The sequence below is a fragment of the Sciurus carolinensis genome, chromosome 19 (genome assembly GCF_902686445.1).
Source record: "Sciurus carolinensis chromosome 19, mSciCar1.2, whole genome shotgun sequence".
In the NCBI taxonomy this organism is placed as follows: domain Eukaryota; kingdom Metazoa; phylum Chordata; class Mammalia; order Rodentia; family Sciuridae; genus Sciurus; species Sciurus carolinensis.
In genome coordinates this window covers 28,349,031-28,493,209 of record NC_062231.1, presented here as the reverse complement: position 1 = coordinate 28,493,209, position 144,179 = coordinate 28,349,031, and the positions used below count along the sequence as shown (strand labels likewise).

At 44.9% G+C, this 144,179-nt stretch overlaps 1 protein-coding gene across 2 annotated transcripts; it reads right to left on the bottom strand.

Annotated features, from left to right (window-relative positions):
• Positions 1–35,901: 35,901 nt before the first annotated feature.
• Positions 35,902–135,436, bottom strand: Mdfic2 (MyoD family inhibitor domain containing 2). Of its 2 annotated transcripts, XM_047534561.1 has the most exons (5): positions 135,349–135,436; positions 112,524–112,533; positions 71,347–71,375; positions 44,198–44,419; positions 35,902–36,161 (listed from the first exon to the last, which is right to left on the bottom strand). In XM_047534561.1, exons 1-5 carry the CDS (start codon positions 135,434–135,436, stop codon positions 35,902–35,904), a joined length of 609 nt encoding a protein of 202 aa, XP_047390517.1. The 2 variants fall into 2 exon arrangements, with proteins under 2 accessions (XP_047390517.1, XP_047390516.1); XM_047534560.1 differs by lacking the exons at positions 71,347–71,375; positions 112,524–112,533.
• Positions 135,437–144,179: the final 8,743 nt, after the last annotated feature.

Genomic DNA, 144,179 nt, shown 5'->3' with positions numbered 1-144,179 from the left:
TGTGAAGCCCCTGCCCCTGCGGAGTCTCAGGAGCCTGAGGCAGGAGGAAGGGAGCTTCTCCGGCAGATACCGTCAGCACATCAAAATGGGGCCATCACGGGGGTGGGACCCTCATTCCTCTTCCTGTTGCGACAGGCTCCGGTGATCCGTCTTTTGCTCTGTCACCCTCATTCGGGCGGTTCCTGTTGCGAGCCTTCTCAGAGAATACCTGTCTGGCTGCAAAATTTATGTGGAAGAAGCATTAATGCGAGCTCTTAATAAGATGAAGGTCTTCACAGGATGGTGTGATCTGGGGCGATATATTTTATATACTCGGGACATATTTAATTAGGTTTGCAAGAATCAAATTGGCTTGGGCGATAATGACACCTTCTTTCTGTCCCTCTCTCCTGCATTTTGCTGGAATAACAAAGGACATTCCAGAAATATCCTTTTGGTCTTAATATATTTGTAAATCAGTCTCTCTCTTTCTCTGATCCTGCAAAACGGGCCTGTATTGAAAACCCTTAGTTCTTGCTAAGGGTAAAGGGCAAGGAGGAGCTTATCCAGAAATACACAGCGGGACAAATAATAGGTCCGAGAGGTGCGGGAGCTCCTCCGTATTGAACGTGCCTCTCTTCAAGCAGACTCACTAAATACTTAATAAGCGTTACTTCCAGGCAGCACACCGGGGTGTTAGAACCTCTGCGGCTCACTCCCAGTTTGCAGACGAGGACCCGGACTGGGGAACTCAGGCGATTTGCTGAAAGCTCTGAGAATCGCAACCAAGACTCAAGCAACTCCTCTGCCCCCAATTCCTGCCTCCTTCCACACGGAAAGGCCCAAGTGGACCTCTGAGGCAAGCACCGGCAGCCCAGGCATCCTTGATTCTCCTACCCATCTGCAGAATGGGAGCGAGACAGACCCACCTGCAAGGCAGACCTGGGACGGGGCCAGGAAAGGGGGACGCCCAGCCTCCTGCAGGCCCAGAAGTGCCTCCAGGTGGTTGGACCACTGATGTTTGCTGGAGACAGGACTGAAGAAGGAAGCAGTGAAGATTCTATCAAGAGTACCCAAAAGGGGAGCCATGCAGGTTGTTATCTGTTGTAACGTATTTAGAAAAAGGGGGGCAATTTAGAAATCGTCCGAAGAACAAAAACCTGAGCAAGAGTAGTTATTTCCTGCGTTTGGTTGAAATTTTGATGTCGAAAATGTCTGATTTTTTTTTTTTTTTCATTTGAAAGAACTATAGGAGTTTGAAAAAGGGGAAGAATTCTGAAAAAGTGTGCTTCTATTTTAAGAAACCAGAGTTGCCAGGTTGTTGCTTGTAAAGAGGACTAACTGCGACTGCGGCTGTCCATGATCCATTCACAAAAGCGCCACTTCAGTTTTGCAGTGCCTAGAGGGAATTCAGGAACAGTGGGCTCAGGGATCCTGCCCTGCTGGTGTGTGGGACACACCTGAACCTTTTGTTTCTGCCTCTTCCCGCTGAGTTCATTTCTGCTTGCCTTGGGTAGGTAACCTTTCAGAGGCAATAGGCCTGGGCTGCTTAGGCTGCTAGGCAGGTAACAGATCTTTTAAAAATATATGAGTGTACATTTTCGGACTTTAACCTTTTCCTAAACATTTTTATTTATTTCTCCCACTGTCATTGAGTGCTGCCTGATGCAAACATATACCCATGAAAACGTAGTGCAGAACGAGGGGTAGTAAGAGATTGCTAAGCTACAGGCCACTCTGGCTACGTGGGATGGTAGTGAGGAAGGATTCAGAAGCTACCTCTGCTTGGGTCAGCGTCCCCTGACTAGAAACCACCCTGCTTCCAGGTAGGATGGAGTGTGACGTGGTGGCACAAGGGTCCAAATTCACCTGGGTGGAGAGTTTAGAAGGGAAGTGTCCCTAGTGGGCTAGGAGGCCCCGGGGCAGCTGGTGGGGAACAGGTGCTTATGCTGGGTCGGAGAGGCGGAGCCCTTGGGCTCTTGTGTCTGCAATAAGAACAAATTAGATTCCGTATTTAAAATTTTTAATTAAAAATTAAATTTTAAATGATAGAGAGAAACATAAAAATTGTATTGATTTATGGGATACCATGTGATCTTGCGATAGAGGCATATGTTGTATGATTTTTAAGTCAGGGAAAACATACCTGTGTCCTCAAATATTCTTTAATTTCTTTTTTGTTTTTTTTCTTTTGGGTACCAGGGATGGAACTCAGGGTCACTCAATCATTGAGCCACATCCCCAGCCCTATTTTGTATTTTATTTACAGACAGGGTCTTGCTGAGTTGCTTAGGGCCTCACTAAGTTGCTGAGGCTGGCCTTGAACTTGCCATCCTCCTGCCTCAGCCTCCTGAGCTGCTGGGATTACAGTGTGTACCATCACACCCAGCTATTATTTAAAAAATTTCTTTAAGGTGAAAATGCTCAAAACCTTTTCTCTAATTTCTGGAACTATTTGCTAACTGTAACTTAGTACCCGCTGCCCCTCCTCTGATCCCTTTTTCCTCCCTACTGTCTCTGCGGGGTCTGCTGAGAGGAGTCCACATCTAGCGGGATCTTGTGCCAGGTGTTCCTGCGCCTGGCTGGCTGCACCTAGCATAGATCTCCCGGCTCCCACCCCTTGTCGCCAGTTACAGGACCACTGTCTTCTTTACTGCATCACACCGCGCACCTGTCCCCCATCTTCTTTGCCGGTTCGTGAGCGATAGGTCTAAGTAGTAAACATTTCTCAGAAGAAGACACCAAAGGCCAGCCCGTGTCTGAAAAAGCTGACCATCACTAACTGTCCGGGGGACGCGAATCCAGACCACAGTGAGGTCTCCCACCACCCCAGGAAGGACGGCAGGTGTGGGAGAGACACAAGGTAGCGAGCGTGTGTGAAGCAGAGGGGGCCTGCTGGCCCTGGCTGGGAACGTGAATCAGCACCCATCGCGGAAAACTGGAGGGAGGCTCCTCGGAAAATCACAACCGGAACTGTGGTCAGATCAGCAGTGCCCTGCTGGGTGCACGCCAGGGAAATGAGGCCAGTCCCAGGAAGAGACCCCTGCTCTCCATGTCATGAGCACTGCTCCCGGAGCCCGGAACAGAACAAGCCACTCTTGGTTGGTGGATGAAGGAATACAGGTTTTGTGTTTTATGGGACTTTTACCTTAAATGCCAAGTGGGACCCTATACACTTTTTTTTAAATAACTTTATTTTATTTCCTTCACACATCAGACATTTTATCCTTCTCAAATGTGCAATTCAAGTGTTTTAGTGATTTTGCACAACTGTTACTACAAACCAGTTTCACGACCTTTTAATCATTCCAGTGGGATCCATCACGCCCACTCGCCGTTAGTCCCTCTTCCCTCCTCCGCTTTCACCCAGCAATAATCATCTACTTTTTGTTATTATACCTTTGCCTTCCTGGGCAGTTTACACGAATGGAATCATGCAAGTTGTGGTCTTTTCTATCAGACTCCTTTCACTTTGAGGTTTGTCAGTGTTCCAACACGTGCCTGTAGCTCATTCCTCTTCATTGCCGAATAGTATTCCACTGCATGGGCTTACCATGTTTTGTTTATCCACTCACCAGTTGATGGACATTTGGGCTATTTCCAAGTTTTGAATGTTGTGGGTGCTGCTGCTAAGGACGTTCACATCAGGTCTTCGTGTGCACGTATATTTTCATTTCCCTTGGGTGGAGACCTAGAAGTTGAAAGGCTAGGTCATCTGGTAACTCAACATTTAGCATGCTGAAGCATGACTTAGGCATGATTATGCCTTTTGCATTTGTATCAGTCACATGTGGGAATAGAAATTTCTGCACAACTTTGTTGACTTCTTTGTTTTTTATAACCATTTTAGAGAATATGAAATTCTCTATTATTGTGGTGTCTGTTTGCCTTTTATCCATAACTGATAACCATGAGCATCTTTTTGTGTGCTTATGAGCCATCCAGGTATCTTCTTGGGGAAACGTCTGTTTAAGTCTTATTGCCTATTTTTATTAGACAGCATGTTTAATTATGGATGAGTCACAATTCTTCTTTTTATGGATATAAGTTCTTGGTCAGATATGTGCTTTGCAAATATTTTACACAATTTATTGCTTGTCTTTTCATTTTTTTAAATGATGTCTCTTGAAATGCAAACATTTTAAATTTGGATATAATTGATCAGTTTTTTCTTTTATGGATCATGCTTTTCATGCTACAGCTAAGAATTTTTTGCTCAATTCAAGGCCTTTAAGATTTTGTTTTCTTCTAACAGTCATATTGTTTAGCCCTTACATCAAAGTCTATCCTGCACGTTGAGTTAATGTGTCTGTGTGGAGGAAGGCGTGTGTTCTTTCTCCCGTCTTCCCTCTCTTTTCCCTTGGCTCTTCTTCGCTGGCTTGTCTTCACTGGTTTCTCATCTCCTATGTATGACATGCAGACAGCTTATTGTACCAGCTTAGTTTGTTAAGAAGGTATCATTTCTCCGGTGAATTCTCTTAGGGTGTTTGTTGAATACTTAATTGACCATAAACATAAGTATATATTTCTGAACTCAACTCTGTTCCATTGATCTATATGTCTGTCCTTATACCAGTACCATAGTTTTTAATAACTATAAATTTACAGTGAACTTTAAGTCAGAATGCAAAAAGATTTTCATAGTTGCTCTTGCCACGCAGGAAGTTCCCGTCTGCCCATGTTCATGGATAGCTGTTAGGATGTATGGATGTTGGAATTTCCTGAATGCTTTTTGTCTGTTCATTGAGATGTTGGATTTGCCCTTTCTTCTGTTAATAGTGTTACATTAATTACTTTTAGGGTTGAACTATCTTTGCATTCCTGAGATAAATGCCATTTGGGGGTGGTATATAATCCTTTTAAAGTAGTATTCAGTTTGGTTTGCGGACAACTTGTTGAGGACTTTTGCATTTGAATTCATGAGGGATCTTGGTGTATGGCTTTTGCTTTTCTAGCAATGTCTTTATCTGGCCTTAGTATCAGAATGATTTGAGAAGTTTCCTTTCCTCTTGTATTTTCTGAAGAATTTGTAGACTATTGGTATTGCTGCTTCTTAAATGATTTATAGAATTCACCAGTGAACTGGGCTTTTCTCAAGGCAATATTTAAAATTATTAATTCAATTTATTTATTCATTATAGATCTCTTCAGACTTTCTAGTTTTTATTGAGTCAGCTTTGGTAACTTGTGTTTTCCCAAGTATTTGTCTGTTTTACTTAACTTGTACCATTGGTTGGTATGGGTTGATTTTAGTATTCTTTGATCATCCTCTTAAATTCTAAAGGTTCAGTGATGATTTCCCCTCGTTAAGACCTAATTTTGGTTATCTGGTTTTTTTGTCTCTTTTCTTGATGAAATTTGGTTCGTTAATGTTCTCAGTCATTCTGAAGACCCAGCTTTTGGTTTCACTGCTGAGGAGCTCCTTAATTTTGTGGACGCTCCCAAATGGAGGCTGAAGTTGTGTTGGAGAAGGTCCTGAAATCCTTTGGGCACCGTCCGTCACCTTAGGCCACTGATTCCCAGGCTTCCTCGTGAGAAGATCTAACAGCGCAAAGCAAAGACTTGGGCGTTCCCAAAGCAACTGCCCGTGTGGCTGAGCCTGTGCCCCATAAACTCCCAAACTCTAGCTTTTAGGACAAATTTCAGGACCAAATTAAAATGATTGCCAGTCCACATGCCGGCCATTTGAGGGGGTGAGCAGTGAGCTGTCTGAGGTCCTGACTCAGACGAAAGTCCCTGTTTCAGTTCTGCCCCTGAGGAGCCGTGTCCTTTTGAGACAACCGTCTGATCTTTGTGCGCCACAGTGTCCTTACCTACAGGGTGAAGGTGATGAGACCCATCTCTGCCTGAGATCAGGAGGCCAGAACTCCAGCCCAATGTGGGCAGCTCATTCTGTCCACTCAGCAGCCATTGCACGGAGCAGGTATGTTGGAGAACAGCACAGATTTGGGAAGTGAGTGTCTCCCTTTCTGGAACTTGAAGAGATGCATGGAGTGAGTTCTGTTTATTGCCTAACTTTGATGAACCAGTGGTTACTCGGTTTCTGATGAGGCCCCTGGGGGCCAGCTGGTTCCTAGGAGGAGACCTCATTGCGGCTGGGAGGGTGAGCCAAGAGTTCCTGGGCAGAGTTGATGTTGACCATCCCTGTGACCCACAGGGCTCCTAAATCGAAGAGCGTGTGCATGGACTCTGGACCCAGACCATCTCCCTCTGCTGCTCTGTGACCTTGAACTAGGTTTTAGCCATTCTGTGGCTTCACTCCCTCACCTATAAAACAGAGGGGATGATAACAGAATTCACTGAGAAGGACCAAGTGAGTTAACACCTCATGATGTTCTTAGAAGAGGGCAACACGGAGCAAACTCTGCACACACACACAATTTCTGTTGTTTATAAGCCACCTAAATGGTGATGTTTTGTTACAGCAGCTGAATAGACTGATATTCATAGGAAGCTGTCCTCCAGAAATTTCATGAAGGAACATATTGCTGAAAACAAGATTCTGGCCTGCTCTGCCTAAAGGGATGCACATTGTCCATTCTTTTAAAATTCTTTTTTTTTTTTTTTTTTTTTTTGTGGTGCTGGGAATCGAACCCATGGCCTTGTGCTTACAAGGCAAGCACTTTACCAACTGAGCTATCTACCCAGCCCCTCTTTTAAAATTCTTGATTGCTAGATCTATCATTCACACGATAAGAAGCTGATGTTGTGAATTTGTCTCCAAAATTCAGCACTTTGTGTTCCCAAGGTAACTGTTTTGTTTTGAACACCAATGCTAAATGTATGCTTCCCAAATCAAACACAGCTCTGGTAATTTTCTTTCAGAATCTCAACACTGAGAAGTTGCCTAGAACAAAAATTTGGTCAAGTTGATATCAAGGTTCATGGCGTGTATATTAAGTGTCTCTTAACAGATTCTCCTTTCCTCGTCCTTCAGGGGGAGAGACTATTGGAGGTGGGTGGGCTAGAAATGCTCACGCAGTGATTTTGGTCCTTTCCTTAGTAGACTTCTGAATGATCCTTATTTTCTACACATTGCTGTCTAATATAGTGCAAACCTCTAAAGTAAACTCCAAATATAATCTCATTTCCTAGTAGTTACACTAAGTGATTAAAAATGGTGAAATTCATTTTAATAACATACTTTATTGAACTTATATATCAAAAACATGATCACTTTCACATGCGATCCTTTGTGTGTGGGTGACCTGCCTTTGAAGCCCGGTGTGTGCTCATGCACGCAGCGCATCCTGACTAGACCTAGCTACATTGTGAGTGCTCAGTGGTCATGTGTGACGAGTAACTCCTAGGGGACAGGGTGGTTCCCTAGCAAATACCAAACAGGTAGGTTGGTTGAGACCCAAATGGTTCGTGATTTGATCCATGGTGGTGGGTATAGAAGAGTCGGTGATTTTGCGTTTAAATTTGTCTCTTTCTGGTGAAATATGACATGGCAAGACGTGGCATTTCCCCCAGTGATGCATGTCTGTGTGTCACAGCCTGTCAGCACAGAGAAGCACACGTTGTATTCTGAGCAGCACAGCCCTAGGGAGATGCCTGAGAGTACGTGGCAACTCAGAGATGGAGGAGTAGAGGCCAGACTCCTGCCAACTTCCTCAAAAGGCTCCCAATTTTCTTCTTTCTTCTCTAGCTCCTGAATGTTCAGTTCACCCAAAGCACCAGCTTTCTGACCAGCATAAAAAGTGTTGGGGGAAGAATTGGACCATGGGCCCTCAGGGACATCACCAGCACCATAGATCACAAAGTGACATGGTGGCTGCTAAACCTTTCACGGCCCTGGGTGGCTGGAGAAGCTGGTGAGAGTCCTCACACTGGAAAGGTCTGTGGTTCCTGCAGCTGGCGCTAGTCATCCTTACTGCTCAATCTGAAGGCTCACCTGAGCAGCCCGGAGAGTGGCCACAGTGGTGATCCGGGAGTCCACCCGATGTGAAGGAGATGAGGAGTGGCACCTTGGAGAGCCACCCTCTTGGGAACGATGCCACCTTTGCAGGAGTGGTTTGAAGGGCCTAAACTACAGTGCTGTCTCCGTGGTCAAATTCGTGCTCTGTGAAGGCCTCAGATGCTCTAGATGGGGGTCGAGAGTGTCCTTGAGGTCCCTCTCTGTCTCCCGGTGTTTTGGTTAGGACCTCAGTGAGTTTTAGGCATGGACCAAGTCATTACCTGGATTAGGGGGTTCAGTCTGTTCTGGCTACAGATTCCACCTTCCTCCAGGGGGCTCCTCCCAAGGGAGCCAGGAGAGGAAGGGGTGGCAGATGAGGATCGTCTGTCACCTCCACTGGCAGACGGCTCATCACCTATGGAGTGGAGGGAGACCTTTCAGGGGAAACCAGCACACAAGGCATATGCACTGGGGCAGAGGCACATGCTTAAAGATTGAGCCATGGTGAGCTTTCAGTGAAGGCCTGAAATGGATGCAAAACCCATCGCGGTGCGGCAGGAGAGATTAGCTCTTTGAAATACAGGGCCATCGGTAGATCCTGAAAGACTCAGGCCTGCCAGATCAATGAGCGCAGATAAGAGAGCTGCCGGGCGCGGCGTCTGCAGCCAGCGTCAGCACTAACGCTGGCGTATCAAGGCTTATTCACGGCCTCTCTTCCCAACATCAGGCTTCTGAGGAGTGTGCTCCCTAGATAGTGTCGTTTCTGCTTGTCCGTCCATTTCTTATCATATATCTTGTTTAGGAGGTTTGTAGCAAACCTTACTTTCTTGCACTCGTCTGAAGGGGGTTCAGGTTATATTTTGCCAAATAGAAACGAAAACAAAAACAAAACCCAACCAGTTACAAGTAGAATTCACACCAGTATGTTTTCCGGAACTCGACTCAGGTTCTCCAGCTCTTCTCCCATCCCTGGCTGTATCCACACGGGCTACGCTGTGAGTCTTGTCACAGAAGCCCTGTAGGCAGCAGGTAAGGTCCTTGTGGTCCCTGTCCAGAGAGAGAACAGTATCTAGCTGAGGAGAAAGGCTCAAAAACAACTAAAATATAAAAGGAAAATCCCTATCATGGAAAGTGGTTTTGCACACATGTGTTTAATGTCACAGATCTGGGAGAAAAAAAGAAATTTTGGATAAACTTTGGTTTTGCTTATATTGCTACCTATGAATAATCTTTCAAGGCAAAAACCCTTCTCAGTTTTAAGATGGAAAATACCATTTGAAGAAGCTTAAAATAAATGTAAGTATCAAATACACTATGAAGTCATTGACTGAAGGCTATTCAGCCCCAGTTCTGAGGATATCAAAAAAGCATATGATGTTTTATGCAAGGAGAATTTGTGGCTTGCACTTCAAAACATCATGGATCTAGGAAAATGTTTGTATTTCTTATTTGGTATGATTTAGAGAAATATTTCTTTAACATCTCCTTTTCATATTGTGCAATTCACACTAGAGACATGTCTATGAAATATTTACTCATGATTTTTATTTGAAGGGAAGTAGCTGGTTGTTGCAGGGAAGCTTCATGGTGGAGAGTCCTTGCTTTCAAAAGAAAATTGGAGCTAAATAAAAAGATTTCAAGGAGAGCTTGGAGAGGTCTTTTCTTTTTCTCTTTTTCTTTTCAAGCAGTAATTGATTTGCTACCCAAAAGGGTCTTTCTAGAACTTGAGGTAGACAATGCTCTAACCTTGTCAGAAGAGGATAATAAGTTTAGAGCGAGACTGTTTTGGAAGGAAGGACTGAGAAAGAACCACATTTTATGGAACAGAGCACCAAGGGTCTGTTGTGAGTTTATAGGCCTTGATTAGATAGGTTATTGATTTTGGCTGCTGGTGATATGGTTGTTCTTCAGAAGGTATCAAACTCATGCTGAATAAAATAGAAGCAAATGCTTGGAAAAAACCAAGAAAGTTGTGGGACACTGGCAGGCAGTCTAGCTGCGGCCCTTCAAATGGAATGGGCAGCTGTACTTTAGCCTCTGGAAGCAGTTATGTGTATTAAATACTGGAATAACTTGATATTTTAAAAGCTTATATGCTCATCCAAGTAAAATGGTTTTAGAAGACTACTGGGAGTTTCATGATTTTATAGTTAAATCAATACCCAGATTTATGCCTTTTGGACAGAGAAACTTGAATTTAATTGAGAAAATGGATCTAATGAGGATAGACATATTTTGTGCAGATGTAGGAGAGGGTTTTTTTTCACTTATTATCTGAAAAATGAAACAGGTACTTTTGATTTGAAGATGAATATAGCTTTATAGGAAAAATGACAAGTGTTCAGAAACTTTAAAAGAAGATTTGTGATATTGCACAGAGGTTCCTGAATGTCTGGTATCTGGCAGAATAATTTTTTGTCTCTTTTAAATTCTTGAATTTAAGATTCATTCATTATACGGGAAAGCACGTAATATTTTACTTTATACTGCACAATTAACGGCCATATGGTATTAAATTGGCAACCAGACTTCCAAGAATAACAGTTTTAAGCAGAATCCCTTACTGTCTTGATTTTCCTTCTTATTTTTCTATATTTAATAATGCTTTGCATAGAAATTTGTATTTCACTCAATTACTAATGGAGGCAAAATTTCTTCTCAGAGGAAATAGTGAAGGGCCTTGTTACCTTTTTAGTTTCAATAAATAAAGATCTTCTAGACATGATTTCTGTGCTCTCCTATGGCCTCATGTTTTCCAAAGATGAAGAATCCTCTTAAGAAAAATTAGCAGCTACAGAGATGTTTGGGCATCATCTCCTGTTTATTTCCCACTCTCCCTCCTTCTCCACAGTCCTTGACCACATTTGGCCTCAGGAAATATTTAAATACAGTCTCCCCACATACACACCCACAAACGCTTGATTTCCCGTAATACCTGTGCGACCGGACCTAGAAATGCAAGCCAGCAAATCCAGTTTCCAGAAGCATATGGACTCAGGCAACTTCAAGAAAAATCATCGGAGGGCAGAATTTGGCTCTGTGGTATTTTTAAGCACTGAAAGAGTTCCAGAAATAGCCGACTGCTTTCCTGCTCTCCGGAAAACACGCTGTTTTTTTTTTTTTTTTTTAATCTGTTTTCATGTTACTTATTCTCTGTACTCTCTTTCTCACAAATTAAGGGCACTATTCTGTCCAGACCATCCATGAACATCAGAATTTTATGGGGAATTTGTACCTCAAAGTACCAAGGATAGATCACCCCACATTTTCCCTGTGTGTGGAGGATGGACAACCAGCAAATCTAGGAGTACCAGGAGGTATACCTCGAAGGTTAGCAGAAGCTCAGCTTCATTGCCGTTTCGCTCTCCTGGAAGATACTGTGAATATAAGTTTAAAAAAACCTGCAGGCGTGTCAAACCCATACTGTTCTGAGCATTTATAGGTTTTATGTATAATGCTATAAATAAAGATACATTTTCAAAATGAGCACTGCAGAAAATGGAAAATCTGAGTATAGTTTTGGCTAAAATTATTTTGAAAAAAAAAAAACCATGGAGAAATGGACATTGATGTCATTTAAAAGGCTCAGCCTTTTAGGAGATTTTGACTCTCGGTTTTTATTCTGATATGAGGTGACTATTAGACAAAACATAAATGAGGTTCGTATCCTGCTTAAACATTGTAGGGTATATTTAGGGGTCTATTTGGTGGTCTTTTAGGTTTCTCTACTCTTTCCCAAGGACACCATCATTATTCCAGAAAAACAAGACACAAATCACTGGATATCCACAAATGAGGGACACTCTTGCCCCACCATGGATCACAGATGGCACTTGGCATGTTGGGCACACGGGAGGGGGCCTTGGCTGCAGAAGCCTCAAGGGGTGGGTTTGGATCGTCTGAGGCCGCATCGGAACTGATTTGTCCTGTGCCGATGGAAATCTGTGGAGTAGGCAATGACTTGGTCTTTTTGTCTCTGGAAAATAACCTGAGATAGAGACTGTCTGGAGAGAATCTGCTCAACCACAGTGATTTAACAGAGGCAGTTGATCTGATCCACTGGAAACACGGTCCCCATTACAGGGAACTTTCTGCTAAGCTTTGTACAATTCAGATTCAGTTTTTACATCTTTTGCCCTTTATTCCATAGGTAACTACAGGCCAGGTAAAATATTTTTAAATTCCTTATAGGCTAGTTAGTAATTGGAACCCAAACAGATTTTCCCCCTAAGTTGTTACTTTGTTTCATTAGCGGGCTCTTTTTCAGGGGGCTGTTCATGTTGGCCATGGGGTGTTCTCTGCGTCATGCTAGAGAGAGTTTATGGCCCCACCTGCATCCCTGAGAAAGAGCAAACAAAGCTTCGTTTCTAAGTCCTTGGAAATTCCATGCCATTGAGACGTGGCTACTGCCAGTTTTCTGGTGTGATTTTTTAAAGGGGTAAAAAGTTCAATATGTGAGTTTCCTTGTAAGTGCTGGTTTTATTTTCTCTTGCGTTGTTTGAGGAGATCTTTTCTACTTAGTAACTGTAGGCTGCTTGGAAGATGTCAGGACAGGTTTGGGTTTGAGCTGGCTCTGGGAGGGCTGAGGGAGAAGGCATGTGGCTTTGGATCCATCTCTTTGGAGAGAGCCTTGTCTTTTCCTGGAGGCTGGTTGAACAACTATTAGTCATGGCCCATGGTGGCCCAAAGGCAGCCTGAGAGGTTCAGGATCTTAGCTGGGCACATTTCCTAGGCTGAACAAGATCCAAATTCTCAACTCAGAGAGGACGATGAGAGTGAAATTCAGGAGTTACATCTTTTTGAGCAGTTTCTTACCTTTTTATCTTTAAGAAACTATGAAAAAATGTTCAACATCTCTAGCAATTAGAGAAATGCAAATCAAAACAATCTAAGATTTCATCTCACTCTAATCAGAATGGCAGCGAACAAGAACACAAGCAACAATAAATGTTGGCAAGGATGTGAAGAAAAAGGCACGCTTATACATTGCCACTGGGAACGCAAAATGGTGCAACCATTATGGAAAGCAGTATGGAGATTCCTCAGAAAAGTTGGAATGGAATCACCATTTGACACAGCTATCCCACTCCTTGGTTTATACCCACAGGACTCAAAATCAGCACACTACAGTGACACAACCACGTCAATGTTTACAGCAGCTCAATTCATAATAGCTAAACTATGGAACCAACCTAGATGCCCTTCAACAGATGAATGGATAAAGAAAATGTGGTACATATATACAATGGAATATCACTCAGCTTTAAAGAAGAATGAAATTCTGGCATTTGCTGGTAAATAGATGGAGTTAGAAAATATGCTAAGTAAAATAAGCCAAACCTAAAAAACCAAAGGCGAATGTTTTCTCTGATATGTGAATGCTAATTCACAATAACTGGGGGGCCTAAGGAAGAATAGAGTTGCTTTATATTAGGTAGAAGGGAGTTAAGGGAGGAGAAGGGGTGTGGGATAGGAAGGATAGTAGACTGAAACAGGCATTATGACCTCATGTACATTTATGACTGCAGGGCCAATGTAATCCTACAACATGTACAATCAGAAAAATGAGAGATTACACTCCATTTATGTATGATCTATCAAAAAATATAAATGCATTCTACTGTCATGTGCAACTAATTAGAACAAAAAAGTTTAAAAATTTAAAGAAAGGAAACATCCGTTCAGGTCACATGTCTCTTTTAACACCTTATTTTCTTTATTAGAATTTGTATGTGCTGCTGATTTCCCCTTGCAGGTAGGTTTGCCTCCTTGCATAGGATATGGGTCCTCTCCTGTGGAGAAGGTGGGCATCCAGAGGGGCTCAGGAGGAGATCTGAGCTAGTGCTTGAATGCTTAGCTACCAACGGCCGCCCTGCTTGCCTTCTTGGATAGATGCCCGTGGTCTAAATCTACCCCACAGAGATCTCGTTGCCCTGTTGTGCTAATGTGTTGAGAGGTGAATAGATTGCAGGATGTGCCACTGTTCTTCAGATTTTGTTTTTGTTTCAGCTTTTCTCAGCATAAATTATTTTAAAATAGTCTCTGCTCTGGTTTTCATCAGACCTTTTGGGGGAGCGAATGAATCAGTTCAGTTTAATTTGCTAAAAACATTTACTGAATACCTACCAGTTGCTGTGCTTTTTCAAAATCCATTTAAAAACAATGGCTTTGGGTATTTCAAGAAATCATGTAAAAAAGTTGTTCAAATTTTCACAGCAGTAAAAATCAAAATCCATATCAACACACATGCACACACACACACACACACACACACACACACACCACACACACAAAACCAACCAACCAAACAAACCTGAGTATATGTCATGTTTTAAACAATCTGTTTAGGCGATATATCATCCTCAATCCTTCCCATCACTACTGCTTCTGTGCGTGCTTCTGATAAATAGGAGGGTTTGCATGCAGTAAGATGGATGATCCTTGCAAATACTTTTTAGAACATTTTTTTCCTCTGAGTTTTCAGTTGTTCCAGTGATCATGCTCCGAAGTGCCAAAACATAAATGCTTTTTAAAAGTTTGCATAATTATTTTTACTGCCCTGTTAATCGTATTAGAAAGATCAAATCCATATCTCTACTTAATTTTGCTCTTTAAAGATGATCAAAATCAGGATCAGCAACCCCAACACTCATAAAGTTTTCTCCTCAAAGCAATATTTTCTTACATTTCAGCATGAGAAACAATTTAATGCCCTAAAGTTGTAAAGAAATCATCTAGAACTATCTTAACATGACAGAGATCCATGTTTTATATCTGAGGAGCGTTGGATGTCTAGGAAGCAGAATGGCTGATGAACTCACAAAAAGGAAAAATTTTCAGATGAGTGACCCTGACGACATTCTCCCTTTGGTGACCTGGACCTCCCTTTTACAAAGCATCCCCACCAGCCACACTGCTCACATGCTTCTTAGGTAACGAAGAGGGGCTGTCTTGTGACTGAATTTTATAATCGGGGCGATGGTATGGACTGGTGTGTTTGTCTCAGACTCGAAGCGAGCAGTGCCGCAGCTGGGTGTCCAGTAAGGACGGGGCACGGTGAGGAGCACTGGCTCGTGCCGGGAAACTGTAGTATTTCATCTTTTGCAAAAATTCTAAATGGTGAATTCAATCATATGTCGATATCTTTTTAAGTGTGTTTTAAAGAGTGTAAGTGTCTAAATAGAGAAGGAAAAGTGTTAGTTGCTTTAGGAAGCAGCTGTATCTGAAACCAGACTCAGAGTTGAACCAAAATAGAATATACATCAAGCCGGGCGGAGAGGAGCCGGGAGAGAGTGGAGTGATAAAAATCCTAGAAATGGTTAAGACACGTAGTGACTCTGGAGTTAGGTAAATTGCCATTAATCAGGAGGAAAAAATTATGTGAGCAAGAGGTACTTCATAGTGTCTGAGAATTTTAGATAGTTTTTCTTAATAATGTACCTATTTTTCATACGGAGTCTAGTTTTATTGTATTCACGTGCCTACAAGTAAAAAAAAAAAATTCAGAAAAGGTTAATCTTCTATGCTTTCAATTATCTACTCAATTAGTACCAGTGAGGTCTAAGATTTCTTAGGCTGCCATCTATGAAGGAGTAGCCAGTGAACTGGAACCACTTCTAATTATAGACCATAAATCCTAAGTGGACAATCTAATTTCAAAATCATGAACCAAGCCAATTCTAACATATTTTTGTATTATAGCTTATTTCCCAAATTCTAATAAGTACTTTCCCCCATGCCCCCCACATATATTTTAATGTTTCAAATTGAAATACATCTTAAAATCAATATGGACTCTTAATACTGTAGTTTTTCTTCTATATCATAAAAGCTGGTATTCACTTGGCTTAAGCAATAAAGACATTTGTTATCTCAATTAATAGAAAGTCTGCAGATGAACAGGTTTGGCTTTTGATTGACACAGTGGTTTAACTATGTTAGAGACTTGGAAATCCATCTCTTCTCTGCCAATAATATGATTATAGATGCAGCATTGAGTCACTCATGGCCATATGTTGGCCATGAACAGCAACCAAGTCACTTCACTTCCTTGCTCAGGTCAAAGGAAGATGAGAAAGAGCACCTCTGTCCCCCACCTGCTGGGATGCCCTTCCTGGTAGTCTGCTTGGGTCAGTGTAAATCACCAGCCTACCTTGAACCAACCAGGATTAGCAGGGAAATGCCCTGCACCTACTGGCTCCTTCTCATGGGCTCCACCTGGAAGCTTCCCCTGAGTCCCCTGACACGTGAGTACACCTCAGGAGGTACAGGTCTGAAAGCAGAACCCTCAAAGAGGAGGCAGGAGTAGATTTGGGCAAACAACTTAGGCTAAGTGGACACGTCCCATCAGACCTGGGGCCTGTGCACACCAAGGTTTTGGGTTTATTCTTTCTCTTACCCCTTCTTCTCCAAATGTCTAGGTAATGGATTCCAGAGAAGATGGTAAGGATTTAGAATGTTCTGGCTTCCTGTGGTGCTTTCTGGGAACTATTGCATTATAACAAGACATTGTAGCACTGAATTTCTATATGGTGGTAAAAAGCTGGGTCGTGGGTGCTCCCAGGAGAACACAGTTTGTAGATGGGGTTTCCTGACAACGTATGGTCACTCCTTACAGGGACCACCAAAGTACCTCTGCACATAGTCCTTAGGCTTCACTTGGTATTGCTGTCCATTCAGTAAGACTTATTGCCCTTCAGTGGCCCTATCATCCAGAGATATTTCTGTCCCTGATTTGAGACTCGAATATAGCTTAGCTACAACTCCCCACGCATCAGGGATTCACACTTCAGGTAAGAATATAAGCTCACTGAATTCACCAAGACCACAAAGTGTTTACAAACGGGATACGAAAAGGGCTCCCATCTTGTTCATGCTGTGATGCATCTTCTTTGGTGGAACTAGGACCAGGCAAAGGGAAGGAGGGCTGGTAGGTCAGGATTGAACCCATCTGTACTTGGCATCCCTACAAGAGGTGGTCTGCTAGAACTCTAGGTGCAACTCAGGAATGCGCTGGGAGAGAACCTCCCGGGCCTTATTATAGCAGGTAAAAAGAGGAGGGAGGAAAGCGGAAGTCACTCATGTGGGTCTAGTGGATGCAGGGATCTCAGGATGCGTAAGGGAGAGCAGCCACACCCACTTTTCACAATGACCTTGACATGACATGGATTTAAAAACGATTCTCATTATGTGAAACTGAATTTTCTTCTTTTTAAAACCCTTCCAAAATGGGTACTCAAAGAGAATTCAAGGATTTTGTATCCAAATCCCAGATAAGCACCTTTCCAGATTAATACTTCTCTATGCCTTCCAGAAAACATGCACTGATCAGGTGTAAAGACAAAATACTCTAATGCACCTGTCCTTTGGGTTCTATACTCGAGAGATCAGGTTACTATATTCCAAATCTGTTAATGCCTAATGTGCTTGTTATATATGCAGCTGAGCAAACGTTACACAAACTGGTAGAGTTAGACTGCAAAGATCATTGCTTTTTCTTAAAATGAAGTTGCATGTTGGAGCTGAAGAAAACTAAGTTGCATGTGATGAGAAGACTTGATAAAGGCTTAAATTTAACATTCTTCTCCAGTTAGGTAGAGAAGAAGACTGTAAACAGCCATGGGTGTAATAGTTATGAATACTTGGAAGAATGCTTCACCCAGGTTTTTCTTACAGATCTGTGAGATCTCGGCTTTAGTTCAGCTGAAAACTTTAGATGATCCCCTAAGGAAAGAACAAGAAAAATGACACAGAAGTATGGTTGTGAAATATCCTTTGGCCTTTGGCAATATCCTGAAAGACCAGAGAAGATGTGTGCACCTGTATATTCTTAGTGGAAAAAAATGTCTAGAGAAAGTGTGCCTTTCATGTTCATTTGCTGTATTTGGATTTTTTTATTTAAAAGATCAGCTTTTACTGTGGCAAAAATTTACCTTTGAACATATCCTGCCTGGCCTCCTCCCTCTGTGCAGAAAGGGCTACTCTGGAGGGATATGTTACTCACTTGGAATAGTTTTCTCCATCGGAATTTGTTGAGTATCTACCACAAACTAAATCTCCAGTTCAGAAGGTAAGAAACAAAGATAAACACACCTTCTCCCTGCGTTCAAGGTCATGGTGCAATGAAGACAGAGAGGGAGAGCTGCCCAGGCAGAACGGTGCACCTGTTCTTACCAGGGGCGGAGGTGGAGGTGGACACTGAGTAGCATCCTGCTGTTTGTCCTTCTCCCTCTTAAAAACCCGTGATGGTCGCAAGCTGGAACGCTGCGTGGTATTAATACTACCAATAATTCCTGAGAGCTTGCCTTGCGCTGAACCATGTGCTGAGAGCCTTATACACGCGATCCCAGCAGACTTCAGTGGTCCCGTGAGGATCCTCGTATTATTCCCATTTCAAAGAGGAGGTCGCATAACTGGAAAAAGATTGGCATTTGAACCTCCTTCTGCCCGTCTTTAAGATGCATGCTCTCAAGGGTCCGCTCTGGTACCTCAAGCAACTTTTAATGTAAGGAGATCTTTATTTGTTCGTGGTACAGTTTAAAAATTGTTTGAACATATGGACGATATATGTGCGTGTTTGTATGTCTGCAAAATATACAGTTGGATGGTCTCTATATGTACTCGCTGCGAAGATGTATGGTGTATGCATGTATCTATCAACACTCCCCCGCCATATGCCCAGCGTTATAGATAGCACGAGGGACCAGTTGGCCGCACACATGCTGGCAGGGCCATCGTAGGAGCAGTTGCTGGGGATACAGCACCCTTCCCCCAGAAGGGCTGTCCCATTGTCCTATGGGGGCTCTTCAAATGGCGACAGGGACTCTCTACCAGGGCATAATTTCTGCTCTCCTCTTAGGCTGGGCGTGTGGAGGGAGGAGGGGCTTTGAAACAACTTTATGCTCCGGGCCCTGATACACTTAAGAGAGCCCTCTTCCTGGAATACATAAGTGCCAGCAAATCAGCATTTCTTAAGTTACAGTAGCCTTCCCGGAAACTGTGTTAAGCGATGGACCCTGGCCGCTTGTCTCCGACCGAGTGGGAATACAGTGAGCCTCGAGATTTCCACGGATGAGGTATTAGCATAAATCTCCCACTAATGCACCTCTGTCTGTTAGAGGAAGAGTCCCCGCAACCCCAAAAAATGCGTTAAACGGAGAAGGGCCCACGCTCTCGCAGCCAGGGCACGGTCTCCAGCAGAGGCCTTGGATGCTGGGAGCCTCCAGCTCTCCATTACCTTGGGCAGGCACTGAGGACTCTCCCCTGCTGAGGTGTGAGACACGACCAGACTCCTCACAGGAAAAAGTGATTTCTGTGTTGCTCCTGGAATCAGGGTCAGAGCTTCGCAAGCCAGGGGCCAATTTTGCCTGTCTTTATTTGCCTCTGATGCCATGACAGCTCTGTCAGGGAGGCGTGGGAGCCTGTAGGGTTCTCAGCCGGTCCCACAGAATGGAAGTGGAGGCCCAAGAAGAAGCCAGCCTGAGACTTCAAATGTCACCTCTGGCAGGTTCCCAAAATTCTTCTGGAGCCCAGGCGTTCCCTGCCATGGCTGTGCGTGCGCGCTCTCTCTCTCTCCTTAAGCTCCTGATTCCCCCTTTGAAAAGGGCACTGTTTAGGTGTGGAGATGCCGCTTGAGCACAGTGCTCTGTAAATATGCGGTAAGTGTCAAGTGCATTTGAGAAGAGTCTAAATGACAAGGTACGGGGAAGGCAGAGAGCAGCAGAGTGGCCCAGGTGCAGGCCCCACCCTGCGCGGTGGACCCTCCAGAGCTGTGGCTTGAGCGCTCCTCAGGGCAGTCACGAGCCTGCCGAAGGCCAGGATGATCCCCTCGCAGCACAGCCGGCTCTTCCAATCAGGGTCTTTATTTGCCAGCCCAGTCTGGGCTTCTAAGCAGGTCCTGCTGGTGTGGGGCAGGGACTGCGGGGGTCTCAGAGCGGGAAGAGAGCGAGGGCTTATTTAACTGCCTCCCAGGGGTTGGAATGTCCTCTTTTATTTCTGCGAAGGGCCAGTGAACTGGTGCTTAAGCTGTTGAGTTACAGGACAGGCTTGCTGGGTCCTGAGGTCTCTAGGGACAAGCCTGATTGCAGAGAGACAGACCTTACTGAGCAGGTAGACGCAGCCACAGGACATGCAGCGGAGAGTCCAGCATCCCGTGGCCTCCCCCAACCCCGCTGTTCTTCTTCCTGCTCTTACCCAGGGGTAGATTTTGTAGTTTTACTTAAGGTTTGTGTGTTGTTCTCTCTCCCTCTCTCTCTCTCTCTCTCTCTGTCTCTCTCTGTGTATGTGTGTGTGTATGTGTTTGTGCAGAGAGAGAGAGGAGTACAGAAAAGGCCATGTGCTTGGTTTGTGTTTTCAGGTGACAGAATGAGGGATTGAAGTCAGCTGTGCTTGACCAGAAACTATCATTTTAAGTCAATTCACATTTTAATCCTGGGTCTGAGCAGCCTGGGACAGCTGTCTTAATTGCACCGAGCCCTACTTCTTCAGATGTAAAATGAAGATAGTAATCCTTTGGAGAAGGTTTTTGCAGAGGCTGAAGACACAATGTCTATAAATTGCTTAGGCCAGTGCTAAACATGGAATAAGCTCCTAGGCCCTGGGGGGGGGGGGACTCCTCTAATAATAGAAAAATAATAATCACACTGATAGTCACGCAAAGGTGTGTATATGATGTGTATTACCTGGGTACTCCGTGAGTAGAGAGAGGTGGACTATACAAGTGTGTCAGTGTTTACACACACATGTATTCACAATTCCTGGGCCTTAGACAATAAAAAGCTAAGGCCCACCATCTTTTCTGAGGACAGGTCCTGTTGCTGCTCATGTGGGTCGATCTCTCAATCACATTACTGTCAACCGAGCAAGTGTGAGTTGTGGCTGAGCTTTCAGAAGACGGCCCTGAAAGACACGGGGCTCTGCACCCTCGTGTCTGCCACAGGTACCAGCCCGTGACTCCTGCAGGCCAGGAGCTACACCTGTCAGGTGCCTGGTGGTGCAAGACACATGCATCTTTCCTGCTCTGGCTTTGGAATTCCAGGTGCAATAAGTGGCATGAACTCACATCAGCTGCAGACCTGAGTGACCAGTCACAGTGGCCACGTGGATAGGATACAGGGGCAAGTGGCCTGAGGTAGCAAAACACTCCTCAGGTGCAAAGGCCAGATTTCCCTGACCTCACAGGCCAGGCTGAGGGGCGTGGAGCCTGCCCACGGAGCAGAGGCCGCACACTGAAGGTGCAGACGAAGCCACACTGTTAGGGACTTCCTCGTCACCATCTTCCCATCAGCACCCTGGGAGGCTCGCATGCTGGGTCCATCGCCGGTGCGGTTTCACTCCTGCCTGGAGAAAAGGGTCCAGTTTTCCCACTCTGGATAAGGCAGTCTGGATGAGGCTGTACATTTGGTCTTGAGAGGACATTGATGTTTTCACACGTGTCAGTTTTAAGCCAGAAGTATGAATCTCTAAGTGTGATTTTTCCTGCAGCGGAACAGAAGGGGCATTTCTGGGAGCCAGGAGTGGTCAGCCCCAAGGCATCCGAGCGCAGGGAAGGGAGGTGAATCATGAGCCCATGCCCTGCCCCTAGGAGCGCGACTGGATTCCATTCTGTCTTTCAAACCTCCCTTTCTTTATCTGCAAACTGGAAAAAATAAGGGCCTCACCTCAGCTCATGGGGCTGTTGAACTGGGCGATAAAACACTGGGAAATCAATTCCCCACCGAGGGGCTGTGTGGTCCTCAACCCTGCAGTGCAGAGCGGGAGAGACTTCCTTTCCCGAATTCTCCCTCTTTTGAAAACATTATCACAAGATTCCAGGGTAATTTCAAATTGACTTTCTCATGGTCTGTATCATGTCATCTATGTTTAGGCATTTTCACACTTCCATCCGAAAACATTTTGGGTGTTCTTCCTTTAAGAAACATATACTTTCTTCCACACATATATTTGCATATTACAAACTGTGTCAAGGCACAAATTATTTCCTTGAAATAATTGGCAATTTGGGGTCAGCGATGGACAGGGGTGAAAGCCATGAAACCTTAGGGAAGAGATTCCAGGTGGAAGGCGGGAGTGGGGCTGGAGAGGGGGCGTCCTCAGGGTGCGTGAGGATGAACCAGACTCAGATGCTCAGAATCCCAGCGCCCAGCTTGGCGGAGGTCCTGCCGTAGCCAGAGGGGTCCGCGTAGGAAAGGGGTGTCAGAGGGAGGCGGCGGCGTCCCCACGCCTGGGGCGCGTGCCCTCCGACGCCCGCGCCTCTCCCAGCCCCCTCCCCAGCTCGGGAAGCAGGGGCTGGGAGCGCAGCACACTTGGCACAGGTGCAGGAAAGCGGAACACGTCTGGCAGCGCTCGCAGCCGCCGCCTTCCTCTCGGCACCAAATGTTTTACAGTCTTCGTGAGCCCATATAGATCCTGGCTTCTGCCCAGTCGTTTGTTTGAAACCGTGGGCTCCAAGAAAAGGCTCCGCTGCAGCTGGCCTTTAAACCGCACTTTATGGGGGAGCGTGTTCAGGGTACAATTGGAACAGGGAGCGCTTGCCTTTGACGTTGGGCGTAAAAGGAACAGATTGGGGCGGCCGCAGCGGACGCCCCGGGATCGTCGGTCTGTTCCTTCCCCCTGCGAAGACTACACTTTTGGAAAATTCAGCTCAATCTCAGTGATTTCATGGGCTCGTTTACAGTGAGCCCCCAAATGTGACTTTAGCCCAATTTAGTTCAGTTTTACTGAAACATAAATCTAACAGTTCCAAGTCCTGGCGATGGCAGAATCCTGCTCGGTGATGTAAATTTCTGGCTAATTTAGGGCTGCTGGTGGCAAGTTCATCAGGAAGGAGCCCTTCATGCTTAACCATTCGTCTCCCTCTCTCTCTTAGCACTGTTTGGTTCCTTATCTGCTTATGGCTCATAATTTCACAAGGACTAAAGACTAATTAGATTTTTTTGATAACCATATATTAATGATGCAAAAAAACCCAAAAAACAAAAAAACAAACAAACAAAAAAAAAAAAACCACGACTCCAACGACAGAGTTGATCAAAACTGAAATTGGAACGCTTAAAAAGTCTCTTCTTGCTCTGATGATTGAGGGAAAATAGACCTCCAAATCCTCCTCGGACCTTCCGATTTCAACAGTGAAGATTCTTCAGGAGCGCTTGCTGTGTCTCAAAATGCTCCCTGTGCACTCTCCACTAGATTAAAGTTTGAGTGTGAGTCCGAGGCTTGGGAAATTTGACTCGCCCAAAGAGATTATTACGAATGTGCATTCTGGTTTTATTTCTTTGGTCCTTTTCAGTTTTCAGGATACATAAGGATACATACATTCACAGCACAGATATTGTCCCCACTTCTCTCATCTGGGTGGCTCATGTGGCATGCTTATCCTGGAATTATAAAGAGCAGGGGTTTCCCAGAGGCAGAGACTTCTCCGAGTTTGAAAACAGTGCCTTTTTCTAACAGAAGAGCTGCTGAATGTGTAAATGAAATTCCGATGTAACTAATGCGTGAATACCCAAATTACAGGCTTCTTTATTATTTGGAGAGCAGCTTTCTCTGGAAGCCAGTGGCAGTGTCCTGGGTGTCTGGATTCTCACCATGAGGGGAAGCTCGGTTGTGAGTGGCATAATGTGATTGAAGTCCCCCCCACTTCCTCAGAAATCTGTGACGCTCTTCTATCCTTATGAACAAATTCAATAACGAAAGGAGCACTTTCTAGTTCCCAAAGGGAGCAGTTAAAAGAAAAAAAAGTCCCGCGCACAGAGATGTAGTGAGAGGGACGGTGAGACAGAGGAGAGCAAGTGGCACACTCTGAAACAAAGAGAGGGACAAGAGAGCATGTCACTGCTTCCCCGTAGCAGACTCGCAGTCTTTTGGATGTCATGTTGAAAAGCTTCCCAATTCTTAGTTCTGCAAGTGAAAGCAGATGGATGTTCCATGTTGGTGCAGATTCTTATTTGAAGCAGTGTGGTTGTAAAGATGGGGCTTGGGTCATTTGGTGTTCTCTGAAAACTGTCTTGTGTAACTGTCTAAAAGAATTTATAATACCCAGTGAAGTGCACCATCCATGATGCTTCGGAAATGTTAAATAAATGCGGAAGCCAATGTTTCAAATATGTTTGCCCAGATTAATAGGCAGGGCTGGTTAACAGACGTTCTGGAAATGCTGAGTTAACAAATGAGGACGGTTTGGTTTTCTCCCTCTGCTTCAGGACTCCTGTGAGTCTCCACAAAGAGGTACTATTACATCATTTGATCTTAGAAAACTTCTTCCACAAGTCTCTGCCTGGAGCTTTAGTACTGCTGGCCAGCCTTGGGGAAATGCCAGGGCACGATTGTGTGGTTACACAGGGGTCTCCTCGCCTCCTCGGTCCCCCGGGGTTTCATGCTTGTAGCCCATGATCCCCAAGGATCAGTAACTCATTTGATGTTCAGACAATCATAAATTAAAGATGTAAAAGAAGGAAGCCAAACAGGAGGACGAGTAAAAACTGAAATCTGAAGTCCCGGCTCCCACTGAATAATTCAGCTGTGAGCAGAGCGGGAGGAAGAACCAGAAGCTGTGTCACCTTCACAGGGAATCCTCGGCTGGGATCTGAGATGGAGCTCGAGGAGGGCTTGGCGCTCAGCATCCTCCCTCAGGTCCCCAGATGGGGCATGGGGATTGGGTGCCATTCTAAAACCTGGGCAGATTTGCTGCCCAGCAGGCCTACACACCAGGAAGGTTTCTAGCTCAAGCAAATCCTTGCCAGGCCCCTGTGACGAGGTGTGAAATCATGTCTAGGTCTCCATCCGTGGGTTCCCGAGACGCTTGTCTTATTCCAGCCAGAAGCCTTCAACCTAGAAGCTAATGAAACCTGGGCTTCTGGTGAGCCCCTCTCAACATGTTAATATGTTCTTGTAAAAGAGCGAAATTAAGATCACTTAAGAGACGGTTCAGGTAATTTTGTAGCCTTGATTCTCAAAAGAGATTCTCCCAAGAGTTAAGCATCCAGCCCCACAGAATGCGAACCCCTCCCCATTCCCAAGCTGTAATTGGACTTTACCACAAAAGGAGGGGTCTATTGAAATTTCAACCCGGCACACGTTATCCCAGGCGAGCTTAGAGAAAGGCCCGGCACACCCCTCCCAATTCGGGATGTCTGCCTGAAGGCTTCCTGCAGGTGCTCAGCTGTACCTGGGGTGCCCTCTGTCTTTTCTTCCCTGTAGGTGAGGGGTAAGGGTCACGCTCACTCTCCAGGCTTCTCCCTGGAGGGAGGTTCCCATGCACCTCTAAGCAGAGGCTGGGAAGCCTTACCCAGATGTGTGAGCCATGTTGAAGTTCCACAGAACAGCAGATGGCATGAGCTACCATTGGGTGGCTCTGGAAACTCCATTTTCATGGCCGGAAAAATAATTGAAGAATTACCCCCATATTTGGAGGATGCAGAACCCACCACCTGAATTCAACTTCCACCTCCTTCTTGAAGCACTTTCATGGAATGTTCTGAAAGATGGGGTGGTGTCCTCAGCTCTCCTGCCAGCAACTGGCATGGTGGCCTGCAGAGATCCACCCGGTCCATGGTCCCCTCAGACCCTGGAAACAGGATCCTTTCCCATCACTACAAGAGTCGCATGAAGCTCTGCCTGCTCTGAGAACCAGAGGCATTAGGAAAACCTTGGCTGACTGGGTAAGCCATGGCTCTATCAGATCCCAGTCAGATCCCAAAGCTATCCTCTTTGTTTTCAGTAATGGAATTTTTATTTCCAATGGTTTCCTAATCATCAGAGGGGATTTAATTGGCAGTGGGGGGGCAGGGGAGTGGGGGGAGCAGCTCAGACCCCAACTTATGGACCTCACATGGCTGAAAGGGGAGCCCTGGGAGGGTCCACAGGAACAAGCAGTGTGCAGGTGGCATCGCCAAAGCCTCTTTGAATCTGTCTCTCCCCCCACCTCCCGCGTGTGTGTTGGCAGGAGCCATCCCTGGCCCTCGGAGGTACACAGGGAGGCCCTGTTAGGGTTTGTATCTTAAATATCCCCAAAGGCTTAGTCTCCAGCCTGTGGCTACTGAGAGCTGGTGGAGCCACTGGGGTGCAGTCTTGTGGAAGGAAGTCAGGTCATGGGGAGTGACCTTGAAGGGGACACTAGGGCCCCAGTCCCTTTCTCTCTCTCTCTGCTTCCAGCCACCATGCGGTGAGCAGCACTGCTCTGCCACATGCTCTGAGCCAAGTGCCCATAGACCCAACCCTTGAAAACCTTGAGCCGAAATACATCTTTCCACCACCTTGTAAGCTGATTTTCTCAGGTGTTTTGTCACAGCAATGCAAGCTGTCTGGCACAGGCCCCATGGTATTTCTGGTGGCTCTGAGGTTGTAGGCAGCCTTTGGGCCGTCACCACCTCCTTTCTGATCGCCACAGTGTGATGTGCATTCAGCGAATGCCTTCCGTTCCCGCTGAGGCCTGCCAGGTAGGCTGGCTGCTGGGGAAGGCACGTGACTGTCTCTCTCCAGTTACCGAGGGTGGTGGGGTGGGAGTGTGGGGAGGACAGGAAGCTCCTGATTGGATCGACACCCCAGTAAGCTGGCATCGTGTTCTCTGGGCAGGGCATGTTACGGTGTGAGCTTCATCCAGAGTGCCTTCAGTGGGCTCCTTGGGGTCCCCCGTCAGGGATCACCTGCTCCCCATGCTCCTCTGTCGGGAAGAGCACCGGCCTCTTTCTGCTGAGGTCCCGCCCACCTTCGGCTGCCCCTTGAGAGCAGCGGAGCAGCTCTGGACCAGCTCTCCCCAGGGTGGGGAGAAGCACCTACGGCACCCCCACCGTGCTGGCGGTGGAGCGGGCTGCTGTCTCCGGCTCTCCCTCCGTCGCTCCAAATCAGGGGAACCCTCTGGCTTCCCCAGCAGGAGTCCCCGCACCTCGCCTTGTCCCCATGAAGTGGGGCCATAACAAGCTCTCTCTGGAGTCCCTCTTGCTGCTGTTAAGAAGCCCCTCCTACCTGCTCCGTGCTGCCCTGAGGACTTCCAAGGAAAGCCACCTTGGAAGCACACCCCTGTCTGTCTCCCTCTGGCTGGCATTTTAAAATCCTCCTGGCCTTCAGCCGGCCTGGTTCAACTCTGGCCATCTTTACACCCCATTTCTTGACTTTAGTAGAGAGGTTGAGAACATGGGCTTTGGGCTCGGTCCCCAAAGTTCATACATGCACGCTGCCGTGGTGCTGCCCCAGTGTTATTTAACCTCTCAAGCCTCACTCTTCCCCATCAGGGGGTGCCGTGGTTCAGTGGGGGGATCTGCAGATGGCTGTTCACACTGTGCTCAGCACAGCTCGAGTGCTCGTTAAAATTACACTACAGTTAGCATTGTCCTAATCTCTGGGAGAAGACATGTACAATCGCAGGAAAAATAAAGAGATTGGAGTTAGCTGTGCTGGTTTCCAGGAGTAGCTAGGACTGTATACGAGCTGGGATGTCACAGAAGCATAGACATCTCTCAGACATCATGGAAACGGGTGAACTAGGTAGTAATACCAATACGGCTCCAAGCTGCAGTTTTGTGGGTGCACTAAAGATATTGCACTTATACTAAGTGCCCTGCTGAATGATCTCTCACTCCTCATAGTGACAAGTGGAGGGGTCACACTGACCACAGGCAGGTTAGTTATTAGCCCCACGCGCTTAGCCACTAAATGATATCTGGCGTGAACTGTGTCTCTGTGTAGACCGCAACTTTTCCTCCTTATTACCTGGCTAACATAAAACTTTCTTGTGGAACACGCTTGCATTAATTATAAGACAACATTTTGGAGCAGGGGTTTCCTAGTAGCTCAAGCACCCCAAAAAGCAGAAGGGGGCTTTGGGACTGTGACCCTGCAGGATGCTCCCTGACCAAGTGCCTCTGTCCCCACCAGTGAGAGGTGTAGCCCTTTTGAGCTAGCTGTTGACTGAAGAGTGGCCTCCATTGCCCCCTCTTCCCTCAGCTCCTAGGAGGAACCTGGAGTTACCATTTAGATGCTGTGTTTACAATCGACAAGACCAGAGTAATTGACGAGAATTGTCCCGCACAAACAGTATTACTTATACAATTTCTGCTCACTGAAAAGTTCCACAGGGTATCCTTGCCGTGGCAAAACTGTGTCCCTTCTGCAGAAAGCCCCAGCCAAGGCAGGAAGATGTAAATTTCAGGCCCAGCCAATAAACACACGCTGGTTCTAAGCCATGCAAATGGGCTGCAGGTTCATCAGATGCGTCCGCACTGATTATTCCTGCAGGACCAATCTAGCTGTTGAGAAGTCAGTTTCCATTTTCTCCATGCAGCAGAACTTGCCAGGGGCCTGGAATACGATTTAGAGTGTAGTCAGATGGGATTTGCACATCATCCAGCCCAGCAAAGTCACTCCTGGGCTATTATTTTTCACTCTATTGTAAATAGCAAGAGGCAGATGAAAAGGTAAAAAATATGTCGGTTGGAAGATACTTATTCTCGCCTACCTAGGGTAATCAAGGAGAGACATCAGCTCCAGATTTGGTGAGTAATAACTCACATTTGACTTTAATACACCATGATAAACTTTGAGGAATATATCTTTTAAAGCATAAAATGCTTTACCTCTGATTTAAAGTTTGGGGGATTGGTCCTGCACCGTAGGCAGGTTAGATTTAGCATCTCTGAAAATTCCAGAGCAATTTTAAAATAGTCTTTTTGATCAGTTGCTGCAGCTCCAGCTTTCAAAGAGAATGAGATGTTTTGGGAATGAATTGTGATGGACTTATATGAAAATTTATATGACCAAGAATTGGATTTGTTCCCCTGGAATATTATAGATTATGTTTTATGTTGGAATTACATCAGTGTGCAGAGCAGCAGAGGCTGGCTTAATGTTGCTAAAAATATACCTTGACTTTCCACTTGGAAGAGAACCCCCCTCCCCAACCCGTTCCTTGCCTAATGAAAATAATGGCCTCATGACTCATATATGTGATAGACAGTGGGGAATATTTGGGTCTTAAAATAAGAAGAGTTTGCAAGAGCACTAATGGGCCTTTTCTGATTTCTTTCCCATCCACCTCTTCCCTCCTGCTGTCCCCACCACCGTGCTATTTCCAGCCTCCAGCACCCGTGCTGATTGCAGTCACTCCTGCTCTGTCCCCAGAGCCCTTCCTTTAATGTGCCCCCCACCCTGTGGCTTGGCCCCTCTTCCTGCCCCACCATTTTGTCACCTAACCCTCTGCCATTCTTCATCAGCTCCTCGGGGAGTTGAGGACTCATCTTCCAGGCTTCATCTTTGTCCAGGCCCTCCTGGGTCTCCCCTGGAGCCTGAGAGGAGGCTCCCAACTGATCACCTAATTGGTCACACTCCTGCTTCCATGTCACCTAGCATTTATCAAAATAGTAGGTGAGCACCCTCGGTAGAGTGCGGGATGATTTTGGGTGCTATATGGACCCTTCTGTTCTCTAAATTGTTTCTAATACATTGTTATGAAAATGTCAGTAAAGCGAGGTTAAGAACGCAGGCACGTGATTCCTTAGAATGAAAGTCATCAGAACAAGCCGAGTCACAAACTGCACGGGCTCTATGGCTCTGTTGAGACCATTCTCTCATATTGGAGCCCCATCTCCTGGTGGCCCCTCAAAGGACAGTTCCACAAACTCACTTTGGGCTACTGCCATGTCCACATCAGCGATCGTGAGACTGTAATAGTGGCGGGTGACCTTGGCACCATCCCGGCTTCTGCCTTCCTCTGGTCGCAGGGACCTGAACCTTGTTCTGCAGAGACATCCGACTTGGGCCGTGACCGCAGCTTTCTGAAGGGTCTCAATGGCAAACGCTGAGTAGCTCAGCTACCGAGTCTGGCTCAATATTCCTAATTTGTTTTATTTTTTTAATTTTACGGGAACTTGCTATTGAGCGCGGAACCATAGCAGAAAGTGCTGAAAGAGGAAACAAAGAGGATTCTAGGGAGCGCTGAACCTAATGAAAGCTCTGTATCCACAAAATAAGTTGTGGCTTTGTAAATTCACTCTAAGTACATTTGAGGAACAATAAACCATAAAAGAGGTTACCGTGACCTTGGATTCTGCACAGCTCTCGAGATAAAAGGTCTAAGGATCAGAATGCATTTGGTTGACTGTAGTGTTGTTGACTGAATAAAAACCATTCATACTCCTGGAACTCTCTGGTGGAATGCTGATGAGGAGCCGCTGGATACCCTGTGTGTGATGGCCTCTCTGGAAGCAGAGATCAAAGTTGCTTTGCTGAACCGGAGCACTAAAAGGTAGTCTCTGCGGCCACAGATGAGTGAGGCAGAGCTGCCCACCCCAAGATTAAATTGCAATACATTGACTTTGCATTTATTACTCGTTGGGTACATATCTTAAAAGCATGTTGAAGATGTTCCAAATTCTAATCATTGCATCGGATAACAACTTTAAAGACATCTACTATCAGAGGCTGTTTTTCTTTGAGTACGTAGTCATTATATTTCTCTGCCTTGAAAGTGAATGTTTGAACTTCACCTCGGCTTGACCATCTGCACAGGCATCACTCTTTGGCTAATTACAAGCTGGGCTTTGAACGGACAGACCTGGGTTCAGACCTGGGACAAGTGCTTTCCGCTGCATGGCCTTGGGCAAGTTGCTTAGTCTCTTTGAGACTCTGTTTCCCCGAGAGAAATGGAGATAATCACAGAACCTGTTTCAGTGGGCTGGTTGGAGAACAGATGATGTTTATGAAGCACTTAAATATCTTCTATATGGTACTTTTTCTCACCTGTGAAATAGTTGATATTTCAGTTTTTTAAATGGCCTACCTCTAATGCTGTACTAAGAGCGCATGCTGAGGTTTGGGTGCCAGGAGCCAAGAAGTGCCTCTGTCCCTCCCTGACACTCACTCCTGACAGACAGTGGCATTGGGAAAGTAAAATAGCTAGACGGGTGGCTTTGTGAGCCCCTCAAGATGGGCCTGACAGGCCAAGAACTGAACCAGGGAACAGACTGCAGACCCGCAGGCCTCAGTGAACCCTTATGCTCCCGGGTTGCTGGTCCTTCACTGTGACAAACCCCAGACACCCTGGACTAGTAGAGGAGGGGCAGTTTCGGAGTCTCTGTTCAAGTTGGTGCCCCGTGTCTTGGGCCTGTGCTGCGGTAGCCGTCATGGCAGGGGCTGGAGGTGGACTGTAACGTCCACCTCACGGCTGGGCCTGGAGGGGTGAGGAACAGACCGTGGCCCCCTGCCCCTTTGAGGTCACACCCCAATGACCCAAAGACCTGCCACCGGGCCCCTCCTCTGAGATTCCACCACTGCCCACAAGTGCCAGGCTGGGGCAAGCCTCTACCCTGTGAACTGAGGGGGCACTTAAGATCTGTGCTGTGCCCGCCCCTTCCCCTTGAAGCAAGGTAGTCCTGGCTGAGGTCCTCTTGCGCCGCTGGCTGGATCTGAGGCAGGAGATAGCTTCCTCCAAGCAGCGTCCTGTGGAAGCCTGGCCAGCAAGGAGTGGGCTTCGGAGCCGATCTTTAAACTGGTCTTCCCCAACCTATCCTACCTTACACCATCAGTGCAAAACATGGCCCCATGAACGCCCTGGTCCCTGACCAAAGAGACAAACCCATCCTCCCCTAATGGAGGCCAGGAGAGAGGCCAAGGTCCTCGTACCTGCAGATCCCTTCTTGAGACGTGGTGTCCCTTGAACCATGGTTGCAGATTTGCAAAATGAAAGCACAGGACACCCAGTTACATGGGAATTGCCGTTTGATAGGGAGTGACTCTTGTGGTCCACACAGGTCACTTGCAATGGTCGGGACATACTTAGGTTAAGATGTTGTTTGTTGCTCTTGTGAAATTCAAAGTTAACTGGGCATGGTGCGTTCTATCTGGCAATCTGTTCCTAACAGTTCCTTGAGGTCAATGCGATGGTTAGTTGAGACTGATGAAGGTCTTCTGAGCAGGTTCCTCAGCCTGGCCCTCCTGACTTGTGTATTTCTCTGATGTGGGACTGTCCTGCTCACTGCAGGATGCTCAGCAGCACCCACCCCCTCCATTGCGACCGCCAATAGTGTCCCTGGAATTTGGGAAGCAAGGAACAGGGCACGGGGGACCCATGATCCCAGCTACTCAGGTGACTGAGGCAGGAGGATCGTGGGTTCTAGGACGGTCCCGGCAACTTAGTGAGACCCTGTCTACCTGTCTGTTTGTATGTATGTGTCTATCGATAAAAACAAACTAATTAAGAAACAAGTGTGGAGAAGGTAAAGCTGCCCCTGGTTGAGAGGCACCGATTCACAGGTGGTGGTTAAAGCACAGCAGCTGGCACATCTGAATGGCGACCAGAAGGTGGCCCTTCTGTCCACGGAATGCTGCAGGCTGCACCCACCGTTCCTCACCTCTCCTGCGTCCAGGGCACCGGCCCCTGATGTCAGGAGCTGTCTAGAGTCACTTTGAGGAGCCCCGTAACAGCCTCGGTCCTGCGTAGTGTATGATCCCTAGGAAATCGTCCCATTTTCTCTTCCCTCGCCTCTCTGCCCAGCCCACATGAAGCTGAGTGTGGCGACCGTGAGGCTTTAACTCAGGTCTCCTCTTCAAAGAGCACCCTGCAAGCTAGCAAGCCAAGCATCTGAGTTTCATCCAAGGCCACGGGTCTCCAGGGCTGAGGACAAGGCCTCAGGCGACTCTTAAAACCAGACCCCGTACCTGAGTGTGTGCTGCAGTGCCTGCCTCTCCAGGGTCCAACACAGCCCATGTGCTGGAGGCTCCGTCCCCTGCATGGTGCTCTTGGGAGGAGGTGTGGCCTTTAAGAGGTGGAGTCTCCTGGGAGGTCTCCTGTCACTGGGGGAGGAGCCCTTGAAAGTGATGGCAGGTCCCTTCCTCTTTCTCCATGGCAGTTCCTGGCCATGCGTGAGTGATCTTGCTCCATTGTATACTCCCGCCATGATGTGTTGTCTCGCCACAGGCCCAAAAGTAACTGATCATAGACTGGCACCTCTAAAACTGAGCCAGAAAAACCTTTCCTCTTCATAAGTCAATTATCTCAGGTATTTATTATAGTGACAGAAATCGATCACAGTACATGTTATTCTTTCCTCCGTTTTGTAGAGGGAGAAACTTGCCAGCACCAGGTAATGAAATCTATCCTTCAATTTTACACATATGCTTACGCTTGGAGGAAAAAATGCTGAAATGTTTTCACATCATGTTTCCTGTTTGTAAAGTTTCTCTGCCTGGATGTGTTTTCTTGCTCCCTTGGAAAAAGCCGAAGCAACTTTCACTCTATTAACTTTGATTGTCCAGCATTGATAATTAACTTTGTATCAGCTCGTATAGTGGGAAGATTTCATTAGCAAGTTAAATGTAACTTGATGTCTTCATTGCTTTCCATATTTGGGGGGCTTTGGAGATGCAGTGGTTTTATAGAAATTCACTGAGCCAAGCAAAGACAACGTAACTACATGGTCATGTTGCTGTGAGGCGGAGAGATCTACATTCTCAGTTCTTACACAGGTTGCATGTTCTCACGTCTCTTTTATTCTAGCTTCTAGCGTCCTTCCCTAAATCAGAATGCCCTGTTCCGTGGGAGGCCCCGCCTTAAAGAACAACATGATTTGTAATCACAGGCTTTCATGATTGCATAAAATACATGAGCCTTCTCAGATCCTTATATTTGTATTTAATCAATAACCGCATCCTTTTTGATCTCACCCCTACAACTGTGTGTCCCTAGCTGCGTGTTTTATTGTGTAAGAATTCAATTGAAACAGCCATTCATGTTTGCAAAAGGGATGATGTTTTATTATTGGTTATAAAGAAAAGAAATTTCACACTTTGTATCACCGACCTTTTCTGTGAGAGCGCAGTGAATTCTGAAAGTGAGGAGCAAGTTAACAAACCGTGGAGGAAGGCCGCAGAAAGATCTTGGAGTGTTCTGACCACACTGTAAAATAAGACCTGGTGGCTTTTATGTCTCTAATCGACAGGCATTCAGTTCACATTTGAAATGCACGAGCTTTGCATAATTTGAGGGTATGCAGGTTAGAGAGTGAGGGGTTGGTGATGGAATATTTAACCGCAGTGTGGCATGGCCAGATCAATGACAGCAGGTACCGTGTTGTTGGCATAGGGCTGCAGAGGCCTCCTGGGCACAGGCCTGGGTCCTCTAGTGCTGCCCGGTGGGTGGAGGGGAAGCCTGGAGATGGCTGGGGGCTCAGGTCTCCGCTGTCTGTAGGTTGTGGGGTCCTTCAGTGGCAGCAGCTGTCTGCCGTGTGCCAGCTGGACTCCCATGGAGAACTAAGGAGCAGTGCTATGTGGTCAGAGAACCAGACTCCCAGTGCTGGCACCTGGCCGGGCCCCCTGGGTGGTCTCAGCAGGGCAGCTCTGGGCCTCCTCTTTCCTGCAGGGAAAGTGAGAACGCTGGAGAGGAGCGGCCCTGGGTTCCCTCCTGTCCTGTGAATGTTTTCCTCTCTGTTGTTAATGATCTGCAAGTTCAGTGCACAGGGTGCCGTGGTAGAGTGGTAGAGTACCCAGCTGTGTTGTTGAGCTTCCTTATGGGGACAGGATGCAGCATCCGGGAGGGCCTGTGGGCTCTCCTGCTCTGCGTTGGTGAACAGCGTGGTGGGACGCAGGAGCAAGGCTGCACGTGCCCTGCACAAGTCAAGGGCAGTTAAATGCCTTCTGGAGGCAACTGAAAAAAATGTACTTTTAAGGTTAATAGTTCTCAATGTTGGGGGAATTTATTGCCCACTGGAAAAATGTGCTAGATGACCATAGACGTAAAACAAGCAGGCTTTTCCTGATAGTACCCAAGGCAGGGTAAGAATGTACTTTGAAGTCTGTCTTGTTTCCCGACAGTACTCAAATCTCTTTCAAGTCTCCCCTTCACTTCTCTGCTCTCCATTTGGTTATTGATGCGTCGTGCTTCTTTATATCCAAGGATCATATTGTCTCCGGGAGATGTAGAAGCACTCATGAGGAATTGTCCTCCCGACACCTGTAGAATCAGGCCTACAGATTCCAAAGTGACTTCAAACACCCTCTGCTTTCCCTGCAAACTGTTTGGTTTAATTGAGTCGCAATCCCTTCACATCACATCTTTTAGAGAAAACACTGTAAGTATAAAGTATTCAACATCCATTGATTATTAGCACAGACAAGAAATGTGGCTGTTGAAGCACATGCCATCTGAGGGAATTCGGGGCTAAAGAGGAACATGCACGTGTGTTTATTTGGGGGGCCCATACAAAGGAGAGTTTGTAAAATAAGCTGAGTCTGTTTTAATATCCTGTTGCTTATGGTGTCTGACAGAAACAAGGAAAAGGAAGAATCGAGTCTCAGAGATCATATCCTTGAAACATGCACATTGCTCCCACATAGCTTTGTTAGAATAAAGCCTTTCTGGAACAAACCAAGAGTATGCACAGCCTGGGATGGTACAGCTACGCACACGCCATAGCACGGTCTAGGAGCATCAGCACCAGATTCAGAATTCACTGGAGATGCTTCAGAGACATCTGTTGTAATTACAGGAACATGGTTTCTAATTCATTTAATTCCCTTTCCTACCTAAACTGTACCTATAAGTGAATTTTAAGAGACGGTATAAATAAATTTTTAATTACAAAATGATGTTATACAATACATTATTAATAATAACCAACAATGCATAATGTTTATGCATGAGTCCATTAGAAAGACGAGCTAATGTATGTCAATTCTGAAGGAAAGCACTAATCTGTCCTGAATTTGTGAATGAGGTTGAATCCATGAAGCGAGCGGGGTGCCACTGTGCTGAGGGGCTTAACGTGCTGTTGGGCAGTCGGGCAACGTCGTGCACCTATGGCGTCTAGGAGGCATTAAAGATCTGTTCATCTCATTGACCGGGAAGCTCACTCTCTGGATGCCATGCCTTGGCGAAATTTAGAATGAGACCGTTGAGTGGACCATGCTAGGTCCCCAGAGAGATGCAGAATCAAATGGCCCCAGGCACCCAAGGACTGCAACACAGCCCTGCATTTGGGCACATAGAAACCTGTCTCCTTGCCATGGAATCTCCTGCCTTGCAGGGGCCCCGGGCGGGGCTAGCGGTAGCACATCTCCGAGATCTCCATGGCCAGCTCCAGACACTCGCTGGTCTCATGGCAGGACTCAAAGAGGCTGCAGTCCATGTCACAGTTGCAGCTGCAGTCGCCGGGCGGGCGCTCCTGGTCAGCGGCCTGCTGGTACCCATGAGCGGGGCAGCACCACCCCGTGCACACCGCTTCGCAGGTGTCGGGCAGCATCAGCAGACAGTCCCCAAACTGGCAAAACAGACAGGCGAGGATCAGCGAGGCACACTCCTCTGTTCAAAGAAGGAGACACCATTACTACACCAGAATGGAACGGTTGTTCAGTGTCTGAGGAGATGGAATTGCTAATCATCCTCCAGGTACTGGGTTACCACTCCGTAGCCAGAAATGTGTGTGATTAAAATAATGGCCAATAGAATCATCATTGCACATGAACAAAAACAAAATAAGAAAGAATAAGATGGACAGCAACACCCGTGGGACAGGTCAAGGACAGCCCAGCGGAGCGGTACACTGGGTAGCTTTGCAGTGCGCTCTCGATTACCTGCACGCCAGGGCAGCTGCTCACCATGGCTCACTCCAGCCTCACCCCCACGCCACCAGGCTCACTACCCAAGTAATGGCTTGATTAACTTCCTGAGCATTTCCTATCGATTCCACATCACCAGGTTATTTAAAGTGCCGACACTTTTCTCTATTCCTTTACTTACTTTGCCTACAGAGGTGCTAGGAAGCCACAGAATTAGCTACCTACCTGGAAACTTTGCAGCTGTTTTGAAAAAGAGCAGAGCCTTTCCTGGAGCCAGGTGAGCCCGGGCAGGAGAGGCTACCCAGGTCTCCCTTCTTGTCGCCCCACTTTGGTATTTGCTCCCCCGTGGATGCCAGTAAATTCACCACACCCATATTCAAATGCAAGCGAAAAGTACATTTTGAAACTTAATATAAATGTTTTTTAAAAGAATCACCGCTTTTGGGGTTGGGTTTCACTTTTAATTCCTGCCTCCATTTTCCTCCAGTTCTGCAAAACCTTGATTTTATATTCAAGTATTTAAGTGAAGTATGTCATCATAGGTCTAAAAGGTTTTAAATCTTATCAGTCTCTTTAAGAAAATTGGTTTAAAAATTTACTATGCAGACTTGTAAAAATCTGGAAAGTATCTCTGCGGCACTGAAGGTAATTGGTAATTCTAGCCAAACAGCTGCAATGGGTTATGGATTATTTTATTTTTTTGCTTCCATAAAGGGAATTAGTTAGAAGATGTAGCAGTTCTCTTGTTAAAATATAACTTATTTTCAAGTTTATAACGCCTCAAACATGTGTGAGCTTCTCTGTAGAAAGTAGGTGAGTGTTCACGTGATAAGTCATCCAGTTAATCAAAATCTGTAGTCTGAAGGTTACTGATGGTGGGGAGTCAGCTTCCGGCTCGGGCTGCAAACGCCCCTCCAGACGGGCTGATTGACTGATCAAGCTTTGATTCTCATGAGGACCTTGTTTCTCCATGGCATGTGACTGACTTTCAGGTTTTCAGACTTGGGTGGATAGGACTGCAGAGCATGCAGAAGAGACCCCCACGAGGAAATGGATGTGCTTTCTGCCCCGTTTCTTTACTTCCAACAGCCTTTTCCAGAAAAGGTTGCTTTCTTTAATGAACTTGTAATCAGGCTCAGAAAAGGAGCAAATATCTTAAAGAAAGTGGCTTTAACGTATTATAAAATACTACCTGAAGTTCTAGAGTGAATCTGGAGAATAGATAAACTGAAATCGCCCTTGCTCCTTTCCCACCCACCCTTTTTCCTTCCCAGTGAGATGGTGGTAAAATGAAACACACCATGACTTTTACGACGACTTTAATTGCCATATATTGCTGCAGGTGTGGTGGCCGTTACTTGGTATTTAAAGTTAGGCTGCATTTTCCATAATACCTCTGTGACTTGGGTGCTCATCTCTTGCCAGCCTGGGTGTGTTTTCATGAGCTTCGGCTGCCTCCTAGCAAACGGCCAACTCACTCCTATCACCACGAACCACCCACGGAAACTCAGGAGTGAGTTAGTAACAGGACACGGACTCTATTTTGTCCTGGCTCTTCTAAAGTGGGTGGGACCTGTGACCTGGCGAGCTTAGTTGCTCCCACAGGAGCCCCTGGCAAGGGGTCCTCCATGATCCCTGGGGCTGGAGGCTCAAGAGACCCACTCAGGCTTACGACCTTGTAAAAACGATCCCAGGGACCCTGTGCTTTATACACACAAGGCTCAAAGTTGGTTTGGAGTAAGGAGGGCTGGACACAGGGGCTGCTGGTGAGGGAGGACCTGGTGTTTTTTGCTGTAGTGTGAGGAGCCTGCTTGTGATGTGGCCTTGCAGACTTTGGACACCTCTGCTTCTGATGCAAATCTTAGATTTTATTCATTAGAGAGAGAGAGAGAGAGTGTGTGTTTTGGCCTAATCATTCGACCAATTTGGCATTGGATTTCCGCCCTCTTCTATTTTGCAGTTGAGAATAGTGCTGTTTTTTTTTTTTTTTTTTTCTGTTTCTAAGTCAGTCCTTTTTATTTGCTTATAAAAGGCAGAGCCTCTTGCCCAGAAAAACAAGGTAACATTAATGAATTGAAAACAGATTTTTCCAGACTTTCAGGCATGTTCCGGACTTCTCCTGAATTGCATATTAAATCATTCTACATGAGCAGGCAAAAAACTAGTTTGCATAGGACCAACTTTGGTTGGCCCAGAAGTAATGCTGGCAGGTTGGGGGAAAGTGCGGCTGTTTGGAAAGGGAGTCGGGGTCTGCTTGTCCCTGACCTGACCTTCCTTTGCCTCCCCACGTTCTGTAAATTGACATCAGTCGCATCCTGAGATTCACACCCTTCTCCCTGGCCCCCAGGAAGGAACGCCACGCATGCTGTGGCCTACGTCTCTCTCTTCAGTGATTTCAGGACATGGCACGTGCCAAGGCCCTGCTGCATCCTCCTCCCCTTCCCGCACCTGTCCCTCTGGTTTCTCGCAGGAGGGGCTCCTGAACACCCAATGAATTCTACAGAAACCAGGCAGGCGCTCTTTGCTATTTTTCTTTTTCTCATCATCTCCTCCATGTCCAGGGCACCCCTGCATCCTGCCACGTCTCCCTCGAGCCTCTGCCCCCTGCGGAGCCGCCACGTGAACTCTGGCCCCATCAGCCGTCACCAGAGCCCATGGCAATGGCCTCCTCTTGAGGACATTCTGCAATCACATGGGCCCACTTCAGATTCAGCAGCTGTGATGTTTGTAATCTGACATTAGAAAGTGCAGCTGCCGTCGGTTCCCAGTGCTTGCCAGAGCCTGCAGGCCCTGGGTCTTGGGCCTCTGCCTCCTTGCTGACCTTGGGGCCCGCTTTCCTCAATCCTCACCACAGGGCAGCTGCGTTGTCTGAACGTCCCTGTTTGGAACGAGCCCAGCTGGGGACCTGGGTGTGCGTTGGGCCCTGTGGTGCTTGGCACAGCCTCCTCCAGCTGTACCCAGCCCCGTGTGGACCTTCAGGTCCATCTTAAGACGCCTGGAGCCACGACGTTGCCAGCACTCCTGCGGCACCTGCTTTCTTCTCCTTCACGGCCCTGACCACGAGATGGCACTGACCGAGTGAGCGTGTCCGCTGGTTTCACGTTACAGGAGGTGGGAAGCCGTATCTCTGGCTGAATGAGCGAATCAGTGACTGAGTCTCAGGGGGAAGCATTGCCCTCCCGCTTTTGAAAGGACGAGGTTCCGGTACTGCCGCCGACCGCCCTCAGGCCTCCCGGCTCTAGGTGGTACAGCGGGGATGCCCGTCTCACTCCCTCTGGATCCAAGCTGGTGCTCTCTGTCCCACAGGCAGGGGTCCCTGGTTCACCCAGGGCCAGCCTGCGCCCTCCACCCGTTCTGTGCATCTCACACGGGTCTCAGAACGGCTCCAGGTCGGGTACAGTCACTGCCCTGTTTATAGAGGAGGGACGGAGGGTGAGAGGCAGCCAGGAGGCACGGCAGGTGGCACAGCTCCTGAGCCCTCTGCACGCTCACACTCTCCTCCTGTCAGTCTCGGCCCTGGTGCAGGACGCTGCGCTTACCAGTGACCTGCTGTCCTCTGCTTTCCCTGCTCTGCCGCTTCTGGCCTGGCTCGGGCCCAGGAGGCAGCAGGAGGACTGGGAAGCTGACCCTCTCTTGGCTCTGGGTGCTCCTGGGCGGCAGTGGCGTCTTCTCCTTGGAGTTCCCCTGTTCCCGAGGCTGTGGTGCCAGTCACTGGTGGCCCGTCCATGAAGGCTGGTTGCCATGGCCTGCAGGCCAGTGCAGTGCCCCCGCTATGGGTCTGCAGGGACTGGGGGAGGAAGGGCCCTCGTGCGACCACTGCCGTGGACTCGCTGTTCCTCATATGAATCTTTTAACTCCTCAGTGACCTTGGCAACGATTCCTGGCACAGGAAACGCCCTCTGCCGAGCCTCTGGTCCCTGCGTCTGCTCTGATGGCTGCCGACAGTGTGCCCATCTGCCGTCCTGCTTCTTAAGCCTGGAGTAAGATGGCTGGACACCTGCAGCCCACACAGCCCAGAGGGGTATTGACTGGAGTGAGAAGCCGTGACAGGTCCCTCCCAAGGTGGCTTCGTCTTCCTCTCACACCCAGGGGAACCTCTGGGACCCAGAGGCCTGAAGATGCTGAGGATGATCCGGCTTCCAGAGGTGCTCAACATACTCTGGGGACTGGCTGAGTATGAGGGAGGATCTGTCCCACTGGAAGGGTCACGTTTAATTCAAGTGAAAATATAATAAAGGAAGTCCCAGGAAGGGTCCTGAGGTCAGCCCCAGGGTCACGGCCACCGCCACTGTCTGCACCTTGCTCCTGTGCACATAATCAGGTGGAGGCAGGATGAGGCCTCTGAGCTGCCAACTGCAGTTCCCCTGACACTTCCCGACTTCGGCAGCACCCCCTGCTACCGCGGGAGCTCATCCCAAGTAGCAAGAACGCGGTTCTTACAGAAGCCACTCGACGTAACCAGCAACATCCCTCCTTCGCCCCTGAAGCAAAGCAAGGCAAGATCAGAGGCCAGGTGAAACCGGCCCAGACCCGTCTCTCCAGCAAGCCTGTGCTTCACACAGCTGCCTCGAAATGAGGCTCAGAATCTCCTGGCTCCCACTCATGGCTAAAAGTTTTTGATTGAAAAGTCTAAAAATTGACTCTCACTCCCCCAACATTAAGTTAAAAAAAAAAAAAAAAACCTGTAAGATAGAATGGGAATAAATAAAGTGTGACTGAATGCCTTTGGGTGGGGTATCATCCCTGATGTTATCAATTTTAATAGCTATTTAAATATGTCAAGATCTATTTAAGTTCAGACAAGCACAAGTAACATCCGAGTCAGTTCTTTAGAACCAGAATGACTAGGTTTGGGTGATACTTGGTAAATCTGTGCTTATGTTTTTTTCTGAGCAAATGAACTGAAATAATTATAAAATTGAAACATTTTATAAAGGTGACACCACTATATTTAATTGTATGAAATTTACAGTGTAGAAAATGTAATCATTTTATTCAGTAGCCCATGCTGTAATTAAGACTGTTCTTTTGAGGTGTCTTGTATTTATGGTTTGCCTCTTCCACCTGAATGAGACATCTCGAATTCAAAATTATACATCAATTAGGCATACGCTCAGGATTATGTTTTTAAGGGAGCTGGTTTCTAACACCATGTGTAACCCTGGTTTTCTTATCCACGGGAATGCTTCTGCAATCAGAAGAACCCAGAAGCAGAAGCAGGTACAGAGAGCTCTCTGTACTTTTCCCATTTTATTCTGGAAAGGGACCACACATGATGAACCACGACTTAATAACAAAGTAACGCTGCAGCCCATCGCCTGTGATGTGCAGTAGAGATCCTCTTAATTCCCATCAGAGCACACACCATGAACTGCGCTAATGGACGCAGAACGTTTCACAAAATCTGCATGTGCGAGGCTTTTCCATCCTGTTTTAAGTGGGTGATGTGTATAAATAATAGATATTAGCAATTAAGCATCCATTCCTATGCACTCGTTTATACATCTGAAGATAAATTAACCACAAACTACATGAAAGTGGATGCAATCTTCTCTTTTCCCTTCTGTTTTCCCTGCTGTTCCTCAAAGATATTTCTGTATTTATCTCAGTACGAACAATGACCCCAGTTCTCAATTTCTGCATCCTTAAATTAATTACTATCAAAAATTCCCTAAAACGAAGCATGTCTGACTTAACTCTTGATTGCCTTGAATTTCCTTGATGTTTGCTGTTTAAGAGTCGAGTTCCTTGTCATTGTCTGTGGGTCTTAGCCTGAGTGATTTGCCTTCTATCTTACACAGGTGTCCACAGCTCTAACTGCATCAAGGAGAGGGTTCATGGGGGGCTGAACTTGCCTGAATTTGCTGGTGGGGCTGGCTTCAGTCAAGTTCTTTAGAAAACCACTGCATTCATTTATCCTTGTGAGTCTCCTTGCTCTTTTTAGCCAGGAGTGAGCTGTTATTTTTCTGCAGGATGCTTTTGAGTTTTAGCTGTCATTTTAACGGAGATGTCATTTTTGCCCGGCTCTGAGAATACGAGGCACCCGATATCGTGGTAGTTGGCCAGCCTGCCTCCTCCCACAATCCCTGATGGGAGGGATGGAAGTTTTACTCTCTGGACAGGTACAATAGCAGTTCCTACCTCTGGGACCATTAGCGAATGCTCCTGATGAAGCACCACCCATGCTTCCTGGTACAACCCAGTGCAAGACTGCAGTGTCGCAATGCTTTTGCAGAGAACTCCTCTGCATGGCTTATTCTCCTGACTGGTGTTAGCCTCTGCCAAAGACAGAAATTTGAGCATGGTTCTGGATGGGCGCTGTGGTCTGCAGGCCAAAGGGAGCCCCAAGATGCGTCCGTGGGAGTGACCTGTGCTCCATAAAACAGATAGAACGAGTTCCCAACGCTGGGAAGTTCAGAAATTTCACATCCTAACCTTTGGCTTGGAGAGCTTCGAGGTCTGCGACTTGGGGCCTGTGTGTCCTCTGGCAGCCGTCAGATGGGATCAGGTAGAAGTGACCTCTAGATGACCTTGCTCCGGGCTCACCCAGTCCCACCTGTTCCCTTCTGCCCCACGCTGTCGTTCCCCTCTCTCCTGCAGGCCCGGCAGTGCAGCCGAGGGTTTCTAGCATAAGGGAGCCACTTCGACCTTTGCACACAGTGCCGCCTTCATAGCACATGCTAGGGGTCTTCTCTTTCCTTCTGCCTGACACTGAAGCCATAATAAAAGCTGGGATTGTGTCCCTACTGTGTGCCAGCTTAGGTACCAAGGGCTTTATCCGTGTTATTTCATTTGATCCTCCAAAGGAGCCAGGGCGTGTTGCTAGCTCTACCATGTCATGCTATGTAACTGAGACTGAGAGAGATGATTAAAAAATAGAAGAAATAAAATGTGCCCAGTTTTGTACAGTGAATCAACTTCAGAGGCAAGAGTTAGATGAATGTGATTTCCAATGGGCTTTTGCAGTTTATTTAAAATTTGTTCTTATCTATAAAATTAAATATGAATTTAAGGGTAGATGACAGACAATACCCTGTTACGTTTTCCTCTGAGAAACCCCGGGCTTCCTTTAAATGCAATGCAGGTTCTGAAAGCTGCAGAACTCCAGAGTGGTTGTGTCCCCTGTAAAGGTCAGGGGAACCTTAACCTGAGTCAAACTCTGTACGTTCCTGGGACAGAGTCCGAGACTTTGAACTTGATGATGCTCAGAGTTGCGCAGAGATCAATTTGAAATTGCCTCTGCAAACATGACGTGCCCTTTATGTTGAGCCCGGGTGCTTTGGTCTAGGTTTCTCTGATCAGAATGCCTGAAAAGTGATATTACCTAGGGGAAGCAAAGCTTCTTCAGAGAGGGCTGATTGAAGCCTCTTGGTATTTGATACTGCCTCCATCTCTGTACTTCCAGCATTTTAATCCCCTTCTGCTCTGCCTTCTCCTGTCTGCCTGGATCCACGGGCTGAATCATCCCAACTCTGAGGAGGGAAAGAAGTCTGCCATTTCCCTCTACCCACTTCACAGTCCCACATAAGAATGATCCTGCCCAGCCCTACTATTTAAGATACATTGCCTCTGATTCCCCACTTTGAGAGCAAACAATCTGCCAAGCACCTCACAACTGCAAAGTGACCTTGACATGTGTCACTCCCAAGGATTCCAAATCCAAGTCAAGCTGTTTAATATTCATAAAGACTTTTTTTCCCTCACAGCATATGTGGTGATTTTGCAGGGGCTGGGGGCTGGGTGCTTTATTTAGAAACAGTTGGATTCTGGGAAACATACCCTCAGTGTCTCTCTGATGCTCTGAAGGGTTGGTTTGGAGGTAGGAGCATTCCGTCTGACATTCTTCCAAGGAGGACAGTGACGTGCTGGATTCTGACAGCTTTTTCTCATTGGGGGTTTCCTTGGCCGGTCCATCTGTGATATTGAATTCGGATACTGAATTTATAACCATAGCATTAATGGTTTTCTCATCTGCATGGTTTTCATTTGTGAGTTGTACATCTAGACGAGAAAAGAAAACACACACACAAACCTCCTGTAGTTTACCTGGTAGTCTAAGAATGGACATGTGCAGAAAAGTTCACATTCTAGGATATAAGAATAAAGTCTTCTGAAAAAGAAGGAAGCAGTATTGAGTGTGACCATTCTGGAAAAAAGTACTATTAAGAATAGAGTACAGTCACTTAATTTTATATATTTTACAAGCTCTGCCTATACCATCAATTTGTAACATGTATTTCTACTATAGGTTTTGGATATTTTTTTCAATGAGTAGGGAGAATCAAGAAATTTATTCGCTCAGATCAACAAACCTCGTAGGAGGTCATCAGCATCTGGTTGTGGTACATGATGGATCCGATAAACAGGAAGAAGGTCTTAACTGCTGGGCAGCCCTGCTGAGTGACAGGCCTGCCCTCAATCAAGTCCCTTTATTATGTTTTTCTTTATCAATTGCATTGTGCTTGATTGAGTTATTACATAGTGCCTTCCTACTTCTTTCTCCAAGACACTCTATTACCACCCCTTTCTCTGTCTTAGCATTTACTAGATCCTGCCACGTGATCGCCTCTGTGGCTTTGGGGATGTGCTTCCTGGGGACACAACATATTCCATCTAATCAGCTGGCACAAGTGCCAGAGATGTTCAAGGAACTTCTAGCAAAGGTCCTGATGAAGATTCCTATTTGAAGAGGTGTCAAGGGAGCTGGGAGGGTCAGCACTTCCTGCATTTTGGAGCTCCAGTGTTTATCCACCCATTCCACATACTAATCGGGTCTGTTATGTGACAGGTACTAGGGAGGACCTGGGCACAGCGGTGACTACAGCACAGTGCAGATTGGCAGAGCAGCGACTGAGCACGTGACAGCAATCGGAAGTGCCTGCAAGAGACGCATTCCTTAGAGCACGTGAGAGCAAGGCCAGGCTGGACGGCAGAGCAGCGAATTCACAACTCGCCTCCACAGCAAGCAGAGTCCCGAGGTGGGTGAGAGGGGGAGCGGAAGAAGGCCCTCTCACATCAGCAGCCAGGCCATTCCCAGGGACATCTCAGGACCCAAACGAGGGTGGGTTCTGGGATGGCAGTCCCACAGCTAGCCTGGGACCTGTGTGACTGAATAGTGCCCCGAGTCACTGACACCAAGACCCTGATTGACCACCTGGCATGATTTACCCTTCGAATGTGGCTCACGGCAAGGAAAGTGTTCCTGCCATGCGCATCTTCCTCACCCTCCCCAGGTGCTTCTTCATTTGGGACAAATGGAAATCTCTGCAGTTTTCTGTGGAGTAGGATCACTTGAGAAATCTAAAAATTTGAAATGTTTTTTAAAGGTCAAACACCTCCCTCCCCTGCAGACCAATTAAAACATAATCCCTGGAGGATTTTTTTTTTAATTCCCCAACATGCAGTCGAGTTTGGGGACCGTGGGACCTTCCACGCTTGAGAGCAGAGGAGAGAGAACATCCTAGAGTCGTGAATCAGTGATTCTCAGGCAGGCCATGCAGTGGCTGCTCTCTGGCAGCTCAGAACTGGCAGGAGGCCTAGGAGTTGGCTTGCTACATACGGTCATCGTAGGCCATTTTTATTTATGATTTTTCAAACAGTCTTGGTTTTCAACAATGCTTAATTTTTATTCCCTTCCCTGTATGTTGCTGGCTTTAAATCTCTTGGTTATGGTTTAATCCGCCCTTGAAAGGATTGGCAGAGACAGGGTTCAGGAAAACATCAATTGTTGACAGCAATTAGCACAGTGTTGAATACAGAAATCAAATTGGCTCCACAGATGGGGAAATTCTAGGCTTGCTCTACACAAGAGGGATTCACCAAATTAATGACATAATGATAATGATGATGATGAAAATAAGTTCGTTTTCCTTATTTGGATATCAAATCTCCCGGTAACCAGCCAACATCACAAACAGATGGACTTTGGAACACTGCATGAGACCCCCTGAAGCAAGATCGACGTGGTGGGCCAGAGGATGGTCAGTGGCATCCCTGTCTTCTACCCACTGGGCACCAGTAGCTCCCAATGGGAGCTGTACCTGTACCCCTAGATTGTGCTCATAAGAAGTGTCTGTGGACATTGTCAGATTTCCCCTGTGGGACAGGATGACCCAGGATGGAAACGAGGACTCTGCACAAATGCCTCACCTAACTCATACCACATTCCCTACTCTCATGTGTTCTCTGAGGCTAGGAGTAGACCTTACTCACTTCCTGGAGCAGGAGGGAGAAGCAGAAGTCGGTGCTGCAGTTCATAGGTGAACAAGAGGAGCCTGGACGTAGAGCATTGGCCAAGGTCAGCTGCCCCAGGCCTGCTCATCAGTTGGTGTTAGCACTGGGATTCGAACCTAGGGCTGGTGGGCTCCGGTTTTGCTCTTATCCTTGTCTCTTCTGCATTGTACAAGACACCTCTGATTCGTCCTTAGCTTTTGCCTTGGCTTCCTAACCGCTGGAGCTGCTCTTCAGCAAAACCCTTGCACCTTGAATCCCGAAGCATAGCCCCTACCCCAAGCCAGCCTGGCAAAAAGCCCCATTTCCCTTAGCAATGTTCACAAGGCAAAAGGAGTCTCTTGCACACTTGGGGAAACCTGACTGTTCGGTCACAAGTGGCCTTGAAGACCTCAGCTGAGAAAGAGTTGATAGATAACGAAATCTTGGTGAGAGTGGAGATTGCAGCAGCTATTTACTTAATAGAATTAATTAACAATCAGTTCAAATCATCACACGTAGTCAGGTTGCATGTAATCTAAATTGCTTTTGCACAAAGTAATTCAGTAACCAAAAAAAAAAAAAAAAAAAGTTGGATAGAGGTTACTGGAATGTAAGAACACGGGAGAACGCAGCTTACAGCCAAGTGGTATGATTCTCTTTTTAATTTTGCGACCGTTTTAAGTATAGCATTTTGAATGTAAGTTGGTGCTACAGTAAGCAACCATTTGGAGCGCACGAAGATTGTACGGAGAGGATTTTGTGGAGAAGTTGAACTGCCATTCATAAAGTTATTTTAATTCCATCTCTCTGTTTATATTTTTATTTTTTTTTCACTCCCCAGGGGGAGCTATCTGTTGCTCATTAAAGAATCATCTGACACACACATTCCAGAACTCAGTCTGTTCAGCCCAGAATTCTGACATCTGAAGGGAGTCACAGTTTTTGGGTGACTGTTACTGACATCTTCCATTTTTTGAAGGTGGAATGCTAGCAATAATGTCCCCAGATTCCTTCCTCTATGGTGGCACTTGACACTGCACCCAAAGTATTATAAAGTAGAAAAATCTAAAAGGAGAAGTACATGCACCATGGCATCTTCTGCAGAGAAAACTATTTTGGAATTAAATAAGGCGTGAGAAACTATATTTGGGATGTTATACATAGTTCTTGACATTAACTCAGAAAATAATTTTTTTTTTTACTGTTGAAAAAAAAATTAAAAAAACAAAATTAGGACCAAAAATTAGCAGCTCTTCTCTAGTTCTTAGGAAAAAAAAAATAAAAGCAGATCATGAACACCAGTGAAATAGAAAACTCCTGTTTGGGTGAGACATACTCTCGAGGACCAGTGGGCATAAACTAAGTAACAGAACGATGGACAGTTAATTAATTTTTTATTACCATTGAGCAAATGTTATTAATTTAATTCAATTAACATTTATTGAGCACCCACATGCGAGAGATGAATCAAGGTGACAGGCGCTGGTAATTTATTTACTTTTCATTATGAAGGAAACATTTTAGTGCTTTTCATCTCTGCTCACTAATGTGACTTTATCACTTTGGCACCTTTTTGAGTCTTTATAGATGTAGACGTGGGTGTGCAGCCTCTCCCTGCCTGGCCCCTGGCTCTGGTCACTTTGCTCTCTCCTGCTCTTCTCCCTGGCCTCTCTGCCTCCCTCTCCCTGGCCTCCTGGCCTCCCTCTTCCTGCCCCTCCCTTCCCTCTGCCAGAGGCCCCTTCACTCACTTGCCTTCCCTCCAGCTCCTTCAACATCCTTATTCCATAGAACTTGGTCCCTTGATCCCTTTTCCTGCATCCCACCCTGGAAGGGTGTATTTGTCCTTACTCGCAGCTGAATCTATGTCGTTGGCCTAAAACCTCCATGAGGCCCGCCAGCTGCCACCTCTAGGACCGCCCAAGCAAACCCTCGGGCATCTAGGCCGCGGTTCTTCAGGGGCCTTGGATCATCACCATGGCAGGTTCACCTTGGAACTGACCACTGGCTATTTTATTTGGGTTTCCAGCCAACTCCTCTCTGTCTTACGTGACTTTTACTAAGTCCTTCTCCTTTTACTAAGTCCCTTCTCCTCCCCGCAAGGGGTAACTCTGAGCCTCCCAGGAGTCCAGAATCGATTTTTCTTCTTGGACTGTCTCTTTCCATCTTCTCCAGGTCCCTGGGTGCAAAGCCCTTCTTCCCTCTGTCCAGTCATTTATGATTCCCGTTTTGTTCTTCCTTCCAAACATCTCAAGTCCACAGCTGCTCTTCCTTTTGCTAACCACCCAAGTGACGCCCTCTGTGCCCTCATGGTGGGCTTCTTGGAATAGCCACTGGTGTCCACGTGGTGAGGACCCGACATATCTCATACACTGGGATCGAAATGAGGTTTCTCATTCTACCCTCTGATCTCCTCCCTCATAAAGCAGAAGCAGCACAGTGCACATGGCAATCGCCCGCACAGGACACCGATGACCTGCCTGCAGCCCCTTCCTCCTGTCCTCACTTGACCCACCACCCTCTGGCCAGGCTGCCTTGGAAACAGGCAGCTTTGGCTAAGATTTTCTTGTGAGTGAGACTCCAGACACCTAGACAGAAATGTTTGCATTAGCCCTTAAGGCAGAGTGGCTGTAACTGCAGCTCTGCACCAAAACTTTTCACTTTTTTTAAAAAGTGAGTGTGTATTTCAAATGCACGGATCATTTTCTAAGCTATAGAGGTGAATTATATGTTCCCTTGGATTTTGACTGTTCTCTGGCTTAGAATTTAGCACCGTCATTATCTGTGGTTGAGATCAGATCAAGGCAGACAAGTGACATTTCAAGGTATAAGCCACCAAAGCATTAATGACTGACTGGTAAAACTGTTGACCAAAAGGACAGGGCAGAGAAATCTTTCTCTATGAGAATCTCGCAAAGTTCACACGAAAGTTAGAAAAATTGGGAAATGGAGGAGGATGGCTGGAAACGGCAGAATCAGGAAGATAAGAATCCTCAGCATTGGCCAAAGCAAAATAAAAGGTGGCTGGTCCTCAAGGAGGCTGTTTTTAACAAAACCGTACTTTCTTTGGAGGGTGAAGGAAGCCGCCGAGTAGATGGTTTTCTCCGCTGACGGATGGGGACTTTCTAAATCCTTGTCACCTTTTAGTAGTGCATGGGCATCCGTCATCAAGGGATACCCAATTGCTGTTGCCTGTCGGATTGGACGGAACAAAACCTGGGGTTCATTCGTTTTAACTTTGGGGAAGAATAAGTGAGTTAAAGACATCTGACGTGTTTTTCTTTAAATTTTCCAACAGCAGCTCTGGTTGGAAGATGTCCTTTAAAGACTTTCAAGTAAAAAAGGCAGTTCTACACACCCTCGTTTTGACTGGTCTTTCAGAGTCCTTCAACTGCACTGGGCCTCAAAAGCGTCAGATGAAATGTTTATCGGGGGCCGTGACAGGAGAACATTTGAAGCCCTTTCAATCAGCCTTAGCAAATGTCCTTTAAAGAGTGGGAAAGAGCAGAAGCACATTATTTCTCCAGAAATAATAGCAGCGAGCGTTCAAGATGAAGACAAAGGAAGGGTACGCAGCCCCGAGGGAGGGAGGCCGAACCGGCCTCCCAGCCTCCTCCACCCTGCGGAGCGGCTCCGACCTTGGGGCTGACGGGCCTCGTGGCTGTCTGCTTCTGTTCCAGGTGACTTCCTGGGTTTTCTGCTTGCCTTGCGCCCTGCACCTGCAGACCAGCCCTGGAGAGGGGAGCCACTCTTGTAACCAGGTCATCAGCTGGTGACGAGGAGCGACTGGCTCCTAGGAGATGCTGGAACCTTCTTCCAACTCAGAGACAGTTTGACCTTATCAGTCTCCATTGCAGTGTTATGCAGTTACCTCGAGTCCAATGTTTGTAATAAAAGTATCTCAGGAGTTGGGTAGCGCACGCCTGTAATCCCAGCGGCTCTGGAGGCTGAGGCAGGAGGATCATGAGTTCAAAGCCAGCCTCAGCAAAAGCGAGGTGCTAAGCAACTCAGTGAGACCCTGTCTCTAAACAGCATCATTGCTACTGTATACACAGGTATTTTTACTATCAGTGTTAAATATAAATGTTAAAAAATTAAACTCTACTCAAATATTCTCTCTTACGTTAGAACGATCACAATCATTCATCCCAGCTATGTGAAAGCCGCTTAGCGTCTCCCATGGTGTTATCACCTTTGATGCTCACAACAGTTTTGCCAAGTATTTTCGCTGACAGATGAATGAGGAAGTGGACAGACACTCTGGTGCCCAGCTGGGAAGAGGCCAAACTGGCTCTTTTGTTGTTGTTGGTACCAGGGATTGAACTCAGGGACACTCGACTCTGAACCACATCCCCAGCCCTGTTTTGTATTTTATTTAGAGACAGGGTCTCACTGAGTTCCTTAGCTCCTTGCTTTTGCTGAGGCTGACTTTGAACTTGCGATCCTCCTGTCTCAGCCTCCCGAGTGAGCTGGCTTTTGAACTTGTTTATGTCTTATTCCTGTGTCTTCTAGTTCTCAGACACATTTGGAAATCAGGGGCCCTGTCATGAGGTTGGGGTGTTCTCTAGAGTTAACGACTCTGTTCCTTCTAGATGCCTTCTCTCCAGGGAAACTGTTGCTGCTGCTACTTCATCAAGGGGCCCCACTAGTGGATGTTCAGGCCAAAGCACCTTTTGGCAATCCCTGAAGCCCAGTGCCAGCGGCTCCCCACCCCTGCCCCGATGCCGGTGGAAATGCATGTTCCCTCGGGCAACCTGGAGGTCAGGGTGCACACTGACCCTCCTCCTGGACCTTCCCGGATTTCCATACCAGTCCTCTTCCCGTTCTCCCTGAGCTCCTTAAGGAACCTGTGCCCCGGTCACCTTGGATTTTCCAGCACCCAGCACAGCATTTGGCAGAACTCAAGTGTTAAATAACTTTCAGGTGACTGCTAGGCTGGCTGACAGATGACAGGCAGGTGTCAGCCTTCAGATGATGGGAACGCATCCCGAGGACAGGTCTTCTGAGCACATCCCGTTGGGCTTTCTCCTCCACTTTTGGAATGACCGTTGGTCCTGGGAGAAATCTACCAATTTCTCTCTTAAGCTAAAACACATATTTATTTGAAAGCAATATTTGCATTTGTATGTTAAACTGTAATGAACATAAAAAGATAGAAAGTAAATAAATCTGTATAATTCATTTGATTTTAAATGCATGGTTGAATTTCTTTCACAAAAATGGAAATATCTGGTGCATATATGTGATGGCATTATTTAGAATAAAATACATCCTGTATATTCTAATTTATCTGTAAATTCAAATGCATATGACATTTTAATCAATAAACACGACATTAGAATCTATTAGCTAGAATGCCAATCTATTAAAACTTGTGTGAATATCAATTAATAGTATATATCCTGGTTTTACTTAATATATGAGTATGAATTTAAAATGTTGCTCATTCTTCTAACACCTTTGCACTATTAAGCCCTTTACTATTCATGGCAGCCCTGTGCAGCGGGTACTGATGGCATCCTGGTTTCCCTTTATTGTGCAGAAGCCCAGAGATGTCAAACAACTTATCCAAGGTCACCCAGCAAGCACGAGGTGGAGCTGAAATTTTAACCAAGATAGGCCTGCTCCAGCTCTATGCTCCCAACCAAAATGCTATTTTGTCTGTCTAGATAAAGATTTTAGAAACAAGTATTGGGATCTTGTTTAATATCTCCTGTTACCACTCTATTAGAAGCATCTCCCGATATCTCATTTTTTCCCTGAGCTGCATTTTATTTTTTCATTTGTTCTATTTAGTTAGACATGACAGCAGAATGCACTTTGACTTCACTGTACACAAATGGAGCTCAACTTTTCCTTTCTCTGGTTGCACATGATGCAGAGTCACACCTTTTGTGCAATCATGCAGGTACATAGGGTAACGATATCCATCTCATTCCACCATCTTTCACACCCCCGCCCCCTCCCCTCCTCCCACTCCCCTCTTCCCAACCCAAAGTTCCTCCATTCTTCCCTTACCCTCCCCATCATGTATCAGCATCCACTTACTAGAAAAAACATTTGGTCTTCCTTTTTTGGGGGATTGGCTTATCTTGCTTAGCATGATATTTTCCATCTCTATCCATATACCTGCAAATGCCATAATTTAATTCTTCTTCAAGGCTGAGTTATATTCAGCCTTAATTTGTATATATATACCACAGTTTCTTTATCCATTCATCTATTGAAGGTCATCTAGGTTGGGTCCACAATTTCGCTATTGTGAGTTGAGGTGCTATGAACATTGATGTGGCTGTGTCACTGCAGTTTGCTGATTTTAAGTCCTTTGGGTATAGATTGAGGAGTGGGTCAAATGGTGGGTCCATTCCAAGTTTCCTAAGGAATCTCCACACTGCTTTCCAGAGTGGCTGCACCAATTTGCAGTCCCACCAGCAATGTATGAGTGTACTTTAAAGCTGGTTGAAAACACACTCAGGTCTTAGCTCCACATCACCTCCTCAGAGAGACCTTCCCTTTTGTTAAATTTAAAACCATAGTTCTCACTTGGGGCAGATTTACCTCCAAAGGGACATTCAACAATGTCTAGAGACAGTTTTCATTGTCACGAGCAAGATGGGCGCTACTGGCATCATTTAGACTCCAGGAGCTGCTAAGCCTCCTGCTCTGCCTCCCCTCCCCAAAAAGCCCATCCAGAGTGGGCTGCAGATGTTCATGGTGCCAAAGTGGAGGAGTCCTGTGTGAGGGTTGATCAGGGTTGAGAGACGCCTAGGATTACACACGAGACAGCAAACCGAGGGGGAGACTTGCCCTGCATGTGGGCAGCTCCCTCTGGGCTGGGGGCCTGGATGGAACCAAAGGCGGCAGAGGATAGACGGCCAAAGCAGATGTAAGCTCCTCCTTCTTGAGCATGTGATTGCTGCTGCCTTCGCACCTGACGCCAGACGCCAGACACCAGCTCCTTCACCCTTCTAAAGAGGACTCTGACTGGCAATTCCCCAGGGAGTGTCTGGGCCTTTGGTCCTGGACTGGGTTGCGTCATTGGTCCCTCTTGCTCTGAGGCTCCAGGGTCTTGAGCTGGTCCAGTCTACAGATGACCACTGTGGGACTAGCTACTTCTGATCCCATAGGCAGTCTAACAAGTCCCCTTTTGTAACCTTGCACTTACCCAGGCTCTGCTTCTGGTCCCTAGAGGACCCTGCCTGATCCACCTGACATGAAGTAGCCACAGCCCTCACCACCACCATTTCTATCACACTAGTCTTTAATTTGAGTGCTTTTCAACACTAAAAATATTTTCTTGGTTCATATGCTTCTTCCCACACTTCATTAAGGTGCCACCCTTATGAAAGCTCTGTCTGTGCTTATTAATTCCTATCCTGGAGGAGCACCTGCATAGAGGAGGTGCTCAATGTGAGAAGAAGCAAGAATGCACTAACGTTTCTTGCATAGTAATGTCAGAAATTATTTATCAGTTCCCCACTCAATAAGATGTAGGTTGTTTCTGAGTTTTGCTATGATAAATACTCTTGAACTTTTTTGTATGTGAATCTGTTTCTGTAGGTTGAAACCATAGGAAAGCTCCTATTGAATTAATGGCTGAATTTCTGAAATTCCAGAGAGATCATCAGTTTTTTTCTTGCACCAACAGTGATTGGAAGAGTTTGTCTACTGTTCTTTGGTGAATTCTAGGTTTTACCATTAAAATGATTTATTTTATCAGTTTAGAAAGAACTTGGATCCAAGTGTCCATTTGATACAGCTGAGTAGTCAGTCTTTCTGTCCCATAAGGGAAAACTTTCTTCATATCCACTGTCTTTGTATGGAAGTTTTGTTCCACAGCTAGATTGTGGGTAATTCTGAGAACTCTTGTGTCATATGGAACTGGGCACTTCAAAACACTCACTCATCACTTATAGATCAATACATTCTTCTTAAAAATATTTTACTGAATGGCCGGTGATTGTATCTGGTTCTTTTAGATGGTCTGGTCTTTGAGTCATGAGGGCTCAGAGATGACATATCAGTTGGGGCACTTAGGACGCTCCTTGTTGGCATCCATCTAGGGTGGACATTGTAAATGTAGGCTGGAAATAAGACCTAAGCTAAGGCCCCAGAGAGGACAGAGGCCAAGAAACAGTGGCAGAAGCTCAAGAGATAACAGGAGGGAGGATCTGGAGAAGACAACCTCAGGCGTACTCATATTCCTCTGTCCACGTTGTGCCCAACTGCATTATGGAATCTGTTGAAAGGCCTGATTGGAGTTTTATGATCGATTTCTTGGTGTCCCACCTGGTAGAAGGTTAACCCAGCGGTCTCCAGGTGGTTCATTTCTATCCACTGGGGTTAGACCATCTATTTCTAGTTTTAAATCTTAATATATAATTCTTCCTGCTCATTTAATATTGTGTATCTCAGTGAATACGGTAGCATATGTATCCACGTGTGTGTGAATTAGGTGGGCTTGCTATATCCCTCCGTTTTTACTATTCAGGGTTTACAGGGTTCACAGTTAGAATTTGGCAGACCACCACTACAAGCAAGAGACTGAGGTCAGCACTCCCTACCGCCCTGCTACTGGAGGAATCCAGCTCTCCTGCTTCCTCTCGGTACCATGGGTGTGGTGGCTGGAACCATCGCAGCCACAGCAGCTGCAGAAGTGGCCTGAGTAGACTTCTCCTCTGAGTTTCTATAGTGGTAACAGGATTAACAGACTCTATTCTGGAAGTAGTTGGGTGGCATAACACCTCCCAGCAGAACTATTCCTGACAAGGATGTGCAGATGGAAATGCATATTTATGTCACTTAAAGCCTACAAGAGACACAAGGATTCAAGCTATAACAATAAATAGAAAAAAAAAATTCTTCAGCATTTTCGGGAACCCATACTCAAGAGCATTGACTGTGCTTGGCGAAAGACCTACAGTCTGCTCTTTGTCCAAGCATAAAATATGCAGCCTTCAAGCCTGTCGAGGTGAACTGTGCTGAATGTATGTTAAGAGTGTTAAAATAAGCTACCGCAAAGTTAGTTTAAAATCTCAGGTCTTAAAAATAACGGGACAATTTTATGAAGTGTTTGGGTCATTTCAAGGAAAAAAATGTCTCCTTTAAAAAAGAGTGTTCATTTGTTCCATTTATGAATAATGACAGGTTTTAAAAAATTATTTCGAAAGGCCAACTAGTCATTGTATGGAGGCTTCCAAGTTTGAGGTAGACTCTGCCATGCAGGCCCTGATGTAGCCTCCTCATTTCCTTCTGTAACACCTCAGAACATTCAGAAAGAGAAGAAAGCAAGCATCTATGGAGTTTGACATTGGTACTCCTGGGAAAGGTTTATGTAAACTTTCAGCCCATTAGAGTGAAGCTAGAGAATCTCATCCATCTAGCATTTGTGTTGACTCTGCTGAAACAGATGAACTTACCTTTGTGTTCTGTTGTCCTGACACAGGAACCTCAGTGTGTGACAACCAGAGAGATGGACTGCATCTCTTCCCAAAGATGTTGCTCTCCACGTGGCCAAGAGAGGTCTACAGCTCTTGGTCACCTTAACCAAACCACAAGTGAGTTGTTACAGCAAATAGAAGAACATTTCCAAAAGTCATGCAAGGTTTTCATTAGGTTGCAAGAAGAACTTTATAAAGAAAAGAAGAACTATCTTAAAGAACAAATGAGCAAGATGAAGAGTCAATACAATAAACCCAAAGGGTCTTGTGTGAAATAAGAAAGACATGGAAATATCAAAAGTGTAGTTACAGAATTTAAATCTGCTTTAGAGGCAGTAAAGAACAGAATTGACGCTGCAGAAAATACCATTGGTAATACAGAGAGCAAATTTTAAAAATTCTCCTATTGAAGAATGAGGGACAAAGAGTTTGTTTATGATGGTAAATTGGTGCTAGATACAGAGGTCAGAGCAGATGGATCTCATGTGAGAGACACAGTTTCCTGAAGGGGAAACCAAGGCAGGTTTGATTAAAGATGATCCTGAGCAGAAATCAGTTTTAAATGTGCCCCTGCTGTCTAAAATTTAGTAAAAAGAGACCTATAATCCTAGAAAATATTTTAATTACAAAAAATTAGATTTCTTCAAGCACCCAAACCAAAAAAAAAAAAAAAAAAATTAGATGGTTTAAGAAAGATAGAAATGTCTTGAGTTTTTCCTGAAATTGTTCCTGTACCAAACTGTCAGAAAACAGTGATGTAACATATTAAAAATTTTGAAAGAGTACCATCATATCCCAAAAATGTGATACTCAATCAACTTGTGTTTTCTGAGACAACAATAGTTAGTTCCATTATATATTATGAGAAGAAAATAAACTCCCACGAGGAACTTCTTGAAATCATTATTGAATGTCCATTTTTGCTGATTGAGAGAGCAAAAATCAGGGAGCCGAGTTTTAAGAAGCCGCAAGAAAGAAGGTATTGATTGCTACAAATGCTTCCTACAAAGTGCCAAGGCAAATCTCTAGCCAGTGTTAACCCTAGTGGAACCTGATGTCCTCAGAAGCCACGAAGTACAGGATGGCTGTTCTTTCTCTCAGGGTGGCATCTGGATATATTACATGAGGATAACTTTTCATTGATTTTTATTCTTCATTACAGCTCTAACCTGAAAATGACACCTTAGAACAATTCTTTGATGGAAACTCCATCCACAAAAGTATTTCCTGCATTTTCCAAATGTTCTTGTTGAGAGTTTTCACATTTTTCTGCATTTTTTCCAGTTTTTGTGAATTTTTCAAATTTTCCTCATAAGCATTTCTATGCAATAAAATAAAATAAAATAAAAATAACCAAAAACTAAGGAAAATATTTCTTCCCTGAATGAATGTTCCTTTTCAAAATGATTTACTAAAGCTAGGAATATTTTTGGAATGGGAATGTTTGTCAACTTCCAGGGCCCTGGTCTCCCTGGAGTGGCAGCTTTACCTGATCACAGCACACTCACAGTTGTACATCCCAACTTTGTGAATGTTCTAGAAACTCTTTAAGTACCAGGAACATGAGGTGAACAAACAAACCAGTTTCCCGCCCTCATAAAGATATCCGCCTCTCGGAGGCCTTCCTTGACTTGAGTAAAAGAGGGTCATTTCCTTCTCTGTGCTTTCATGACATGAGGGTAAGTGTGCCTTCCCCACCTTGAGGGGAAGGAGGCCTGCCCAGGGCATCCCTGAGCAGAGACCACACTTGGCACAAAGGCGAAGGAACACAGGTGCACAGGAGCCTATGCACTGGCAGTAGGAGGTACCTTAAACCTCCCTCTCAGGCTTCTAGTCCTGGTCACATCCCCCCATGCTGTATTACATCCAAAATAGCCACAAGAATACCCAGACTGGTGAAATATCTATGCTATGGTTTGGATCTGAGGTGTCCCCCAAAGCTCAGGTGTGAGATAAATAAGAACATTCAGAGGTGAAATGACTGGGTTAGGAGAGCCTTAACCTAATCAGTGCATAATCCACTTGCATGGTAACTGTGGATGGCGGGGTGTGGCTGGAGGAGGTGGGTTGCTGGGGTGTGCCTGGTGAGCAGAGTTCTCTCTCCCTTTCTGTTTCCTGGTGCCATGTCCTGAGCTGCTTTCCTCTGCCATACCCCTCTGCCTCGTTGGTCTGCCTCACCTGGGGCCCCAAGTAATGGAGTAGGCCATCTGTGGACTGAGACCTCTGACACTGTGAGCCCCCAAGTAAAGCTTTCCTCCTCTAATTGCTCCTGTCAGGTCTTTTGGTCACAGCAATGAGAAAGCTGACTGAAATGGTTTGCAGATAAGAGGTTCTTTGGAAATTGAATAGAATTGTAGCATTTTATATGTGGAATAAACCACAGCTGGGAGATGCTTTCTTCTCTTTCATGCCCATCCATCCACCATGCATCCACCATCCATCCATTCACCCATCCATCCATCCATCCACCCATCCATCTATCCATCCATCCATCCATCCACCCATCCATCCACCATCCATCCATCCACCATCCATCCATTCACCCATCCATTCACCATCCACCCACCATCCATCCATTCATCCACCCATCCATCCATTCCTTAGTATCTGCTTCAGAGTAAAAGTAGTGATAGCTAGCACTCCACACTAGGAAGCTTTGACCAAGGGCTTTAGACGAATTCTCATTTAATCTTCAGAATAACCCAAAGAGAAAGTTATCATAAGCTCCATTTTCCTAGTGAGGAAAATGCTCTTGCAGAGGAATGAGCTGTGCCTTCTGATCCCTAAGCTAGTCAGAGCCGAGCAAGTCTTTGAATTTGTCCTTCCTCTTAACCACTGTGATGTGAGCAGGAGATGAGAAGAGAGATGAGGCATGATTGTGCCCTTGGGGCTGACAGATTTCTCCTAGGCATCCCTTCCATGCGGTCTCTAACCTGATTTTCATCAAGCAGTTTAATTCCCCTTCTTGACAGACAGGTTGCAACTCCAGAGTGAGACCTCAGCTCAGATGAAGTGGTGGAGGGGACAATGCGAGAGGTCTTGTAGGATGGGGTAAGGCAACGGACTATTGTCCCACCTGCCAGGACTCCATACACACCCTTATGTCCAGCTGGCTTTGTGAAGCAGTTTTCCAAAGTTACAGGCATTGCTGAATGAGATGATGAGTGTGGGTCACCTGATTCCCTTTAAGAACTTCCATCCATTAGATTGTCTAAGGAAAAAAACAGTGGAACCTGGCTGGAATCCCAAGTGCGCGTGGGTATGTGGGCCCACTCAGTACATAGCAATCAGGGTATTGGCCACACCTGCCCGTGGACTTGGGCTTGCTCCAGTTGCTTCTGCTGCCCACATGCTTCACCCCTCACCGCAGGCTCAGAGGCTTACAGAGGCCAAGGAGTTCTGCCATTTGATTCCTCAGGACCCCAAGGTAGGAGAGCAAAGTCAGGGCTGTGGGTTTGGGTAAAAACCCGTTTTTGGCAACCAGGGATGAAGACTCTGCAATTCCAGGGTCTTGGCCTCTGAAATTGTTTTTTGCTTATAGATTAAACTAGTGGTCTTAGGACCTTGCTAAGAACTCTTTGACATTTTAATTTTTGTGAAATGAGCTATATGAACTCATGCATTCTCTATCAACTTAAGTAATTGATATTTATGGATTTGTTGGTGTGTTTGTCTTATGATTTCGTTCTTGGGATGGGTAGCTTTCAAGCAAAGCAGTTTGGTAGTTGTGCTCAGTCTGCTCTGGACTCCTCCCTCCCACCTGCATGCCACACGCATTTACAGGAGGTCAGAAACAGCAGCCCTTGAAGGGACAACATTTTAGAGGGAGCCGTAGGGCCTCCTGGTCCCACCAGCATCCTGACCCCCCAGCTATGGGACAGGTAAACCTGAAATGAGCCACCGTGCCATGAAGCTGTCCCTGGGTGACAGAGCAAGCACGCCGGTGACTCCAAGTCAATCACTGGCAGACCGGCAAGAGAACTTTTCTCTTTCAGGGAGCCCTAAGTCCCCAGACGCTGCCAAGGGCATGCCAAGGAACTGTGTTTGCTCCTCCGAGGTCACTGGGTGAGGAAGGCTTCAGGGGCGACGGCTGCAGGGTGGCCGGTGTTCCGCGGGGTTGGACGTGGTCTTGGCGGGAGCCCACCTGGCCCAGTTCTGTAACGCCGAGGAAGCGTCCTCCAGCTCCAGCCCGGGCGGCATCCCCCGCCAGCTGGTGGAAACCCAGACCGTGGTCACCCCGCCAGCTCCCTGACTCTGCGAGCCTGCGTGGGGCAGCCCTCCACCTCTCAAGCTGAAGGGAGAGCGGGCAAGCCTGCTGACCCGTCCCTGCCGCCCTGCCTCCCCTCGTGCCCTCCTGTTCTTTGAGCCAGCACGTTGGCAGTAGGATGGTAACAGGGGAAAGTGTGGCTTCCAGCCGGAGGTTTCGTTTCCCGCGCACCTGGTCAGAGTCGGAAGATACCAGAAACTTGGAGAGTGAGCAGCTTGCTCAGGGCCACAGGATGAGGCGCGAACCCGGGCAGTTCTGATGTCAAAGGCCTGCCTTGCCACCACGTGTCTCTATGCAGCTCCCTTAAGTCAACCGCAGAATGGAGAAAACGTCACCCAGTGCTACAGGCCCACGGCCAGGCCGCCGTCCGTCCTCTATGAGCACAAGTTCCTCTGCTAGATTCCAGGAAACTGGTGCCCTGGAAAGAGAAACCCGCTGAGACCGTTGCTCCGTGGGCTGTCATGGTCTTGCCACAGGTGCCTCCTGGCCCCTGTCCCAGGCTCATCGCCACGACCCACGTCTGCAGTGGGGCAGTAACACAGGGCATTTGTGCCGATGATGCCCGGTGGCTGCTGGCAGTGCCCATGGCCGCTGGGCTGCTTCCCTCCACTGTTCTACCAGCTACTCCCAAAGCCTTCGGAGGCACTCCAGGGGTTCCAAAAAAGGTGCTTCTTTTTATTAAAAAAGTCAAAACCTCAAAACCCCTCGGTCCGCTCAGCGACAGCACTTAAGGGGCATGCTGTCGAGGACCGGAAGCTCCCGGCAGAGGGCGCATTTAGCAGGACGCTCACTTCCACAATGCTCTGGAAGCATCTCGCTTTACGTTTGCCCCTGACCTCTCAGTGCTGGAGGAGCTAGAGTCTGTGGGAGAGCCTCCTTCCACACTCACTTGGAAGTTCACCAGAGACCACTGGCGCTGAGCAGCGGGAGAAAGTTCAACCCGCTGTTTGCTGGTTCATTTCCACGTTCACCCAGCGCAATGCCGACCCAGACTCTCTCAAAACAGTGCTAACACCGTTAATGTCTCTGAAGTTTTGTGGTCCTCTCCCCAGACCTTCACCGGGCACCAATGAACGGAGGTGGCTGGCAATGTATGTTAAGTGAACCTGTAAAATCAGATCTTCTTTTCCTTTTGCAAAGGGAGTGGGGAAACAGATTCATTGGTTTTGACTCAGTGCAAAGTTTCCTTGAGATTTTCAGTAGGTGACATGCCAACCCTGCAGGGTGAGCTCAAGACAACGGAGGTTAAGACTGTTTGGAAAATATGCTTCTAGTATATGCTGGGTGCTGGAAAAGTTACAGAATAAAAACCTGGTGGGTGTTTTCCGACATCAGAAAGGGCTTTTCAAAGCAGGTCTGTCTTTTCACGATACACCTTTTGTGCCAGGATGAGCTGGCCCACAAAAGAAAGTTCTTTTTTGGTTTAATAAGAAAGTAATTTATAACACTGATATGTCAATATGTTTTTCAGTAAACTCTCCCCGAGTCTCTTGAAGCCTCGTCAGTGAGGGTGGTAATTACGTGCCTCCCTCCCCTTTTGGGGGGTGGTTCCAGGTGCTCATTTGAGGCTCTGCCTGGAGTTGCAGCCTGGGAATGTCAGACTCGGTTAACAATGCTGCATTATTCACCTTGATCTTTTTTTACAGTGTTCTTTATCTCAAAAACATTGTAAATCAGATAGCTACCTCCCACTCTTTTGTTCATTTGCAAAATTTTATTATCCTAGTTGAAGAAAGCAGTGGTGTGCAGAAAGTCAGTGTCTACTGTTTACATTCTCCCCCCAGACCCACCCAGAATCCCTTTCTCTGCAATGGTGAAGATGCGGGAAGCATGACTAATTCCAAGTTTTCTATACAACATTTGCAAAAAAAAAGAAAAGAAAAAATGTTTCTCCTCTGGATTAAAACACTTGGTGTTTCTTGAACCCACAAAGAGGAAACAATGGAGTGAAATGCTTTGTAGTGACATCAGTTGTGGAAATATGTCCCTTTGGAAATACTGCTCTCCAGTTTAAGATCCACAGTGGTGTTGAAATCACTTTTAACGAGGGTCCCTTGGACAAAGGTTGCTCGTGGGTAGAGAGCTTGCTCCCTTGCTGTAGAAATCAAGGTATCAAAACTTGGCTCCACCACCTTCTACCAAGTGGTGTTTGATGAGACATTTACACAATTAGAGACCATGTACAGGTGTTGATGTGGGCTCGGCGGGCTCAACAGCGGGACCAAATGTAAACTCGGCGGGCTTGGCGGGCACAGTTAGCAGCCAAATAAAATGGGACAGAAAGTGGCCAGAGCAAGCTTTATTGGAATTTGGCTCTCGGGCGAGATTCCCAGACCCCCAGGGTATAGGGGCCAGGAGAAAATCGCACGTGGCCCTGGCTGCCCAGGGTTTTATAGACTAGGATGGGAGGGGTCCTGTTGAGTGACAGGTGGGTGTGAAGGGTCAGTGGAACTTTCCATCCACCTTGCTGCGAACTTTCTGGTCACCTTTGGTGGGCTGGTCTTTGTTCCAGTCGCTCAGCTTTGCCCCCTACAGTCACCTAATTTCCGACCTAACAGTTGAAACCTTTATCTCCACATTGGAGAATATTCTAGGCATGTTTCAGGATGAATTAATCCTCATTCATTTTCTTTTTTAAAACTGATGATAATTGATCACATCCCTCAGAAACCCCATGGAGTCCCTACCCGAGAGGTGAGACAGAAGCCAGAAGGCAGTTCGCACCTTGCCCAGGAAATACTTATGGACTCAAACTATATGCAAGTTCCTTAACTGCTCTTTAAGGGCCTGAGTACAGGTTTGAAGAGGGAAGAACACAAGATCCTGGTTTTGTCCTAGAAATGCCCTTGTGATGGAGAAGTTAGGGAGTCAAGAAGACTGGGCACAAACTACCTGCAAACCCACCGCAGCCTTTGCTTCTGCTGTCTCCTGGGCTGCCGAGGCACGGTCTCTGCCTATCTGTGGTTGCTTTCCACACCTCTTCTCCTGCCCCAAAGAGCTAAGACTATTTCAAGAGAAGAGGTGAGATTAAATGAGCCAAATGCTGCAAAGGAGACCAAGTGCTTTGGGATAAAAAACAGACCCTTAACTTTAGCCCCGTGGAGGCTGTGGATCCAAGTAGGGTCCAAGGCCAGTGGGCAGAGGGAGTGGGCTGAGTGGGGTGATGCATGCAGAAATGGAAGTGGAATAGGTAAGAAGAGCTAAGCATTTCAGGAGGCTTTTGATAGGTCAAGCAGTGTTCTAAGACTTTCAGTGGCTAAGTTTCCGCACACTCACAAAACTGGACTGAGCATCAGGGCCACAGTTCAGAAATGAGGCCCAGGAAGGATGTGCAAGTTGGATACATGCTGCAAATGTAGTAGTGTTATAATAGTAACACAGCAAGTCTTGGGAATGGTGTGCAAAGGAGAGGCTTGAGTAAGGTCAGGTCTGAATAGGTCACCCTACTGTTACGATAACATGTGCTAAATATTTTAATATTAGGTCTGTAGTCTTTATTACCCTTAATTAGAATGTTTTAATATCAAGAAACTTTTTCAAGATGAGTAGCTATAATAAGATTTGAACAGGACAATAATGCCAGAATACTGATGAACCTGATGTTACTTTTTGTTTCACCCTTAGTAGAAATTCTTGGCAAAAATAAATCGAAACTATCCTCTATTCAAAATTCAACTCGAAAAGTAGCCATCTCAGCATAGATATTCTCTCCTAACTCTCAGAAGGAATTATTCGTCTCATAACTGTACTTGGCTACTAAAAAATATGAATAGAGATTCAAAGTCTATCTTTGATACAACCCAAAAGAGTGGGGAGAAGGACTCCCATGTGATTGTTCAAAGTGTCCCTTTTTCTAACTTCTAGACTCTATAAACAAAAGGAAACTGTTTTCCTAGACCAGTTATGGAAAGCTGGGAAATGCTTAAGACTGCTTATTTTTACTCCTAAGTATGGTAATAAATGTTGAAAATCAAAGCAAAGATGAGACCCCCTGGAATAGTATACTGCTCTAAAGAAAACATGCATTCTTCCCATAAATTTTGTTTCCATGGATTGCTTGATTTCTGACCGGCAACACTCAAGTTTCCTTTGTCCCTGGTTTTCTCGACCTCCTAGGACATATGAGCTGAGTTATACCTTGAAATTCCTTAACCCCTTTGGTCAGTGGTGCCTGGTGTCCACTCTGTGGCAGACAGTGTGTCATGCAAGGAGAAACACAGATAAAAGACATAAGTCAGCCTTCAGATGGCTCCCAGTCCAGTGACCGAGTCCACTGAAGAGACACAGAATACAGATGACAAATGGTTTCACAAGCATAGTGGGGACCCCTGTGAGACACCCAGCTAAGCCTCCATCATCAGTCTTCCCAGAGAAGAGGGACCCCGAGCTGACTGCAGGGTCAGTAGGAAGGGCGCAACTTCTCTCGTGTAAAAGGCATGAAACATTTTGTGACTTCTATTTTTTTTTTTTTAATTATCAGCATCCTAGTACATATATAAGAAGAGGAAAGAAGAGTGAAGAATACTCAGGAAATAGGAGGAAAGCCCATGAAAGACCTAGTGGTCGCCAGAGTCAATGTATACACTAGGGACATTACATATGCAGAAAGACCCGTATTGCATGTGTTGGTATATCCAGTGCATCAGATGTGGCTGAATATATTCATAATTAGACTATTAGTTCCCAAAGTTTCATGTCAGTGACAAACAGGCTAGATGTACATGTTACAGACCCAACCTTCCCTGGTTGTGAAAACTACATTTTCTGGTCTCCTTGCATCTATCTGGGGCTTACAGGTAGTTCTGGCCCAAAGGGTGAGGGCAGAGATGATGCCCCTCACTTGCACTTTTGGGCCCTACGGTGTGCACCACAATGCGGCACCTGGCTAGTGTGTATATTGACCAGCAGAAGGCAGGGACAGAATACTCTGAGGAGCAACCTGGGGACAGCACAGCTACGAGTGGGAAAAGCCTAGATCCCTGAGTCACCCGACGCTGCGAAGCTGTTGGGAGAGTCTTGCTGCCTTGAGGTTTCAATAGCCAGGAACTGCCTTCGATTAAATTAGGTCCAGAAATTCGGGAGTTGTCACTTCTCACAGCTGCTATTCTTTATTTTGACATGTTTATCTGGAATACAACTAATACACGAATTAATCAGGAAACATGTTTTGGTATATGTTATGGAATGACAATGAAAGAAATATTTGATAATTATTGACTTCCAGGAGCTGTGTAAGGCACGGCATGTTCTATCTAACTGTATCCCATGAGAAACGCTACGTGGTCACGACAGTTACGACCATTCACTTTGCCAGTTAAGAAAGTTGGAGAGCCCACAGTTGGAGATAGTTACCTAAGATTGTAGCATTACAAGTGGTGAGGCCGGGGCTGGAATCCAAGGTGTCTGAGCAAAAGCCATTCATTTCACTGTGGCTGTCTGTCATTGGTACACACTATGGGTTACATTGGACCATGAATACCCTGTTCTTTTGAAGAAGGCAAATGTGGTTTAACACGCCCTATCAGGTTCCGGTTCATTCTGCTGAGGTGTCTGATCCATTCCATCCTGTGTGTGGCAGTAACAATTCTTTCCATCAGCGTGTCGTTCCTAAAGATCTGTCTTTATTTGCAGGCTGGTGTCAAACCCTATGTCCAGCCACAAGAATGATTATTTGGTTCCTCAAACCTCTACACACTTACGGTTACCATTGAGTGAATAATAGATGGATCACTTAGGCAAACACGTTTTTAGTGCTGGCCAGAGAGGTGCTGGCGTAGCAGAACCTCTCTTGAGATTGGCTGGTGGAAATTGACTATATATGGTTGGTTATTTCCACTTGCATTTAGCAACACCAAGCTGAAACTTATTAGCCAGGGACTCTAGTAGTTTGGGGAGGCCCCTCTTCTACTGGTGACTCTGCTGTGGGAAGCTTTATGCCATCCCTGTGTCCTGGCTGGTTTTGATGGTGCTGCTCTATGGTGAGAGCCAGGGCCAGAAAGTAGTCGCAGAGAAGGAGGTTGCCTCCCCTCTGCCCGCAAGCCTAGGAGAGCAGGTGGGGGCGCAGCTCTTCATCACAAAGGTGAAGCCGAACGTGACCAGAAAGAGCAGCCTGATCACAGTTTGCTGTTTCCCTGCGCCTGGGGGCCTGGTGACCCTCCTGTGGGAGGCCAGGGGCATGGCGGTAGCCCTAGTGCCACCCTGGCCATGGATCCGCTTTTGCAGCACATATTTGTCTTCCTTTCCTGACTGAACAGCGCTGTTGTTACCAACTTATGTTTGAGGGGCACACCAGGCATTTTAGAATGTGTGTGTGCATGGAAACCCTTGTTGCCTGGCAGGTGAGAAGAGGTCTCCTCAATGGCCACAGCCCTGGCAGACAGCAAACCATGCGAGGAGCGGGGGGTTATGTTCCTGCAGCACCGTCTGTGCCCACTGGCCCCGAAGGTTGCTCCTGAGCGGCCGCACTGCATCCCAGGGCACCTGCTGGACAGGCTGCCCGCCGCTCGCTCTGGGATCCAGCTGCCCAGGTAAACTTGCATCCTTTCTCCTCTGGGCCAGCTCAGCCCCTGAGCTCCTGCCACCTGCCAGAGTGAAGCCTGTCACAGAGCTGCCCTAAGTGGCACCGCACGTGCTCCCACACTGACAGCACCAAGGAGCCCGTCCTGGTACGCTCTGAGTGACCCCTTAGATTGCCTCTTAACGGGATCCAGTTGCCGGCCGGGCTGAGCCGGGCCGGGCTGGAGGCTGCCGCAGGACACCCGGCAGAGCCCTTGCCCGGTTCGTTACTAATTAGGGTTGATTTGCTTCATCAGTGAAGCACGCTCAGCGAGGCGGGGAGAAGAAAGGTGACAGGGACGGGAGGAGCCCTCCACTCTCCAGCACTCCTGCCAACGAGTGGCAGTGGACCTGCCTGGACCAGGACTCACAGAGGTGAATTCCCACTTAGAAAGGAGCCCCGGGCCGGCTGGACGTGTGTTTTCCTCGCAGGCGGACACTGCATGGAATCACATCGTGTTACCTGGTGGCTGCCCCGGGCAGCGGCCCCCCAAGCTTCGCCTCTGCCCCTCTGCCCTCCCAGCCTGTCCACTAATGAACCTGCTCCATGGCCAGGGTCATTTCATGACTCTGACATAATGAACCAGGAGATGTGATTTCCAAGTTCCAAGGCTGACACAGTGGCACTGGCAGGGTGACGCCGTCACCTTGAGGTGCCCCAACTGTATACACACTGGAAAGAATAAATATTGATCTGCCCCCCGAGGATGTGCGCCATGTGAAATCTTAATCCTTCCAAACAGCTTTGGACATAGAAGTGGCTGTTACTAAGACTGCCATTATAACGTCTGAAATCTCCAAGCCGCTCCTCTTTACCCTTAGCCTCATGAAGAGTGCGCATGGACTGAGCACCACTGTATTCACACCACCACTCACGCGACTGGGCACTATGATGTGGCTCTCACCAAAGACAATGATTTTGAGACTCAGTGATTCCCCGTGATCACATGGTTACCTGTTGTTTTATGAACTACCATTGACAAGATCTCACATTTTTCTTTTTTTTTTTTTTCTTTTTCTGTACCAGGGATTGAACCCAGGGGTGCTTTACCACTGAGTCACATCCCCAGCCCTTTTTGTATTTTATTTAGAGACAGGGCCTCACTAAGTTGCTTAGGGCCTCTATAAGTTGCTGAGGCTGGCTTTGAATTCAAGATCTTCCTGCCTCAGTCTTCAGAGTTGCTGGGATTACAGGTGTGCCCCACCACACCCACAAACTTCCTCTTATTGGGTTGGAGGGTTTCTACCTGTCTTCCTAGGGTTAGGGTTTTGTATAAAGAGAAGGAGGAAAAAAATCTGTCATTTAAAATCATAATTAACCATAAATATTGGGGTCCTCAAAGGAATGAGGTTAATATCTGACCTTTGCATTAGCAGAATGATTTTGGGGGAAGCTTGGGTGCCAAAACTGAGTTCCCCTACCTACATCTTGCCAGCTCACTTTTTAAAATTTTATTTTGTGGACTGCATTTTGATTCATTGTACACAAATGGGGTGCAACTTTTCACTTCTATGGTTCTACGCGATGTAGATTCACACCACCAGCTCATTTTTAAAGCCTGCATTAAACAGTCTTTGCCTAAAGAAACCTCTAGGCTTTCTGACTTCTTTGATCTGGGGTGCATCTGGGCATTGCATTTGCAGATGGGGAGATGGCTCAGAAGTAGCCAGGTCTGACCCCTGTCCCAAAGGGATTTAGTAGTACCGTTTTTGTTGTGGTTTAGGTATGGGGTGTCCCCCCAAAACTCTCATATGACATAATGCAAGAATGTTCAGATATGAAATGACTAGATTATGGGAGCTGGAACCTGATCAATGGATTAATCCACTAATATGGATTAACTGGGAAGTAACTTCAGACAAGTAAAATGTGACGGGAGGAGGTAGATCACTTGGGGTGTGCCTTTGCGGTTTATATTCTGTCCCTAGTGAGCAAGGCTCTCTCTCTGCTTCTTTCCTGTCATGTCCTGAGCTGCTTTCCTCCTCCACCAAGCGCTCTGCCTCATGTTGGTCCCAGAGCAATCGAGTGGGCTGACCATGGACTGAGCCTCTGAAACCGTGAGCCAGAACAGACTTTCTCTCCTCTACATTGTTCTTGTCGGGTTTATTGGTCACAGAGATGCAAAAGCTGCCTCAAACTGCTACCTGTGATGGCCCTTCACTGCAAAACTGCCCTGTCTCCATGCATCTTCTTCCACCTGCTCAGAGAAGGGCCTTCTCCTCGGAAGGCGAACCTTTGCCTCAGTGGTTGCTCCCCATCTCTTTCACCTCCACAAGATGCGTTTTCAACCATTACTGTCTTTTCCAGTATTTCAGTCACACTGTTGACAACCTCCTCCTCTGCTTGCAGGCTCGACGGTACCAGAGCCTTAAAATCCTCCTTGCACTCATTTTCCATCATCAAATTCCTCAGCAGCGTCCTTAACCCTGCTATTGACACGCACCTGCCCCTAAACCTTCGCAGTTGGTCTCCATCCCTGCGCTGATGAAAGGGCGCTTCAAAGCCCAGGCAATAACACTAGGCGCTTAATAAACAATTGCCGAGTGAATGCACACAGAAGCACATGGCCGCCAGCCCCAACTCAGTGACCTTCCACAGTTCCATCTTCCTTGATTCACCGTCAGTCATGCCCGTGACTCTGCCCTGATCCGTAACGTGGAACCCTGGCTCTTCTCCTCCCCTGGATGCTTCTCCAAGAGCCCTTTGCTGGCACCTCCCAGAGGCGGTGGTGCCGGTTGTGTGAGGGCCATGGTGGCAGCAGACTTGGCGTCCTGATCTGGTCCTTGACATGCTTCATGACCCTGGACGAATGGTCCCAACTCCCCAAGTCTCACTTCTTCAATCACAGGACAAAGAGAAAGTGTCGCTTCAAAGGTGGACCCATCCTCACCTGCCATTGCAGACAGCTGATGCTGGGAGAGCTTCCAGGACCTGGAGTGGGGGTGAGGATGTGCGCCCCCTACAGGCGGGTCCTGTGCCATTTTTTTAAAACTTTACGATTCTGTCCTCAGACCTCTGAATATTTGGCACAGAGTGCTAGAAAATATTAACAGGGAGCAAATGAGCGGACCTACCGTTCCCTTTCCCTCCTTGGGGGCCTTTTCTCAGTTTGGCTCAGCTCTCTGCCCTTCCCTGCCTGGGCTGGTCTCTGTCCTGGTCACCTCCCGACTTCATTCCCTGGGTGGCTGTCTCCTCCATGGCGATGACTGGCAAGTCTAACTGCAGCAGGGCTCTGCCCTGTGGTCTCCAGGCCCAGATCTGTTGTCTGCTAGACACTTCCCACAAGAACTCCTGAAGACTTCATCTTGATGCCTTAACCTTCCTAAACTTAGAAAAGAACCACTTGCCCCCCTCAACCCTTAGCATTTGCTGATATTTGTTTATTATACACAATTATTTCAACAGCCTCCAAAGAAATCCCTGGGCCCACCTCCACACCGGCTCTGAGATGATCCAGTTTGCAAACCGTGTTCTTCCTAACGTGTGGTTTAATGCATTAGCCACCTGCCACGTGGACAACTCCAAAAAAATTTACTTTCTGAAAATGCTCCACTCCTTATCGTGCCATTCCCTTGACGCGCACGTTAGTAGAAACCTCTTATTTATGTGAAGATACTTCTTCACTAGGCTAGCAGTGTGCAGGTAGATTTTCTTGCAGGAAATGATGACTTAGGCAACAGGGATGTGGGAGAGAGACGGGAGAGTATCCGCCTGGCCGCTGCTCGCTCCCTTTGCAGGACTGTTGGAGAACGAGCCGATTCTCGCCATCGGCAGGGTAACTCTCCTCCACATCTTGGCATCTGTTCGTGGACACGTACAGCTTGACCTGGACCTGCTGTCAGTGGGGCCCTGCTGCATTTATCAACAGGAAGCTGGGTTTCCCGGGTGCATCCCGGAGGTGCGCTCACGGAGACCTGCCTCAGCTCCAGCGCTGCCGCAGCCTGTTCTGGCCCTGGCGAGTGCATACGAGCTACCCGGCTGCTTGTTCCTGTCCCTCTTGTCTGTGTAGGGTTTTAACCAAAGCAGAAAACACATTTTATACTTCTCTGTCCTGGCCTCTGATGCTTGGCCTTCTTTCTCGACTCTCGTAGTCCAAATTCTGTTTATTCTCCAGAATGTGCCTCAGATGTTACTGAAGGTGATGACTGAGACCTCTTCCTTGTGGATCCTTTGAGGTCTTTTACTCTCACAGAGCTAAACCTGCTGTCCTGAGTAGAGCAGACTCTGAATCTACGCATCACTCAGATTAGTAAACAGTTGCTAGCCTTTTGTTGTCCGGTGTGTGTGCATTCAGGTCACAAGTGCCTCGAGGACAGAAGTTTGCTTGGAATAATGGGCCTGGGTCGTCATTGGCATTCTGGTGCGGTCGCAGCCATTTTGTAGACATGGGAAGGACACCAAAAGTGTCCCTCAGTCAGCACAGGAGCCCACCCCAGAGAAAGTAGGATGGGCTTACCAGGACCCCCAAGAGGATTTAGAATGGAGCTGGAGAATCCAACAAGAAGGGAAAAGGAGAGGAGCTAAAGGGATATATCTGTCCTTTGCTTATCCCAGATCCCCTCCACCCTTTCTCAGGAAGGAAAGCTCTACTCTCCAGGGCAGGGTTGGGCCAAGTGGCTCGAGGGGAGAAGTTTGACTCCACCTGTTCACACAGACACATGGGAGCCCGGGTCCTCCACCTCCGGTGGTGCTTTGTCCTGTGATGGTTGTGAGACTCCCTGAGGACCACTCGGGCTGCTTCCTGAGACTGGAAATGAGCACAGAGGACAGGGTTGGTGTGCAGCCTGCTGGCTTGGGATGGACTGAGCCATCCTTCCTGCCACAGGCAAGAAGCCCACCTGAGAATAAAGCCACAGTATAGGGCAGACAGCCAGGTAAGAGGGCAATGGCAGGCCCTGAGTTCATCACGCAGGTCCCTGGATTTAGGTGCAGAGTGGAAGGCTGTGAACACCTGCACATTCTGGGTCTGAGTCTACAAAGCCATTCCCATCTCCACCTAGTGGAAGGGACTCAGAGAAATGGATAGGATTTCATTAATTTTTTACTCTTTCTTATGATTCCATTTTCGTCCCGCTTCTCTTTAAAGGATGTATGCTGATTAAATTCTGTAAATCTAATTGTTTAGTCTTTGCTTTTCTAACTCCCAAAATACTCAATGGAAATGTTTAATTTTGTGAAGGTATGCCAAAAATGATTTCAAAAAATGACCGGACGTTGGAGGCTGAGTCTTAGGCTAAAATGAATGGAAAGCAATAAAAACACGGAGATACGGTCTCTGCTGCCCTGACCTGGTCTTTCATCTCTTATTTTATTCAGTTTACAATAGTGAAAAGAAGGGACAGGAATTTATGTGAGTGCCTACTCCATTCAACTATGTGATGAAATTGACCCATGTCCTGTAGATATTGTTATCCTGGTTTGAAAGATTCTTTTAAAAATCAAGTGATTCTTGGAGTTCCATTCTACAGGGTCCACCAGCTCAGAGCTCAGATAGATGTGAAATTAGAACCCAGGTCTGACTTCTGGGCCCTGCCTCTCTACCACCAGGGTGCTGTGCAATTCGTTTGAATATTAACTCTGTTCCTTGTTCTCAAATTGCAACTCCCAACTTCAATCAACTTGAACTTCATGAACTTGGAGTTTGTGTCTCGATCATTGTTATGCTTAATATTGGGGGAAAAGAGGTCTGATTATTTTCAAGGGGGAAGTCTAAAGAGTTTGCGATTTGCACACGGGGACATGAATTCTAGTCCAGTTATTTTCTACTAAGCAGCTTTGTCATTAGGAAGCTCAACTTCCTGAGACCTTAATATCCTCCTTAGTGAAATGGAAGGCCTGAGGGTCAGTAGTCTCTGAAGCCTGGATGAGACTTGGGTTTCAGGCAGCGAGGAGGAGCAGCCTTCTTCCTGGATGCTGCCAGAGTTCCCTACCTCCCTTGCTGGAGCTTGAGGCGCCCTGTGGTGTGTTATGTCATAGACTGACCTTGACCTCCTCAGTTTCTCAGGTTTGCATCTGGCGGGTGGTCTACCAGCAATCAGTATTTGTTGGATAAACAAATGAGGCAAAGAAGTTTACTCTGTGGGTAGAATATTGCTTACTTAGATCCGTTTTTTTTTTCCTCCTATTTACTGACCAAAGAAATGATCTTCAAAATGGCAGAAAATACTTTGAAAAATTTTGCGAATGAGTTGCAAAAATTCGGGCATGATAGATTCGAGTACTATGGATTCTATGGTTCAACGTGAATTTTAAACAGGTCTTTTTTTTTTTCTTTTATGAGATACTCAAGGTACCAAACAGTTAGTGCAGTACCAAACGTGGGAAATTATTTTCGAGTGTAAACTGTTCAGCTGTGAAGACTTGGTCACCTGGTGGACCTCCTAATGGAGATGAATGAAACCTTCCGTAATCAGCTTTTCCTATATTAGTTCATTCTGGGAAAGAAAAGCAGTAGCTAAGCCAGAAGTAAGTGGGATAACAAAATTTTAAAAAGAAAGAAAGGAGTCTGTGGCCAAAGCAACAGAATTACTTTTCCCCCCTTCACTTGTGTTTGTGATGGAGAATAAGCAACGTGTTTTTTGTCTTTGTTTAGACATTGGACAATTAAAATCATAAGAACATATATTTTTGAAATACTATTTTTTGGTGTTCTTTTGGAATTTGGACCCTAATTAAAAAATATGTGTTTCCTAGCCCTTCTTACTGTGAAAATCCTTGGCAATATAAACAGATGCACTGGTTGGCTTTTAATTCTGACACAGACTGCCTGAAATAATAGCTGTGGGGAAGTGTGAATTCTCCCATTCCTCAAGCCTCAATTACAAGTACTTAATTTGTTTCTCTTTCCATTGCTGACTACAGTACCAATCTGGTTGATTTTTCATCTGGCTAAACACAAAACACGTTAGAAGCCCCTCATTTTCAAAAGTCTCTTCTGCACAGAAAACCAGAAACGAGTTTCAAGTGTGAATTAGGCTCGCACACTAGGACCCGTCACCATGATCTGACATTCAGGTAAGAAGGGTGTCCTGAAGACCTCAGCGACGCGGGCCTGAAAGAGGACAGGAGGGGGACGTGGAAGAGCAGCCGGTGAACTCCAAAGTCTTCTCATCAGGTTTGGTTGGTCATTTGCCAGGAGCCAAGTGAGTGGCTTCCTCCCTCATCCCGGCCCCTCACAGTCAAGGATGCTCTTCGAATCCTATCTGGCGGGTCTCACTCCTCCTGACCCGCCAGCCCTCGGGCCTTTGCAGCCTGCGACGCACAGTGTGCTACGGGAGCTCTGCGTCTGGATGAGGCACCCCAGATGCGCTGGCCCCAGGAGGCTGGCGCTCCTGGGAGGGGCCACAGTGGCGGGAAGGATGGTCGCGAACATCATCCTATTTCTGCTTTCTGAACTTCATTATGTGTGGTTTGTTTTTAAAAGTAAAATCAAAAGCAAATAATTGGAGGAACTCATGATAAACCATGAAGAATCTGCCATGCTTTGCCAACAGTCTTCTTTTTCTTCTTTTTTAACTTATAAAGAAAAGAGGTTTATTTAGCTCTGGGTTTTGGAGGCTAAAAGTCCTCTGTCGCAGGTCTGGTTGTTTCCTGAGTCTCTCTCTGCATATGCGTCTATGTTTTCGGAGGTTTTCCACCAATCGTTCTGGTGTCTAATACCACAGCAGTAAATGTGATGGAAAGAATGATCAGCGCTAAAGTGGAATGCGTCACGCAGTAGCAAATTGTTAGGCCCCTTGTTTCTATTTTCTCGTTTTAATCCTCAGATGATCCTAGAGGTATTGCTATTGGCATTATGCCCACGTTAGAGGTGAGGAAACGGATTGAGAGGTGCTGAAGAACTTCCCCAAGGCCGAGGAGTTGGGAGGCAGTGGGGACGCAGATTTCCACAGGGAGGGGTGGGACATTTCATTTTGGTTCTGCCACCCAGGCATTACTGCCCCTGATGGTGCCAAAGCTCCACTTTGAATCCTTCCTAATACCCATTAATTTGAGGACACCGTGCCCATTTTGTGGAAGGAGAAACGGACACTGATCATTTTCTCAAGCTTACCTAGTTCCTAAACAGGGGAGACGGGCTTAGAACCAAGGTCTGCTTGTGCCAGGAACTTGTGGGCAGGTTCCATCGTAAAGTGCATGGCAACCTTTATTTAGGGTCTTAGAATTTAATATCTAAATCTAGTAGTTGGGGTCGGCGCAGTTCCTTGGTGAGTAATGACTGGCCGTGACTAACGCACCATTTTTGGTGGCGGGAAGACTTGTGAGGGCTTCCCGGCCCGGGGAAGGGTCGATGATGCCCGCTGCTACTCTTGACATGGTTGTGCCAGTGACCAAGGAAGACGTGGAGGAGTATGACCGCTGGGTAAAGAAGGCGCTGGGAATCAGGCTCCGGAGCCTCTTCCTGCACCGTTCTCCCGACACATCATTCTTTGTGTTTGCCTCCAATTAATCTCCTCTGAAATCAACTCGGTCATGATGCTCTTCAGAAAGAGCAGGGAAAATACACAGTGGCACTCTCGATCTCTTAGCAAACCTGGACCTATGGCTGCGTCCATCTCTAAACGTTCTATTTGTCGTGGATTTGATTGGGGAGAACTAGGTTTCGTGGAATAAGGCATCTCAGTGGCACTCGGGTTCCGTGGCTGCGCTTGGGGCAGTGACTGGGACCAGTGGGGTGGCTTCTAAGCTGTTTTCTGTCTTCTTGGTCCCATTGCGAGTCTTGCCAAACCCTCCCACCTCCTCTGCTGCGTTAGTAATGCAAAATGAAATTCATTGTGCCCATTATATCTGTTAAATGGTTTCCATTTTAACTTGAGAAAAATGTATTGACGTTCATGTGTTTGGCATGGAAAGTGTGTATATCTATCGAAGATAGCAACTTGTCTGTTGGAATTACAGTGCATTATGTATAACGCTGCTTTTAGCTGCGCATGTACATTTCCTGGAATCTTATTGTGTCAGAGCTTGGAAAGTTTACACAAGCATTGGTAATCTAATTTTTGTCTGGTGGGTGGCTGTGGAAATATGGAGTATTTCACAAAGCAAATGTCCTGGCCATCTGTGCCAGGGAGGAGTTTAGTGGTAGGGTGTCTAGTCAGGTGGGTAAAAAGCCTCCAGCAAAAAAATAGGTTTTAAGAAATATTGTCCCATGCCTAACCTGAATATTAACTTTCCAGGAGCAGCAACATATACCCGTTATTGTGGCAAAACTTAGCAGACTTCTGGTCATTCCTTTTTGAGATTCTATTTGTGAGCTGAAGGGTCTCCTGACTCTCAGTGATAACCCCTCTCCTACCTACAGCCTCTCCTCTGTCTCGTCTTCTGCAGACCTGAATCTGTGGCTCAGGAACATCTGGTGGAGCTCTGTTGAAGATTAGGGGCTGTGACACAATTTTCCTGGGGAGTGTTTTCATTGGGGGTTTGGGGGCTGGTGTGTCTCGGAATGGTTGCATGTGGCTCGAGCGTTCGTGGGGTCGGGGAATGGGTCAGTTATTTAACAGGAGAGTGTGAGACTCCTTGTGCTGCTGTCCCCAGAGCTGCTTGAGTCCCTCTTGCTGTGCAGTGGCTGAACTGGGACATAGCGTTTGGTCTTCAGCTCTAAGCATGTCCCAGCCCTCTTCTGAGGCAGGGTTCCTTAACATGGGCATGGCTGGAGAATTCTTTGTAGATGGGGCTGTGCCATGCGTGGTAAGCTGGGTGGGCAGCATCCCTGGCCTCTACCTACAGATGCCCAGCAGTACCCAGGCATTCCTAATGTCTCCTAGGGGTGAAAGCAACCTGGTTGGGAATGGCAGGTCTACAGGCTGGTAGGAAAGGAATTTCCATCAACTGCTGAAGCCTGCAGGCTGTGCATGCAGGTGCCAACCTTGGAGAAAGCGTGAGACCCTGCTTCACACAGCCAGGAAACACAGTCCTAATTGCCTGGAGTCCCTCAGATTGAGCAACAGAGGAGGCGAGGGTCACCTTCCAATTGCCTCACTTCTGATCCACTAACGATCTCCTCACCCCGCCAGGCCATGTGTGCTCCTCTCCGCCACCTGATACGCGTAAGGAAGGTGCTAACTCTTCTTGGACTTTCCACCTTGACTGCTTCCCAGCCTCACCTCCCGCTTATCTGCTCCCCCCACCGACTTCCTTTGGCTCCAAGAGAAACACAGTGCCCGCCCGTGAGCTGCATTAATTCACCTCGCCTCCTAACAGTGCGCTTTCTGCCGAGGATGGGTTTTAACCCGATGTTGCCTTGCTCTCTAAAGCACTCCAGTGAGAACAAATGTTCTCCTGCTTCAGCCGTGAGGCCCAGTGCCACGGGCCACTGCAGTGCAGACTTCCCGTTTAGCGTCTTCCCGATGCCCCTTCGAATGAGTCACAGTTTCTGTTTTTAATGGCAGTCCGAGGAGCCTGTCCAAGGGCATTCTATTTGCTCCTGAAATAGCAATTAAAATAACATGCAAACTAACAAAGTGATCAAGGCATCTAATGAGATTATCGAGATTATTGTTATTTTTAATGCTGTGAGAGCTGCGGAGGTCTGCTAACAAATCTATCTGATCAATATAGGGGATGTAAAAAGGAGAGGAGACAAGATTGACTGATGAATGAAAGGAAAGTGACACACAGGCTGACAGCCAGCTCTAAGTCTCTTTAGGGCAAATGCAATTAACTTAGAATAATAGACTCAAATGTGATGGTTAGAAATGCATTTTTATTAACAGTCGCAGGCTGCATCATTATGCTCTTACACATAAAATGGTACTTGTACTTTGTGCATGTGTGTGCACGCATATATAAACACACGCATCCCTGTGCACACACCCCTGCCTCTCACATTCCTGTGTGCTCTGCTTACAATTTGGGTAGAGAAAAGTTGATTTTCAGAATAATGTACTTTACAAAGGAAATTCATTCATAACTTGTCTCCAGGACTATAAATTCTGAATATTCTCCCAAATTACTTATATAAAAGTCATGCTACTTCTCTGGCGCTATTAGACATAAAGCCAGTGAGCCCTGGTCCCAGAGCTGCCGCTCCTCTGGGTATTTGGAATTGCAATCAGGGATTTACAGATTTCATTTCGAAGAGGAGAAGTCATTACTAGAAACCTGAGCTCATTTCCTCTCCTTTAATAGCTGTTTTAAATCATTCATTTAGAAAATACATGAACTATTTAGGGGGCTTGCAACGCTTTTCTCTTGGCATTAAGTCTATATTTTTGAAGAGTTTTTTTTTTTCTTTTCTAAAATTATTTCCAAAGAAGATGAGACTTAGAAAAAGAAAAAAAATAAAATTTTGGTGATATAAAATTACTTCTGGATAACATTTTCCTCTCTCATTGTCTAAGGGAAAATAGCTTACAACTTAAAAAGAATACTTAAATATTAGCAAAATCTCCTAATGGCATTTAAGGCTACGGAGATGAGAACAGTGCGTGAACCTTGGAAAATTGTAAACAGGACACTAAGTATACTTCAAAATAACATGAAAAGTCATATATGGTCATATAAATTAATTTGTCAATAATTCAAATAAAAAATAAAAATAAAAAAATAAATTCTGCACTTCTTAATATTGATGCCAACCTTAACTAGCAACCAGGTAATAAAAGGAAAAGATGACAGTTAAAAATAAGTAACTTTAATTTTTACAAAGAATTCAGAATATGGAGTCTTGCATAACACCCTGCAAACTGCTTTATATGTATATAAATATATATATATATTTTTTTTTCAAATGCAAAATAAAGCTCCCTGAGTTATGTAATTGCTATTCTTCAAAAGGACATCATAAAGGTTGACAATTTAAAATGTGCTCTTCCTGTCACCATCCAGTGTTCTCGAATGTCTACTGGTGGTGTTAAAAACAATCTCTGCAGCAGAGCGCTCGCTGCCTTGCCAATTCAGGACACTGGCTTTGTTATTAGCGTAGGCACATGAGATCACCCTCTAGCTCCTCCTGACTGCTTTGTTCTTCTGATGTGGCAGGGAACTGAAATTGACAACAGCCTACATTTATATAACAATAACTTGCATTGTTAAATATATATGTGTAGATAGACAGATAGAGAGTTCTTTTATTCCCCAGAGATATCAAAGTTCACTACACACCACGAACAAAACCGTGCATGTGCGCAGATGCTTCTGGGGTGAACCATGGTAACTATTTAAAAGCATAAAGTATTGACAGCCTGAAGAGTCTTGGAAAAGTTCATCGTTGTTTTTAATTTTTGATATTTTTACCTCCACAGAAAGTTTCTGTTTTCTTCATAAGGCAGTAAGGATAAAGGTCACATGTTATTGCTTGTGCACTAAACCAGAAGCAGTTTAGGAAAGAAACCTGGGCAAGAAGTGTCTGGGGCAATGTGCTTGGAGAGTTTTGCTATTGTGGACATGACGAGAGCTGCCGATTGCTCTCAGTCATCACTCAGACTGTGGCACCCCTCGAGACAACACGCAGTGAACTCCAATCTGGAGTCTGATGATTGATGGGGACACTATAAATAAAGTTATCAGATACAGCAAATAAGAATACAGGAAACTCAGTTAAATTTGAATTTGAGCTAAATGACACAGAGGATTTTAGAATAAGGATGTCACATACAATATGTAAGATGCAATACTGAAATTGACAACAATTTACATCTATAGAACAATATATGGGACAAAATACTAAAAAAGTATGCATCATTTTTCAGAAACTTAAATTTAACTGGGCAGTCTATATTTAATCTGGCAGTCCTAACTAGGAAAACAAGGCTTTGTGTACTCTTTAGGAAATAGATTATAACTGGGATAAAGAAAGTTTTTAGAGAAAAGACATTAGAACTTTTTTTGTTGTTGTTGTTATTCTTAAACCTCTCATCTTAAAAATCTGTAAATCTGTTTTCCTTTTTACATAATAATATAAACAACTATATTATATTTAGACCTGACTCTTTCTATAATTCATGATTGTAGAAATTAGATGGAATACTCTTGGACAGTGTTAGGCTCAAGTCATAGCACAATATTCAGTCAGTCTTCCCTACATCCCAGGAAGGATGGAGGATTTAATTTTTTTAGTTCCTTTTCCTCAGTGCTAAGTATGGTATCAAGCACATGGTGGAAGACAAATCCTCATTGCTTGAGTGAATTTATTCTTGGGTCACTGAATTCAAGTTCTATCCTTCCTTCTAACTTTCCACATTTCCCTTCATTTCCAAACACATAATAATGCTTCCTCTGTGGTTTCATTTGTGACATATTCTTCAGCACACACAAGATGGAATTTGACACCATCTTACCCATAGGTATAGGCAGCATTTCCCACAATGCTGGGAACAGAGGCATTCTAGATGGTGGAAAATAAATCTCCCTGAATAATTCTCCTGGGGAGAATTAGTGAAGTATTAAGTCTACCAGGAAAGTTACATTATAGAGATCTAATTGTACTCTTGAGTACTTTGTATGTGTTCTTTATCATATAATATATATTGTCTATCATATGAACAAGTTACAAATTTTTCAGAAAACTTTAAGAACTTTTATCTTAGGCATGGCCCTGACTTTTGAACTGCAAACCCAACCTGCAACTTCATTGTATTAGAATTTTAATATATAACATTATATCTCTCTCAAAATTCAGAATTTATGACTCTTTAAGAGTAAACAAAAAGTCTTTTTATCCAAGTCATCATTGTCGTTATTTTTGTTCTGAGCATATCCATGCAGCGGGCAGTTGCCAAGGAAGGACAGGATAAGGCAAGAGAAGGGTGGGATGAAGAGACAGGAAGAGTGAGGAAAGTGAAGATGAGACAGAGTGAGACAGAACCTAATGGAACATTCACGGTCACAAACCCACAAAATGGAATTATGGTCACTGAGAAAACACAAAAACTAAAAATATTCACCAAGCACAAAAATAGCATCCCAGATCATTTTTTCTTCCAAGTTTCTGTTTTCTGTGGTGAAGAAGCTTAGTCTTCTTTCAGATCAAGCATTACATTATTAAGATAGCGCTTGTAGTGGAGATGATGAAAATAAATGTCTAAGCAAGTGAATCCAATCCACGTTTTTATTGTTCAAAGAGAGGAGGGTGAGTGGTAGAGGAAATGGGCTAAGATTTATTAAGCACCTACCAAACCCAGGCCCGAGGCCCTGAACAGTAGTTTCTGACTTGAAATCTGGGACTGGCTGACTTACGGTCTAGTGAAAGAGCCACAGAGGCACAGCAATGATTGCCAGGCCTCGTCGTACACAATGTGGTCACACTAAGACAGAAGAAGGCGCAGCGCTGATCCTTACAGGCTCTCAGCCTTCTACAGGGATGGCAGGGACATCTTCACTGTAAGGACAGTGCTTGAATTAAGTTCTGCAGGAGTCTATCCACTGGATAAAAAGCGAAGCGGCGTGACTATTGCCAACATGTTGAGTCATGGAGCAGCATTCGACAGGAGGGTGGGGCTCAGGGGAGAACAAACCAGGAGATGGGACTGGAGAAGTAGGCACGGCTTAGAAGTTGGAGGCCCTGCGTGTCACTGCGAGGAGAATTTAAAACAGGAGAATTCATAGTCAAATTTAGAAAGAGCGCTGGCAGCAGATTGGGAGGGACGAGATTAGAACAGCAGCGCCTGGGCTCTTGCAATCAATAGTTCAGGCGAGAGGTAATGAAGGCTTAAACAAGATGCTAATTTGCAAATGGGAATGGAGAGGAGGTAACAGATTGGAGAGTTAATGAAGCAAGGGACCCAACCGCTCCACACGTTGGGGAATGGTGATAAGCCTGCTTAGAGCACAGCAAGGCAGTCCTGTGACCTGCGTGCATGTCACTGGGGTCAACAGAAGTCCATGGGACGGACGGAAGTGGACCAGCTCACCAGGAAATGTTCAGGTTACTCCAACTGACAGCTTCACCCCCACCTCTTTTTCCAGAGTCCCATCCCTTCTGGCTGAAGAACCCAGAGCTCAAGTTCAATGTCATTCTGTAGGTGGCAGAACCCGGGGGGATGGAGGCCCCCACCCGGGCCCCACTGGAGTCCGCCCAACCACAAAGCTCTGGGTCTTCCCTTCACGTGGCGCAGCCCGAGCTTGCGTCGTAGGAGGGGCTGTGTGTGTCTGCACCCTGCTGAACAGGACAGCCCTCTGCACCGGGCGCGGAGAGGGGCAGGTGCGGGCGCCTGACATTTTCTGGGGCCGCTGTCTGTAATGTCGCCTCACCAGTTTGAGGACCAGAACTGGGTTCACTCGTTCATTCAAGAGTCATCTGGTGCTGTGGTTCTGCTGTCCTATGATGGGAGCCCCCTCGGGCGTTGCTGGCTCAGGGATGGAACTTGCCTGGTGCAGGTTGGAGCCTCGGTTTGAACACAGTGCAGGGAACAACCCGCCATGCCACCAAGGTGGCGACTGGCACATCCCAGGAGAGCAGGGGCAGAAAATGACTCAACATCAGTTTCCCCTCTCTCCCTCCCTCCTCCAGGGCTGCTCCTTGCCATTGCAATGAGTGGTTTTCTTGAAATATGTCACTGCAGGTGTCTCCACTGCGAGGGCAGTGCCACGTTAGGTGGCGGGCGGCTGACCGGCTGCCCAGCGCCCACGTGGGAGAGGCACCCCCGCCGGCCTCCTTTCCGGGCATGGGTGTGGGTGAGACGTCAGCAGGGTGGGCAGGTGCTTTGTCCCTTGCTCTGTTTATTTTGTTAAGATCAGAGTTGCTAAGACACCGTAGTTATTTCAAATCATAACCACCAAGGCCAGTGGTCATAAAATAAAGTACTAAGTTTGCTTTATTTGCTAACTCTAATAAAAAAAAATTCTTGAGGGGGCGAGAGAGTTTTCTGGCTAAAGACGGAAGCCGAGTGGCATGTGCTTTGGCACCTCTCTGATCCAACTCCCCCATACCAAACCCTGCTCTCCAGTCTAGCGCCAACTGCTGACTTTGGGGTTCTGGTTGCTTTTCAACAAAGGGAGTGGTCAGGTTGTGCAAATTTTATGTCCCTTCTTCAGCTGAGTGGCTTAAGCCAAGGTATTTCTTTCCAATCTGCTGCTAGTTATTTTTCTCTCTTCAGTAAATATTTTGAGGGGTCTGGAGTTTTGAACACTTTCTCACAACTTCTGATTCCTCCCATTCCATGCAGCAGAAGCACCAACGCTCTCTAGTTGTATCCATTACTATTTGTTAGTTTTACCCTCTAAGTGCATAATTTGTCAATCAGTCGGGACTTTATTGTCCCTAATGACGATTTTTTCTAGGGTAAAAGAAGCCACACCCTATGCTCTCGCTCTTTGACAATATTTTTTTAAATTTCATTTTTCTTGATAATGAATCATTTAAAAAATAGAGCATTTTCCAACCAGATTTCAATAAACTCCAGAACATTCCTTTGAGCTTGTAGGTAAATATTTTCAAGTAATACTTAAAAGAGAAGCCATTAAACTCTTTGGGCAGGAACGGAGCCTTTGAGCAGGCAGTCTGCCTGCGGGTCCTTCAGTCAATGTGTGTAATTTAAAATCACTGTATGTTTTTATTTCACAAAATTTTCCAACTGGCCCAGAACACTTAAAATACTAGTATCCAGAGTTTCCACTGGCAGTTCTTTTGTTTGTCCTGGGAGTACCTTGCAACTGTGGACCAAGAAAATATTGTGTTCCCTCTGGATTTATAGACATAAACATACAGACTCCTCTGCAGACTCGGTTCTTTACAGGGGAAGCCAGGTTTCGTGGGCAGATTGTCAAAGAGTATGAAGGCGTCATCAAGCAGAAGTGCCTTCAGCTAGAAGACTGATCACCAATGAGACTTGATCTACGTTGGGAAGAGAGAGAGTTCAATGACACGCTGATGTGATCTGATTAAAAGTGAGATTTTGTGAGATTGTCATTCTCAGGCTTTTCCCAGGAGGCTTGGGGTGTGCCTCGCCCTGGGGAACTGTGTTCACTGAGCCAAGCTCAACGCCCAGTGGAGTCTTACTCCCCACCTCACCTGCGGGTCGTTGAAATTCCATTAGAGAAACTGCAGACAGGTGTCTTCTCCCACATCTTTGGAAACAGTGACTCCTCTCTTCCTGTGGTTATTCATTGTCTCAGGATTTTTGAAAATATTTTAAAATTTGTTCTAATTTGTGTACATGACAGTAGAATGCATTTATACTTTTCTCATTTTTCTGATTGTACATATTGTAGGATCCTATCAGTCATACATGTACATGGGGTAATAATATCTGTTTCACTCTGCTATACTTCCTACCCCCACACCCCTTCTCCTCCCTTCACTCCCTTCTACTTAATATAAAATAACTCTATTCTTCCTTATCCCCCTCCATTATTGTGAATTAGCATCCACGTATCAGAGAAAACATTTGACCTTTGGTTTTTTGGGTTTGGCTTATTTTGCTTAGCATGATATTCCCTAACTCCATCCATTTACCTGCAAACATCAGAATTTCATTCCTCTTTGAAGCCGAGTAATATTCCATTGTGTATATGTACCACAGTTTCTTTATCCACTCATCTGTTGAGGGACACCTAGGCTGGTTCCATAGTTTAGCTATTGTGAATTAAGCTGCTATAAACATTGATGTGGCTATGTCACTGTAGTATGCTGATTTTGAGTCCTTTGGGTATAAACTGAGGAGTGGGATAACTAGGTCAAATGTTGGTTCCATTCCAAGTTTTCTGAGGAATGTCCATACTGCTTTCCATAGTGGTCGCACCATTTTGCATTCCTACCAGCAGTGTATGAGTGCGCCTTTTCCCCCACATCCTCACCAACATTTATTATTGCTTGTATTCTTGATAATTGCCATTCTGATTGGAGTAAGATGAAATCTTAGAGTAGTTTTGGTTTACATTTCTCTAATTGCTGGAGTCCAGGATTTTGAGATGCCAGTGTTTTGCAGAGTTCCGCTTCCAACCTCTGAGCTGTTAGAATTTAGTATCCAGAGGTAATGTGATTTGCTACAGCCTTCCCCCTTGTATCCTGCGCTCACTGTCTGTGCCATGATGAAGACATTGTCTCAATCACACTTATCTGATGATGCCTCCTGAGGTCTAAGGCTATAGATGTACTGCATCTCTATCTACTTGCACAACCGTGCATATTAGATCAACTTCTTGTTCCTGTTTGCAGTCCCCTGAGTGGTGTCTTGCACGCACGCCCTTGCTCTGGCCTCACGATGGTGGATTGTGCATCCCTGCTCCTCTTCCGAGAACTTAGTGACGACTTGACCCAGATTGAGAACAAGACCCTGAGTGCAGTGCTCATGTGAGCTCACTTGCCTCTTGCACTAAAATAATGTGTCTGAGTTGCCGCTGGTCCAAGGAAGAAAAGGAACATCCAGAAGCAGTTTGGACATATCTGTGCTTTGAATGCCCTGATTAGCCAAACTGCAGCTAACTCGCAGGCGGGCAAATGAGAAATGAAGGCAGGTCGTCATTCGCCATTGAAATCTAGGATGGTTTCTTCTGCAGTATTATCATGGCCAGGTCTAACTGACACAGAGTACCCAACTTCAATTCCTTAAGCAGTGTCTGCAAAGCAACACTCCATACAGGAGAGGAGGAAAGGCCGTTATCTCCTGTTTCAGGCACCTTTCCGTTGCTGAAACTGACTGACATGACCTGACAAGAACAACTTTAGAGGAGGAAAAGTTTATTTGGGGCTCATGGTTTCAGAGGTCTCAGTTCAGTATGGCCAGCTCCATAGCTCTGGGCCCGAGATAAGGCAGAACATCATGCTGGAAGGGAGTGGAGGGGAAAAGCAGCTCAGGACATGGAACCAAGGACAAAATGCAAACCCCAAAGGCACACCCCAGTGACACACCTCCTCCAGCAACACCTTACCTGCCTAAGGTTATTGCTCAATTAATCCAGTCAAGTGGATTAATGCAGTGATTGGATAATCTCTTAACCCAATTCTCTTACCTCTAAACTTTCTTGCATTGTCTTACACATGAGCTTTGGGGACCACCTTATATAGCTCTAAAACCTCAGTGGGACTTCAGCTCACATAGGTCTGAAAAGCTTCAGTAAAGAAATGAGTTATAATTGAGCAACACTCAGACCTGTTACTTGGTGACCTCAAAAAAGACGGAGGGGAGATACAGACCTATAACTCAGTGGATTCTCACACAATCTGTTGCTTAGGTTTACGTTGCATTTCTATACACTGTGATTTCCCATGGGGTGTGGTGTGGCATGAGCGTGTCCCATGAGCCTTCTGGGTACCACCTCGTTTGCTCAATGTATGACTCTTTGGATGGTTTGGAGCTTACAGGTGGGTGGTCTCTACTGAGGGTATAAATCATAGTAGTCGTAGCTGTTGGTGGACTATCAGGCTTAAGTGGTTTAACTAAGACAAGTTCAAGAGAATAGCAAATTTAAAACTCGATTCCAAGGTAGCATCCCCAAAGCTAAGCAAGTCCAGGAAATCATAAATCAATAAAGCGGGGCAGGTAATGCGACTGGGACATTCGTACTGAGCTGAGGAATGTGTGCTCAGGTAGAGGGGCAACTTTTTGACTCCAGCTGGGTTTGTCATGAGGGACTATAGTATCTTTTATTTACAAAAAATAAAACAATAAAACAAAATAGAACCCGTAATAAGTGGCAGGATCCAACCTTGGACAAACAAGCTAACCCATAAAGAAACTATACGACAGAGAAATAAAATGAGTTACTTTAGATGGTGTAAGTGCTAATAAGGAAATACAAGGCAGCTCCTGAGTGAGACTGGACATTTTAGAAAGGGAGCAGGCTCAGCCCCTTGTGAGAAGGTGCCTCCCTGGTGATGACCTGAGGGAACTGGAGTGAGCGTGTGCAGGGGAAGGGGCTGCGTAAGAGCCGTGTGCAGGGGAAGGGGCTGCATAAGAGCCGTGTGCAGGGGAGAGGGCTGCATAAGAGCCGTGTGTAGGGGAGAGGGCTGCATTAGAGCCGTGTGCAGGCGAGAGGGCTGCATTAGAGCCGTGTGCAGGGGAGAGGGCTGCATTAGAGCCGTGTGCAGGCGAGAGGGCTGCATTAGAGCCGTGTGCAGGGGAGAGGGCTGCATTAGAGCCGTGTGCAGGGGAGAGGGCTGCTTTAGCGCAAGGCACAGAGGTGGCATGTGGTGAGGGTGGGCCTGGCGTGGGGGGACTGAATGGCCCAAGGGGAGCTGGTCTGAACACCCAGACCCTGAACTCTGAGCATAAGTAGACCCTAACCAGACCACCCCATGCCTCATTTAGACATGTGAAACTCCTGTATCCAGTAAACCTGTTTACAGGGAAATCTGTTTCAGGAGATTGAAAATATTTAAATATATCAAAAGTGTTCAATCACTGCTAAAAATAAAACCCAGAAACTTTCCTATTGTGGTCATTGGCATAGTAGAGGTGGTTCTGTAAAATCAAACAGGGGTAATAATTGCAGAGACAAAATTAATTATGAATCCGTAGAGTTTGATTCAAGTAGCAGTTATTTTATTGGCATATTTATATTTTTAATATTCTTTTCAGAGCATTAAAATTTGAGGGCAATTGTACATAACAAAACCCAGTTGCAATTACAAAAAAATTGTATGCTAACTAGTAATGATAAAACATTAGTGTCAATTGCATGATTTTAACAGCTATAAAATCTGTATTTGAATTCAGTTGAATTTAATGGATAAATTAAAGTCATATTTTAAGACTACTTAAAAGAGTCTTTTAAAGAAAGCTCAACCCCAAACATTCCAGAATTGCTTATTTGTATTCAGTCTGGGCAATTATTCTCAATTATTATTTTGTTTTGTACAAGTTTTTCATTATTATAAACAGATGTGGGAATGAACTGAAATAACATAATCCATCTTAGGTACAAAGGATATGAAAGCAAAAATAGACATGCTTTTGGACTTTCCTTCCATTCGGCTTTGGAGTAAATGAGTTTTCACCAAGAAAGCTCTGGGAGCAGTCAGTAAGTCTCTTTTCCCCATTGGCGAGGTGGCAGAGGTAATCATACTTAAAAACACAAAGTAAAAAACAATTCTCTATAAAATCAAGGATTACTGAGAAGTTCATTACTGAAGTTTATCATCATGGTGGAAAAAGATCTTTCCTCAAGATTATAACATGAAAAGAAGTTCTACAAGGACACAGCCCCACTGCCCAGTAGGGACTTCCAATCACCTGCCCATATTCTTCACCCGCTGGCAGTTTCTCGTATCTTCTTCCACGCATGGTTCATGGGCACACGGCATCCCTCGCTTTTATTTTAAAAATGGAAACTCACACGCAGTAGTTCTGCGTTTCTTGTTTCCACCTTATCACCTTCCTTTATTGTTGCTTAATACTCTCTCTGCGCTACTATACGTAGCTCATCAGTTGATGGAATTTTAAACTGTTTCCTATAATTTTAAATAATAGTTTTTGAAATGAGTGGGAACCCAGCTTGGAGGACACATGCCCAGGCGGAAGCTGCGGGTCAGTCAGAGGGGCCTCACTCTCTCCATGCCATCGGCCTTGAAGCTCTAGAACCACACCCGGATATCCTTTGATATCCAGGAGTTATTTTGATATATATTGTTTATTTAAAGTAAAAGGAATTTAAAATGTCAATCAGTGATCAGATAAAAAATAGATAGGACTAATGCCAATGTTTTAAGAACAGAACTTCTATGAGTAGTATTTTAGAATTTTACAGGCATAACAAACACACAAATAAAAGGGCCAAAGATGAGTTTGGGCTGTGCTTGATGTTTGTCCATAATAAGCAGATAGAGAGGAACAGGTTGGTGCTTTGATGCCAGTTTGTAGGGGGGTAGTGAGCAGGCTGGCTGTCAGATTGGCTCTTGATTCTAGGGTGCATACAGATGCCCACCATCAACAATGGCGTATGTGCCCTCTGAACCTTGGGAATGGGAAAGACCAATGCACACCAATTGGTGGAGGCCCGATCACAGTGGAAGGGTCTTTTATGCCTTGGCTAGGCACAAATTGAGGATCCTGAGCATTTATGGAAAATAAAGCAAAGTTACATGGGTAATTAGTAAAATTTTTACAACATGAAATTTAAAATCAGATTCTACCCCTTCTCTCACCTCCTAGAATTGAGCCAATTTATAGGTATAATACTATTACCTGAAATTACTTTTAGTAGGATTAGTAATAATACACTGCAAATTTAGGGAGCTCAGTTATAGAGCAAGAACCAAGGTCAAATAATTTCATCTGTGCGTTTCCTCATGGTTAGGAATACCTCTTTAAGATGGGGTCCTTTTAATTTAGATTAAAATGCTAAAACTTTAATTACATTGTAAAATTATGTTGTAAAATGTTGCCAGTAAAATTAAGACCACTTTCGGGGAATCCTGATACAGGTTTACTGAACCATACAGAGAGAAATGCACTTGATATTGGAGAGACAAGATTTGGCTTGCTTTATCAACTGAGGACCCAGCGTGCAAACTAATCTCTCAGATTTCTTTAAAATGGAGTACTGACTGTAAACCAGAATTAATAACACCTTGTGCTCCCAATTCTAGTTCAGGGAGGTATATTAACTCAAGGGGGATCTCAGAACCCAACTGTTCAATTAGTTCTTCTAAGTCTGCTAAGCAGTCACCAAGGAACCATAAAGGCTTTGAAGAAATTATTGTAATATAGGAAAACCCAAGCCACTTTCTCCTCCATCTGTAAAATAAATAATGCATTACTCAGGAAAGCCTAAAGCTGTGCTCCTCTTTGGTACAGAGAAGCAATGGAAAGGGCCAAATAATAGTACTGGTCTTCTGGTTTATTCTGTGATAAATTCCTTTATTAATCATTTACTTGCAGGTTAAGAACCTTCTAGACAAGTTTAAGATGCTGATACTGTAGATGTCTGCAACTAGGAGCTTGAATAAACTTCTTAGGTCAATGCTTAGAATTCTAGCATCTGTCTGCCTTTCCCAGGGAAATAAATTGTCTCCCCAGATTACTGCTGAGAAGAGGGCAGGGCCAGCGGGGAGAAGATGGCGGTCAGCGCCCGACCACACAAGTGCGTGGACAGCAAAGGGGACATTAAAACTGCTCATGGGCGTTAGAATGCTTTCCTAGAAAGCAACTTGATAATAACTTGTCATGCTGCCTGCGGCCTGGGCTGGGGGCCGCCTTCAGCAAACTCTCCCCAGTTCCACCACCTGGACCATCGGACCACTAATGCAAGGGGAGAAGGGACTTCTGTGGGAAACTCTCCAGGGAGCGAACAGGAAAGAATTGTTCACTTTTAAATCATTGCCTTTAAGGAATTAGGTGTGGGAATGTCACTGGCCATCACTCCTCACGGAGAAAACCTGCTAGTGGCAAGAGAGAATGTGGCTAAGAGGGAAAAACATCACAGGTGAGCGGAGCTTCAAGATGGGGAGGGAGCTGGGCACGGCGGGGCACACCTGTAATCCCAGAGGCTCCGAAGGCTGAGCAGGAGGGTCGCAAGTTCAAAGCCAGCCTCAGGGGCTGGGGTTGTGGCTCAGCGGTAGAGCGCTTACCTAGAACACTCAAGGCACTGGGTTCGATCCCCAGCACCACATTTAAAAAAAAAAAAAAAAAAAAAAAAAAAAAACCTAAATAAACAAAGCCAGCCTCAGCAACTTAGCGAGGCCCTAAGACACTCAGCAAGACCCTGTCTCTAAATAAAATATGAAAAAGAGTTGGGGATCTGGCTCAGTGGTTAAGTGCCCCTGGATTCAATCCCTGGTACCAAAAATATAAAATAAAATAAATAAATAAATAAAAGATGGGGAGAGAGTGGAAAGGAGGAATGGAGAGGAAGAGACAAGAGAACTGAAATTGAATTAGAATAAAACGAGTCACAGGCAATGGAATCAGACTGCATGAATTACTTAGGAATAGATTTAGGAAGTTCATGTGAGACCCATGCACTAAAAACCAAGGAACACTGCTAAGAGACTGCCGAAGAGAACAGAGATACACATCTAGGTTCGTGGACAAGTAGGTTCAGTCTTGCTAAGATGACAATCCTCTGCATATTGCCCTATAGGTTACGTGCAATCCCATACCAAATCCCAGCAGCAGGCATTTGTAATAATGCAGAGAGCCTAGACCAACCTAAAATATTTTGAAAAGGAGGAACACATAGGAAGGTTTTCACTAACTGATTTCACAATTTACAGAAAAGCCACAGTAATCACTATAGCATGGTATTGGTATAAGGACAGACATATAGATCATTGGAACATACGAAAGAGTCCAGAAATAAATATTGACACATATAGTTAATTGATTTTTTGATACACTACCAAGGTCATTAAATGAAAAAAATGCTGCTAAAATACATGGATTTTTTAAAAAAAATTTAATGAATCCCAACTTTCATTTTCCAACACACACAAAACAGTATACTTGAAATGGATCATAGATCTAAATGTAAAGGTACAAATTGTCATCTTCTAGAATAAAACACAGGATAACCTCTTTGCAACCTTGAACCCTAAGATAGGCAGCAACTTTTTATATAGGACACCAAAGACCATGAGCTATTATAAACATAACGAGTTGGGATTCATCAAAATGAAAAAAATCTCTGCTCTTTGAAAACACTGCTGAAGAAAATAAAAAAGCAAGACACATGTGAAGAAAATATTTATAGCACATTTATCAGGCAATGAACTTCAACTGAGAGTACACACACACACACACACACACACATATATGTATTTGTGTATATGTATATATATATAAGTATATGTATATATGCATATACATGTATCTATATATAACATGCCCAGATATATAATACATATAGACAGACAGAGAGATTGACATTCCATCAACTTTTAAGTTTGGCTATAACTGAATGGAGGTTAGTGCTGACACTATCCACTAGTACAAGCCAGTAAAGTTTATTTCTAAAGTTAGTATGATCTGAATTTCTATCAATTGCAAATGGAGAGTACGGATTGGCACATTCTTTAAAAATAATCCTAGGCTCCTACGCTACTGGGAATTTATAAAAATAAAAGGAGACTATGCAGTCACAGCTTCATGTGTAAGAATGTGAATGGAAGCATGTTTTACACAGTGAAAGCCTTCATGTAAAGAGCCAACAAAAGGGAAATGGAACTTGCAATAAAATGGTATTTAGCCAATAAAAGAGAAGCTGTCAGGATGCATACGGAAGTACTGAGGGCAGGCGATGGCCCAGCGACTGATTATTATTATTTTCTTTAAGTTGGGTTCACACCCCAACAATGAACCTCTCACGTTTATGATTAAATGCTGTTTTGAGAAATAGTTAAAAGAAAGACGCGAGAGAGATAAGAAAGGCACCAAAGTTGGAGCATGCTTAGCAGATCGAGATAATGTGCATTATCATCAGGTTGGTTTGCTACTTGACAAGGTTCTGTGGGTCCTGTTTACGCTCGGTGCACACTGTGAACGTCAGGATGGCAGAGGAGGGCGCTGATCCTGTGGAGCTCTTCTCTCAGGTCTGCAGCCTTGGTTCCAGGCAGTTCCCAGAATTCCTAGTCTATGCCAAACGCCTAAGAGAAAGAGGTCAGAGTGGGAATTTCCCCCATCTTTCTACAGAAAGACACCCTCCAGCTATGAGCCCTCGGGTCTGCGTGTGCTGGGAGTTATATGCAAACCCTTGCTGTGGTTGTGACTCTCAGAATCAGCCTGGGCTTTCTGGATCACCCGCCTCTAGGATGTTGTCACTGGTTTCTGCAGACTCACTTTCTACTCTTTCAAGAGGTAACCAGAAAGTATTGTCTTGCCACTCGGAAGGCTAGGGGTAAGAGGGGTCCACCAGCACAGCATGTCCCTCTGAGACCACTAAGAGAAACTTCCTGCTGCCTCCTACCTCCGGCTGGCTTGATGGCCATCATGGGCGTTCCTTTGACTGCAGCTGGGTGACTCCAGTCTCTGCCTCTGTCTTCACAGGGGACCTTCCCTGTTTGTCTCTGGGTCTCTTCTTTACCATGTTCTTCAAGGACACTAGTCCTGCTGGACTTAGGGGTTCACTATGTTCCTGACCTGGTCTGAACTCGGCTCGTTATACCTGCCACGACTGTTTGCAGTTGTGTTCAGAGATACCAGGTGTCAGGACCCAGCAGATCTCTCGGAGGCGCCCATCACGAAGCCAGAGGTAGGGGTGAGGAGGGTCTGCACACTGTCTTCCTCCACTTTCCTCTCGGGTTCCCTGCATGAACACACCCTCTCTGGGTAGCTGTTGTCTACAGATCCGGCTCCTGGGTCATAACTGACCCTGCCCTTTCTCTTTCAGATACAGAGTGATAATAAACCACTTGCCTACACTAGCGCCCAGCTCCCAGGTACTATGCTCTCTCTCCTTGGTTGTCCTGAGGTCTGTCTACCCCTCATTTATATTTTTTTAGTTTTTTAAAAATTTATTGGTTCTTTTTGGTTATGTATGTCAGTAGAATCCATTTTGATGTAATTCTACAAGCTTGGAATATATCTTATTCCAACTAGAGTCCCATTCTTATGGATGTACGTGGTGGTGGGCTCCCTGTGTTGTTTTCAACATAGTGGGAAAACTACTTCAGATTCATTCCATTGCCTCTCCTTTGCCTATCCCCGCCTCCTGATTCCATTTCCCATTGTCTGATCTACTGAACTTCTCGTTTTCCCCTCACCACCCCACTTACTGTGGGTTAGCTTCCACGTATCAGAAAAAACACTCAACCTTTCTTTTTGGGGATTGGCTTACTTCACTTAGCATTAATCAATGTTGATAGCAGTTCAAATCACAACAGTTAAGCTATGGAATCAACTTAGGTGCCCTTCAATGGATGAATGGATAAAGAAAATGTGGTGTATATATACATAATGGAGTACTACTCAGTCATAAAGAAGAATAACTGTATGGTATTTGCCAGCAAATGGATGGATGTGCAAACTATCACACTGAGTGAAGTAAGTCAGTCCCCTGAAACCAAAGGTCTAAAACATAGCTCCTTTTAGTACTTCTCCTCCCCTTAGAGAATGTGCCATCTGTTTCTAGGACTTAGATTGATAAACCTCCAGCTGTTAAATAAACTGAGTCTGGGGAAAAAAAGATATTTTCTCAAGGTTGTAATATGTGCAGAAATTGTGAAATCTCTTGGAAATATTCCCAGTGGCACCGAACAGACCTTGCAGAAATTACTCAAACAGTAAGAATATGTGCACTTCAAAGTTTTATTTAGTGTTGAGTTTCATTAATTCTGGATAAAATCACAAAAGTCAAATGTATGTTAACAGAAAGCATTTGGTTCTAGTTCTCTTCTGCATTCTTTAAAATTGACTCAAAGATGTTGGCTGGACAGAGCTTATAAGACTTCAACCTGACTCTTAAAATCACAGTAATGCAGCCACATCAATGTTTATAGTAGCTCAATTCACAATAGCTAGATTGTGGAACCAACCTAGATGCCCTTCAGCAGATGAATGGATAAAGCAACTGTGGTATATATACACAATGAATATTATTCAGCCATAAAGAAGAATAAAATTATGGCATTTGCAGATAAATGGATGGAACTGGAGAATATCATGCTAAGTGAAATAAGCCAATCCCTAAAAACCAAAGGCTGAATGTTTTCCCTGATAAGTGGAGGATGATATATAATGGGGGCTGGGGGGTGAGGATGAGAGAAGATTGGAGGAACTTTAGATTAAGTAGAGGGAGATGAGTGGCGGGGGTATGAAAGATGGTGGAATGAGACAGACTCTTTGCCCTGTGAACGTGTATGATCACACGAATGGTGCGAATCTACATCGTGAACAACCATAGAACGAAATGATATACCCAGTGAATCAAAATGCAGTCTGTGAAAATCAAATAATAATAATTACAAAAGAAACAATCGGAAAAAAATAAAAATGAAATCAAACCTGCCGCTCTTTACACAGTGAGTACTGCTGTGCAGCTTCGCCCTGCCTGCTCCGCCGGCATGTCCCTTTGTCACACTCTAACATCCGTGCTCCCAAGGGTGCCTGTGAACCTGCCTGTGTCAGCCAGCTCTGCCGCCTCGCTCTCGCCACCAGCCCCGGCCTTCCAGCGTTTCTGGAGCAGATTCCCCGACAGCTGCTCTGGGGTTTTTCTTGCTTCGTTCTCTACATCCTGATTGATAACCAAGATTTCAACCCCCACCCGCCTGCTGATAATCCCACCACCCTAATGTTTTTCGATTTAGACTCAGATCACAGGAAGGTCCAGGGACTCTACAGAGTGGGCATTGGATGTTGGCGCCCGGGGACATTAGGAGGTCTAACCACTCAAAGGCTGCTTTCTCTCATCTGTATGATGGAGAACTTGTGTGAGTGGCACCAAGGGCTGGGCTGTGGCTCAGCAGAGAGCACTTTTCAACAAGCATGAGGCCCTGGGTTCAATCCCAGCACCGCAAACATAGAAGGAAGAAAAATGAGATGCTGCGTGTAAAGTCCTTAGCATGATTTCTGGACCATGAATTCAGTGAATAAAAACTGTTAGAGAGGGTGATCTAAGTCGGCTGTGGTGGTCCACACCTGTAGTCCCAACTACTGGGGGAGGCCAAGGCAGGAGGATCCAGGTTTGAGGCCAGCTTAGGCAACCTCTGGAGACCGAGACCCTGTCTCAGACTAGATCACTGCTGCGGGTGTGGCTCGGTGGATGTGACTCACTTCCCCGTGCGGCCAGCTCTGCGCTCTTGGGCTTTCTCTCCTTGGCTTCCTTGGCTTTCTGGAAGGGCTTTCTTCACCTCCAACAATTTCTACTTGCAATAGAAATCAGTTAAAGATGAAAGAACAAAGGTCGCATGAGGGAACGATGGGAAAGGATAATTAGCTGTGCCTGTATTGTTAGACTGAAAAGTGGCCCGGGGCTTAGGACAGAATCTAGCTCTGAGATCCCGAGGAGCCAAAGCAGGACGGATGGTACCTCAAGAGTCCCCGACTGCTACACCACGCTTTGATGAGGCAAATTTAACGGACAGGGACTTCGCTAAAAGTTCTGTAAAAGAGCAGCGACGGTTTTTGACAATGTTTCCTTCTGTAGAAATGAATTAAGACCAGTTACAGTACACACAGAATTACTTGATGTCAGGGGGACTGGAAAGGTCATTTCACTTGGAAGTAACTTTACAGTCAAAATAAAAGAATTGTGAAGTTAATTCCAAATGAATTTACATGTAACATACATGCAGACACGCACTGCTGTGCTCTGGACCATGAAGCAGCTACTTTGAAGATTTTGCACTGTGTCTTGTACGTGGACTGCTAAGTGCACCGTGCTTTTCCATGTGGGGTTGAGATTCTTGGATCTATATATAGGTTTATTGTCTACATCAAATTCGACCCCCCAAACCTGTCATTTCTGCAGGTATTTTTCTGCATTCTCTCTTGCTCTTCTTCTCCAATTCCACTGTGTCAGATGCTTGCTACTGTCCTACAGGTCCATAAGTCTGTCTTGTCCCCAGTGATTTTTTTTCCCCTCTGTGCTTTGCCTTAAATAGTTTCTGTTACTGTATTCTTGAATTCACTGGGGTTTTTATCTGCAGTGTCTAATGTGCTGTGAATACCATCCAGGGAAATTTTAATTTTAGGTATTTTATTTTTCCTAGAAATTCTCTTTAACTTATTTCTGTATAATTCATCAGCCTCCTCATTCTGTTTGTCTTTTCCTTTACATCTCTGAGCATGTGAAGCGGATTCGTAATAGCTGTTTTGACACCCTTGATGGAAAATTCCATCCTCTGTGTCATTTATGGTTCTGTTTTTAATCAACTGATTTTTTTTTCCATCTGATTATGGATCACATTTTCCTGCTTCTTCCCTGTTTAGTAATTTTTTACTGTGTGCTGGGCAGTGTAAATTTTACTGAGTGCTGGGCTTTTTAAAATTCCTCTTGAGTATTGACTTTGTTCTACTGACACTTAATTTTTACCAGCAAGATTCTCTTACATTTCATTTAAGGCCTCACGGGTGAGTTTTCAGCAGTCTTTAGGGCTATGTAGCCCTTCCTCTGAGGTGTGAACTGAGGTCTTTGCTCTATGTGTTTGAGGGCTTCCCGACTCTGAATGGTGGGAATCCAAGTACTTCTGAGTCCTGAAAGCTCTCTGGGAAACATCTGACTTACAGAATTCTGGTAATTGTTCTCTCCCAGAATTGAACATCTAAACCTAGTGCACGGGGTCAACAGAGTTCTTCAGTTTGCAATGACTTGCCAGAGAGCATTGTTCCTTATCTCATGGGGGTTCACCCTACACCTGCGGATCCTATTCAGCAAAAGACTCAAAGGCACCTCCATGCAAATTTGTAGGATATCCTCCTACAGAGCTCCTTGCCGTTCGCTTCTCTGCCCAGCAGTTTCTATTTTCTTTTACCTCCCGCAACTCCGATACCCACTTCTTCAAGCTGGGAACTCAGACGTCTCCCAGCTCTGAGTTCCCGTTGCTGCGCCAGAGTCAGAAGTCACTCCTGGGTGGACAGCCTGGGCAATGGCCGGACTGTCCTTGCTTCTTTCCTTTGCCTCCAGAATCACGACCCTGCACTCCCTGTTCCTGGATGTCTGGGACAAGGGTCCCATATGTTTTTCTAGCTTTTGAGTCGGTGACAGTGAGGATGATTCAGACCTTCTACCCTCTCGTGGCTGGAAGTATGAAGTTCACTAGGAGTCATTATTAAGTTTCCATGATCATCTTGTGACTAGCATAATCGCTCTGCATTATGCTACCTTGTTTTTTTCTCATAAAGCATCACCTTTAAATGACTAAAATATAGATAATTAAAATGTTGAATGAATTTTGTTCTTTGTCATTTTTGGTAAAAAGTGCAGATTCCCTCAGGAGAATAGGGCCATGGCTTGGGCATCAGTCTACACCTTTTGACCTTTAAGAGGCCTTGGTTGTGTTAGTTGAGCCTCCCTCAATAATTTCCACGGTGCCGGACTTGATTGTCTTTGTCAGTTGAGAAACACACCTTTGTTGAATCTTCTAAGAGTGGATTTATCTTTCGGGGCCTCCTCAGAGCTACCAGGCTTACAAGGTGAAGGTCTAAAATGGAGAGAACACTCACAGGGACCAGGGTGCCTTGGTCCACGTGGCCAGCACGTCCTCTCCCTGTGGGACACACAATCTGAACACGCTTTTCTGAGCATGGAACACAAACAAGTGAGTTTGGGGAACCAGAGTCGCAGGTATCAGGCAGTGCACAGAGTTGGTCATCTAGCCAAGAAAAACTTGCCGAGTTCCTCAAAGAGGCCGTTTCCTTTACTAAACACAGTGAGTGAGGCCGAGGCCGAGGCCGTCCCACGGTAGCTCTGTAAGATGCCAAGTAGGGAAAACACAGAGGAACGGGAAGCGCAAGCAGGAGTGGGCGCTCCGGGGCGTGGGCGGATGCGGTGGGGAGAATGGAAAGCAGGCCAGGGTTCAGGTTAGGCGCTCCAGGAAGGGCACCCTGACGCGGGATGCAGAAGACTAATCACGATTATCTAGGTGAGGAAGGCAGAAAGATGGACCTAGTGAAATATTCTCCACAGCAACAGTCTGCACTCCTGGTAGGCAAGACCAGGCCAGCCGTCAACTTAGAGCAGATAAACGGGACGAACCGGAGAGTGGGGCAGGCAGGAAACCTCCTGGGACTCTGGGACTCGGTCAACTCCAGCCTTCCCACCTCTGCCACCTCCGAACACCCTACATAGACACCGGGACACACAGCTGGTGAGGGAGCCGTCCTGACCATCCTAGGACAGTTAAGGAAAGGCCAGGCCATCAAGAGCAGAGACCCTTGGAAATAGCCATTGGGGACTGGCTACCAAGCCAGGGTCAGGGTGGGGCTTAACTTCATCCTCAGCTCAGGGGAGGGACTGTCGTAACCCACTCTGGCTGCAACAGAATAGCTGGCTGCATCGTCTCTGAAGGAAAGGGGTTCATTTTGGCACATGATTCTGGAAATCCAGGATCGGGGCTCCAGTGTCCACTTGGATTCTGGTGCAGTCCTCCTGTGGAAGGACAAGCCCCAGTGTGTGGAAGGGTCAAAGCCTTGGGCAGAGCGTACCCTGGTTCTGCAGTGGCTCATCCAGCCCCTCATGCAGGAGGACACCCTCCCCAGGCAGCATCGATCTGTCCACGAGGGCTCCCCTTCCGTCCCCCTGGGTCCTGTTCCCAACACTGCCAGGTCCCATAGTTGAGCCTCAGCGGGTGTTTTGGTGGTGACTGACCACATTCAAATTGTAGCAGGGACCAAACTTTGGAAATGCTCAAGAAGAACTGTGACTTTGAAATGTGTTTCTGCGAGGGCAAGAGTCAGCACACAGCTCTGGAGTGGAGGAAATCTTCAGCCCTGCCCGGCTTCCCGCAGCCCGGTCTGCTTAGGTGTGTGTAGTGGCTGAGGTGCCGGGGCCACCTCCCACGGTCATGGTGAGATTGAGATGGGGTAAAGCAAGTGAGATGGGAAGCAGGCTTCCAACAGTGCTGTGTATGTGATGGTGCATCCCAAGGGACCCCAGAGAAGTTCTGTGAGGCTCCTTCATCCGCCCACCGATCCTCAGCTATCGGCAGCCTCTCCCCTTCTCTGGACAGCCTTATTTCGAGCCCATAGGAAGGACTCCATGAAGACACCTGAGCATTAACCAGACACAGGGAAGCCACCTGGGGAGCTTATCACTCCTTTCCCACATGAAGTGGCGGGAGTCAGCCGGGAAGGTGCATCTCGCACAGTATCCTTTGGGCCTTTCCAAGTGAGCTGGTATTTCCAGGAGAAAAACAGAATATGGTTTCTCTTTGGCTCTTTTTGAACCAGAAGTCTATTGAAATTATTTTGGCTGATGTATCTTTGTCTGCAGTTTAATAGCCTTAAGCAGAATCCCGCTTCATTATAAAATGTCTACCAACCTCTCTGTTCTTTCCACTGAAAGAGGAACATTTTTAGCTCTACGTTTTTGCAAATTGATTTGTTTACATCAGATTTCAGACTTTCCATGTATGAAGTTGAGTGCCATTTGGATGAAGCTGCGATTGTTTAATGTCAACGTTTTGTGGCAACTGGAACTGCCTCGCATTTTCTACTTGTCACGGTGATGCATCATTTTCTCTTAAGATATATTTACTTAATTTTGAAACAAATCCATTGTGAAACAAATCGCAAAATACCAGAAAAGGTCGTGCACACACATGGCAGTCCGGGAAGCATGACCCGATGCTTCTGTCACCCCAGCAGGCAGGGCCTGGCCCTGTGAGAGCACCGTGGCCCCCTGTGGGGGCTGAGGAGCCCCCTCGCTGTGTTGGAGGCACCCTGCCCATGCCTGCCTCTCATGGATTCCTTTATCTGCGTTCTCATAAGTGTCCGGTTCCAATTTCCCTCTGAGCAATGCTGCTGGGTCACTCCCAGAATTGCTGGCTGTCGGATGGGGTGGAGGGGAGGGAATGTCAGGTTTCCTTCTTTTAATAAATTATTAAGCAATGACTTTGCTTAATTCCCTCCTATGTCTTAGTGAGAGGCTTCATTTTTACAAAGGGCAAAAGGAAAGTCAACAACCAATGGATAAATCTTAGGAGTGTGAAAGTTGTGGGGGTCGTGTGTGTGTCTGTGTGTGTGTTTTGGTACCAGGGATTGAACCCAGTGGTGCTTAAGCATTGAGCCACAGCCCCAGTCCTTTCTATGTTTCTTTTTTTTTAAATTTTGAGATAGAGTCTCACAAAGTTGCTGAGCCTGGCTTCGAACTGTCCTCCTGCCTCAGCCTCCCAATTCACTGGCATTACAGGCAGGCAGTGTGAAGGTATTTCTGAAATAATGTAGTTTAGGCATAAAGTTTCCTGTGGGCCTAACGTTATAAGATCACATACTCTCCTCTCTCATACGGATTTTTTTTCCCATGTAGTATTTCCATAGCAGCTGCGCAGCACAGTTTAAGATAAAGGATGCTGGAGCGAGGTCTCAGTGTTCTTAGGACACAAGTCGTGTTAGGGGAAGACGGGAATTCTGTGCGAGTACTAATCTCTTCAGAGAAGCAGGTCACCCTCTGGGGAACTGGAGCCAAGGATGGAACGTTCTAGTCGCCCGCTTCCTACTCTTCTTCCTTTTCCTTCTCCTGGGTGTTTTTAGAGTGGTTTTTGGTCTGCAGCAAAACTGAGAGAGAGATGCAGGCATTTCCCTCCTGCCCTCTGTCCACTGGGACAGGCTCCTGCTGCCAGCTGTCAGCAGCCCTGCTACAGGGTTGCCTCGTCTCAGCCGAGGGGCCACTGGGTCCCCCAGGACCGCGGTTGAGCTGGGCCCCATTCTTGGGGTTGTATGTACTGTGGGTCTGGACAGACAGATGATGGCATACGGTATTCTTTCTCAAACTATGGCCTTTTCGGTTTCCCACATTTTCTTTCTTTCTTTTTTTTTTTTTTTGGCAGCTAATGACAAATAATGTTTTCTTAAAAAGGTATTGATTTTGGTAACACCTTCAGAGACGCACCTGGATGAAGTGTCTGCTTCATCTATGGTTACTAGCTTCAGAAACACTTTTTTCATTCACAAGCAAATTAAACTATCATTACTAAATATCTAGTATTAAGAGATTTATACAAACCGGGCACGGTGGCACACGCCTGTCATCCCAGTGACTGAGGCAGGAGGATCGCGAGTTCAAAGCCAGCCTCAGTAACCCAGTGAGACCCTGTCCTTAAATAAAATACAAAATAGGGGTGGAGATGTGGCTCAGGGGTCGAGTGCCCCAAGTTCAATCCCTGGTAGCAAAAAAAATAAATAAATAAATAAAAGAGAGAGAGAGGTTTACACCTGTCAATCAATGAGAGCGACGTGTTCTGGAGCACACACGGATGACTATGATGATTGATCTAATCAGGAAGGCAGTTAAAACACAGTGTTCTCTTTGATCCAGAAGTAGTCTTCAGCTTCTTGGATATCACAAAGGTTAAAATGAGAAAAACACCATTAAAGTGGGAGATCTTAATATCCTTTATCAATCTGCCAAAGTAAGATAAATTATATAACAGTAAAGATCAGAATAACAGAATTAAGACTAAATTGTGTCAGAAAAATCATATTCTTTTTAAAGTCAGGGTAATATTTATTTGAAATAGCCACATCCACCATTCACAAAAAGATAGTAATCACTCATCAAATTCTTGATCAAAAGAAAATAGCAATAAATTCCAAAAAAGCTGAAAAACCTATAAGGCCAAATTTTACTATTGTGCCTTAAACTAAAAATTAATGATGATTTTTTTTAAAGTTTAGCCAGATGGAAGTTTAAATGTTATTCTTCCAAATTCCCATTTGTAAAAAATCAAACCCAAATTATGTAGTATTTAGAAAGTTAAAGAAGAGATAGTACTAAACTTCCAAACATGTGACATGAGTCCTAGGTAAACCGAAAAATTAGTATTCTTAAGTGACAATAACTGAAGTCAGCAGTCAACACAAGAAACTGGAAGACTAAAGGAAAGGCCTACAGGTTGAAGTAGAAATTAAGAATTGGATAGATGTACAAAGATAAAGCAGTCCATGAGTCTTCTTTTCTTTCCGGGAAGGAAAGACACCAGGAAGACAAAAATTCTGAGAAATCTCATAAGGCAAGCTACAGCATTAAACAAATGAATTAGAGTTTAGATTATTTTAAAATGTGGCGTACTCAGACAAGTGGGAAAGACTAAGGAACTTTGGAAAAGTAGTTGAAGTCACATTGATCAGCTGATGTTACAAATGAGCCCTTGTAAACTTATAAGACACAGCAGAGTAATATTAGTATTGCAAGCTATGGCACAATACGTATGCAATAGTATGAACTATTTCATAGTGTGGAAAGTAAGAACAACCTGCAAAATAGTTTTATAAAGACTATATAGCCCCACCCCCTAAACTGATATTAAACTAGAAAGACAAGTGCCAATCAATTCATAGAAATACAGGCTCTATTTCAGGGCTTGGTCTTGTTTCCCTCACTTGCTGATCAGCAGCTGGCTGTCGTATCCTGAGTCCTGGGATACCCAAGTTGCTGAAACTTTCTCTAGTCCTTACAAGGCTGTTTGCTTAGTTCCAGTCCAGGGTTTGCAGAAGGCAGGCTGGAACTTCACAGCTTGACAGTGCTTTCTCTGTGTGCATACCTGGGTGAGTGACTTCAAGGGACTGTTTTGTAACACATTACAATTATTTATAATATCACATCATAGACCCCTTATAAAAGTTTGCATCTTGAGGATCCCGATTATTCACCACAGATCTTGCTCAGAGTTTGCAAACTCAAAATGACAGGGGTGGGGGCACTAGGCAGGTATGCAAATGATAAAAGCATCTGTTGGGAGCCAGGCTACTGGATAGTCTGGCACGTGGATGGGCAGAGTCTGTCTAAGCCTCCTCGGCTCAGAGGCATCCCCTAGGATGCAGATTCAGGACCATCAGATCTTTGTTTCTCAAAGGAAGCCATAAGTGTGGAATTTATATGAAAATTTTCTGATTTTTAAATATTAATTAGTTCAAATATTTAAGAAATATACAGGCCATATTTTATTACAGTGATTTAAACTGAAAAACGATTATTTTTAAAAACTTAGTCAGTTAGAAGTTTAAATATAATTTTTCCAAACTGTTACTAGCAAAAATCAAAACAAAATTAGGTAATATTTAGAAAACAAAAGCAGAGATAATGCTAATTGTCCAAACATAAGACATGAGTCCAATATAGGTAGAAAAAAATTCTATTCTCAAGTGAAGTGTTGCAAACATCAACCAAAGGTGACCCAGGGGCCTCCAAATCACAAATACTGGGCTGGTCCATGACCTGAAATCTGAGTAAACTGAGACCAGGGCGAGCAACCTGATGCATCTGAGGGGGTTTCAGAAAGAAGCAGGGCAGAGCTGAGCCTCTGGTCGCTGCACTTGGACTCCTAGTCACCAACGCCTCGCTAGGCGGAAAATACTTTAGGAAGGCACCAGAGTGACAAGGTAGCCGGGGTGATAGTGGTCAAAACTGTGATGATGCAAAAGTGACTTTGGAAGGGATAACGGCAAACCCCAGGGCAAGCTGACGGATCAGCACAGCGACGCCCACCTTCACGTAAGTGTAGCTTGCACACAGTTAAAGTGGGGTCTTGACAAATGTGACCACCAGGACGGTCGAGGTGCAGACACTTCCTCAGCTCCCTCCTCTCCTTCAGTCACTGTGCCCCCACCAGCCAGCCTTAGGAGACACCTCCCAGCCTCCACAGCCTCAATTGGCCACCTTTAGGATGCCATACTATGTGCCTTCTTCTGTGTCCAGCCTCTCTGACTCAGCATTGTCCACGTGGTCGGCTTGATTTGTTTAAGAGGCTGAGGCTCTGTCCCTTACATGACTGAATCTGGATCTGCTTAGCCCTTCTCCCAGAAAGATGCCTCCTATTTCTAGCTAACATGTGTAAGGCTGCTATGAACCTTCCCACACAGGTCTTTATGTGGACATGTTTTCTCATTACTTCTGGGTAAATTCGAGGAGTGGAATTGCTGGGTCGAATTGTGGGCGTATGTTTATGAGAAGCTGCTTGACAAGTTTCGACTTTCGAGAGTCAGTAGAATAACAGCATCGCTAGATCACTCTTCCTATGAGTGCCCCATGCTTTCCTCCAGCTCCCTACTGAAAAGCATAAAGGGATGTTTCCTTCTGGCAAGATTTTGAGAAGGAGAGAAAACTGTAAAGAGGTCAGGGGAATCACTGAAAGGAAACAAATAAGGAAGCCAGCTTCCAACACTGGAACTCTCCAGAGTCCTTGGCGGTCATGTGCTTCATGAGCAATACCACTGTGGCCTCAGTCCTGGTCAAACAGGACCCTCCCTGCTCACTTCCGCTCCACAGACTCTCCACATGCCCCTGCCTACCCATCACAAGGAAGTGTAAATGGAAGCCCGGGTTCTGTCTGAGGACGGTTGTCGGCACAGGAGGGTGACACGGTGGTCCCGAGAGGCAGACAGATCTCCGATGTTCCCCAGGGGTCAGCGAGGCTTGAGAGGGACGCCCGAGATTCCACGTCCATGCAGTGCTGTTCCCAGAGGTGGAACAGCCAGTGGCTGAGCCCAGCTAGTTCATTAAAACTTACTTGATTCAACCAATTCTCTGACCATGTCTCTAGGAAAGCTTGTGTTTATATAGTACTTATCACCTCTTTCTTTCCTCTTAAAAATGCAATGCTAAGGACTTTAATCCAAAGGAGAGTCTGAAGAGCTGCAGGATGAGGTCACAGGATTGTTTCTAACCAGGGGTGTTTTGGGATCATTTCCGTGACCTGGGATTTGGTCCAGGAAAAACTCCCTAAAACAGCAAACACCAGATAATACAGTGAGGCCCCCGAATCAGGAAAGGTCGATCCTGGTGAAAAGTTTGGTTACAACATTAAAAAAAAAAAAAAAGAAAATGCAGGTCTTATCTGTGGCTTCTGGGAGCCTTTCAAGAACTTCAGAGGAGAGAAGGGTGAGGAGCCCATGAGGTGGGCACACGTGCTGCCAAGGCTCAGGCTGAGCCGCCTGCCGTGTGGCCAACCCATCAGTTCCTCAAGGGTGGCGATTTCAGATTTGTGTAGTAGTTAAATGTATAATGGGGCTCACCATTTGCTTCTCGATACCAAGGTGGTGCCAGACTTGGTAGCACATGCCTGCAATCTCAGCAGCTCCAGAGGCTGAGGCAGGAGGATGGCAAGTTTGCAGCCAGCCTCAGCAATTTAGCAAGGCCTTAGGCAACTTAGTGAGACCCTGTCTCAAAATAAAAAGAGCTGCATATGTGGATCAGGAGTTAGTGCCCCTGGATTCAACCCCCAGTACCCCACCCCAAGGAAAAAAAACCCAAGGTGGTGTTACAAGCATAAATGAAAGTAACAGGTAGCCGTTCTCTGTGTATGTGTGTAATAAAGAAATTCTTTAGGAAATAATGTGGAATTCTTGTGCGTGTGCGTGTGTGTGTGTGACTGTGTGTGTACAGAGAGAGAAGGAGAGCTGATGTATTTTTTAACAATCTCAGGGAGTTTAACTAGGCAACTTCAAATATAATAGTTTGGTGCTTTTGACTGCAGATAAATTATCACTTTGAAAATGCAGCCAGGCTTAGAGTCATTATATTCAGCAAAATAAACTTAACTTCTTTGAAATATGAAGCAACTGACGGAAGTGAGCACTGATATGTAATTTTTTTAAAGACATTGTTCATCAACTAAGCAGTACAAGATACATGTGAAAAGTATTTTTCTCCAAATAATTAACATTGCATTGACTGGAGAACTTAGTACAGCGCCTCCAAGTTGAATATGCATCAATGAATGTTTTAAAAAATTACTAGCAATTGCCCCTGATGTACCTTTAATACTTGAGTTGTCTACGCTTCCTCCGGTAAACTCTGTGGTGTTTCCAGTATGATTTCTACTGGTTTTGTAAAATGAGTCTGTAAGTAGGGAGAATGAAATCCATCATAAGGTGATAGCTCTCTGGGAGAATTAAAACTGCTTTAATAAAACTTTTGCTTAAAATATTTGAAATTATTTTTAAAGCATTAAATATGTTAAACATCACACATCACCATTTAATCATCTGTCATCACGACTAATGTTTCATCTTATGAATGGACATATTTTGTTCATCAGCTCCCCAATTGCTGTATATTAGGTTATTTCTATTGTCTTACTATTGTAAACAAATATTGTTGTCAAGTTCTCATAGCAAATGCTTTGCACGCACCTGATTTCTTTCTTAGAATAAACCCTTGAAGTGGCTAGTCAGTGAATTTTATGTGCTTCAAAGGATTATAATCCATTCAACGTGTATTTGATAAATACCCAGTATCCAGCTCTGAGCTAGATGCCTGCCTGAGGGTACCATGGCAAATACAATAGGCACAGTCCTGTCCCACTGAATCTGATCATAATCTGGTGCAGAAACTGGTACTCTGAGGCTCAGAGGTCAAGTGCAGCCTCCTTCCTTGTTTTCGTAGATCAAGTCTTGCTGAAACAGTGGTGCTCATGACATGCACCAGGTGTGTTCTCATACCATTAATGGCAGTCAAAGAATTGGGACCAAGACTGTGTGGCCTGCAAGGCCAAAAATATTTATTAGCTAGCCCATTCCAGAAAACTGTGTGCCAATCTGTTGGTCCTGAAACTGATCACCTTGCCAAATTATACCTCAGAGAGTTTGTGTTCTCCATGGTCATTGGTGCAAAATCCTCCAAGAACAAGCAGAGCTTGACTGAGCTTTGCTCTTCCTGGGTTTGCACGTGGGATTGACGTTTTCCCAAGAAACTCCTGATAAGCAAGCCATCTTGGCCTGGCCTACAGGACTCATCACTGAATTTGGTACTGGTGGAGTAGAACTATTATTTGCTTTCCATGAGGCCTAAAGAACATCAGAGAGCCTGGCTGTTGGCTGGGCCCTGCTTGGCTTTATCTATGTTTCCTCACATGCCCCAAAGGCCTGAGGAAGCTGGTGAGGCTAAAGTAGCCCACATCTTCCACAACCTGGAAATCAAATACCAAGACATGCTGGGATTATTGAAGGGATAGTGTATCATTTTACACATGAAATCCATTTTGTTTATTCTGAAACTCACCAGCATTACCTCAATGACTTATGTAAACGGAAATATCTGTTATTTGACTTTTTCCCCCAGCACTGGCCTCACACGGGTATGCTAATGATTATTTGTCAAAGTCACACTGTTTGCTTACGAGGTATGAAGGCTTTTTAGACACTATAATGACGGCTCTTGATTCACTTGATAATATTTAGAATAAGCCATAAAAGCTGATCTCTGAACGAACAGACGGCTTTTATTGGCTTTTAGTGCTATTACCGCTGTCATAAGTGGAAAATTGGCCTAATGCAAGCAATACTGCTGTGTCACGCCGCACAACTGCTGCCTGGTTTTCTGGTTTGTTTCTTCTAAGGAACCTGCGGTCAGGTAACAGGAGGGATCCGCTGGCTCCTGAGCCGCAGGCCGTGGTGCCACCAGGGTCCACGGTTTGCCTGAGCAACATCTTCCCACTGGAAGATGGGCGGGGGCTTCTTTAATGCCACAGGAATGCGCTGGTTCCTCATGCAGCGCTTGTTGAGTCCCACTGTGTGCTGCTGAGTCCTACTGTGTGCCAGGTGCAGGGAGTGAATGGGGTGAGGCAGACCCACTGCGACAGAACTCCATTCTAATCGCAGGTCTGAGCTCGAGAGCCTAGTGGCACCTTCAGGAGCTCCCTCTAAGTTCAGTTGTTATGGAGATAAAGCTTAGAATAAAGTGGATGAACTTTTCCTGGACAGCGCGGTTTGTTTTACGCATGTGCACACCTAGGTATTCACTATGCATCAAGATATAAGTCATCTCCAGCACCCTGGACAGGTCCTCCATGCCCCTCCCACTCAGCAGCTCCGCCCCCGAGGAACTCACGATTTCTATCACTGAATTCCTTTCCCTGGTTCTCCTTATAAACGGAAACATGCAATGTCTATCCTTTTATATTCAAGATTTTATATCCTTTTATATTCATGTCATTGCATGTACCAGTGTTTCATCCTTTGCATTTTTTTACAGCACTCTTTTGCAGGACTACACCCAAAATCTACCTGTTCTATTGTTGGAGGGACATTTAGGCAAGGCTCAGCAATTGGCTCTTATGAACAAGGATGATGTCAACATTCTTATATGTGCTTTGGTAGATTTAAATGCCCAGTTTTATTGGGTATAGACCCAGGAAATAGGATTGATGGATTGTAACTAGGCAGATTTTAGCTTTAAATGGGTACTGTGTAGGAATGTTCCAAAATGACCCACGTTTATCTACCCACCAGCAGTGCCTGGGAAATCTGGTTGGTCTCTGTTACCAGCTATTGGTGTTGACATTTGCAATATTATTCTCATTGACTTGAATGCCTTTCCACACCGCATGCACAGAAAACTCAAGAAAACAAGCTTGATTTTGGACAGGAGGTTTACTAGGTGTGATCAAACCTCTACGAAGAATGTGTCAGGCCACGGAGAAGTGGCAGGAGCCTGGGTTTTGGAATTAGGTCTAGGCGGCCTCTTTAACTCCACCCATCAGTCTTTGGGTGGCCTTGGTAACATCACTTACGTTCCCTTTGCTGTGATTCTTGTTCACAGCAAACACGGCACATCAAAGGGTAAGTGACATAACGCACATGTAACGTAGAGAGTTGAGTGGTTTAGTGCACAGAGGGCTGGGCCCGCCGAATGGTTTCTTTCCCCAGTTCATAATGGTCTGAGTGGCCAAGAAAATCAGCAAAGTTCTGTGGAGCTGCCTGCCAGTCCCACAGCCCACATTGTCCCTTGTCAGTCTTCCTCCCTCCCTAAAGTCCCAGACCCTGCAGAGTCACCCCAGATGCTTTCCTCTGCTCCATCACTGCATGGAACAACTGCAACAGTAAGTGCCATCCGTGTTTTAATGTGGCATCTGGTATGTGCCAAATGCGGTGAGAAAGGCTTTACTCCTAGTGTTTCCTAAGGAACCTGCAAAGCACGTATTATTATTTCTATTTTATAGATGGGAAGAAACCAAGAGTCTGAGAGATCTAACAAGTTGTCCTTGACCACCTTGCCATCTAGAGTGGGCGGCAGAACTCAGGTGTGACATCTGTATGACTCTCATGCTGCTTGGCTTAATTTTGCACGTCCCGTGAGTCGGAAAGCCCTCGGAACCATCCCTCCCGCCCAGCCTGCATCTCTGCATCTCACACCTGCATTGTGTGCCGACCTCGCCCTGCACATTTTTCTTCCCAGTGTTCCTCTGCCATCACTGTCACCAGTTCTGAGACCAGTCCCCTGTGCCGATGGGATCTGAGACCCAGACAGATGTGTGCGGGTCTCTTGCAGAGTCCTGTTTGCATCAGTGGCTCTGTTTTTCCTGCGTCGACCTGGAATGCATGCCATAGGTCACAGAGCTGGGCTTGCAGCTGGGGTGCAGCCAGTGAGAAACGCCACAGCCTTTGTCCTGTGGGCTGCTCTGGGCAGCGTCTTGCAGGTCTTCTTAAGCTGCAGAGGGACACCTGCCAGTTACCTGTGATGCTGTGCCCCAGGTCTTCCTAGGGTGGCGGCCAGAGTCGTAAGACACCTCACTACTGTGTATCTTTTCCTCTCCTGCTATAGTGGTTTCTTAGGGTTGCTGTAACACAGTACAGCCTTTGTGGCTTTTAAAATAGCAGAGATTTGCTCTCTCGAGGCCAGAAGTCTTAGAACAAAATCAAGATGTCCTCAGGTCTGTGTTCTCCCTGAGGATCTAGAGGGGAACCTATTTCTTGTCTCTTCCACTCCTGAAAGCTGCCCGAATTCCCTGGTTTGTGGCTTTGGCATTGCAATCTGTGTTTTTGCAGTTGCATATATCACCTCTGCCTCCACCTCCTTTTCTTCTTCTGTTTTCTCTTTTGTTTGAAATGGGATCTTGCCCTGTGGCCCAGGCTGGTCTTAAACTCTTGGGCTCAAGTGATCCTCCTGGCTTAGCCTCTGAGTAGCTGGGACTACATGTGAACCCAGCTGCTCCCCTCCCACCCCCTCTCTCCCTTCCTTCCATCTGTGCTTTCCCCCAGGGGTGCTTTACACCTGAAGCACACCCCCAATCATTTTTATTTTTATTTTGAAACAGTCTCTCTAAATTACTGAGGCTAGCCTTGAACATGTGATCCTCCTGTTCCATGTGCACCCAGATGTCTCTCTTCAATGTCTCCTCCACCCTCTTTCTTGTACTAGGGATTGACTTCAGAGTTGCTGTACCACTGAGCCACATCCCCAGTCCTCCTTTTTATTTTTTGAGACAAGTTCTCACTAAGTTTCCCAGGTTGGACTGGAATTTGTGATTCTCCTGCCTCAGCCTCCTGAGCAGCTGGGATGTCAGGTGCCCACACGCCTGACTCTGGTTGCCATTTTCTATAAGGACACTCATGGTTTACTTTAGGGCCCACTCAGGTGATCTTGCATAGTCTCTGCACATCACAATACATAATCACAGCACAAAGGCCCTTTCTCTACATAATACGTAAGGTTCCAGGAATGAGCACGTGATGCCCTGGGCGGCTGTAATTCCCCCTGCTGGACTTGTCTCTTTCTTCAGCTCCACACTCCAGAGCCACACCTCTGAAGAAGCGTGGCCTCTAGCCCTCCTTCTGGAGGAGCTGGGCTAGGCCACTCCCACCCACCGTCACGACTTCTTGCCTGTATTCCCGCTGCCCGGGGGTCTGTGCTGAAACGCACCCCTGATCACGTCTGCGCGCGTGTCTTTGAGGCACCCTTCAAGGATTCATGTCTACTCTCAAACACCCTGGCTTACAGGAGGGCACGTAAGGCCTCCTGTCTGGACCCACTCTTTCCAGAACGTCATTATTTGACTCTCCTCGGTGTGATGGCTCAACCATAAGCTGCAGAGTTAATGACACTGGTTCAGATCCCCCCGTCCCCGTCTGCTAGCCTAGTGCTCTTGGACGGTGCAGTGCGTTTTGGATTCCCTGATCCACACTTCCCCACCGTCTCTTTCACAGTGATGGAGGTGAGAGAGTGAGATCACACACATGCCTGGCGCAGGGCAGGAGCTCAAAATAACCACTGCTCTGCACTACAAATCAAGCAGACCTCTGTGTCTCCGGGGTTTTGCCCCCAGGGGTGCCTGTCCTGAAAACCCCTTGTCCTTTCTCTCTGCTCCACTGCTACAAGTGAACGCTTTCTCCTTTTTGGAATCAGTTTGAGAGTTCCCTGCACAGCAACGCTTTCCCTGGCCCCCGTCACGTTCTGAAGTTCTTGAACCCGTCAGTCCCCAGGGCCTTGTTTGGAATGCAGGTTCTCGAACTCGGACCACAGAAGGGGTAGTTCATTACACCTTGTGTGGGGCCTGTGATCTTCAGGTTGACAGGCGTCTCTGGTGAGTCTGACACGGGGCTCCCTTGATAGTATCTAATACCCCGAGGCACTGTGCAGGACCAGTCCTGGACAGACACACCACTAAGGATGCGTCCACCGGTGGAGTCTCGTGGTTCTACTGAGATTCCAAACGCTTACTTCTTAGCCCGACAACCTCGATTGTGTAAATCAGATTGTTACTTAGGCATATTAATGACTTCCCATTCTTCTTGAGTTCACATTTAAAGTTACATCATGGTCTTCAAGGCCGTCTCTGAGAGCAGGCCCTGGGCCTCCCTGGCACCCGGCCTGACCCTCCCTGGTCACTGGCCTTGCACACACCGGGCACACGTCTCACTCAGAGACTCTGCACCTTCCCTTCCTGTGACGGAAACACTTTCCCTCCAGACCCTCTGGCTGGGCCCCAGCCCCTTGCTGAGGTGAGGCCTCCAAGGATCCCCCGTCTGCTCCTTCCTGCATGAGTCTCAGCAGTGTCCGCACCAGACAAACCACGGCTTACTGGGTGCCAGCTGTTCCCCACCAGAGTCCAAATTCCCAGCTGTGGGGTTTGTTCCTTTTAGAGCATGGTGAGAACTGTGCCCAGAAAGCAGGAGGAAGTAAATATTCATAGAACAAGTGAGTCTGCCGAGACTCCTTCCCCAGCAGGAGATGGCAAAGGGGAATCAACGTGAGTCAGGATGATTGGGTCCCCTACGCCTGTCGTCTACACTAAGTGTTGCAAGACAGTGTGGAGAAGGGCACAGGCAGCCTGAGTGCACCTCGGTCATCAAGCTCTGAGACCACCTTCAAACCCTCTCCAAGTGGCCTTGGGTAATCAACAGCCAAATGACTGAGGATTCATCTGGGCAGCACGAGGTGGTTGGGAACGTGAGCAGTCCTGGGGAGGAAGGTGGCTCTGTACCCCTTCTTCACTGGGTAGGGAGATGGGGACTTGATGTGTGGAAAGCTCGTGAAGATGCCCAGTCCTCTGCATCTGGTCGTTTGGGTTTTGGGTGCACTGTACGTAGCCATGGCAAATGCTTGGACATGGCTAAATGCACAGGGCCTGGACTTGGCAGAGCCGGGACCAGGTGGGTCCTGTTCAGACTGCTGGTATTGCCAGTCCTGGGTGTTATGGACTGACATGAACAGCAGGAACCTTGGAGACAGGGTGTACCTTGCACTTGGCAACACTTGCCAAGTGGAGCAGTCCCAGAACCTGCAGAGCTGATTCAATCCCATGCCCACTCTCTGCCAGCTTCTGTTCAGGGGGGATTGGCTGTGTCCCCCTCACCCGGGAGCCTGGGCAGATGGAAGGGGTTCATACTGGGTGGGGTCTTTAAGGGCTGGGTTCTGGATATCTTTCTGTATGTCAAGGTTTCAAGTTGGAATCTTGAATTATTCTCTCTTACCCTGTGAGAAGCCTTTTTTTTTTTTTTTTTTTTTTTCAGAAAGAAAGTAAATATGGCCAAATGTTAACATCTGTTAAATCTGGATGGCGAGTACATAATATATTTTTAAAAGAATGTGTAAAATGTCAAAAATCAAATAGTGGATATATTTTCCTTTAATAACCCTGCAGGATTATCAACTTGCTCTTCTTCCTGCTCCTGGCCACAGCGTCTTTCTACCCCACCATCATGCCGAGGGTTCTGTGTGACTTTGGGGGGTGAAGATTCTGACTTGCTATCTAGTTTTCATTTTTTGTTTATTTTGTTTTTCTGGGGTGCCAGAGACTGGACTCAGGGCCTTATACATTCTGGGTCAGCTCTCTACCTCTGGGCTCCATAACCAACTACTGGCTCTTGGAAATCCTGTAAAGAACTTGGTTTTAAAGCTGATTTAGACTTAAAAGCTGTTACCTTGTTGTAAAGTTCTGTGAAAGTGAGGGTCATCTGGTGGATCCATGACAGGCTCTACCTCGTAAGAGAGACCTACTGAGCACTGGCAGCAAACATGTTAACTGCACCCTAGAGAAGGCCAGGGTGTGTGCTCCTGTTGATCCCTGTGACTCGTTTCTGGAATCCTGCCTTTCGCTTTCATAGACCCAAGTTAGCCCACTCCAAATTGTCAACCAGCAAAGTTTGCATTTGACTTTCCAGATGCTTCCAGAAAAATCCCATTGACCTTTCTGAAAACAGATAAAAAACAAAGAACAACCCCTGTCTTTGGAGAATGACAAACATTGAACATCTGCAAGACTCGTACCCATCATTTTGAAGTTTCACTGCCAGTGATACATGGGTTAAACTGAAATCAATATACTTCTATAATACTGATTCTTTACTAAGGAAAGAAATGTTCTTGAAGCAATTTTTTTTTTTTTTTTTTTTTTTTTTTTTTTTGGTGGTGCTGGGGATCGACCCCAGGGCCTTGTGCATGTGAGGCAAGCACTCTATCAACTGATAGTTTTATCAGTGAAATTATTTTTTCACACATTCTAAGGGTTAACATGAAAGTCTCTGGAGCCAGAGCATCTGGGTTTAGAACCAGCTCCCATCTCTGTGGTACTGATCTAGGACTCAGTTTTCTCATCTTTAAATTGGGATAATAACAGCAGAATCTCACATGATCTTTGAGACAATTTACTGAGTTAATGCACATAAATGCTTAGGACTGTGCTGGGCACATTGTAAGCATTCAATATGTGCACCTGTTTTTGTCATAATGACTAATAGATTGTCTAATCTGTCAGCAGAACTCCTAATTCTCTTCTCTGGATAGACCCAGTATTTGGACATGGTTCTGTTCTTGTACTTTTCAGTGTATTGTACTTTTTCTGACTCTTTCACCCTAACTCTCCCTAACCTCCAAGATTCTTCTGAGAAAGGATGACATCCTTAGCACAGAGCTGTAAACAGAAGCTAGGAAGGGTGACTCCTTTGCAAGCCTGCAAATGCTATTCCCTCTGGCACTCAGACACGCTTGTCCTGCTCAGAATCTGCTTCATCTCAGCACCCCTGGGAGTCACTGACAGTTGATAAGAAAAAGTTTAAAGCTGGGTATGGTGGCGCATGTCTGTCATCCCAGCAACTCTTAGGCTGAGGCAGGAGGATTGTAAGTTCAAGGCCAACCTGAGACCCTGCCTCAAAATAAAAGAGAGCTGGGATATGGCTCAGTACTAAAGCACACATCCATCATGCCTGAAGCCCTGGCTCAACTCACAGCACTGGGGAAAAAATAGTTCAAAATAATATGCATTTGCTATCTGTATAGCTCTTACTTAAATCCTGCCTAATGGTTTGCAATGGCCCCACTTTATTTCTAAGATGCATTCATTTGTCAAGCTTTGTCTAGCATATGTAAGAGAGGATGATTTCTAATCTGAAAGAAGGCAAACATTTTTAAGGTATAAAGCTATTACTGTATGATTCACTTTGTGTCTTTCTAGCTCTGCTAGAAAGTTACTCCACATCTCTTCAAGGATGTAAAATGATTTCACTTAGTTTCCTCTCATGTAAAATGAGGAGTTAAAATCCTTCCTTCCTTCCTTAAGCATTTTGTGATTATTTTTTTTTAAATTTGCAGGGTAGACTAAGAAATTATGCATTTTATAAAGTATTATTTAATGGTCAGAAAAAAAAGTTTAGTTACAAAGAATAATTATCACAATTCACAGCCTTCTGACCATCAACGTGTCATTGAACCTAATTCAGAATTGGAATGAACAATAGATTCAGTTCATAATAGTCATATGAAAGAGGCTAAGTCTGTTTAGGGCTAATGCTTCTACACAGTATTTTCTTTTATTCTGTTAATTCCTGCTATTTGAAGATTTAGGGAGATGCATTTTTAAAAATCTCAAATATACAAAGGAAAATCAGAGTCACGTCTAAATTTGCAATGGACACAACCTATACTGAATATGAGAAACTGGCTGAGTGTGATATGATTTTATTGCTGGAGAGATGTTTTTGCCAGATATGGGTATTTGAAAATTAAAGTTAGAGTCGTCATCCAAATATCCTTCGGTTTGCAGGGGTTTGATCTGCTTATTAGCCATGCAAAAAATATTGCTCTTGCTTAATCTGATCATAGTTGATTCTGCCACTGGAGTTATTCCCCCCCACACACTTTGATGTGCTATGTTTTATTTTCAAGTGCTTGTTTCACAAAGATAAGCAAACAAAATAAGAATTCTACTTCCCTCCTCCCTCAGCCATGATTTTGCTTAGTTAGCCAACATCTAGGGGAAGATAGTAAAATTATTGCTCCATGTAATTTACTGTGTCCTAAATGATTGGATCTTATGGGAGCCAAGCTCCAACTTTTTTCTCAAATATGAATGCAGCAATGTTACATAGTCACCCTTCACTCTGCACTGTTTAAGGACTGCAGTTAACAGGTAAGTCAGCCACTGGATCTTTGACCATTCAAATCACGGAATGTACTGAAAATAGGTGTTTAGAGAAAAGGAAGAATGAGGAAAGATGCATCAACTTCGGGGTCTTGCCCAACCTTTGCAGCCTCCTCTAACTTTAGTTGTCAAAACAGGTGCAAACGAGGGGCTCTTGGTCATGGATCCTCACCCTGAGTTCAGCAAATTCAGTGCTGGGAAGACCAGCGCCTTGGGGCCCAGAAGGGCAGACTCCCGCCCTGCCCCTGCCTTCTGTCTATCACCCGCTCAGCCTCCGCCCTCGTCACGTGACCTCCGCGGGACTTCCGCTTCCGCCTTGGAGCGCCGCGCGGCCAGACGGGCAAGATGGCGGAGAGGAGAGGAAGCCCCTCCGCCAGGCCTGCGAAGCCGGACTGCGCCTCAGCCAGGCGAGCGGCCCGAGGAAGCTCGCTCAGCCACAGTGCTGAACGGTAAAGAAAAAAACAAGCCCAGCGAGGCCCAGGCGTGGGCGACGGGAGCCCAGAGGACGCCTCGGAGCGCCAGCCCCGCCGCAGGGCGGAGCAGGCCGGCCAAGGCGGCGGGCAGGAGGGAACCCCCTGAAGGAAGGCCGACTTCCATGGGCAGGCGTCGTGGGGACCGGCCCGGTGACAGCAGACGGAGAGTGGTGCCTGGGGACGGCGGCCGAGGCAAGTGAGGAGCGGAGCGCCCTCCACTGTGCAGCTCGCCGCCTGCGGAGGAGCAGTGCGCAGGCGCGGAGTGCTGTGCAGCCCTGCAGCTCCTACTGCTCAGCCCTGCAGCTCCGCTCTGCAGCTCGTGCAGTTCTGCCCTGCAACTCGTGCTGCTGCAAACACAGATGCGAGAGGGGGAACTCGAACTTACCAGCAGCCTCGAAAACATTCCCCACAGCACCTGAACCATTGAGGCTGAAATGGGCACAGAGTCATGTACCTGCACCGGTCAGCCTCTGGCTCCCAAGGGAGAAAACTCTGAAAGAGCTGACACCCCATAAGAGCTGCTTCCACCCCAGCCGTGGGAGCGCACCTGCACGCAGGAGGGACACCGGGTAAGTCGCATCCCCAGCGTGAGGGTGAAACCTGCGGAGGTTTAGCCCCTGTGCCATTAAAGTGGATTTTTCTTAGCAGCCCCAGAGATCCAGCAGAGATAGGAAGCACCACAGCAATAGAAGAGTGACCAGATCTCCAGTACCTGCCAATAAAATCCCCAAACCTACCAAAGTTCAGTCCCCACCAACCGGAAGCTCCAGTCAAGAGCTCTGCATCACCCCCACTACTGGAACACACACTTCATCAGCACCCCAGTCTATCCCAACTAACACTGGGAGATTGGAAGCTGGCAGCAAGGTGAGGAACACAAGGACAGTGGCTAAAACCACAGAACCAAAAAAGGAAAGAATACAAAGACTGAAAAATTCATCCCTGCCTGCAAATTTGACCATCACAGTAGAAACAAACTCTGTACCACCTATTTTTTTTTCTTTTTTCTTCTTTTTCCCTTCATCTTCCCATTTTTAATTTTTTGGAAATTTTAATGTTTATTTTCGGTTTTTTTCAAACATTATCTTACCATATTATTCTTCATTTTTTCCTCCATTATGCATGATTTTTTGTGTGTTTATATGTGGTTGTGTATGCATGTGTTCATTATACAACCAAGATTAGACTTAGGTGGGGTAGTTTTATTCCAGTGGTTTTGTTCTTACATTTGCTGGTTCATTCTTACCTGGGTTCTGGACCCTTCTATTTTCCCTTTTTATTCTCTCTCCACAGTAACAGCCAAAATATCCCGTCCCTTCCTCTCTCTTTTTCACTATGTTCAGTTAGCTTATTATTCCTTCTTTACTGCTGACACCAGCTCTCTATCCTCTGTCTCTCCTCTGGTTATTTTTTACTTTTCCAAACACTCATACTTTCTCTTACTTTCCTATTCTGTTTTCTCTTACTTAAGAAACTGTGAACCCACTGGTTTATGTAATTCCCACCTCCTTCAAGTTGTTGTGACTATTAACACAGTGGACAACATAGTAGACATTTGCTATCAAATGCTTGATCTAGTTCACATTTTTTTATTGTTGGTACTCTTGTCAAATGCCACCCCCACCTATGTAGGTGGCAGTTAGTCTCATAGATGTCAGAGAAGACACAAGACACTTTTCTTAAGGATATATATCTGCTGACATTAGTGCCACACTTCTCCAACCTCCCTCATTGAAGGACTGGAAAGAGATTGTGACCCTTGAAGATCACAGAGTAGAGTCCTGATGCTGAAAAATACTCACATCTCAACCAAGCTACAGTGAATCTAACCCCAGACACAGTCTAACCCCATCTGAGCACTGACATTACTCTAACTCCAAAAATAGAGGAGAAAAAATCCCCAAACCAACAAGAAGGGAAGGACCCAAGGAGAAAGAGGACCTTGGGTCCCACCCCTCGATGTCTCATATCAAAAACAGAAGTCTGAGAACAAATCAGATAATTACACACAAAAGGACACATGTAAAAAAGGGGAAAGGGAATCTAACTCAATTCATGTTCAAGTCCAAGACCTCTGAAACCATGAGGAAACAGGTAAATATCCCACCAAAATCCACAATCTCCAACAAAGGATTCACACTGACATGGATGAAATCTTAAAGATGATAAAATACTGATTATTAAAATATTCAGTGAACTAAAAGAAGGTCTTAGGAATGTATTAAGCAGGAAATACACTTCAATAAAGAAATAGGAAAAAGAAACTGAGCAGAACTCCTAGCAGTGAAAGACACAAATTAAAAATTCATTCATTTGAAGGCATCACTAACATTAGACTGAATAGAAAATAAAACTTCAGGCCTTGAAGATAGGGTATGTGAACTTGAGTACACAATGCAACAAAGGAAAAAAGTTACAGAACACGATCAAAATACACAAGACCTCTGGGACAACATTAAAAGACCAAACCTGAGAATCATTGACATAGAAGAGAATATAGAGATATAAGATAAAGGTAGCTGGAATGTTTTCAATATTTTCAAACATTTTCCCACATCAGAAATGAAATAGACATCTAAATAAAGAAACCATACAGGACCCCAAATAGACCTTATCAAATAAAAAGTTTTCCAAGACACTTTATAATTAAAAAGCCTAACATATAAAATAAGGAAAGAATATTAAAAGTTGCAGGAGAGAAACATCAGATCACATTTAGAGACAAACCAATAAGACACATTGAGACCCTAAAATCTCGGAGGGCCTGGAATGAGATATTTCAAGCTCTTAAAGAAATCAGCTGCCAGCCAAAGTTCCTGGACCCTCCAAAGCTCACTTTAAAATTCAAGGGGAATATAAAAACCTTACATGACAAGAATAAATAAATAATTTGTGACCACCAAACCAGTAATACAAAGAATACTCAAAGATAAACTGCACACAGAAGAAGGGGAACTCAAAAACAAATCCCAAAGCTCTCAAATATAGGAAGGTAAATAGAATAATAATACAGTAAATGAGAATCAAGAAAGTAGTGAATATAGCAAAAAATCAGAATGGCAGAAAACTACAAACAGATCCATTCTAACACTGAATGTTCCTCTACTCCCCAATTAAAAGACATAGATTAACAAATGGATCAGAAACCTAGATCCAATCATATGCTGTTTAAAAGAGACTCACAGGCAAAGACATTTGTAGGATGAAGGTGAAAGGATGGAAAAAATATTCCATGCAAATGGACACCAAATACAAGCAGGGGTAGCTATTCCCATATCTGAAAAAGCAAATCTCAAGCAGAAATCCATCAGATGAGACAAGGCCATTCATTCCATTCTGGTAAAGGAACAATTCAATGAGAAGATACAATAATAAATATTTATGCCCCCAAATGACACACATAATTACATAAAAAAATACTCCATGACATTAAATTCCAGATAGACCCCAACACAATAATACTGGGTAATTTTTAACATACCCTCATCACCAATAGACAGGTCATCACAATATCAAATCAATAAATATATTTCTAACCTAAAGAAAATTATAAATGAAATAGATCTGACAGACATTTACAAAATATTCTGCCTCCAAATAGCTGAATTTATCTTCTCAACAATTCATGGACCTTTTTCAAAAGTAGACCATATTCTAGATTACAAATTAAATCTTGGTAAATATTTTTTAAAAAAACGAATGTTAAGTCCATGCATACCATCAGACCATAATGGAATGAAAGTAGAAATCAACAGCAAGAAAAATAATAAGAGACCACAAAAACATATGGAAATTGAACAATTTTAAGAATGGATCAAATAAATAATGGGAGTGGAAATCAAATTCCTAGAAATGTATGAGAATAGAAATATACTATATCAAAATCTCTGGGACAGCATGAAAGCAGTTCTAAGGAAAATATATAGCACTGAGTGCCTGTGATTAAAAAAATAATAGATTCCAAATCAATAAGCTTGTGCTCCACCTCAAAGCCTTGGAAAAAGAAGAAAAAAACTAATTTCAAAATTAGTATAAGATAGAAAGTGATTAAGATGAGAGCCAAAATTAATGAAATTGAGAATAAAAAAATGATCAAGGTAACAGAGTTGGTTCTTCAAAACAATAAGATTGATAAGCTCTTAGCCAAACTGACCAAAAGAAAGAAAGAAAACCCACATCAGCCAAATTAGAGATGAAAAAAGGGGATGTCACCACAGACCCTTCTGAAATCCAAAGCATCATTAGAAATTCAGCAATAAACTGAAAAATGTAGATGACATTGACCAATTTCTAGCTACACATGACCTGACCAAATTGAATCAGGAAGATATAGAAAATCTGATCAGATAATTATCAAGTAATGAAATCGAAACAGTAATTAAAAGCTTTCTAAAAAGGAGAAGCCCAGGATCAGATGGAGTTCAGCTCAGTTCTACATCTTTAATGAAGAATTAACACCAGTCTTTCCCAGATTATTCCGTGAAATTGAAAGGGAAAGAACTCATCCAAATACATGCTATGAAGCCAGAATATCCCTGATTCCAAAACCAGATAAAGATGCACGAAGGAAAGAAAACTACAGACCAATAGCCCTCATGAACATAAATGCAAAGACCCTTAAGAAAACATTACCAAAACACTTTAAAAAAAATCAATTAGATGGTACAACATGATGAAATGGGTTTCATTCCAGGGATGTAAGTTTGTTTCAACATAGACAAATGATAATTGTAATTCATTGCTTAAGCAATTAAGGACAAGAATCACATGATCATCTCAATAGCTACAGAAGAGATCTGTGATATAATCTAGTATCCATTCATGTTAAAAAATGCTGGAGAAGCTAGGGATGGAAGGAACTTGCCTCAGTAGCATAAAGACTATTTGTGACAAACCAAAGCCAGCATAATACTGAACAAAGAAAAACTAAAAACATTTCTTCTAAAATCACAAACACAACAAAAACTATCCATTCTTACCAGAATACAATCCTTGAAGCATAATCCTTGAAACATTAGCCAGAGTGATCAGGCAAGAAAAGGAACAAAGAGATACAAATAGGAAAAGAAGTCAAACTATTTTTGTTTGCTGATGACATTATCTTATGTCTAGAAGACCCAAAAAACACCACCAGAAGACGTCTAGAGCTTATCGATGAGTTCAGTACAGTAACAGGATTCAAGATTAACACCCATACATCAATGTCTTTCCTGTACTTCAACAGTGATGCAGTTGAGAAATCAAGAAAACCATCCCATTTACAATAACCTTAAAAAAGTGAGTTAATCTGACCAAGGAGGTAAAAGAGCTCTACAATGAAAACTTATAGACCACTGAAGAAAGAAATCGAAGAACTTAGAGGATGGAAAAATCACCCCTGTTCTTGAATAGGCAGAATTAATATTGTGAAAATGGCAATGCAGGGGGCATCAGAATACCTGATGTGAAATTATACTACAGATCTACAGTAACAAAAATGGCATCAAAATGGACACGAAGACCAATGGAACAGAATAGAAGACCCAGAGACACACACACATACTTACACCCATCTGATATGTGACAAAGCTGCCAAAAAGCATATCTTGGAGAAAAGACAGCCTTTTTAACAACTTGTTTGGGAAAACTGGATGACTATATGTAGAAAAAAATGTAACTAGATCCCTGTCTCTCACCCTGCATAAATTCAAATAGAAATGAATCAAAAACTTAGGAATTACACCAGAAACTTTACAACTCCTGGAAGAAAACAGGGTGAGCACTTTATCATAATGGTGCTGGTACCAACTTCCTTAACAAGACCCCCAAAACACAAGAAATAAAACCAAAACTCAGTAAGTGGGATGCTTTTACACTAAAAATCTTCTGCACAGCAAACGAAATAATCAAGAAAATGAAGAGACAACCTAGAGAATGGTAGAAAATTGTGACCAGCTACTCCTCTAATAGGGGATTAACATCAGAGTATATACAGAACTCAAAAAACTTAACACCAAAAAAAAAAAGAAAAACCCCAGTCAATAAATGGGCAAAAGAGCTAAACAGAAACTTGAGAAAAGAAGAAATACTAATGACCAACAAATATGTGAAAAAATGCTGAATATCTCTAGCAATCAGGGAAATAAACACATTATTACCTCATATACATATATGACTGCATGACTGATATGATCCTATAATACATACAATCAGAAAAATGAAAAATTACACTCCATTTGATTTATCAAAAAGTATAAATGTATTCTGTCATGTTATTCACAATTAGAAAAAACTAATTTTTAAAAAAAACTACACTAAGATTTTATCTTACTTCAGTCAGAATGGTAATGATCAAGAATACAAACAACAAACTGGGTACAGTGGTACTCACCTGTTATTTCAGCAACTTGGGAGGATAATGAGTTCAAAGCCATCCTCACCAACTTAGCGAGGCCCTAAGCAACTTAGTGAGACTCTGTCTCTAAATAACATACAAAAATGGCTGGGGATCTGGCTCAGTGGTGCAGTGTCCCTGGGTTTAATCCCCAGTACAAAAAAAAAAAAAAAAAAGAATACAAACAACAATAAATGCTGGTGAGGATCTGGGGAAAAAGGTACACAGATACATTTTGGTGGGACTTCAGAAATAGCATGACCACTCTGGAGCTCTGGAGAGCAGGAGCAGTATGAAGATTCATTAAAAAACTATGGATGGAACCACCATATGACCCAGGTATCCCACTTCGTGGTATTTTCCTAAAAGATCTAAAATCAGCATACTATGGCAACATAGCCACCTCAATGTATATAGCAGCTCAATTCACAACAGCTAAATTATGGAATCAACCCAGATGTCCATTAATAGATGAATGGATTAAGAAATCATGGCATGTATACACAATAGAGTTCTACTCAGCCATAAAGAAGGAAGAAATTGTGACATTTGCTGGTAAATGGATGGAAATGGAGAATATAATGCTAAGCAAAATAAGCCAGACTCAGAAATTCAAAAGTTCAAATGTTTTTTCTCATACATGGCAGCTAGAGTAAAATAAAGGAAAGGGGGATGGAAGGATAGGATGATATGGTGATACAGAGAAGACCCGTAGTGTAGAAGGAGGAGATCTAGAGGCAGAGTGGAAGGATGGGAAAGGTGAGGCACTGTGGAATGAATTATTTTAAAAATCATGCTTTGTGCATGTATAAATACACCACAGGGAATTTCACCTTTTTATAAGTAAAAAGAGACAAATGTAAATAGATGAGTGAAAAGAAGTCGACAGTAAAGGAAGGAAAATGTAAGGGGTGAGAGGACAGGAGGGGAAAGTGGGTATTGTGAACTGAAATCAAATTTCACACATGTATGATTTTATTGGGATGAACCAAACTACTATGTGTAATTATAAACCCCTAATAAAATTAAATGAATAAATAAATTGTATATGGAAGAAAAAAAAGTATGACAAAACTTTCTACATATTGCTTTTATGCAAGTAAACTGAGGCACCGATGTGCCATGGGTAGTAAACTGTCACTGGGAAGACAAAGGCAAGGTATGAGGCCCTTGCATCCTGTTTTTTTTTCAACTTATAGATTCCAAAATATATTGCAATGTGTCCCTTGAGATTTAAAAGCTAAAATTTGAATATCCAAAAGTATTGCATATATTTTGTAACTTCATGGAATACTGTGTGATAGCCGTTGGAATGACTATGAGTCTGCATCTGTTGCCTGGAAAGGTATTCACATCCACTTTGACTCAGAAAAACATGTTACTAAGTAAATAGCATGTTAATATCTTATTAAGTCTACAAATTCATGACATACACAAATATAAACCTCATAATATATACAGAGGTCACCTATGGGTGTTGGGATTTGGAATAATTTTTTGTCATTTGCATTCTTCCATTTTTCTAAAATAAGTATATCGTTTACATGAAGTCATACACAGAGAGGTATGGTTTAGAAATTTCAGTTAAATACAGAGGTTTGTATAACCTCTCAACACTCTTCCCTCTCACCCCTTAAATTCCATTCTGTGTCTAGGCCAGCACTCTCTTGGGGCCAGCTCCGTTGCATCTGTCACTCTGGAAACCAGCACCCCAGTTCAGAAGTCACCCCTTCTAAGCTGTGTGTGCCGTGTGCTTTGTCCTCAGGCTCTTCTCTTCCAGTCCATCTTCATGAAACTCTTCCAATCACAGATCTCTTCTGCAGTGCAAAGCTGAGTCTTTATCTTAGGTCTTCCCTCCTTCCTGGCCCCAGTCCCAGGGTGGAAATAGTTCCCCTGCCTCCTGTGACATTCAGTTTACACTCACAGCCTAGGGGAAGTCCTTCATCATATAGCCAAGGTCTAGGTGGTCCTTTCTCTATACCCTTTGCCCTGTCAAACCTGTGTTTTGTTCTCTGGGCAGAACACACCCCATGTATCCCTGCTTCCATGTCTGAAGCCACTAAATCCCTCAGTCTGCAGTATTGCTGCCTGCGAAATCCACTCACTCATATCCCAACTAAATTTACTCCCAGTGTTCCTGACTTCCAGATGTTAACTTTCTATTCTGAACCCCATATCTTCTTTGAATTTCATGGATTTGTCCTTTCCTTTGTTTGTATTATTTTGGAGCATCTGCTATGCCCCAGGGACATCTTAGAGGCAAACAAACCAGATGCCCCTTGACCTGGAATAAGTGACCATCTTCTTCACAGCATTTCTTCTTTGACCGAGTCTGCTAACTTTCAGGAGCGCTGCCTTACCCACCTCTCCCTGGCAACATCCCACCTAGCTGCAGATGCCTGGTTTCTTATTCGTGTTTGAGCCTCACACAGGAACCACTGTATTTTCTTATAAATGAAAGGTACCTGGTAGAGATGTTTTGTGGGAAGGTCAGTAAAAGGATGGAATAAGATATTTTGTTCCCCAACATAATATCAGTCTGTGACCATGTGACTCTTCCCTGTTGAATGTTTTTGAAAATTAAATTTGATCCTACATAACCATATTATTTGGTTTCATGATGATCACAAATCATGAGAATTAGTTATTTCTTTAACTGTATCTCTGTGAGTTGAAGACGAGACTGATTTCTTTAACCCATTTTGTCCCATTGTGCCAAATGTGGGGGAAAAAAGTTTAGATTTACTGATATACCAACTTATTGTCATTTCAAAACAATTATCGTTTTCACAGAACTAAAAACTTGGGACTTAATGAATTAAATATATCTGAGGGAAAACATACATCCTATCATAGATAAGTCATGTAGTGGTTCCTACTAAGTTATTTCCATGACCCAGAATTCAGGCAGTACACTGCTATTTAATCTTTGACTGTAGGCCTACAGAATTTTGTACATTTAACAGTGTGCTGAATTTGAACACTCTAATGTGTTCATGCCCTGTAAATACCCTATGCCTCCAAGTGGTGATAGTAAAATATAGTAGTGTCATTCCTGAAATTCCCTCCCTTCTTTAATTACTAAGTATATTGTTCACTTAAGACTTTTCCTTGGAAATTCCTAATTATCTGCTAAGTATCTCTATCTCTGTGTGCTGTGTTTTTCTTCATTTAAAAAGAGGATATTCATTATTTTAATTTTTAAAGAAAAAGGATGAGGTGATAATGAATATTACATGGCAACTATCAAGAATACAAATAACAATAAGTGTTGGTGAGAATGTGGGGAAAAAGGTACACTCATACATTGCTGCTGGGACTGCAAATTAGTGCAACCACTCTGGAAAGCAGTATGGAGATTCCTCATAAAACTAGTAATGGGATTACCATATGACTCAGTTATCCCACTCCTCTGTATTTATCTAAATGAACTAAATTCAGCATACTACAGTGATATAGCCACATCAATATTTATAGCAGCTCAATTCACAATAGCCAAGCTGTGGAACCAACACAGGTGCTCTCCAATAGATGATGGACAAAGAAAATGTGGTATTTATACACAATAGAGTATTACTCAGCCATAAAGAAAAATGACCTGGCTTTGCCAGTAAATGTTCATGCTAAGTGAAATAAGTCAGTCCCAAAAAGTCAAAGGTCGAATGTTTTCTCTGATATGCAGAAGTTTATCTGGAATGGGGGGGAAGGGTTAAAAAAATAGAAGAAAGATGAGTGGAGTAGACAAAGGGGAAAGAAGGGAAGGGAGCAGGAGTGGGATAGGAAAAACAGTGGAATGAATCTGACCTAACTTTCCTGTGCACATATATGAATAGACCACAGTGAATCTCACTATCATGCATATCCACAAGGCCCTAATTAAAAAAAAAAAATCTAAGAGAATTGCTGGAAGATCAGTAGCACAGAGGGAAGGGAACAGGATGAGGGAGGAGGGAAGGTAAAGGGAAAGTCCAGGGGACTGAATTAGAACAAACTAATTCCATGCTTTTATAATTTTGTAAAAATGAATCCTCATGTATAACTCAAAGAATCACTAAAACAAAATAAAAAGAACATTTACACAAAAGGTCTTTTAAAGAGATAAATGTAAGAAATGTAATTCGATTTTTTGAAATCAATCCTGCTGTTTTGAAGTGCCTTCTTTGTGTAGCTGTTTTTGACCAGACCTGCTAAATCCATCAAAGGCAAAACAAACACCTTCTCTTTTAATTTTAAGAGAAAGCTGGGTCTCTCTGGGGACCTGGGTTGCTCCTGTGGTTTGGTGTGTGTGAGAGCTAATACTGAAAATGTCTATCCACACAGGTTTCACACAATCTGCTGCCTTCGAGGTCCCTCCAGAGACCTCTGCCTGTCTAATCCCACAGCAGACAGGAGGTGCCTGTGGTGTTTCATTCCCCAGACCAAATTCTAAGTTCATCGAGCATGAGAATCACTGACTATTCCATGTGTAGAGAACATTTGTTGATCTAGTTTACTTAATTTTACATTGTTTTATAAAACAAATGCTGCTTGTATAGTGTGAAGGGTTTGTTTTGGCAATCTGGATATGCACATGTTGGAGATTAGTTTTAAGATGCATGTAAACAGCAGTATCACTTTTTAAAATTGTGATCTGGAAATAGAATTTGCTTTATTCTTCATTCTCCAAAGCGTTTATCTATCTATATAAATATATTTTATATTATCATGAAATTTATACTTAAGATGTTTTATGTTGATCTTTTGGTATCTCTAGAAGAGCTTCGCTTTTCTATCTATAATGCTGAACTTGATAAGAAAAACAAATATCTGAAGTGAAAGAGGAGTTATAGTTTGGTTACGAGGTTGAACCCCCAAATCCTGATGTTAATGAAGGAGGTGAAATGGTTAGATTATGAGAACCATAACCTAATCTAATCGGGATTAATCCACTTGATGGGTTAACAGTGTGAATGGATTATGGGTGGTGCCTGCAGGCCGGTGGGCTGTGGCTTGAGGAGGCGGGTCACTGGGGCTGTGCCTTGTGAGCTGTGCCTTTCATCCCTGGCTCCTCTGGCTCGCTCTCTGCTTCCTGGCAACCAGGTGGTGACAGTATTTCTCTGCCATGACATTCTGCCTCACCTGGGCTCAAACCAATGGAGTCCACTGACTGTGGACCGGACCTCTGAATCCATGAGCCCAAGATGAATCTTCCCTCCTCCAAGTTGCTCGGGTCATGCTTTGGTCTCAGTGACGCGGAGCTGGCCGACCGGGTGTGCAGCGCAGTTCAGGAGGAAGCACTGCCATATGTCTTGTTTGACACCAGGCCGCCACATGTCTTCCCTGCTGCTGCTTGGAGTCACACAGGCAAGGCTTGCCCTTGCTTTTGTCTTTGCATTCACTTCTCAGCAGACTTAAATAATGGTTGAAATGCTTGAAATGATTTACGCCTGTGGAGTGATGTCTCCATTCTCTCTGTTCACGTTCCTTTTCTGTACTAATGGTCTGGTGAGCACCTCGTGGAGGTGCCTTTTATTGGAGAGTATATTCCCTCTAAATGCAGCTCCTAAGCTGAGAGAAATGGGCCATAATCATATAAAGGCAAAGTATCTCTTTGTGGAATTTACAAGAAACGCAATGTCCTTATCCCTGAGGCATGGAACCCAAGTCTCCCTGTCGCTGTGAGATTGCTCTTTCTGCTCATGGTGATTAAGTGCATCACATCAATGGCTGTTGTGACACAGGCAAAAATGAATGATTTGACCGGAAATCTCCGCTGAAAGGTGTAAATCTCTCAAAGTTTCTAGTTATCTACAATTTTCCTCTTCTTGTTGAGATGGGAGAGATTGGTTCCCAGTCTCTATGGATTGTTTCACTCCTAGTTCATAAAATCGCAATTAATAATGGTGAGCTAAGATCATGCTGGATTTGATCTACTACCCTATCATCATTGGAAGAGAGTCTTTAAATCTGCTGTTTAACAACTGATAGGGACTTTGTGCTGATTAATTTATCTGGTCGCCGTCTCAGGCTGACATGGCAACTTCTAGGCCTCCACTCCATTGGGATCAGAGCAGCATTTCATGCGAAATGGACTGACTGCTTTATAGGCTCAGTTGGGAGGAAATTTCAGCCGCCAGCTGTAGGATGTGCCACTGGAATTTAATTTGTTGACCTATGAGAACACGGAAGATCTCATCTTTCCCTGAACTTTCTAAACATAAAATAAGGTTATCAGAGAATCAAATGATCCTGGCATTAGCCCTTTAGTCGAAGCCAAGACATTTAAGTGCCGCTTCTTCCTGAAATGTTCAGCGCTTCATCAGCAGCACGTCGTGTACTTAGAAAATACTGTCCCTCGTGCAGCAAAGCTCTGGAAGCGGGTCACTGCTGTTCTGGCTCTTGGAGGAGAGCTGTTTGGGGTAGGGCAGCAGCTGGTCGCCTTTGTGCTGGTGGGGGACCATGTCCCTCTCCTGGGTGTAGCCTTGTTACTCAGGGTGCACTGCTGGCCTGGCCTTGGGGTCGAAGTTGCTGACCTTTCTCATAGGGACTTGGAGTCCTGAGGAGGGCTGAGGACAGAAGTGCCCTGTGGAGCTCCTTTATTCCAGGAGGGGTGACCTGAACGCATCGTCTTCCTCTCACGCTCTCAGGAGCTGGACTGGCCCTGCCTTACGTGGACTGCAGCTTGCCTTCTGGACTGTGAGCCGCTCTCCTGCCCTCCTCTAAACCCCCTTCTAACTTAGCCAGAGTCAGTGCCCATCATTTTCCTCTCAAGAGCTGATAAATCTGTCCTTCGTGTTGCTAAGTTTTGGAAGCAGCATGCCAGGGTGCTTCAGGGGTGGTCACTGCCACGAGAGCTGCGTCTCCGCTAGAGGATAGAGTCAGCGGTCCAGTTGCCCAGCTCGGTGGTTGAGAGGCTCCAGGGCTCCTTCCTGGCTGAAGTCCCTGTCTGTGCCAGGCTTCTCTCTGGCCAAGACGTCCCAGTCACCCTTGCTTTCTGTCCCTTTTTAGAGCGTGGCACCTTTGAACCTGCCATCCCTTCAACCAGACATTTTATTTCATTTTTATTCCTTGCTCCATGACAGATACCTCCTCATGCTTCAGGCCTAAGCAAAACCTCAAGGGGAGTGTCCTTGTCTGTGTCACTCTACACAGGTCCACTGTGCTACCTGTCCTGCCGTGCTGTGGGTCAGGTGGCAGTGCCCATGGAGGCGTTTGAGTCCTCTCATACTTAACCTGCCCTGGATCCGCCCTTGGCTGGTCAGCCTCTTATTCTTCTCTACCCAGCATTTCCATCATGCAGTGTCTCAAACCAGAAGTGGCCTTGGCCTCCTTTCTTTCTGTCACTGCATGCCAAGGCAACAGCCAGTTCCTTAGGCTCCAGTGCTAATTAGCTTGCTCATCTAATTCTTCCACCTTCCCAGGGACATCCTGTGCCTGCCATCATCTTTCAACTGCAGTCTTCTGTTTTCTCTCTGTCATGTCTTCATCTCATGCAATGTGCATGATTGCTCACGTCCCCCTCCTGGAATCTCCCGTGGCTGCTCATTCCCATTAGGAAAACTATCCAACGGCCCCCCTGGTCAGCAAGCTCCCACCTTACTTCCAACTCAAGCACTTCCCTCCCCCGGCCCTTCCTCCCCATCTCTTTGTTTTCATCCTTCCTGTCCAGCCACCCTGAGCCATGGTATCCTAGCACAGCCTCTGCTCCCTGGAGGTTTTCAGAGCTGGCTCCTTTTTGTGACTGAATTCTCAGCTCAGTGTCTCACGCTCAGGGCTGGTTCCATACCAGTCTCTAGCACGCTGTCCTGTTCCAGGACTTTCAAGCAGTGGCCCTCGTGGGACTTTCATTTGAATGTCTGCTGAGGGTTAAACATGTCCCTGGAAGGCATGTGTGGGAGCAGCTGACCTCACCAGCTGGTGGCCCTTGCTTGACCTTAGATTTCCCTGCCCCCCAGACTGCAAGAATTCATTTCTTCCCAAATCACCCCATCTGTGGTGTTCTGTTGGTATCTGTGGGGTTCAACAGAGACTAAGGCAGGGTCCTTGGTGTACTCACTCATGTGACTCCTCCCCGGGCATGTTTTTATATCTGGTTTCTCCTGTTAGCCATGCAGGAAGCAAAACAATGTTCAATTTCTCTGTTGCCTTCTCCTTTCCCCTCCTGTGACTGCTACCTATCACATTTCCACAAATTAATGGAAAGTACAGAAGTAAGAGCTAATGATTGCATTTCCTGTGCTTACATAGTAAGGGGATGTCCAGATAGGCTACTGGTATATTAACAATGTAAAATAGGCATTACCTGAGCTGCATCTTTAAACCAGGCACCAAAAAAAAAAAAAAAAAAAAAAAAAAAAAAACCTTTTAGGAAGATTTAGCTGAGTGACAGAATTAGCATGGATTAATATTTAGGCATTATGGCAGAGCTCTTAGTTCCTTAAGCGCCGGAACTGTTGACATTTTCGTCTTTTGGAATCTTGGTCTTTGCCTATCATATTGCCTGTAAGTTCAAGAGGAGCCACATCAGATGGTTCCTAAATTGAATAAAATGAATGCTTGGGAATCATTTTAATGTTCCTGACCTCAAATTAATTTTTGAGCAACTGAATAAATTGCCTTCACTCGGAATTAAAGGAAAGTTCATGGGTTTTTGAATGCCAATAAATGTAAGATGTTCACTTTCTCCATCTCATTTGCAAACAAGCATGAGGTCAGGAGCAAGGCAGGATTTCAGGCTTTGCCTTATACTCAGAAGGGAACTTGGGGAACATGGATTTTCGGACCTTCCAGTATTTAAGAAATTTCTCATAGAAACAGTCAAGAAATTTCTCATAGAAACCCAGACTTCCAATTTCTGGGGTAAAACCAGGAGACACTAAGGCTTTCCTGCAGCTCAAACTCTGGTGATGCTGTGATGTCAAACTGCAAATGGCAACGATTTAAGGGCCTCTGTCCCTTCATCTGACTCTTCTCTTCCCTGTCAAATGGTGTGAACTGCAAGCACTGAAATGCTTACCCAGAATGCTCCCTGGCTTAATGGGGAATTGCATACCATCCCGTTCGTTCCACCTGCAATTTCCCCTCAAGGTCTATTTTTCAAATCAGGGCCTCTTGTGTTGAGTTTCATTCGGGTTCTGTGTTGACGTCTTAGCCACCATCCTCCTCCTTCCCCTCCTTTCCTCTGCCTGCCCTATTCCACTCTGCACACCAGTTAGATTTACAGACTGACATGCACATTAGTCCCTGCTCTGAGACCCACAGTGACAACATGGAACCGATGTCCAACCACTTGACATAGAGTTGGAATTCAGTTGGTTCTCTCCTTTCTAATGTGTTAATTCACACACAAACAGCCAGCCCACACACCCATTTCCCAGCTCAACAGAGGCGTCTTCCCTGGTGGCTTTGCCCCCAGCTCTAACTCCTCCTCTTTACCTGCACAGAAAGGTGGTGAGTGCCTTCAGGTCTCCCGGGTCCAGTTACATGGTACAGTTCCTTTTTTTGGTGTGTATTTAAAGATCATGTCTTATTTTTCTGATTATCTTAAAGCAGATTTTCTCCAAAAATGTCCCTGAACATCTTACTTCAGAATCAGCCGTCTTGCTCTTAAGAATTATTTTCTAATTCCTTCAGTTAGATCCCAGGAATCAGACATGTGTGCAATATCAGAAGTTCAGGGCAAAGTGACTGGTATTGGTAGTTGACTGGATGGATGGCTTGAGAGAGGGTGAAATAGGATTCAGGTCCAGGCCTGCCTGTGGTGTTTCTCAAACAGTGTCACCTCAGTTATTGAGATAGCCATGGCGTGGCTTTCCTCAGCTCTTTTGACACAACCCCTGAGCTGTCAAGCCCATGATCCATGTGAGGGCAGATAAGAGCCTTTCTTCTTTCCCACAAAAGCTAAAGAATCTAACAAGTTCCTTGAAAGCAAGCATGCTGTGTTTCTTATACTTATCTCTGGCATGCTCAGACCTCGTCCATGGTAGTGCCAGAGCTAATAAGCCCTGGGTTGGATTTGAAAGATGTTTGACTGATGTTTGGAGGTGAGGAGCTAGAAGAGTAGCTGTGCTCAGGATGGGAAAAGAGCGCTGACTCTCCTTGGTTGCATGCTTGCAGGTCTTTCCCTACACTGGGTTCTGTGTGCACACGGCCCTGTGGATGGTACTTCTACCTAAGCAAGATGCAAAGTTTCTCACAACCACAATCCCTTAATCCATAAAGTGGAGATAATTCTACTGCACACCAGGTTGTAGGCATAGAAGGGATGAACATAAAACACTAAAATACAGAGTGCTATGACTGGCACAGGTGATCATGCTGCGAACCACACTCTCAAACAACGCAACTGTAGGGCTGGGTTTGTGGCTCAGTGGTAGAACGCTTGCCTAGCATGTGTGAGGCACTGGGTTCTGTTCTCAGCACTGCATATAAATAAAATAAAGGTCCATCAACAACTAAAACTAAATAAATAAAAACATTACTATATTGAATCATGCTTTAAAAAGGGAAAAAAGCAGAAATAATGAAATCTCATTCCCATAATCTCACAAAGCAGGTAGTCTAATCCCCAGGCAAGGAAACTGAAGCCCAGGGAGGTGAAGTAACACACTGCAGTCAGATAGTTAGCGAGCAGCAGATTGCGAATCTAACACCAGGTCTGTCTGGCTTTAGATGTGGGCTCTTTCCACTGCACGGTTTGTCTTTTATTTTATTTTTAATATAAGCCATATTCATATACTTTTTCTTAATCGCAAAAAAGAAAGACAGTTATGTTTGAAAACTAACCCATCCTGATAATTCCTAATTAAGATGTTGTCATGTCGCATCTGGCTCAATTTCCTTTTATGAAATATTGTAAACATAATTTGAGTGTAGCTTAAATGAAGTGTCCAAATGGGATAACACAGGTCAGCTGGGAAATTAGACTTTATAGATTACAAGAATTCAATGCCTACGTTGTACTTAATGGACATAATTTTTTTAAAGAAAATTCTTCAGGAAACAATTGATTGGTCTATCAATTTCATCACTATTTCTCTATGAGATACCTACAGCTTGGAGCAATTAAAGTAAAAATAAGTAATATGAGCTTCACTGTGAGTAGCAGTGAGGAATAGCTCTGTCTCCATGGATTTGGGGTTCATGAGAGAAGCAGGGGGCTCTTTGATCCAAGTTATTTTTTTTCCTTTCCCGTTGTTTTTAAAGGATTCTATTTAACAGATCTTTTGATAAGAAGAAGTTAGAAAATTTTCTGGCCCTGTGGTTTTTGAAGAGAGTAATTCTGAGAGTACTTTATATCTGTACCTACTATCTTATTAGAAATAAAGTCCCTTAAAGAATGAGTTCTTAATATTAAATTTAGTCACAGGCATTTAGAGAAAAGAAAGGATTTTTTTTAAAGGGAATATTTTTAATATAAGGGAGGAGGTAGGATGGGAGTGGAGTGAGGGTCTGGTGAAGCCGTTGGAGGTATTGATTTGAACTGTAGAAAAAGCCTTGTGGGCAGAGATCCCATCCTGACAGCTGACTCGGGCATCTTTCCTGGGGAACGTAGTGGTGGTGGTTAGAGTCATGGCCCAGGGTCACACTACCTGGGATTTGTAATTTTGTAATTTGGGGCGAGTCCCTGGAGCTCTGTCAGGCTTTGTTGTCTCACTAGTAGATGAGGGGCATGCAGAATGGGATTTTATTGATGATTCAGCAGGCGCCAAAACACACCGAAAGTTATGTCATTATTACTCTTTGGGTTTGTATGAGTTTCTTGATATTTTTATCAGTCTCCTTCCACCTTATAAGACAATTATTAAGAATTTTAACTACTTAAGAGCTGTTCCCTTGCAATTTAATACACTAATTAAAGGGTGAAGAAGACGGAGCATCCCTTTAGATGCAATACCAAATCAGCTTTCATTAAGAGATGTTAAAGGGATTTAAAACAAAAAAAAGAGGAAAAAATGAAGCCTTCTAGCAAATCATCACTTTATACCCATTTTCCAAAGTACGGGGATGCGTGCTCCTCACAGGAGAGATATCCATTGTGTGTGTTTCAAGCTACTGTCTTACTCGTGCTGTGCTGGTGGCTGCTATGCTCTCCTGGGGGAAGGTGGCCTCTAATTGCAGTGAATGGTGATTCTATTTGTAGGCATCATTTCCTACAGCAGGCTTTCCTTTCTGTGATTATTATTTAAAAATACTTGTCCTCCAATTACTTAATATTCTTGACCATAAAGGAGAAAAACCCACAGCAGTAAAGACCCTCAAAGAGAATACATTCCCAAGGTAAAAATGAGTAGTACACCTTACCAGCAGAGTAACCCATTTCCTGCCATGAGGAGACTTTAACAGGGATTTCAGTACTGAAGATGCTTAAGCTACTATCTTGGCCACTTATATGTCAAAAAGAAAATCAGAAGTACAAAAATCACTTGAACTCTTGGGGACTATCACATTCTTCTTTCTCAGTGTCTCTTGCTTATAAACAAAAGCGCAGTTTTTACACCAATATAAAAGATCAAGAGCAAGAGGACTTACCTTCCTTCAACCAAGACACATTCTTTTTGTCATTTTCAAATTGCTGGGCTGTTCTTACTTTTATCTTTTCCAGCTCAGTTTCTGACATCTAAATGTAAACAGAATTTGTGATATAAAACATTCATTAAAAACCCAAATTTATAACATTAAGCCTTATATTTTGAGACCACTGCCATATTATGGGAAATTTTCATCTCTATGGTGTTTTACTTCATTGTTCTCTTATACTTTATCCATTTGATATTTTAAAACATTGACATTGAGAATGGAACTTTGTATGATACACTATTTCATTGTTTAGCAACAAAGATTGCTGAAAGGTTGTCCAGTTTCTGAATAGCAAATAATAACAGATTAATAACTAGCTGTGGATTTGTAACAATCAAACACATTCAGTTGCTGTTTTAGTATATCTTTATAACATTCTGGAAAGTCTGATGCAAAGTAATATGCAAAGATATAAATAATAACATGCAAAAGGACTTTTTAGGAATTTATGGGTGAAGTAATAAGCCTAGGGCCTAACCAGCCAAACTGCAGGGAGGTGTTGAGGAGACCTGAGAGTCTTCTCCAGCGCGGTGCAGTTGACCTTCAGGGCTTGCTCCCAAGTAATGCTCTGCTTGGATCAGTGCCCAGGATCTTACCTGTGTGTCCCAACAGGAGGCCCAAGGTGTGGGGCTGGGGAGCAGCGTGCTACACCCTCTCTGCTCTCCTGATGCCCAGCATTCCTCTATGCTGACAGAAATGAGCGGAGGAGCAAACACACTCGCTCCCTGGGTGGTGCTAGGTTTGCATTGCTGCCAGAATCTTCCGACTTGTGGCTGAGAGGTTTTTTTTTTTTTTTTTTTTTTTTTTTTTTAAAGGTAATATAAAGCCTGTGGATCCAAACAATGAATCTTCCAGGCCAGCACTCATTTAAAATGACAGTCTGCAAAACAGGGTAAAATAACAAACTCTTTCCAAATGGACAAAGATTCCTCCATCCCTTCTTTCCACACCGTCCATTCATTGCTTAGCATTAATATTAAAAGATATAGAAAAAATGTATTAAATATATACACAGTTGATTTGGGTTAAAAGGAAGCTATAATCTCTGGAAGTTCATCTAGCAGTTGGTATTTTGAAAAGAATTTTTTCTAGCATATTATTAGCAACAAAACATTTCAAGTTATTTTGATCATGTGCAGATATTCAAAAAATTGGAATAATATTCTAAAGAGCATTTATTGTTAGGTACTTAGGTAAGGATAATACTATTTTCAGTGGAAGATTAGAAACTAAAGGCACCATGTTGGGAGTGGGTGATGATTAGTTCCCCATTCCTAAAAGTTGTCATTTCCTTCTTCATGTAAAATACTTATTTCTTTGCCCCAAAGTGGATTGTCTCCTTCAGCATTCTGCCTGGACAGCAATTTTATTGGATTGCCTTTGTCCATTTCCTCTGCTATCCCAACTTCATTTCTTCTTCTACTTTGTTTCAAGAATTCTCATCTTTTAAATTCAACCTAGATCAGTCAATTTTCATACAAAATAACTTTCATTTTGTCCTCTATATATAAGGTGAATTTCAGTCGCTTAGACAGCAGGTGATGACCTTGGATGGTCAGGTTTCTCTAAAGGACTTCCCGCACCTAGTCTGACAGTCACGATTCTGTGTAGGCTCCTAGAGATGCTCCTGGGCTGGCCTCCCTCTGCATGTCCCCCACCTCCCTGTAGCCTTTCCCATCTCATATATCCGAAAGTGACCTTTCCCTCCTCTGATCCCACTTGGAGCTCTTGTATGAGAACCTCCATTGTAGTCTCTGTAAATCTGTCCAATCTTCCTGACCAGATCCCAAGTCCACAAGAGCTCGCTGTCTGTCTCTGTCTCCTGCCTCTTATTCCATGTTTGACATGATCATCAAATGAAGAATTGCTAGATAAACAAGAGCAGTAGATAAAAAAAAAAGTTGATGATAGGATTTTCCTTCATGCCAAAGTCAGAGTACACAGGATCACCAACCTCCTTTCATTTGTCTTTTCTGTAGCCATAGTGTTAGATGCCAGCTCCTCATGTACTTGAAACCCTGATCGACTTCCCTTTAATCACTGTTCTTGGGTAAAGCAAATTACCTAAATTTTACATTTTAGTGGGGCCAGAAAGACATTTGGAAGGCATCATGATGATCTTAAAGCAGTGAGCAGAGGCAGTGTGGGAGCTAAGGAGAGCTAAGGTGGACACATCCAGACCCAAAGTGATGATGAGTACTTTCGTGGAATGAGTGGCGAGGACAGGGCCGAGACACCCTTCCCGCACATCTCCATTCCCCTTGGAACACTGGACCATGTTGTTAGCACTGCTCCTCAGTGAAAGCAACGTCTGTCTCATCTTCAGGACAGACGTGGATCTCTCCACGAGGCAGGTAAGCATGGCTCCCCAGGCACCTAAGGAGCTGGACCACGTCCCCACCCGGGAGCATGCCCTGCTGGCCCGTGGTCATTTCCGTGTTTTAACTTGGTTCATCCATTTTCCTATATTTCTGTCTCAAAAGCAGTCTATTCCTCAATCTTTTGTCCACATTTCTCACTTCAGAGGCTTTGGATTATTGGACAGTTTCTCTCTGATTATCCTTGTCCTATAACTGTATTCTACATGTTTTACTTAGGGAATGGCTATGATATTTGAAAACTAGGGTTAAATAAGTTTCAAAATTTCAAATCCTTGACTTCATTCAAGTAAGACTTCATTATGAAGAGTGAATTTTTTATGAGGAAAGAAATTTTATGAATTCCGTAATTTAAAACAATGACTAAACTTGACTGATACATTTTAAACATGGGGTTTGTCCTAACACCTAAATTTTTTTCTGTTGTTTGGCCTTATTTTTCCCTGCATGGCCTCTCACTGTCCTTTAACTTGAGTTTGGCTCTTTAAAATAGCGTTTGTTCTTAGGAGTATATGACCTTTCTCGAATTTTCTGAGGTGTCACATGTGGTAGACTTTCTAGTTTCTCAGCATATTTCTCCCCTGTACTGGGGATCAAACCCAAGGCCTCCTGCATGCTAGACAAGTATTCTACCACTGAGTCACATCCCCAGCCCTCTTTTGAATTTTCCATATGGGGTTTTCTTTGACTTAGGAAAGCCTATCCTTCACAGGTGGATGATACACTTTGAATTGCACTGCTGTCTCTGAGCACTAGCAGCTGTTCTTTATGGGAGCTGTGCATTTAAACAAGCATAGATTGATTTTCTCAAGCACCTTATCTGTAGAGATGATAGGACAGGCACCTGGACTCTTTTCCTATTATCTGAACGGCATGAGTGGTATTGAGCATGGTTTAAGCATGTCCCTTACTGACTCTACTCTTGGGACAATTTACTCCTCAGCCTAGTGATGTCTCTGGGCCACAGGAGTGTCCCTCTGGGTAGAGGAGTCTGTTTTGCACTGGGATTTGAATCTCTTGAGCTGGGTTGGGTCTTAGAATCAAGGAGGTGAGCCTACACTTCATGGCTGAGTAAAGAGAGCACAGAGTCTAGCGTAGCTCAGGCAGGGCAAACCAGGAGGGAATATATAGTTAATCTTGGAGTCCAAACGCACAGGCCAGCCTCAGAGGTCAGAATCAGTGAGCTAGCACTTTAAAAATAAAAAATCCCTGTCCAAATAATGTTCACTGTGCACAGTTCCTTTCCAGAGGTGTGGTCTCAGGGCTCAAGTTTTCTCGCTAAATTCTGCTTTTCTTTTTAGAATAGAGACACTCTGAATGAACTTTTTATTATTCTATTTCCTCTATTTTCATTCACACCTCAATATCTCTACTTTATAACCAAAATCTGATCCAAAAATGCAACCTGTAGGGGCAAACTGTCCAGCAGCAGGTACCATTGGTTAAGAGAAGAACCTGCAAGGTTATCCTGTGACATTTTCTTGTTCCTGTTGAAATGGGATCCACAGCATGAAGCTAAGACTTTGAACAAGTAATAAGTGCATGCTATCATGTTAGTCTTTTTTATGAACTGAAAAAATCACTTTTTGCTTCCCATTGTTTGTAAAACAATGAAATTACATGCATACTGTAAGGCTATACTGTTAATCATTATGTAGATAATGTCACCAACTCAGATTAATGGATTTGAGGATGAATTTGCAGAGTGGAGTTCTCTGAATCATTTGTGCATTGGATGCAAACACAAATTAGGTGTCACAGGAAGTGGTATCACTCCTTCGAAAGCATGTTTTCAACTGAAGAATGAAATATTTATGATTTAGTATGATTGATTTGAATTTTTCTTCATCTTCATTCCAATAACCAATGTATGTGATCAAATATTTTACATCTAAAATTGCTCCTTGGGATTTTGTGCCCTTGGTACAAGAATACACATGGAGTAAATAAATCTTGGCTGAAAATGTCAAAGACAAAGGTAAATAAAACAAGAAGAAAATTCCACAACACCACACAGCATACCAGCATGAGGATTTAGTACATATTAGAGGTCATCAAAAGTTTAAGTGTGAGATAGTAAGAGAAATAAAAAGAGTAAGTTTTATCCTTGTATCATGACAGGTCTTTAAAAAAACTGCTTACCTTGACCAAATTATTTTTATACATTACAGAGTTGGATTTTTCTTTTTTACCACTTTGGACCTTGGTTGACAGTGAGAAATGTTAAGAATTAAATGTGAATGATACTTGTTGGTGACTTTATTATGAAGTTTCCTCATTCCTGTGAGAGTGGCAATATGCACAGTAAATATTAGTGTAACCATTGTTCCCCTCACTATCATGGGTAATGACTTATAATTATCATTTCATATGCACACACATTTTATACAAATCAAGTTGTATTTATAGCTGGTAATCTTGAAATTTAGAGAAGGAAATTTCTTAAGTCGACTCAGTTTCTGTTTCTGTTTCTATTTCTCTCCGTCCCTCACGGAGACCTCTAGCTATCTATCTAGCTGTCTGTCTATCTTTCTTTCCTTGTACCTTTTTACTTTAATTTTTATTTGTTATTATTATTTTTATTTTTAGATATGCATGAAAGTAGAGTGTATTTTGACATGTGTACATACATGGAGTAGAATCCCATTCTTGTGGTTATACGTGATGTGAACTTTCACTGGTGGTGTAATCATATATGAACACAGGAAAGTGATGTCCAGTTCATTCTCCTGTATCATTCCTGTGAGACCTGTATCTTCATCTGTCTCCCTTCCCCTTCAGCTTAATGGACTGTCTTCAGCATTTCTCGCCCATCTACAGGTGAGAGACTCTCACCATTTTTGGTTATCTAAAAATGTCTAGTTCACTGTCCTTTTTTGAAAGATATTTACCCTGGATATTTAATTCTTGGTTGATGGGACTTTCTTTTTCTTCTTCTTTTTTCTTTTTCCCTTTCCTTTTCTCTCTCCCCTCCTCTTCCTCCTCCCCCCTTCCTATTCTTCCTCTTCCTCCTCTTCCTCCTCTTCCTCCCTTCCTCTCTTCCTCTTCACCTCCTCCCCCTTTCTCCCCTCCCTTACATTTCCTCCCCTTCTTTCCATCTCCTCCCCCTCTTCATCTTCTCCCCTCCTCTTCCTCCTCCTCCTCTTCACCTTCTCCTTCTCCTCTTCTTTCTCCTCTTCCTTTCTCATCTTCCTCCTCCCTCTCCTCCTTTTCTTCCTCTCCTTCCTCTTCCTCTCTCTCTTCCTATTACTGTCCCCTACTGTCTATCTTGTCCTCTCTAGCTACTTGACATTTTCCTTCTTCCTTGGTTAGCAGCTCCCTTTGCTGTACGTATTGATGCTTTTCTTTGTATTTTTATCCTGCATGTTGCTGAGAGTCTTGGTTCTGGAAATTGATGCTCTTTACCAAGTTCAGCACCTCTGACTCATTGCTTTCTAAATACTGTTTTTCTGTCCCAGGTGCTGCTGCTCTCCCACAGGATTCCAATCCTCTGCAGCCTAGACCTCTCTGGGTCTGCACACATGGTGGCTCTCTTCATTTGTTTCCAGCCCCTTCTCTCTGTTCTTTGGATATAATAATTTGTCTTGATTTGCCATCAGAGTCACTAGCCCTTTATTTTGTAGCTCCTAATATACTGTTAAGGCTACCTGGTTTGTGTGTTTGTGTGTGTGTGTGTGTGTGTGTGTGTGTTTTCATTTTAGATGTAATTTAAGTTCCATGATTTCCATTTGGTTCATTGGTGAGTTCCTGCTATTTTGCTGATACTCCCCAGTCTTGTTTATCCTCACCATCTTTAATTCCGTGGTCATACGCTTCATTGCTAATATTACCTGGTTATGGGCAGCTCCCACATCTGGACCCTCTGTTTCCTGTTTCTGTGTTGTGGGTTCCTTTTTCTATACTGGACATCGTGATTGATACATTGCAGCATCTGAACTGTGCTGTGTTCACTTAGAGCGCTGATTTTCCTTCTAACACTTGGTTGGACCTGGTAGGCTTGGTTTTGTTTTTCCTTGGGGTGGATCCTTTCAGTTTCTCCCTTAGTCCTAGGATATAGTTCATGCTCTAGGACTGGTGGGCATGCCCAGCACATGTCTTTTCTTAGTGTGAGCTGAACACCCAGGATGCTCAGCAAGATGTCTGCCCTTGGTTGACCCAGAGGCCATCTAGCACTATGGGGCCTGCATTCAGTGGTCACTCTCGCACGTCACATGGCTCCAGATTTCCTTCAACCCTCACCTCCACGTGCACAAGGTAGCTCGTCGCCCCATGTAGCTGGGGTGAACCTGCCTCTCCCACTTCAGCAGCCCCTTCCCCATAGCCACACTCCACAGCTCTGATCTGTGTTCTCAGTTCAGCAATCTGCCCTGCACCTGTGTCCCCTCCTGCACCAAAGCCAAGAGGGGGCTGCCGAGTGCAGAGCTGCAGCAAAAGTGCCACGAGTCCTCTCACATCAGGGTTCTTTCAGTTCTAGGCCTTCCATTGGGCTCTTTTGTGTAGCTCCTACTCTTTTGCTGATAGTAGCAAAATAGTAGGCAATATATCTATATCAGTGTGGAGATATATATATTCACTTTTTGCCTCTTGTCCAGTGCTTGAAAACGGAGGCTTCGTGTACTTTGTCTGGCCTTGTAACTCTGCCTGAATAAACACAAGTCCAGTGCCATTTATTTCATCATGACCAAGAGCAGGAGAAGTTTTTAAATTAAATGCAGTCTTGAACAAAGGGCTACTTAGCTTTGAGATTCAAATTTCACTTTAGGTTCACAGAAGACTCAGTCATTTTAAAAGCAAGTCCTTCTTAGGATAAGTACCACAGAGTCACGATCCCACTTAAACCATAAATTATATATTAGATAAGAATATAAAATTGCTTGAAAGTAGCATTTAAGCTAACCATCCCAGAAAATTAAATTCTGACAAAGAAGTAGGAGCAAAGTTTGAAGAGGATGTGTGACTAGGTTTGTTTAGACACTGGATGTTCATTTAAAAGGGACTTGGGATAATATTTTCCTATACAATCCTGAAGATTGAAGCAATAGGATCCCTAAATAATCTTTGCCAGTTTTCTAGAACCAGTTTTCTATAAGGATTGTAGTGAATTTTGAGACTAAGTCAGACTCTCTCTCTCTCTCTCTCTCTCTCTCTCTGTCACTCTTTGTGGTGATGGGAATTGAACTCAGGGCTCATGCATGCTAGGCATGCACCTTACCCCTGAGCTACACCCCAAGCCTGATAAGACTTATAGGAAATCTCTGTACCCTGCCTTGTATCAGTGGATCAATGACGGGTATTAGGTGGAAGTACAGGAGATCAATTCATTATCGGGACATCTGGGGAGAATTCCAAACTTCTCCAGGTTTGAGAGAGGTGCTCAGGATCACCAGCAAATAGGAACAGGGCTTTTGGTCACAATAAGAGATGTCTAGTATGTGAAAAGTAGAGGACACAAGTAGAGGCAATACAGGGTGTTAGACAGGGAGAGAAGAAGCAGTGGGGAAAGAGATAGTCCCCAAAGGCCAGCAGGAAGTGTTCCACCTAGGGAAAGACCAGCAGTGATGGGGATACCGTGTTCTCAAAGTCGCAAAGCAACGGGGCGTTACATTGACCGTGAGAGCCTCTCTGAGAGCCGAAAGCAACTGACTTAACTTGAATTTGAAAACTTGTTTCCCACCAGGTGCAGAAATGTGGGCTCAGATGCTAAGTTCACTTACAGAGAAATAAATATATTTTTTTATCTGAACACATAGTCTTCCTCTGCACTTCCAATCCTAGTCCTCCGTTCTCTGCCAAACTTCTAAAATGAGCTCAGCAATGTAGCCAGAACTGAGAGTCCTGTCAGAAGGGCTTCCATCTCAGGTGGCGAGAGGGTCCAGCAGCACCGGTCACCCTGCTCCTTGGCCATGACCGCGTGGTTGATTTAAGCTGCCCAGTCCAATCCTACCTGCCAGTTTGGAGTTGGGATCCCGCCAGTTAGCAGTCAGCAGAGTTGGTCAGGCAGGGCTGTGAGCAGGCGTGGCCTGGGAGGGTTGTGGGAGAGTGGACCCTGTGGGCTGAGTGGCGAGCTGTGTGTGTCAGTCTCCTCGGCTGCAGAGAAAACCACGGCAGTCATTTTGGAGTTGTCTGGGGAGGGGGATTGTGATGCTGAGCAAGTTAACCAAGGTGAAGACCTTGAAGAGAAGGGTCTGGCCTACAATAAGCACGCAGTGAAGACATGTTCATGTGAGCCACTTCTTTTCTTCTACTTCACTGAGATATGATTGACATGCAGCTAACAGGCTGCAGTCCCATCAATAACACACATTTAAAGCGTAGTCTGGGCAGTTTTGGGACGTTGGTGCACTCACTAGACCATTTCTGTAATCAAAACCAACATCCTAGTCCCCGCTCGCTTTACCCCTTGGT

Excerpts from the sequence above, each read along its gene's own strand:
- Mdfic2 (XM_047534561.1), bottom strand. The coding sequence starts at position 135,436 with ATGTCAGAAACTGAGCTGGAAAAGATAAAAGTAAGAACAGCCCAGCAA. Across the intron at positions 44,420-71,346 it reads AAATCCTCTTGGGGGTCCTG|ATGTACAACTCACAAATGAA; the intron begins GTAAGCCCATCC and ends TTTCTCGTCTAG. Across the intron at positions 36,162-44,197 it reads GCATCAGAGAGACACTGAGG|AGGAGTGTGCCTCGCTGATC; the intron begins GTATGTTTCCCA and ends TTCTTTGAACAG.